Below are 144179 nucleotides of genomic sequence, written 5' to 3' on the forward strand. Positions count from 1 at the left end.
TTGTTTTTCTTTTACACCTTTCCCATTATGCTGGTAGTTGCTCTAAATTGTTCTGCAGACACAACTGACTTGGAACAACCAGCATCGTTTGCTAAACTCAATGTGGATTTAGTTTTTTGAAGGACTTCTAACAATAACTTTTAGTGTTTCAACAGACAGTTCACTTGTTGAGGAAATGGTTCCTGCTAATCAGATAAGTGCTCTCTTTTAACTGAAGACTCATTTGCACAATTAGAGTAGTGCACATATTGATTTTAGAAATGCAAATTAAAGAGTGATTCTGTGCTTTGTTCATTTAGTTAATCAAAATAAGGAAGATTAATTTCAATAATGTAATTTATTTAACTATTTCAGGTATACTTCCCAAATCCAGGCTTTTTTCAAGGAATTTAGATTTATTTCACATTTGTGTTTGTCCTTTTTGCTTTGAAGAGAAACATTTGACAGAAATTCACTTAAGAACAGTGATCATATTTTTTTTTTTTTTAGAAAACTGGCCTAGTAGTCAGGCTAGAATGAAACTCTCTAACAATGAGACAACTTAACTTGTTAATGTTTGTTGTTGCTTTCTGGCCCATTGTGCTTAAATAGTTTGCTTGCTTTTGTATTCAGTCATATTGTCTGTGACATCATTTTGTTTTCAAATTTTGCTGTACAATCAACCAAAATTACTTAATACGCTGTTTTTATAACAACATAACAACATGTCATGGTCAGTTGTTTTTATAATTATTTTGGGTTTTAGTCAATAATATCTAGTTTGGTTTGTTTATTTATATCTTACGGTTGTCACGTATTTTAAAATATATTTGTCTTTATGTGATCCTTTTATGTTTTTTGTTTTTCTTCTAGATGTCGTCTGGGTTCAAGCCCAGTCACTTAAATTAGTAAAGTTTCCATGAACACAAGTGAACCCAAACAGATAACAGAATCAAAAAGGTAATTATACTAAAAGTAAAAGTCATTACTCATAGTGTGATATGTATTGATTGATTGCTTTATTCAACAGACTCGTGCCATATCCACAAAGACATGATACACAGCAACACATACAACATAAAAAAACTAAAATCTTATAAAAGACTTGCATACCAATGCATGTTTTCATTTGTTCTAATTTTGATGATTATGGTTTACATGTAGGAAAAACCCAACATAAGATCACTATGGTAAATGAGACCATGAAAAGGTTTCATGATCTTAAAAATGTCATATCTTATGGCATTTTTACAGTCTGCACCATTATAGGGAAGACTGCTGACTTGACAGCTGACTAGTAGCCACTCACATCCACTGCAAAAGTAAGTAACATAAGATAATTGCTAAAGAAGCTGTTTTTTGTTACAGAGTGCTGTATCCAAGCACATCGAAAGTTGAGTGGAAGGAAAAGGTGCACATGGGAAGCAATGTTAAGTACTTCCTGATTTTTTTTTATTTAACCTTTATTCAATGAGGGGAGTTATTAAAAACAATTTATTATTTACAATAACGATCTGGTTTCCCGCTGCTGACATTGTTAATGTAAATGCTGATTTCCAGCAGAAGTTGGCACCTGCCTCCACTGCCAAAAGCGTAAATTCTGGTTTAATACCCAGGATACCACTGTGCTTGACTGGTAAACGAAACTGCCTGACCTAAATCTCATTGACAATCCATGGGTGGTTGTCGAAAAGAAGGTGAGACAGGAAACAATTGATAGGAGCTGAAGGCAGATGAAACACTGCCTTCAGCAGATGACTCCACAAGTTGCATTGATACATATAAAAAGGTGCACCGATCACTTTACAGATTATAAATGGCTCATATCTTTGTAATAAAAACTCGTTTCTAACATGTACTATTATTATTTTTTATATCATATTCCTCTTTTAATACTAAAGTTTTTATTTGCTACAGCAACAGTCATAAAAATTTTCAGAAATAAACGCTAAAATCTTTTTATGCAATGAATCTATACGAGACTAAGCTTTTAAACACATGTCTAAGTATTTAGGCCTTTCTCTAATATTCTGAGTGAGATGCATATAGCCTACATACTTCATACCTGAAACCACTGAGGTACAGGACCAGTATGTTCGTTTAGTAGTGTCAATAAACACTGTAGGGAGACCATTTGTAAGCTAAAGTAACGACAGCCCATCTGTAGCTGCGATAAACCACACATTCCCATACAGTACATGCTTTTAACAAAATGTGTTAAAGTCTAAAGAACGTCTTAAATCGAGCGCCTTCAACGGAAAAGGCAATGAGAAGAAGAACAGTCTACGCATGTGATGCGACTGAGGCCTGACGGACTGTCGCTGTCTGTTATGGCTCCTCCTGCTCCAGAGAAACGGGGCCAGACGTAACACCAGTGCGGGCGAACGGGGAGCAGCACAGCGATACGGTCCTCTCGAGCCGCGGTGAAAGATGGCAGCTCGTCAAATGCTTAACAAAAAGAAATAGACGGCGTGTTCGGCGTCGCCTCTTCTGCCGTGAAAGCTTCGACATTTTCTCAAGATTACCAACACCCCAAATGAACTCCGTCAGAGCAAGTAACGTTAGCAGAAGACCTAGGCGAGTATCAAGGCCGCGCCCGGTGCAGCCGGATAGGAACCACCAGGAAAGAGGTAATATTCCTTCAACTAGCGTTAGCTTTGCTGGGAGGCTAAGCAGCTGCTTAGTTGACTATATCAGGACAATACGTAGCAGTTTCGTGTATTTTGTTTTAGCTAAAATGTTGAACATAAAGAAAAGACGGGTTAGTAAGTGTGAGCCCAACACGGCGTTCTCAGTCGGTGAACTCTAGTCAGGAAACGCCGAGGCTTGTGTGTTTGTAGCTGGCATTTAGGCCGCGCTTTGTTTTGCTTGATTTTATGTCCTGAGTCGACTCGTCTTTTGCTTGTCTCACGCAATACCGCTGCTGTTTTAAGTGTTTTTGTGCGACAGAATTACTAATGTTTCACAAATGAATAACATAATGTAGATACTGTAGTAAAATGACGGATGACAAGCGCCTGGAAGAGCGCATTAAAGGGTTTTGCTAGTTTCAGTAGCATGCTAATTAAAGGTAGCCCGTACTAGTTAGTTATTATTGGAGTATTTAGGCAGCTATATACGTACCTTTGCTTTCATACCCTTAAGCCGTCATTTCCCCTTAAAAAGCCCCAGTCTTTATAACCTCTGCGATGTTAAAATGTCAGTCGCGCTGCCCGTCATTATGACTAACTTTTTCTCTTGAAATAACCCATTAGGTTTTAGCATTTTAGGTGACATTAAACAGTGAACCATTAGTGGTCTCAAGTTGAAGCATTTTATTGTGCTTGCAGTGTCTTAATGTCAAATTACCAATCGTAGGGACAATGTACTGGTAATAATAATGGTCTGAATGTAGTTTGACGTTATTTGCAGCTAGGGGATGGTGAAATATTTGATCTCTAAATATTAACTGAATGACAGCCAGCAGGAGATGTGCACTTGTAAATGTTGTTCAAAGAAACTAGAACAGGAGTGGGCCATTTTAAATTTTTGTACAGTAGGCTTCAATAACCTAGAGTAGAAAAAAACCAAAACATGTACTGTAGTACATCTACTTACATTTATTTAAGACAGAAAAACAATAATTATTCCTACTGCTGCAAAAATAATGCAGCAAATTGATCATCACAGTGGCAATGTTGTCATGCTAAGTTCTGTAGGGGATTTCAATTAAACATTCTTATTATATATATTTTACTTACTTTGTATAATAGTTTAACAGGACTATTTACAAACTGATTAATTGGTCAATCTTACCTTACCATACCATGTTTATTTAAATAAGTAAAATACAGAAACTTTGCATGGCATCAATAAAATGAATTTAAACCATAGGAATGTTATTATGTAGTATTTCAGCAGCAGCTTAATTCTTTTCTAAAAAAATAATAATAATATGGCAAATACATTTAGGTTTTAAATATTTGATACCAACAAAAAAATGTTACTTTACATTTACTGGAAACTGGGAATGATTTCATACCAGAGTTAACAGCGTTTCAGTTAAGATACTCAGAGAAGTCTGGATTCCAATATGGAAACACCTAAGTAGCCATGTTTGTTTTACTACTTACAATTGTTTTAAGCTATACTTTCCACATCCAAACACCACTGTCAATTTCTTTAGTTCAGAGTTGCAGGCGCTACATGTAACATTGATTTCAGATTCACTCTTGCAAGTGTGTACTGTAAAATTAATATATTTCTCCCCCAATTTACCATTGTTGATGCAATGCTCGGTCATACTGGATCTTGAAGTCGGCGTCTGAACAATTCTGACTTTCCTAGTTGAAAGTCCGACTTCCAGTTGATTTTTCCGACTCTGAAATGGGAATTTTTTCGGAACACAATACTTTTTCTAGGTGTCATCATTACAGCTAAATTATCACCTAAATTAGAAAATGAACGATGTTTACAGTACTATTGTGCAATAAAACTTTGATCAAGAAACAAAAAATAACAATAAAAATAACAGTAATAATTATAAAGATGGGCTTAAAGATTTAATGAAAAAGATGATTTAAGTTGCTTATTGGCCAGTGCTGAAGGGCACCGTTAACTAAGCATTTCTACAAGACAGAGAATAGATTGTAGTAGTGTAAAATTAATTTGTATTATTTTATGCTTATATTGTAACATTTGCATTCTTAAACTTTACTACAAATGGGTTTGTACATTAATACATATTTTACATTATTCTTACTTGTAATACATACTGTATTTGTGATTAGTTAATGGAAATTTTGAAAAAATGAAACTCATTAGTTGCTTAAATTACTGTTCTTTGAGGTATAAACATAGAAAGTGGAGTAATTTGCAATGGCATTGTGGTACCTATAGAAATCACTCATTACAATAGTATTGTTATAGTAGTAATAATGTGATATTTCTTTTGTCCATGTCATCTAGCTCTAGTTCACACAGCTGCATCGTAACACTTTTTAGGGCATATTTGGTGTTTTTCTATTGTTTATGTAATAATCGATTAGACTCTTATCTACTTGATAAGAGTCTAATCGATTATTTATCATAGCCTTTGATATTAGCTGTTATCTGATGTGTAATAGAATAGGTAGAATAAATGGTGGAACCTCTTGATGTGGATTTATTTAATGAATAGTGAATAAAAAAATCAGATTTTTCAGTATTCGTATCTTTCACTAGAAGTGTTCATCAACTTAGTTTATGATAAAAGCTGTGACATGTTTGGGTGTTTTGTTGTTGTTGACTAAATCCCCTCTTAATTTAATTTATATTGTATTTATTCTTTACAGAGTAGATCCTAAAAAGGACAATTTACCTTTCTTGATTTTGATCTCGGCTCCTCATGAATACTGTTTGGTGCTCACTAGTGTATTTCTTATGTCTTTTAAATTTATTTCTGAAAGCTTATATTGTAATTTGAACAGTTAATTTAGCTGATGAGTTATTGTATTAATCCTGTTCAACCAGGTATTTTAATATTTCAGCGTTTGTGAGCCTCAAAACAAAATATACCAATTAGGAAACATTTTATTTAATGGTACATAAGGAACTTTTTCTTTCTCAGGACCATAAAATTTACATGAGCAAAAGTTTTTGACCATTATGTCCTTGATAAATGCATTTTTTTGTTGTTGTTTGGGTTGATTTAATCACTATCTTTTTCTCCTCATCTATTAACTGTAGATGAGGACATTCCTGCAGAAATGGTTGCAGAAGAATCCGGTCCAGGAGCTCAAAATAGTCCCTACCAGCTTAGAAGAAAGTCTCTACCCAAGAGAACGGTGTGTCCCACAAAGACAAACATGGAGGTATGGCCTTTCTAAAACAGCAAGTGGAAACGATTGATGGAAGAAAAAAGTTTTTAAAGATAATTCTATAAGTAATAATGAGAGATTTCCTTTGGCCTGCAGGGTGCCTCCACTTCAACAACAGAAAACTTTGGACACCGACCTAAGCGTCCCAGAGTTTCAGGAAAGTGTCCAGATTTACCAGGTACTTACACACATCGTTTTATCTTGTTTCTTCTTTAGAGCACACTCGTCATTATGTTTTACATATGTTGGGAGTGAAAATGTTGGGTGAACAATTAGTCAAAGTAAACTGATGCAAAAATTTCATGGCAGCTGTTCATAAAGAGGTTTATATTTACTGCAGTACTTGTTTGTAGTTGTGACTTTTTGTTATGCTTGCCTATTTTTCTGAGCTCCAGGTTTTTTCGCTCCTTCATCAATTTGCACCTCTATTTTTCCCCCTTCCCACTTCTGATTTGTACTTGAAAACAAACAGTTTTGTTCCTGTGTAGTTAAATTATTGTGCATCAGTTTACTTTTCAACATGGTTAATAATTCTGATTAAATAATTGGGATAAATAGTCTCTAGAAATGCAGAAAAATCATTTATAATTTAATTCAATTGTAAATGAATTAAATTATAATTCATTATAACTCTATTATTTAGAGTCTTTGTTTTGCAACCTATTTATCCTGATTATTTCTTGGACCAGTATTTTTTACCTATTTGAGTTGGATGGTTCTTCATAAATATGACAGATTTTAACACCCTGTCAAATCAGAATTACTCTTAAATGTGATTTAAGCAAGCATAAATTCATATTTTGAATTAATTAAGCTCTATTCATCAGTGCAGTTCTGTATTTTAATAGACATCAATTTGGGTAGATCTTTTTGGATTAAACATGTAGTACTGCTTTAAACTTGTATATGAGGAACTTATAAATTCTGGTGTTTGTGACATTTGGGCCTTTGTCATTCTCTGCTGCTCCAAACAAAGGACTTGAAATGGATGTTTGCCTGTGACACAGTCTTGCTGTACTGAAGCCAACTGTCAGCTTAGATCATGTTATGAACAAGGTTGGCCAAAGTGGCCCATTTTAAAATAAGAAGCAATTAAACTATTTACAAAATATTGTATTATTTTTTTTCATTTATTGCTTCATTTTGACTTGGTGCCACAAATTCACTCAAAGATTTTTTTCTTCTTCCATTCTAGTTCTGTTTAAGTCCTGAGTAACTGTTTTGTTTACTCCTGTGATCTTGGTATAAATATGCCAGGTCTGTTCCCACAAGCATACGATGGTCTAACGCCGTGGTCGCTGTCTTCCCAGCTGCTCCAGCAGAACAGTATTTGCAGGAGAAGCTTCCAGATGAGGTGGTGCTGAAGATCTTCTCGTACCTGTTGGAGCAGGACTTGTGCCGTGCAGCTTGTGTGTGCAAGCGCTTTAGTGAGCTGGCCAACGACCCCATCCTCTGGTGAGGCTTGTTGTCCAATTAATGTGACTTGTATGTTGGTATTTAACCCACCATATTCTAAGATTGTAAAGCAGCTTTCTACACCCTGAGGATTGTCAACATTGCCAGGTTGTGGATCTGTTGCAGGGATGCACAACTTGACATCGCATTGTTGTTGAATATTGTGTTTTACTTGGTTAAAATTAAGTTTGAGAGGTCACTATATATTTTTAAGTAACTTTAATTTTCATTTATCCAGCTTTATTTCAAATTTCCCGTTGTTTTCTGGGATTCTACTAAATGCCACAATGATCACTATTATTAAACATTTATTTAAGATGAAAAGGAGAAACGTACAGGTATTTAATATGTTTGTGGCCTATATGAGAATATTATTTACTATTGATGTGTTTTAACATTTCAGGAAGCGATTGTACATGGAGGTTTTCGAATACACTCGACCTATGATGCACCCGGAGGCAGGAAAGTTTTACCAGATAAATCCAGAAGAGTATGAACAGCCAAACCCGTGGAAGGAGAGTTTTCAGCAGCTGGTGAGGAAATCTCATTTATAAAATAGCTTTCCTCCTCCTTGTGGTGTCTAGCAAAAGTTAGCATTCAGCCATCATTTTAGAGTTTTAAACCAAACTAAAAGAAGATGCATTTAACTAAATGTCTTCTGCTTTCACTTTGTCAAAATTTTTATTATGAGAACAGCATATTTTTATGGGTTAAAAAAAACTATATTATTAAAATAACTCCATAACGATAGTGCAGTTTGTAAAAAATAGTTTGTAGTGCAGTTTGTCTTCTCAGAAGACAAACTGCACTACAGTTTGTCCATACAGCTTGTCTTCTGAGTTTGTCTTCTCAGAAGACAAACTGCACTACAAACTATTTTTTTGTAGAACTTTGAAAAAGAATAAAATTAGATTTTTATTCTTTAGATGAATAGAAGAGAAAAAAAATCTGTTTTCTTTTTTTTCCACAGTTATCTAGAAATAGAAAATAATTAATTTTTTTCTTTCTGGATTTTAAAATGTTTCATACTTTTAGTTTGCATTTTTAAATTTGAAAATCTTGGACTATTATTTGTCCAGTATAAATTATTTTCTCTCTCTCTGTGTTGTTTTCCTTTCTTAGTATAAAGGCGCCCACGTTAAGCCAGGCTTTGCAGAACACTTCTACAGTAATCCTGCCAGATACAAAGGAAGAGATAACATGTTTGTAAGTAAAACAACTTTTTTAACCCTGATGTTTTTTAATCTATAATTTTTACGTGCAGTACTCACTTATTTATTTTTTTCAGTATTATGACACCATAGAAGACGCTCTGGGAGGCGGTCAGGAGCCTCACTTCGACGGCTTGATATTTGTCCACTCTGGTATTTACACGGATGAGTGGATCTATATTGAATCGCCGATCACAATGATTGGAGCTGGTATGTGTCTTAAATCTATTTCAAAAGTACATTTGAACTAATCTTGTCTTGTTATTAAACTGTTAAAATGTTTTTGCAGCTCCTGGAAAGGTTGCAGAGAAAGTCATCATAGAGAACACCAGAGACTCCACTTTTGTTTTCATGGAGGGCTCAGAGGATGCTTATGTTGGATTTATAACTATCAGGGTAAAAAGACTTGTGGTTTATAATTGTAGTATGTAGCACGTTTAGTGCAATTTCTTCTCATTTCCATGGTGCATGTTTATCGTTAGTTATTTTGCAATTGTTGTCTGCTCTGCAGTTCAACCCTGACGATAAATCCGCCCAGCACCACAATGCGCACCATTGCTTGGAGATTACAGTGAACTGCAGCCCCATCATCGACCACTGCATCATCCGTAGCACATGCACAGGTAACACTCTGTCCTCTAATACAAAACTTGGAAAGATTTGCCTGTTTGATATTAAAATTCAAGAAATTTCAAATTGAAAAATCACAGTTTGTATGTTATTGCTATATTGGTTTGAAGTGTTGTATTACATTGTGTTGTCTTATCTTTATGTACTTTCACTCTGAATTGCCTTTGGCTGAAAGGTGCTGTATATAATAAATCTGCCTTACATTATCTTATTACTCTTGTGCATTTCTCAGAATCTGCATCTATCGTTTTTCAGATCTGCAGTTTTCTTACTTTGTATATTTGACCTTGCTGTTTGGTCTTTCTATGTCTTTGTGCTATAATTTGCTCTTTGCTTTGCCACTGACACTCTATACCTCCCCACTGAGTGATAAATGCAAAATGATTATATTTTATTGTTTTCTCTCCTAAAAAAAAAAATCTGTAAATGACTGGAGATGCTGGACTTATTGGCACTTTGTTTTTCTTTTTAAACTTTTTTTGGGTTATGCATGTTGACATAAGGTTTTTCTGTTTTAGTTGGGTCCGCCGTGTGTGTCAGTGGTCAGGGGGCTTGTCCCACAATAAAGCACTGCAACATCAGTGACTGTGAAAATGTTGGCCTTTACATCACTGATCATGCACAGGTAGTGTACACTTTTCACTTGTATAATGTTAGCATTTGATCATCTGGATTTGTGTGGCAGTAATTTCATCTTCATTCTACTAAAGGAGTAGAATCTCAGATACTGTTAGGTACTGAGAGATCCACCAGTCAGGCTATTCTTGGCTGATAGAGATTTCAGATTTTCTTTGAGGAATGACATGATAACTTTTTCTCACTTGGGATGATATAGTGCTTTTATTTGTCATTTGAAAGACATAAATTGGTGGGAATTTTTACCTTTGGTGCATTTAATAAATAGAAAAATGGCAGGATATTCTGCGATGATCACTGGTCTTAGAAAAATTGTCCGATCACATAAAAGTCCCAACAAACGAATCTTTCTGTTGAGAAAATAGCTTCTGGTATACAGGCTACATTATTAGCGCAACATTTTTTTTTTAATTTTAAGTGCGAATATTTACTAATGTGTATTCATGTTGTTGTTTAGGGCATTTACGAGGACAATGAGATTTCAAACAACGCTCTGGCGGGGATTTGGGTGAAGAACCATGGCAACCCAATCATCAGAAGGAATCACATCCATCATGGCAGAGACGTCGGCGTCTTCACGTTTGATCACGGCATGGTAAGATATAAAAGCTTCTCACAGTCAGCTGCTGGGTTTCCTTCCTAAATATTTGGTTTCAAACTCTTCAATTTGCTCCTCTTTGCAGTGTGACAAAACAGACCTGTGTAGTTGTTCACAGACATGTTCCATACAGCTTGCCTCTTTGCGAACTAACTCAGTATTACTCCGTGTTTTTGTAGGGTTACTTTGAGAGCTGCAACATCCATAGGAACCGGATTGCTGGCTTCGAAGTGAAGGCGTACGCCAACCCCACAGTGGTTCGTTGTGAAATCCACCACGGTCAGACTGGTGGCATCTATGTGCATGAAAAGGGCCGCGGACAGTTCATCGAAAACAAGATCTATGCAAATAACTTTGCAGGCGTGTGGATAACCTCAAACAGCGACCCCACTATAAGGTCAGTGTGGCCAGACTGACAGCTGGGGTTTTCCTTTAAAATGCTACATGCTCAGATATGTTGTGTTGTCCAAACACAGGGGTAACGCCATCTTTAATGGCAACCAAGGTGGCGTTTACATTTTTGGTGATGGCCGAGGCCTCATTGAAGGCAACGACATCTATGGCAACGCCCTGGCAGGAATCCAGATCAGGACGAACAGCTGTCCTATTGTGCGACATAACAAGATCCATGATGGTCAACATGGTGGCATATATGTGGTAAATTCAGCTGTTAAAACAAACCTTTTGGTTAATTTTCTTCCATTTTTAGTTTGTACCTTCAGTAGATTTTCTACTCTGACTTGGAAACGTAATAGTGTTTGTTTTTCTTTCTTTGTGTGTGTGTAGCATGAAAAAGGACAGGGAGTCATAGAGGAGAACGAGGTGTACAGTAACACTCTGGCGGGAGTGTGGGTGACGACAGGCAGTATGCCAGTACTGAGGAGGAACAGGATACACAGCGGGAAGCAGGTAAGATGACGGCTGGTTATATGAAACAGTTATGTGCAAGTAAAAAGTAAAAAATATTTTAGTGTTTCTTACTGGAGGTTCTTAAACAGACTTTCATTTAATAAAACCTCATTTTAGACCCTAGAAAGTCTTAAATGGCCAGGTATTTATGCTAGGCTTGAAATTATTTTAGATTGGTTTTTCATTGGCTCTGTTTATTGTTTTTACTTTCAATCTATTTATTTTTAATTTCTTTATTGTTTTGTGCTGTTGGTGAATATTCATCTTCACTTAGCTCCTTTGTCATGGAAAATTATTATATTTATCAAGATTCAGCTTTAAAACAAGGGTTTGAAGGAGAACCTGTCAATAAACCAAGAGTGAAACGCAAGAAATGTGTGAAGCATTAAAAAAAATACATCATTTTGTCCCATTTGGTATTTTTTGTGCCATTTACTTTCATTCTACATCCATTTTGTTGAGTACATCATCACTCCAGATCATCTATTTATTTTTTTTATTCCCCTTGAAAAATGTTACGTATTGTGGTGATATTTGTTTTTATACATATTTATAAATTTGTATTGGTACGGATATACATTACACAAAATTGAATTAAACAAAAATTCCAAACAAAATAAAAATATTCATACATACTCCATTTTGTATTTACAAGGAGGATAAAAGCTAATTTTGTTTGGCTTAATCACAAAACCATTTGAGTGGTTAAAAAGATGTAAATATTATGTATAGTGAGGAATAAGCTTCATTCATCAAAACAAACATATAGTGATGACAGTATTCCCATCACAATCTTGAAAATAATCAGTTAAGACAAATTGTCTATTAATAATCTGACAGTCTTGTAAACTCCAGCACATTGTGTCTGTACATGTTCTTTACAAGAACAATTTATTTACAACCTTAGCTAAAAACAATAAAATAAGCAGAATTAATATAGCTGCCAATTTATAACACTCACTCTTAAATAATGAAAGAGGGGGAAGAAAAACTTTGAATCTCTAAAACTGATCTTTACAGGGTTTCTTAGGAAATGTATGAATGAAACCCCATTTCATTATACAATCACTTGTTTACGTTGTTTTGTAATTTTTTTTGATCATGGTAACCATGCCATTAATTCTTGACCAGAGTAACAGCCTTTAAAGCTCTTCAGTTTTGTGTATTTTACCAAGAAGAAGAAAATTAAATCCCAGTATGTGTTATTGAAACAGGTTGGGGTTTACTTCTACGACAATGGCCATGGTGTGCTGGAGGACAATGACATCTACAATCACATGTACTCTGGGGTTCAAATAAGGTTTGTTGGGGAAAAAAAGTCAATAGTCTTGAACATTTTTAATCCCAAGTCTTGATTTATATATGCCGAAATAAACAGTCTGCTTTAATTTACTCACCCAGACCTTTCATCCTTTTTCTTTTCAACAGGACTGGCAGCAATCCCAAAATCAGACGGAACAAGATCTGGGGGGGCCAAAATGGAGGCATTTTGGTTTACAACTCAGGTGGGAAGTACAGAGAGATTTTTTTAATTTTTTTTGCCAATATAGTGCTTTGCTATTGCCATTTGTCATTTTGTTTACTCAATTTCTCCTGGCTTTTCAGGCTTGGGATTCATTGAGGACAATGAGATCTTTGACAATGCAATGGCGGGAGTGTGGATCAAAACAGACAGCAACCCCACGCTGCGGAGGAATAAGATCCATGACGGGAGAGACGGAGGGATCTGTATATTCAACGGAGGACGAGGTAGTTTATCAATTTGTTATCTAAAAGTCACAGATTGATACTGTTTAGGATTTTTCCTGCATTACTACTGCAGTAAATCTAAAAGTCAGTCTTCTTTTGTGAAGGTTTGCTAGAAGAGAATGACATCTTCAGAAATGCCCAAGCAGGTGTTCTCATTAGCACCAACAGTCACCCCACACTGAGGAAAAACAGGATATTTGACGGCTTCGCTGCAGGTGGGTAACACACACACAGCTGTTTTTAATAAACTTTGAATGCTGTTTGTTTTTATTTTGTTAAATAGAGTTATTTTAAATCTGTTTTGTTCCTAAATTGAAGGTATTGAGATAACCAACCACGCTACAGCGACCTTAGAAGGCAATCAGATCTTCAACAATCGTTTTGGGGGCTTGTTCCTGGCATCTGGTGTCAATGTTACAATGAAAGGTACTTGCATGCTCAAATAATTTATAGTAACCAGTTGTTAATAATATATTAATATCTACATTTCTCCTATGTCTACTTCAGATAATAAAATACAGAACAATCAAGATGCCATTGAAAAGGCTGTGAGCAGAGGTCAGTGCCTGTACAAGATTTCAAGTTACACCAGCTACCCAATGCACGATTTTTACAGGTAACAAGCTCAATCATGGAGACAGTAATGATCTCTCATGGTTTTTGTTGGTTTTTCTTTTATTAATGATTCATTTTTGGTTTACACAGGTGTCACACCTGCAACACAACAGACCGCAACGCCATTTGTGTGAACTGTATTAAGAAGTGTCACCAAGGACACGACGTGGAGTTCATCAGACATGATAGGTCAGTATATATATTCATATTCAGTTAATTCAATTAAGCTTTGCAAATGTAAATTTTTTTCCAATACATAAATGTCAAATACCCACATTATTGTGTACAAGTGTTTGGATTACTAACTTTTTTCATTTGTAATGTAGAAACAAAATAAAAAGAAAACGTGACAAAGGAATCAAGTGGATGCCATTAACTACTTCAATTCTCTTCATAAAACATATAAATTCATGAATTTTATAAAATTTCAACCCACTTGATGCTAATTTCGTACAATAAACATTTTAACAAAAAAACAAACAACTCCCTTCATAATTGACTTTCTATCAGGAAAAATGGCATTTCCCAGTTCAATTTTTAGGAAATAGGAAACTGTTTCCTACTATAAATTGTTTCCTATTTATAATAGATAGTCTTTTATAGTAGGAAACTATACATACTAAACTTTTACAGGTTTTTTTTTTTAGTCAACAGTGTTTGTTGCTTTGCATGTATTTTACTAGATGCGTCTCAAAATTAAAATTTTGAGACGTTTCTCATCCGTTATCAGAACCTGATGCGGCTCCACTCGCTCCCCCAGAAGACTCACAACGAACACACTTACTGCTTTTGACTTTTAATGTTCAGCACTTACCGAAGTCTTATTTGGGTATTTTTTGACTTGAAAAATGCTAAATAAATTAAGTCCATTTATCATTTATGTAGTTTAAAAAGCGTATGAAAGACAAAGCAAAAAGAATCATGAAAATTTAAACTCACCTCAAACTGCCTTTGCAAATGTTATTCCACTTGCATCGATGAAAATGGCAAAAATCTGTTTTACAATTAAATGCAACATTAATTGTATGTCTTTCCTGTCTACGAGGCCTAATCTGTTTTTGCGTTATAATTCAACCCATTTAATTCTTCTTTTGCTTCTTCATGCAGATTTTTCTGCGACTGCGGCGCGGGGACGCTGTCGAATCCATGCACGTTAGCTGGGGAGCCGACTCATGACACAGACACGTTGTACGACTCGGCTCCTCCTATAGAGTCCAACACGCTGCAGCACAACTGAGCTCCAGATCTGAGGACCCTTTGTGCCTCGGCTCGATTGAACACACAGACACTTTTAGTTGTGCAGCAGAAGGGAAGCCCGAACTAAGTAACAGATTCACTTTGACAGAGCAAATACAGCTTACAAAAAAAACACTTGGGACATGAAAATGCTTAAAGATGTTCAGAGAAAAAAAAAAAGAAGTCTTGATGGATGCCTTGCTTTTTGTTAAAAAAAAAAAAAAAAAAGACACCAGTGGATCAGAGGAGAGCAGCTGACTCAGGGTTTGTGGGTTGAACTGGTGAGACGGACAAAAGCCACCTTCGCTCATCTTCCTTAAAAAAGCGCAAGAACAAGATACTTCGGTGATGTACAGATCCAGAGAGTTCTCGTCAGAGGAAAAGGTCCCACTTCCGATGCTTCCACCACTTTGGGCGACCGATGTTCTTGTTTGTAACGTACGGGGTAAAAAAAAAAAAAAAAAGAACTAAACAAAAAAACCCTGCAGCACTTCAGCTTTTTTTTTCCTTTAAGACAACTGATGAGATTTGATTTTATGCTTTTGTGTAGTTTTGTATTTTCATGCAAAAATCTTACTGTACTTGAATGTCTTTATTTTATTAAATGTTTTTTTTTGGTTATTCCCCAGAATTGCTGTAATTATATTCATGTCGCAGTATCTAACTTCTTTCTGTGAAAGAGACCAGAGAAAAGAGGAAAACACTAAACATTTTCTCCAGCAATGTTGACTTAGGTTTTTTTTTTTTGTGCAACACAGAAAATCTGATGCTGAAATGTGCTTTGACAAGACCGCTAGAACCTGCTTTAAGTATTCTATGCATATCGTTTTATTTTCCATGTTGGTTTGCTAAACATGCATTTTTAGAAGCATGAAACTTAATCCAAAGCAACCTTTCTTTACAACCAAGTAAAAGTGAAACAATTACTGATGTGAGAGTATAATTACACATCTGATGGGAAATGATCCAAGTCCTGTTTGTTTACATCTCATCCTGTTTTAAAGTGTTGTTTCATTGTCTTTAATATCAGATGCTTGACTGTTTTCACATTCACAAAATTAAAAGCAAAATGTCTTGTAAAAGCATAATTCTTAGGATTTTTCTGTTTCCAATGTTGCTGGAGAATCGAACAGCTTTTGCTCTACAGAAGCTGAGACAAGTACCTATTTACAGCGCTTTATGGTTTCATCGCCTCCCCCCCTCCTTCCATCCATGTGTACTGGTGATTGTGGATTTCTCATACAGACTGAAAATGTATGCATGTATCATAACATCTAGACTTAATATATTGTGAAGTATTCAATAACCGTTATGTAGGCGCTAGTGTGAATTAAAAGGGTTTAATTTCCTAGATGAAACATTGTCATTTTTTTAAAATAAACTTTATTAGATCATTGCAGTAGTGTTTTTTCCCCCCTGAAAAGAACAAAAATAGAAACGTGAGGGTTTGTGGGTAAACTACAGGGTGTTAAGCAGTTGAACGAGTGAAGTGAAGCGTGCGTTGTCTGGAGCAGCATCTTCAGCGAACTGGCAGAGTTTCCTGCAGGGAAAATGGAGGGAAACTGTCAACGGAGCTGCAGCATTAAACTCGCAGCACGTTTCAAAAGGAAGCACACCTGAATAGTCTGAGGCTGATGGTGCTTCTCTCAAACTCTCTGGCCTTCCTGTGTCCAGACTGGATGACCTCCTCTGGCAGGTTGGCGAGCCGCGCCGCGTTGAAGCCGTAGCTCTTCGGACAAGCGCCGGTGATGAACTTGTAGAGGAACGTGATGGTTTCCTGACTGGGATCCTCACATTCGTTCTCCACCATGCACGCCTACAGGGGACAAAACACAAGTTGAAGTGGAAAAGTGAAGGCAACGGCTGATTTGTTGGAAAGAAGCACAAACTTTCTTCTGCAACGTCTAACGTTGGTTCAGGAAGCTGTTTGAGGCCGGATCGGAGGATGCAGCTGTTCTGTAATCTAGACGAAGCCACCAACTGTTAAAATTCTCCCCAACTGTGATCCCTTGGTTATTGCTTCACTCTTTATGTTGAAGTTTTAAAGCCCATTTTAATGACTTGGAAAGAAACAGATTGGGACATTTGGGATTCAAAAGAATGAGACTCAACATATTTTCATTTTTGAAAGACCAAACTATTAGTTTAAACTCACATTTACACTTTCAATTACAAGATACGTCATCAATTTCAAGTTCTTTACTTTTGTCTGAGTAAATATAGCGTTTTAAGTTGTGATGTGAGGGCAAAAGTGATTTCTACAAAAGCATTCCACTGCCAGAGCATGGAAATAAATTCAGGAGCAGTATTTCAAAAGATGCAAAACTCATTAAAATTAGATGAATTTTATATTTCATTACAAGAAAGCTTCTTGTAAACGATCCGACTTTATTACGACTTCTTAAAAAGGCAAAAAGGGCTCGTTTCGACTCCTCACCTATAGATTCTAGATGAAATCTAAACATCTCTAGAGAAAGAGAATCATCACAGTGTGTTGTGGGCGGAGTCAAATAAAAACGTGTGACACGTCGTGGGAGGAGTCAAATGACAAGCACCTGCAAATGAATGCGGCTGAATATTTGTATCTGAGAGGTGTTGTGGGTGCTCATGGCTTTGAAAGTCAAATTCATGACTGAAAACAGTCAATTATGAATTAAATATACATTAATGATAAAACATTAAAGTATATGTTGAAAATATTTCTCCATAATAGAAAACATTTAGGACTTTTTTTTATATTAGAATAAAGGAATGACAGATTTGTGCTCCTCTTACCATGTGGCCCAGTCGCACAGTGGCGTTGTTAGCATAGTCCTCCACTAGGGAGTGGTAATGCGTGGAGAACAGAGTGCGACAGCAGATCTTATCAGCAAGCTCCTTCACAACAGCGCTGGCGATGGCTGTGCCGTCATATGTAGCCGTGCCCCTTCCTACAACACGCCACAGCCCCATGAGTCACCATGACAACGCGATAACAGGCAAGAAGCGCGAATCAAAGTCTCACCGAGTTCATCAAGGAGCACCAGAGAATGCCTGGTGGCGTGGTGCAGGATGCTGGCCGTCTCACTGAGCTCCACGTAGAAGGTGCTCTCACCTGCAGAAGGACAGAAAAACTGCTTAGACCGGAGGAAGCAACTCAGGTCGTCATGGATACGGGTACACAGCAGGTCTTGATGCTCAATTACAATTTTTTTTTACTGAAATCTGATTTTTTTTTAATGTGGTTGTGATGCCACTAAGCCTGTTGCAGTAAGCAATAACTCAACTGATCGCCTCGTGAATTAAAATGAGATTCATGTTTTCCCTTTACATTATTGCTTGTTTTTCTCATTTTTCTCTACCAAAAACTGGATGACAAAGACTTCAGTTTTTTAGTCTCAACTAGACATTTTCTGAAGGACAATTTTGTTTACAGACTTCAGTATCTATTTTATTTGTTGTTTCAGTTGTTTTGTTTGTTCTGGATATTTAGTGTCATTCAGTTTCAGTGTTACGCGTTTGTTAGAAATTAGTTTATTGTTCTTCAAGAGGGTGAACTTGCATTATCCTGCATTAACCTGTTTTAGAGATTAAAGGTGTGTGTGGCCTTACCAGCCATAATTCGATCTGATGCTCCCAGCCGAGTGAAGACCCGATCGACTGGAGTGAAGCAAAGGCTCTCAGCTGGAACGTAGCATCCGAGCTGGGCTAGGATAATCACAAGTCCACACTAGAAAAACAACATTTATTAAAACACACTGGCAGAGAACACAAAAATTTTTTTAATTTAATGAAAAAACAAGCCCACCTGTCTCATTAGGGTAGATTTCCCCCCCATGTTTGGACCCGTTACAAGGACACATGAGGCGCGACCTTCCACCTCATCACCTTCACTGTTCCCAGGGCAACCGATAAAGATGTCATTAGGAATGAAGTCATCCCCAAAAAACGTTTTAGTCACACACGGGTGACGGGATCCGGTGAGGTTAATGAACGGCGTGCCACGGTCATTGTCCTCTGGTAGAACCACCTGGGGTCTGGCCATCGGCCCGTCGCCACCCAGACTGTAGCGGGACAAAGCCAGCAGAACATCTGGGGAGTAAAAAACGCACAAAATGAAACTCGGGAGAAACTGAGGGATGAACGAACAGAAAGTGATAGATGGGAAAGCCAATGAGCAGATGAATATATGGACAGATGATAGATCCTCTACCTCAAGGTGAACAGCCGGAAAGACAGGTGGACAGAGAGACAGGTCTCTCCATCGGTAGTTTGATGTAGAACATGTTTATCCAGCTTATGGATAAACATGTTCATGTGACGTCAGCGGTTCTTACCCAGCACGGCCATGCATTCCACAGCCGTCCTCCAGTCTCTGTAGTTCTTGTCAAAGTTGTAGAAGAGCCTCCTCATGCAGTCCTTCAGCGCTGCGTCTCTCTTCTCTTCGAATCCCTGCAGCTCTGAGAAGAGCCGCTCGCTCTCCTTCGTCACGTAGCGCTTATAGCCTTTCTTGGTGGATTTCACTTCATACTCCTCGGGGATGTTCCTCTCCGAAACACTGTCGGGAACTTCCATCTGAAAGCGGTTCCGCCCGGTTCCCCAGTACGCCATGTTCTTACAGCCGAGCCTCTTCTTCTGCCGCTCCAGATAGTCCTGCAGGTCCCGTTCGCAGGTTTTGATTTCTGCGAGAGCCTGGTCGAACTCCGGATCGAAGCCAGTCTTAGGGGTTATGACTCCAGTGGTGCGGGCTTTCTGGTGGTCGAAAGCTGTTTCCCAGCGCTTCAGCTCTGCCGACAGATCTGGGAAGAGGCCGTCCTCTTCTGTCTTCAGGCTGACAATCTGACGAAGCAGCGTGGAGCGAATGTCGCCTGAAGTTGGAGTGAAAGCAGAAATGATCTCTTGCATGGTTTTGAAGCCTTCTAGCGCTGATAGGAAATCAGCAATCTTGCGCTTGCTATAGGTGACTTCCTCATAGAGCACCGCTCTAGAGTCCGGGTGGTCCTGGCCCTTCAGAGGGGTGCCAATGCTGTGGATTTTACTCAAAAGCCGCTCCAGATCTGGAAGCTTCTTCAGCAGCTCTGAGACGTCGGCGGCCTGAGCCTGCGCTGCAATCAGGTCGTCCATGGCGTCCAGCCTGTCCCTGATGGAGGCGGGGTTACACAACGGAGCGCAGAGCCACTGCTTCAGCAACCTCTTACCAAACGGAGTAGAGCAGGAGTCTAAACGCTCCAACAGCGTCCCTTCAGTTCCCCCTGAACCGTTCTGGAAGATCTCCAGGTTCGCCAGCGTCACACCGTCCAGGACCATCCGCTGACGGGTCTGGGAGAAAAAACTGGCGGGTCCAGCAGCTTTCTCTAACTCCACATCAACAGGGACATACTCTTCAAAGTTGGCCATGGAGAGCAGCTCTTTGTCGACCAGACATTTCTTCAGGTAAAAGATGCAGCCGCCTAAAGCCGACAGCGCCAACTCGTAGCCTTCCTTAGGGGACAGACACAAGGAGTCGCTCTCCAAGGTCATCCTCCGCAGGAACGCAGGGAGGAATCCGTCTCCAGCCGCCTCCTCAAAGTAATTCTCCTCTGAGAGGGTTTTCAGCGTCTTCTGAGCATCCCAAAACTGTGTCCCTGCGTTCAGCCCTTCCTGCAGCGCGGAGGACAGAGACGCCTTCAAGATTTTGCGGGTCTCGGCAGACGGGTTACTCTTTTCGAAGAGGACCTCAGCAGGTGGGAAGTGTGCAATTAAGGTGCGTAGCCGTGAGCAGTGGCGATCATCTGAGAACTGACCGATGTGGAAATATCCCACTGATGTGTCTGCGAAGCAAACGCCATAGGTGCGATGGCGTCCAGAGCTCTCATCTTCAGCCTTTTCCTTTAAGCTCAGGAGGAACTTGCTCTGGCTCTCTGAAGGAGCACCGTCCAACACACTGTAGGTTTGGGTACCGCGGGTGATAATCCGGCAGACTTCCCTTCGGACGACGCGGTCGAACTTCGTGGGCTTGGCCATGGTCTTGCAGCGCGCTTCCATCATTTCTGGGGTCTCTGTTTGCTCCACGCGGGCCACCTTGTAGCCCTTCTGCACCAACACGTCTGAGAAACGTGCAAAGCCGATTTCTGGGAAGCCGGAGTGCGCCCAAGTGCCTTTCATGAATGTCAGGCCGAGCTCGTTGACACCAATCACGGCGTCCATGTGATACAGCTCGTAAAACTTTCCCACCTTGTAGAAAATCACCGTGTCAAACATCCCAGACTTCAGCTGCCACCAGCGGCGCATCCCAGGAGTGTTTCTGTTCAGGAAGTCTTCGGGGACGTACAGGGTGGTCGGGTCGTAGTCGTCCTCACTCTGACGGCGTCTCTTCCCGTCCTTCCTCCGACCGTCCTGCAGCCATTCCAGCTTCTCATGATCCCAGGTTGTCGCTCCTCCGGCGGGACCAGATCCGTTTGCTTGGCTCTCGAAGCTGTCTGGGGCGGAGAAGGCAGACAAGCGGGTTTTGGCGTCAGCTGTGATCGTCTTTGGAGCTCGTTTAGGTCCAGCTGAGGGCGTAGCCGGCGTATTTGCTTTCTTACTAACGGATTTGTCTGCGGGACGTTTGCGCTTCACAGGTTTGATTGGGCTGTCTGCTTCCGACTCTTGGCTGCTCTCCTTCTCCTCCTCTTCACTGCTCATGGTCGCCTCTTCCTCCTCTTCCTCGCTGGTGGATGCAGCTTGCTCTGGTTTGAACTCCTCGTCTGATCCGTCGCTGTCTGAGGCCACGATGATGCGGCGGCGCTTGGGTTTGCCTCCTTGCTCTGCGGAGGAACGCGAAGAACGTCGACTGACTTTGGGCAACTTCACTTCTTTGCTTTTCTTTTCGTCCATGTCACTGACCTCTTCATCACTCACTGCTGACTTGTCAAGCTAAGAAAAACAAACAAGTAAATTTTAAATGATGATTGAATTAAAATTTTAATTGAGTTAAATGCAAGGTCAGTAATTCATTAATCTCATTCTAACAGGCTTTTTATATTCACCTCCATTTCTTCTTCTTCTTCATCCTCCTCTTCCTCATCAGATGGATCCCTGCACACCGGCATTTTTAAGCGTTTTTCAGGACTATCAAAATAGGATTTATCGGCGAGCTCCATCGCATGGCGGATCACAGGTTTGCTGCTGAAGAACACACCCCCCGGTTTAACGTCACTGCTGTCAGACCCTAAAGAGACATAATCTAGATTAGATTACTCACAAAAGGACACAACACAAACTGAAACATCTGAATAATTAATACGGTTTTAATTATGACTAGTACAAACAGCTCACCTTGGTACTCTCTAATGTATTTGGTGCTGACCCATCCTCTAGTTGGAGGTTCATCAAAGAAATGGACATGTATGCGCTGATCCCGACCTTTGCCCCTCATTTGCTGGCCTGTCAGAGGTTGAGGTACCACCATGCATGGCCACCAGGGGTGTCCTTCCAGTTTGGCCCACACTAGGGCTCCAGCACCAAATGAGCATTTGGAACTGCCAAAGAGGAGAAGAAGTCACTAATCAAATTGTGTAATATGAGAGAAACCATAATCTTGTCGTATTAATTTTTGGGTTTTTTTCAGGTTGGAAGGATTATGAAGCAACAATTTCAATATGTTTTGAAAACAAAAATTGCTGCAGAAGTTTGACTAATTATGCTACATTTCCTCAAAGCCACATGAAGCCAAAATTAGACGGAAAAGTAAACAGGTTGCAGAGAAACTACAATCTTTTTGTAGTCGTGGAAAACCTTTCCGGCATGGTTCTGGCTGGATATTTGACCACTTTTCTCATCATTAATCCAAAATGCCTGCTGATCACCACCAGCATGGCAGGTATTTTAAATAAATTCGGGTTTCTAATGAGATGGTGGGTCAAATATCCAGACACAATTATGCCATATGTTTAGTGACGAATATAAAACGAATGGGCTATGCTTGATTTCAAAATCGAATTAAATTAAACATAGTTCCCTAGGGGGGAATAAAACTGTCAGAAAATTTATCATTAAATGACTAAAATTAATATGACAATTATGCCAGTGGCAGAGGATGTAATCTTATAGCCAGGATGGCACATTTAAGTCATTTTTGAGCTAAAGGCTAACAATTAATGACCTAAAGTATTGAATATTTTATACTTTGATAAACCCAGAGCCCTGTTTTATTTGCTTGGAGATAAATTGTTAAATAGAAAAGCACACTCTCAAAAACAATAAGCTGCTACTACAAAACTGTCAGCTTTATAGCTTCAGCTACTTTAAACATCTATTCAAGAATAGTCTAGGATAGGTTGTTGTTGATCACTTATGTGTTTTTATTCTGCTTTTTGACCAGAAAACACTTTAGGACAGTGTAGTAAACTAGAACACATGCCATCACACCTGCAAATCATCATAATGCCTTCAGTTTTGATTAGAGATGGAGATGATTCACGTTTGAGGTTTACAATAGCTTGGTTTGCAACCACAACCTGCATCTATTTTTAAAATACGACAGAAATAACATTTAACTGTGACACATTTGAGAACTGCAAAATTAATTTTTGCTACGTTTTTAAACACAAAGCTTGCTAACCATGCTGTCAAAGAAATAAAACGCTAACAGTGACGCCAGGAATTACACGGTTCCAAACACTGACCTGTTTTCAGTCGTCGCGGCCTTGTCTCCGAACAGTTTCTGGAATCCTCCGCTTGCAGTCTTGCTCTGTTTAACTTTCGTGTTCTTACTCGGCTGCTGCTGCTGCTGCTGGTTGCTTTGCGTCTGTCTGGCTTCCTCCTTGGGAGACGAGTTGGACCTTTCCACGGAGCTCGGCAGGTCCGCCTCGGCCGGGGAGGAACTCTGCTTCGGTTTGGAAACCGGCGGCGGAGACTTGGTGAAAAAGTTGAACAGAGAGCTTTGCTTCGCCATGTGCTCTCGAGTAAATTCAGCTTTCGCTGCCTCTTTTCAGATACAGTCCCGAAAGGTAGAGCCGCCCTGATCCTCCAGTTGCCACTATCACCACCTCCACCGCCTAGCATCCAGTAGCCACTATGCTCGCTACTCGCGGGAAACAAACGCACTCGACGTTGTGGGCGTGAACACAAGAAGTTTTGTCCAATGACAGGCGACGACACTTAACGTGGAAGAAACGAAATCAAAACACAGCTCCGCTTGTTGGTTCACGCTGTTGGCGCGAATACTTCACTATCCTCATAAACATACAAGCTACACCTCGTGGTTTATTGAGACTACCCGAAAGTTGTACTCAAGTAAAAGTATCACTACTTCAACACACTTTTACTCAAGGAAAAGTAAAAAGTATCCGCCCAAGAAATTACTCACGTTTCCTCAAGTACTGAGTAGTCTAAAGTCTCACTGAAACATACATAAATATACGTCTAAACATTTACACACTGTATAAGGTTTGCACAGAGTAAACACTTTGAGGATTTTGCCTTTTAAAAATATTAACCCCCTTTGAATCTTTTCAGGTTTTACCAAATTAATTTTTTATTTTTCACAAACCAGCATAAGGCAGAACATAACTGTGAAGTACATAGCAAAAAGTTGTTTATTTAAGTGTACCTCTACAGTAGTATAGGAAGAATTAGGCAGTGTAAGCTAATTTTATACATATAAGTATAATTGGCTCATTCTGAAAAGCAAAAAGAGAAGTCTAAGATTAGTATATACTAAGATTTAAACTTATACTGTAACACTAAAGCTTATGCTTGAACTTTTTACTATTTTTTATCACAAAGTAGCTACTGATACCTAGAATAAATTGATCTAAGTACATAATAAAGTGATGTCATTGACTCATGCTTACATTTAATGTGGCAAAATAAGTTTTTCACATCATGCAGTTTCTTTCAGGCATTACCCCTGTTATAAACTTCCAAGTGGGGGAAAAAAATATTGGTTTTATAATTTTTGCAAATCGAAATCTGGAATCCATCATTTTCAAGTGTTGCCTCAGATTCTGAGTTGGCTACTGTTATGGGCTTTGATTAGGCCCCTATGACATATGACAAAAAGTCCACCCCAATTTCAAGTGTTGTGTAGCCTCTTATGTTCCATCAGGCTAAGACACTTTAGCTGGAACAGGAACAGCTCTCTCTCTTTGATCATTCAGACTCAGTGTAGAAAATGAAGGGATTGCTATCAATTTAATTTAGACCAAAAATTGAATTTTATTAAAATTAATATCAGTTTTACCTGTTTATCTTGTAAAAAACCCTGAGTTGGGATTTGTCGTGAAATGCTGCTAATTAAATACATTTTTATATTGCACATTTTTCTTAGCTTTCAAGACTTTGGTCTAGAAAAAATATATATTTTTGTGATGGAGTAGTTATTATCTGACGAGGTGGTAGATGGCAGATTTTTCTCTACAAAGTATCACAGAAAGAGCTGATGAGTATAAAAATGATGTGAATTATATGGGACTCTCCATCATCAAATGTGTACAACTGAGTGAAGCTGTAAGTGCATCCCACTCTTAACCCATCAGCCCGCCTCTGCTGCAGCACCGCTGCAGCAAAGCTGAGAAAGAGATGAGAGGAAGCTATCAGCGAAGAAAATTAATGACCTCTGTGTCAGCTCATATTAGCGTAGATCAAAGCTTTTCCTGCAGTAGTCATTTATCACCAACAGAGTGCAGCAGAATGACAGAAACCTCACCAGAAAACCAATAGGCTACACACTATGCAAAAAAATAGTTAATAACAGGATTATTACAAGAGCTGTTGAAATCTAACTTACAGCTATACATATTGCACTATTTGAAGTCAGGATTTAAAGAAATGTCAGTAAAAATCTTTATCTGAAAGTCATGTGTTTGCACAACATAACTGCTGGACAAAATACTGAAATACTCCACTGCAGAGAATGCAAAACCCAATAATGATCATAAAATAAAGACGGCCTTACATATTCCAAACAAGCAAACATCCTCCCACGTATGACTTTTTTGGCGTATGGTGTGTGGGTGATAGAAAAGCATCTAATTAAGATGGAAACTCACAGAGCAGTTATGTCTCAGTTCAGTGAGACTAAAGACCACCACTGTACAAGAAGCAAACAATAACTAAACAGTAAAATCAGAATCTGTAAGGAAGATATCAGACTGATGCAGGTCATGTGTCTCAATGTTCATCAGGCAACTCATACAGAACCTCAATAGTCAGTGTCTTTTAGCTCAATGAGAGCAGCTAATTATGTTTCAATTATACAAAATTGAAGAGGATTCTCAAAAATAAGGACAAAGAAAGAGATAATTGCTCACCTTGTTCCTTTTTTCTCAGGTATAGCTTTCAGCTGCCCGGAAAGCAGCAGCTTTAGAGCAACGAATTATCAGTGAAAATATCTTTTGTAGCCAACAAAGGGCATTTTTTTAAACAGACTCTATGACATTGTAAGAAAATAGCATTTTTGTCTCCTTATTTTAACATTGACCTGAACTAGCAGAAAATGCCACGTATAGCAGAAAACAAACTCTGCAAAGCACTGAAACACAGTGAGATGACAGAAGCTCATTTCAGAGCAATCCTGAAAGAAAATCTGTTAGAGATTACAAAAGACTTGAAGCTGGGAAGGAGGTTAACCTGTCCAAACGTTCAAGCCTAAATCCAATTGAATATTGAGGTTGAGAAGAAAAGTGGGCGAAAACGTATTGACTAAATGTCTCTATGTGGTATAAATATACTCTAAAAGACAGCCAAATGGATCGAATATATCCGAAAATGTGACAACTGCTGTCACATTTTCTCAGAATTTTTGTTTCTTAATATTTTTGAAAACTGCATCTCATTTCAATTCCATCTCACAATTATGGACTACTTACAGTCATATTCAGTAAATTAGATTATACATTCAGATGAGGCTCATTATCTAAATGAAATATCTACTGATATCTATTATCTACTGAAATATCCCAAGATATTACTAAAAATGTTAATAAAGGCAACCTGTAGTCAATTAAAACATACACTATAAAAAAAAGAATCTCCAATTTACAGTAAAATACTGGCAGAAGAATTTTACCATATAAATACAGTATGTTACCATAAATTAGAGACTTTTTTTTTTACAGTATAGCCACATGATCTCTCTATATTTTTGCATAACTTCCAGCCTGGTTGCCTAGTGCATCTTCACATCAACCCATTTATACATTTTTTTTTTTTTTGCAGAGCCAGATCACTTAAAGCTCTGACACCACAGAGTGGAATTATGTGAGTTTCCTTTCAATGTTAAACTTTATTTCATGTCTCTTCACATCTCCTTCCCTTTCAGTGATGATACACTGAGAGCAGCAAACAACAGACTCATAAACTATTCATATTCCATACACACTGGAGGGCAAGCAATGATGGTCGCTTCCCTGTCTGGGCCGAGTTGAGTGTTTTATGAAATAAAATGGGTAAGTAGGGTAAAACGCAGCATTAGATGACCCTATAAAATGTTACCACTTCGTCTGCCCTCTGTGATGTGGCCATCACACGGTCTTAAAACTGCTCCAGGAGTAATTGTTTTAAACGCAGCCCTCCCATCTGCTTAAATTATGCAACAGGCTGCAAAGCCGAACATTTTTCCTTCTCACTTTATTCTGAAATGTCAGATTAAAAGTAGTGTTCTCGGAAGAGAGTAAATAGAAAGTTTCAAAGTGATCAATGGTAACAGGCAAAGCATTTCTCCACATACTGAATTTAATCTGGACCTGGCAGCACAAGCCAGTGTCAGAAAGAATGACTTTTCATCGTTTCCAATCTTGGCTAAGAAGACATGCAAGTCCAGTGCTGCGTTGGCTGCAGATCCTACTTCTGTTTGCTGAAACAAACATATAGAAAAGTCATAATGTCAAGGCAGCTTTTAATGCGATTCTCAAAATAAGATGGTTAAATGTCAGGAAAAGCTGCACTTTGCAAAGTTTTGCTGTCCTCTGCTGCTTGGTGACTCTAAATTAGGAAAATTGCTTCAATAAAGTGCCTTTCATCATTTTTAATAAGGCTAATTAGTAGTTTGAAGTAATGCAGCGCCACACACTTAAGAATAAACAAAGAGACACTACACACAGTGCCTTGCAAATGTATTCATATATAGAGTTTTAAAAAACATTGTTCAGTAATTAAATTAAGTATTATAATGGTTACAAACTTTCAAGGTGAACTATTAAGGTTGAAATGTGTATTCAAAAATATATTTTACTACTATAACATATACATAAGTGCAATCAGTTTACTCTGTTCATAATGCTTTTTGGCTGAGGCATTGCATGTTTGGACAATTTTTCCCTCAGGTTTTAGATGCTGTGCAGCAGGAAGGATTTTTGCTCTTTCTTCCTTACTTCCAGACTGTTGATATGATGTGTAACCATGGCAACAAAGTATTGCTTTTGAAACAAAATACTTGATCTATGACCTCAATTCCCAGAGGAGGTGAACAATAGGCTTCAAAGATGCAGAGAAAACGAGGAAGTTCAAACCATCTCAGAATGGTCAAGCTACATATCCCCAACGCCAACATCTCTCTGCCTGGCTTTTTTTTTTTTTTTTTTACCCCTCCAGGGGGTCTTTTTGTGGGCTCTAGTGTCCCTTATATGATAATGGGCTGACAGGAAACGGGGAAGGAGAGGGGGGAAGACATGCGGCAAATGTCGTCGGGTCCGGGAGTCGAACCCGCGACGGCCGCGTCGAGGACTGAAGGCCTCCAAATGTGGGTCGCGCTAACCGTTACACCACCACGGCACGCCCTCTGCCTGGCTTTTTAACCAGGCAGAGATTCAAGGAGGAGCAGCAAAAGCAAAGGAGGTGGATTAGCCTTGCTTGGCAATGACTGATGTTTTCATCCAGGACATGTTACTGTTGAGTAACGTCTCTGCTGTCCGGATATTGAGCTGTTATATACGGTATATATATATATATATATATATATATATATATGTATATATATATATATATATATATATAAATAAAGATATATATATATATATATATATATATATATGTATATATATATTATTTCAAAACAGCCTCATGGGTATTTTATTTCAATCTGAAAATCATGTCCTCTGCATCTATCTTGGGAGTAGAGAAAAATGGCTATTCTGTTTCCATCGGTCTTGTTTTAAACCCCATTTTGCTTCGATGGGTCGCACCGCCACTGCTTGACCTGTCAAAGTATTTTTATTTATTGATTAATTTATCTACCTTTGTTGCTATGCCTTGCATGCTCTCTTGTTGCTCCATACCAGTACTGATAGAGACCGAGGGGTTCCTAAAGGATAATGAGGAACACACAACGGACTCATGAGGAGAGTAATTTGTGAAGCACTGCTGAGGCTGTAGAGAGAGAAAGAGAGAAAAACATGAAATAAAACTCAACCCTGTCCTTCCTTCCTCTTATCTTTCCCCCCTTTGTCTGCAGCTTTATAGGGTAGAGCAAATAAAGCCAAGTTCTCTCTCTGTTGTGGCTCTTACGTTGCACTAACATAAGACAGACTTTATAATTACAGGGTTTCATTATTTCTTAGTGCTAGCACCTACAGACTAATTAGACCCCCTAATATAAATGTAGTCTTCCTCATCGCTCTACATTTCCTCCGCCTGCTATTGAACTCAAATGCGTACGTTTCATTCACATATTAATTCTGCTGCCTCAGGCGGAGGTGAAATGAAGGCAGTCACAGATAGCTGAGTGATAGTGCAGTCAGCAGGTTTAACAGTGTATATATGTATTTTTTCTGCTCACACTGAGAAATGAGGCAAAATGAGGAAGAGGAGTTTGAGGAAGATCTTTTGTATGCAGTTTTTTCCTCCCCTCACAATCAAAAGTTGAAATTCTCTACATATTCAGAGTTGTTTAGTCTGTATTTTAGACATTTTCTAAAAATATGCAAACCAAGACCATCAGCCACCCAGGAGAGAAAAAATCTTGTATTATCACAGTTTTTCATCATCTGTAGGATTTATGCTCCATTTGAGACACACCGAGTTGTGAACGCTGCACACTGATTTGCAATTCAAAAGCTTTTTAACCACCTTCATATTTAGAATAGTTTTTTGTACAGCTCGGGCCTAAATAACGAGAACTTGTTTTTGCCCTACAAGTGAGTGAAAACCAAAGCGCTTGCTTTATTTTTAGAAGGCAGTGCATTCACTGTCTCAGTCTAAAGCACCATTATTATGCTGTGAGCAATGTAATTATGCTGAATTTGATGCCGTTTCACATCAATCTTTATTCATTTATCCTTACTAATTGAAAAGATTTTTTTTCAGTTTAATTGAATAAAAGTCATACTAACTTCTCTGGGTTTCTTAAAAACAGCCCCTTCTCTATAATTATGAAGGAACATATCAGTGTTTATACAACTACATGTCTTCATTTTAAGAGGGTTTTTGCATGTTTTTGATTACGAGTACTCTGTACACTGGTGTGAACAACAACAAAAAACCCCCAAAAACAAACAGGTAAAGGATGCAGCCAACCAAAAAGAGGCTCTCTGAGCCTGGAACAATAAGTTCTTCATAATTTAAGTGAAAAATATAAACCCATTGTAGACATAAAACACAAACATCTGAAAAGAATACAGATCAATCAACATTTGGCATTTTAAAGCACATTTTTCTGACTCCAGAAAGGCTTTTTCAGTTTCACCCTTCAAACTAGATATGCACTTCCTTGTGTGATGATAAGATATCTATAACAGCTCTGTCTTGAAGACTGTCACTGTCTAAAGCTGTAAGTAGAAAAAAGACTGTTGTATTGACAAGAAAAATGAGAAATGTCATAACAAAACTGAAGTTATTATCTTTGGACCTAAAGAGGAAGTATCTAGAGTCAACGGAGAGCTTCAGTTGTTACAACTAGAAACCAGCGATCAGGCCCGAAACCTGAGAGTAGTGATGGACTCTGACCTGAACCTTCAGAGTCACATAAAGACAGTCACAAAGTCGACCTTCTATCACCTGAAGAACATCTCCAAGATTAGAGGACTAATGTCTCTGCAAGATCTAGAGAAACTCATCCATGCGTTTATCTTCAGTCGAATTGATTACTGCAACAGGTTTTTTACAGGTCTGCATAAAAAATCAATCTGACAACTGCAGCTGATCCAAACGCTGCTGCTGGTGTTCTGACTAAAAACAGGAAGATAGAGCACATCACACCAGTTCTACAGTCCCTACACTGGCTCTCTGGATCTCAAAGAAAAGACTTTAAGTTGCTAGTTTAGAAATTATGAACAGGTTAGCACCACAATACATTAGATCAGATCTTCTGTTTGGTTGTGGTTCTGCATCCCCAAAACCAGAACCAAACAAGGAGAAGCAGCATTCAGTTTCTATCCACCACAAATTTGGAACAAACTTCCAGAAAACTGCAAAACTGCTGAACCACTGAGTGCCTTTAAATCTCGACTAAAAACATAATCGATTAAGAATTTAACGATGACACTTGACCTAATGCTATTGTTGACTGTGTGTTCTATGACTTCGTATTTTTGTGTTTTTATGATGTAAAACACTTTGTTGCTGAAATGTGCTGTACAAATAAAATTTGATTGATTGAAATATGTCAAATAGATGTGAAATATAATCTAAAGCATTGCTAGAAATGTTTTAAGCCACAACTCTTAAAACATTCTATATTTTTTTAACTGACATAGTCATTCACACAAAATAACAGATATAAAAACAGACAATCGGCATTATTATTCTCCTCTGAATGAACTCACATGATTAATGAGAACAAAAACACTTGAATCAGCAAATTTTAATCATAAATACTTCTGCTGGAATTCAACCAATGTTGAAAATTGTAATACTGTACTATGTTAAATCAAGGTTTTATTAGCTAACATTTAATACACTCGAAGAAATAGTGCATATTAATTTTTCTTTGTTAAGCATATACTGTAGTTTCGAGTTATGTTGAGCTTGAGTTTTGTTGTTCTTCTGACTTTTGCGATAAAAATTCTTTAAAGTACCGTCCCCAACACCTGCAGGACCGAGTCACTGAGGTGTTGAAAGCTAAAAGCTTTTCTCCTCACCTTTGACTTGATTAGCCTTTTATCCGCTGTGAACTTCCACAATTTAGCCACGCAGACAGCCAATATTTCCTGTATTGCTAAACGCCGCTCTCTGCTAATCAAAGATCATATCAAAGTGCATTAGCTGAAGTGGTGAGTCGGCTTTATCTGTTAACCCCTCCCTCCCTCTGCCTCCTCTCCAGTGGTAATTGAAGGAGAAGATGTAAAAAGGGTAATTGCCTCATCGCTCAGACTGATCCGCTTCTCTGTATGCAAATGGATCATTTCAACAACGGCTTAATAATTTTCACGCACTACCTTATATTTCAGCTTCGCTCCGGCATCTGGGTCTGTTCAGATGCCATAAGAGCTCAGCTTCATATTTGATATACTTTTCTGAATAGTTTGATGACATAAAAAGTGTGGATAAGGCAAGCTTTTCTCAGCTGAAAGGGATTCTTGACGTTCTGAAATATTGTACTTCTGCAGGTTGAGGCATCAATATGACATGTGAAGACCTGAGTTACAGTCTGCAACTTGACTAAACAAAATACTGTAAATTTTTTATTGAAAAACTACTAACTTTCATTTTTTACTGATCATTTCAAAATAGCAGCTAAAAATGGGAAACTCGTCTTTAATAGCCGTTTGAAACTCAGATCAGCTCCACTTGTTTTTACTGAATTTCAGTTGTTTGGAGTCTCATTTTTATGTGTGCTCAGTAGATGACAAATCTGGGCAGCAGGCAGGCCAGTTCAGCACCCAGAATATTTCACAGCAGATCCATGTTGTTGTGTCGCATGGAGAGTGAGATAACAGCTGTTTGGAAGAGTTTCCTGAGCTTATGCATTGATTTCAACTTCATGTTTATGTCACGTTTTAATGCAGCGCTGAAAATCACATGTACTGAGCATCAATTTGGAGCTCTGGCATTCTGTGCTACTAACATCAGATAATTTCAACCTTTCAGTCACTTTATTTACTGTTCTGCTTTTTTGGAAATTACAGTTTGTACTTTATGTTTTGCTGCATTTTCCAAAAAAAAAAAAACCCAAAAAAAACATTTTTCAACACTGACTGAACAAGACTGATATGTTTTAACAGATAATTTTCAGCTTTGGATTTAAACACGCCCACTGGAGCAGAGATAGGTTACATAATTCAGATAATAAACTTTGAATTAACTCAATATGGAGTCCACTCTCCCACACGTGTCTTAATGTGGCGTAATGTGGCGTAGTGAAATATGGTGGAGCTTTTTTTCCAGCAGCGTTAGGAGATCTTTCGGTGAAATAAAGTTGTGTAGTATCACACACAGAGGGCCAATGGGTATTCATCGTGCACTCTTCCATGATTTTGTGCTGTAGAAAATGCACATGAATAGTCATGAATAGTCCATGACTATTCATCTGAAAACACGTTCTATTTGTGTTGCAAAACCCATCTGGAGCAATTAAACTGTAAAACAACAAACAACTCTGTTTGGAGGCGTGATTTGGGACAACGTTTTCATATAATTAGCACTCAAGATTCTTTGGTAAAAATCACCAGGAATGCAACGTCAACCTGGCAACATTACCCCATGCGACTTTGCTAAAACATCTCAGAATCTCTCAAACTGCGAGGTGAACCTTCGTTCACAGTTTTTCCTTTGGTTTTAGTTCTGAACTCTAACTAGGCCGTTTAATAACTTTCTTCCTTATGAAGTCGTTCTGTATTTAACTTGAATGTTTGTGATCCTGAAAAATGAAATCCTTCCTCATCTTTAGCTATTTTTAATTCAAATTTTAAACTGTTTGTAATTTCATACACAAAACTCCAGCTCCATTAAAATAAAAACAACCCCATAGCATGATACTGCCACCGCTTTGGGTATTGTGTTCTTTTGATGAACAGTTTCTGCGTTGTCTTTTGGCCAAATATACAGAACAAGCCTCTGAATTGTGGCCCAAAAGTGTTAGCTTGGTTTTATCAGACAACAACACATTCTCCCACAAGGATTTAGGAGATTTTCGCCATGCCAAGATCTTTTGGCTGGAAGAAATCAATTCTGTTTTGCAACCTTCCACAGTGCAGGCATATACAGAAAGCAGGAGATTGTTTGAGTTTTGTCACATGTAAAACACAACCAGTGGCTGCCAGAAATTCGCGTTCAGTGTTAGTGTTACCCTCAGCAGCCTTTTTGACCAGTTTGTGTTTCATATTTTCATTATTTTTGGAGAAAATTCCTCTTTTTGTAAAGTTCCTTTTGTCCCATATCTTCATTTGATTCATTTTTATTAACTTCTCTTGATTTATTTATATATAATAGAGCAAAAACATCAAATTAAGAATAACAAAACGCATCTGACATGACAGCAGATAGCAATAAACAAAAATCCTTCAGGGACAGCAGAACTTTATTTAGAAAACCAGGTTCGCTATACCTAATATCAGATGTGAACTCAGGAAAACTACACGATAAAACTGAATCAAAAGTTTCTTCAATAAAGTATTGATCCAAGGGTTTGCACACCAGATTGTTACTCCTTTTTTAATTCAGAATGAAATATATGCGGTTGAATTATGCGTCACACAGACATAAAAGTAATTTTAAAACTGGGTAGTTATTAAAAGATTAAATGATATTCTTAGAGCGGTTGTATGACTAAAATCTCTTATATCAAAGTCATCCTCTCTGAACCAAGTAGATGTTTTACAAGTGTGCTTCTCTTTGATTATTTAGTGATTAAAGGCTCTTCTGAACCTGATGTCAAATTCATTTACCATCTGCTGCTGTTTGGATTTCTAAGGATGGATTGGACATTCAACTTTAAATGGACAAAGTCTTAAAAACACTTGTCTATAAAAAGCTTCTCAGTCAAATCCCTCATGAAAAAGTTAAATGAAGACAAATAGCATTCAGAGTGAAGGAAAGGGGGTATTGTATCAGGAGCTACTACAAAGCGATGCTATCTGACTGCAGCTACAACAGAGAATTTCACATTTAACAGGATACTCAAAGAAAAAAAACAAAACGACATGAGCAGTCCCTGATAAACAGCAGGGATTCAGTGCCGCAGTGTAAGAAGTGAGGCACATGTCAGTGACACCAGCTGAAACCCAGAGGAAACACTTCAGCCTGCTGCTGGAGATTTCACTGCAGCCCTGTCTCCCTGTGGAATAATCTCTCTGTTCACTTGGAGAAACTGGGAGTGTGGCAAAGCGGTTTGTTTGCACGCCTAAACAGTCATAAAACTGAGAAAAAAACCCCAACAGAAAGGGTTTATCTTTAATGGTTTTCTGAATAACAGCATAACTTCAGGTGCTGGTGTAAAAAAATGGACTTCTTTGGAGAAATAGATGTTCTTCCCACTATTTTGCACAACTTTGGAAACGTGCCAGTATTCCGGTAAAACAAAGACCCTGCTGATCATTTGTTAAGCATAAGGAGCTGGAAACGCTGCAGTCCTTTTAGGTGGGTGTTCGCTGCTTCAGCAACAACACTGGAATGTTTTCTGTCCATCCTCACAGGAGGAGCAAGCCTTTGAGACAGAAAATTGCTGCTGAGTCCAGGCTTTGTGGCACATTTCCTCTGCACAGGCTCCTCTTAAGGCCTTTGCGCAGCGAAATAATGTATGCTGCTTTTTTTTCCTTTTTTTTTGGCATAATTTGCTGGGATCAGGCTCATCTCAATAATGAATGCAATTACAGGTTCCCTTTTATGCCTAACATTCTGATCGGCACATTACTGCAAAAGCCAAGCTGTTTCATGGTCCTGCATGTGCTCTGCTTGCAACAGGGTCCAAGGAAATTAATTCAGCAGAATCACATACTGAGAAGCACTGACAACTTACTGTTAAATCAGATCGATGAATACAATTGAATGATGAGCGTTGAGTAGGAAAAAAAAAAAGTCCCTCTTCAATGTATTTGCTCAGAAATGTTGTGAAGTTTTTAGGAAATATTTGCTTCAACATCAGAATCAGAATAGTTTCGTGTGTGGACAAACGAGGAATTTGATTTTGGTTCTCAAAAGCTCAAAGTGAACAACCAAAAAATAGAAATACAAAACGTTTGAGAAAATAAAGTAAGAATAAAGGACCAATGTGTATATGGATTTGCTGCCATTTTTTTTTAGAAGGAAATTAAAATGAAGGTTTAATATAAGAATACAAATATGCTTATTTTGTTTAAGAGAAGAGAAGCTGATGATTGAAGAGCTAAGGTGTTCATTGTGTTCATCAGAGCGACAGCATGTGGAAGAAATTGCTCTGTAGCACCAACCTGAAGGTAAGAGTTTAAACAGTTTGTGTCCAGAATGTGTGGAGTCTGCAGAGATTTTAGGTTCCCTAAATACATTACAGATCTGCTGTTGTAATATCAAAATTCAGGTTCTGGGAGTGCAGAAGCAGCATTCAGCTTCTGTGCACCAAAAATCTGGAACAAACTTCCAGAAAACTGCAAAACTGCTGAAACACTGAGTTCCTTTAAATCTAGGTTAAATCTAGATACAGGACTTATGCAGTACTCTGCATCTATCACCAAAAATCACAATATTATACTTAGTTTTTAGCTTGAAGGTGACAGAAATCTTTTAAGGAGTATAAATAATTTTGCATTGGGAAATTGGCTTTGGAAATTCACACCAACAAGCTGCAGAGCTAATAACTCCATAACTGTTATTTATTGCTGATTTTAAAATTAAAATTTAAAAAATGTTTTTGATATATTCTGTTTTTACTCTGTTTTGTTCTAGTTTCTTCATAGAACAAAGATACGAATTTTACCAGCTGTAGTGTTTCAGATTCATTTTAAGGATATTTAGATTTTATTTACATGGTTAAGATAATGTTCTTGTTACAAAGTTATCAAACTAAATTTTTCGCTCTTTTGAGATGATAAAGCAAGACTATAATTGTGACAAGCTTCTGCTGCAAACAGTGTATAATTTTAATTTAACATTTTTTTTCTAGGGGATAATTTAAAACAAGGACTGTAAATTAAAGAAAAAAAAACAGTTTCTGTCTCAGGGGAATGTAGATAAAATCCCTCACATAAGCTCATTATTTAGCATGGTTTAGCTTTGTTTAATCCACACAAAATCCCAAGAATCCAAACGAGATCTGCAGCTTTTTGAAGCTTATGAGCAGACTTATTCTTGGCAGTAATTTCCTGGAATTGGTGCTGCCGTCTGAGAAAACTCCAGAAACATCATTAGGGAATCGTAATGCAATAATCATGTAACATCAGAGTTATTATAACAAAGATTTTTCAGAAAACTCTATAAATGGCTGAAAAATCTTCCCCTTTAGGCTGTCTTGAATCCTTCTACTGGCTAATTTTCTCTCATAAATCTTTTAAAACAAGCCATTAGCACAAAATAAGAATGAATAAAACAAGGAAAAGTCAGTATCATTATCATTTAATGTAACTCCTTTCTCATCTCATATAGGTTTCATTTTCCGTTACATAAATATAAAAGTACAATCATTTGTATAAATGTGCAACTTGCAAACTGAATTAATTTGCATACATTAACTGGATGTTACAGCATGAAGCAAGCAACATGAGACACACTGAGGTATGAAATGGTGCTGAGGTGAGTACAGTCACAGGTTAAAGTAAGATGGCAGAGTTTCTAAATCAAGAGTGTGGCTCCAAATCATCTACCTTTGTGGGAAAAAGAAGAAGGAAAAAGTCACAAATGTCCTTTAAATTTGGAAAATTAAAGTTTAAAGTTTTGAGCAGCCATGTTCAGTGGAGAATAAATCTAACAGATATGACTTTCAACCAACTTAATGTCATGAGCACTAAGAAGCTAGCACGCTCTTTCTTCGCTGAAATCCAAGAGAGCAAATTGTTATGCATCACACTGTGATTATGGAGGGAAATGCTAAATAAAAGATAATTCTGCCACCACTCTGTCAACCGCTCTGTCAACAAATTACATACTAACAGCATCTCCAGCCTTTTTTTCCATGTCAAGCTAATTGTTTTATTATCGTACTTGCCACGGAAGCATGACATTTTAATGAAGAGCCGCTGCCTACGGAGCCGTGTGAATACAGCGCAATATGTGTTTACAGGAAATAAACAGTGTCAGTGATCATTTCCAACAGTACAAGCCTGAATTAACACTGAAAACTTTGCTTCAACTCATGCAGCACTGCCACCAGGGCATGTTTTGTTGTGCGGCAAGTTGCGGCTCCCACTTTTGAATTTTGCATCGTCTCGCTTTAATTATAGGGTTTATTGAGAACCTGAATAAATTAATTAAAATGCAAACACATTGATATCCAAATTCAGAAGCGTTCCTGTTGCAGCCAAACACAAATGACTCTTAAAGACCAACCGTTTTCTCTCACAGAAGATACAGTGAACAGCAGGGCCATTAGAACCATTGTAATCAATGGAAATCAATTTTGCAAACTGCAAAAGGATTGTGAGGTACGACTTGCACAAGCTCTGCTTGTCATAAAAAAGAAAAGTGTTTGTTATATGCAATGACTTCTGTAAGGCAATTGATTTAAAGCCACACATGCATATAAGGTGACCAAATGTTACTCTTGATATGACTACAGCATCAGCCAGAAGTCTATATACACTCACCATAGACCTGAATGACATTTTAATTTCAAGCCTCTGTTGATTGATTTGAACAGTTCTTTTTTTTTTAGGTGGAATTGCTACACAAAAGAATAATCAAAATTTAAATTATTCTGTATGGCTTTTCTTTTTTAAAGCCATACAGGATTTGAATTTTAAATACAGCCTAAAAATATATACACACACCCCATTATCCTTGGATAAATGAACCTTATTAATGTTTAGATGAATCACAAAAGCTATCCAGGTAGATAAATGATTTATGGTCATCTGAAACAAAGTTTGGGCTGTTTGACCACAGTGGCAAGAAGAAAGCTTGGAGTGCGAAAGCTGAGGTTTTCAAACTTGAGAACATATGCAAGGTTGTGGCTGCATCATCCTGAGTGTCTGTTTTAGTGTTTCAGTGCTGCTAGATCACCTCCAAATTAATCAATAACAACTTAAAGGTGAGCAATTATGCTCCCTGGAACAGGTTAGAACAGGTCTGTGGGCAACACGGAACATGTTCATTATATTTTCTTGCACAAAATCTTTCTGAGATAATAAGATCTCTCTGCTGACCAAATGTCCTGGAGCTTTTGGGGTTGCTAGGCAACGGACTGGGCTTCACTGGGGTTGCTAGGTAATGCCAGTGATTTGTAACGTTACATTCCATAGGTTTTTGGCTACATTCACACTGTAGCCTGAAGTGACCCTATTCCAATTTTTTATCAAATCAGATTTTTATTTTTTATTTTTTTTTTGCTGTGGTCGTTCACACTTCCAAATATATGTGACCTATATGTGTTCTAAAGTGTGAACTGCAGACAAGTTGAAAGTGTCCCGCATTGCGCAGTAGAGGGCGCAGTAACTTCACACGTAATCAGTGTTTGTGGAAGTAAACATGGAGGTGGAGGACAGCTTACGATTTTGAAGTGGTTGGCCAACTGGAGGCAGCACTTTAACAACTTTATCCTGATTATGGACCTCCATGGTTGTTGTTTTTCTTCTCGCTTGCGAGTATCAGTATGACGTTTGTCAAGTTTCAATGAGGTTCAGGTTGGATGAATGCGAACTGGACTTTAGATCACATTTGAATCAGATACGTATCGGATATCCAAATGGCCTGGGTCGCATTCAGGAAAAAAAATCTGACCCTTGTTGTTCAGACTGTCATGAAAAGATCAGATACAGGTCGCATTACGACAAAAAAATTGGAATTGGGTCATGTCAGGCTGCAGTCTGAACACAGTCTTTGAAATGTCTTATTTTCTAGATCCCAAAATACATCAATTTATTGCCCAAAACTGACTGTGTGGGATTTTTAAGCTCTTATGTTGTTGTTTTTTTGAAGCAGTAGAAAATTGCTTTTTTGTGGAAAATATATGTACATTTTGCACAATACGTCCCTTTAAATCCTCAAGCTGCTTTTGGAAAGGATGTAGCATGCTAACATTTAAGTTTCTGGAACCGGCCCAACTTCAAACAAATTAAAAATCTTCAGGGTTTTGCTTAAAAGTCAAATTTATGTCATGAAGGTAACCATTTTAAATGAGTGCTACCACTTTTGAGAAGAAAAATGGTCAAATATTTAGCCAAAATTACACCAGGACCTGGTTGATGATTGCAAAAACATTTTTGATTAGTGGGGTTAATGTGTATATATTCAAGCATCTATTAAAATTCTTTTTACTGTGTGTATTACAGAAAATCCACAATAAGTTCAAAGTAAATTTCCTGCTTTTAAAAATCATCTAAGGTGCATTTTTGTGTTTTTTGTTGACAATAAAAATCATTAAACCGCTGTAGTCATATCATGATGAGTCTATACAAATATCTGAGTGCCACTGCTTGTATCTTTAAAAGCTTGACGTGTTTCAGTTTCAGGAAAAATACAGATTAAAACATGATCATATTTATTTAAACAGCATCTTCAGTAGAGCAGTGGCCTATATTCAAGAAATAATTCAAAGTAGTATCTTTTTCAGTCATGTGTAGTATGATCTGAGGGCACAAAATGCTAAAGAATGTCATCCTTTTAGAGAGTAAGGTTATGGATACACAGCAGCTGATTATATAGATGTACTGTTGAAGAAAGTAATGAAACCTCTGCCACTTTAACCTTAGTTCTTAGAGGAAAGGTGAAGATTTATATATAACATTATTTATTTTGTATTGATTGTTTTAAAGAGGTGTCAGCAATTCAACTCCTTCTAACCCTTGGAGACAAATTACACCAGGGAAAGTATCACTAGATTCAATGTGTAATTTGGTACAGAATACAGAATTCATATGACTGCTAAAACATTTTAGGGGTGTGTAAGTTCATTGCTGTAGTGCTGCTGTAAGCTTTAACACATCTCCACCTCAACATTAGTCTGTTTTTTGGGGAAATATAAAATATAAACTTGTTCCAATGAAAAACAGTAACAAACGTAACAAATTCTGTAAATTTTGAAATGTTTTGCTTTCATTCTTTTCTCGTATTCGTGCTTTTGCAGGATGGACAAATTCTGGTTCTTTTATTCCATTTTTCTGCTTAGTGACTGTATGACAGACAAGTTGAAGCAGAGACTTTGTTCCATATGTAGATATTTGAGCTATATGTAGAAAAATAGATTTGAAACAGTACTCTGTTTTATATACAGCTATGGCTTTACCATAATGGCATGCAGAAAAAAAAACAACAAAGCCAGGCCTGAAAATTTAACTACCTGAGTCATTTTCTCTATTCCTCTTGGTTGAGACTATAGGGAGCAAAGGAAATTATTCCGATCTATGCACTAAAACTCAGAGCTGCGAATTCAGTCCACACCCTATTGTGAACGGTCTTTAAAAGACATTCCAGTTCTTTACATATATACATTTATGACATGCCTGTTATTCACAGTGTAAGAGCAGGAGCAGCAGATCTGCAAAGAAAAGAAAGCAGGAAGGGGTTTGCTTCAGTGCATGCAAAGTCAAAGGAGAGATGATGGAGAAACACAGGAAAGAAAAAACCCCCGCAAAGTTCATTGAAGGACGTTAGATGTTGAAGATAGATGGCGGCAGTGGGTGAACCCGTGGCCGTAAATTTGCATTGAGCACGAATCTGGATCTGGAAGGGGTCGATTAATGCCGCCGCAACTTTCTGCTGCCTTCTCCCCCCCCTGTTACCCACATCACTGTCACCAACACAGTTCAGCTATAAATGTGTCCTCCTCTGTTGAGTCGATGTTTCCGAACATCAAACATCGCATGGCTTCATATCTCTAACACATAAATATCTCATAGAAACAAGAATTTCAAAGCCAGACTGTATAGAGGACTCAATGTTATCCAACAGCACCTTCACAATAAGGTGATTTTTTTTTCCTGAAGCAAATGAAATTAGTTTTCATGAGCAGTAAGAATAAAGCTTCAGATTTAAATTATGGCAAACAAAGGTTTGTCCGTAGAATAAAGAACGCAGGTATTCATAAAACATCTGGCTCCTGGTAGTGGGCATGCATCGATCCTGCTTTGGGGACTTTGCTGCAGGTAACCTTTTCTTAGAGAGATGCTGAGTCCCCAAGCTAAACATCATCAAAAATCTGTAGGTGTCCCTCTAAAGAGAAGTGAACATAAAACATCAAGAATGAGAATCTATCTTTAATATGTCTTGCAAAGCTGTAATATTTACGAGAGTGTGGCTGGACTGTAAAAGTTGCAACAACACCACTCAGTCTGCTGGATCTACTGGAAGATTTGAAGTTGAATGCAAATTTTTGTCATGTGTGAATACTTCTTTGAGAAGGTTTTCTTCCTTCAGCCTCTGTGTTGGCCATCGGTTCTTATTTAAATCACAAAACAGAAAGACTCTGCTGCCTGGAGATGCTCCGCTGTCTCTCTTTTATCTGCTCCAGGTTCACTGGTTTTGAATACTTTGTGATTTTTCAACCAGCTGAGTCTTTTCTAAAAGTACTTAAGATTTCCTCAGTTTTTTATGTGACTTTTATATTAGCTGACAACCTCTGAAGTGATCCTTCACCTCAAATAAATTAAGGTAGGTATTTTTCTAATTTGTACAATGTCTTGCAAAAATATTCACATCCCTTAAAACTGTTTTCAAATTAAAAGCACAAAGGTTATTGATCTTTGTGCAGATTTTAGACTTAGCACCAACACAAAGCAGTGCATTAGTGAAAGTGTAGGAAAATTACATTGTTCTATATTTCTTCTGACTCATGAAGAATACTGGGCTTTGACTAGGTCACTGTAAGACATGCATATGATTTGATCTAAGCAATCTTATTGTATGTTTAAATTTGTCCTGCTGCAAAGTGAAGCTGTCTCGCTTGTTTTGCTGCCTTTCACAAGTTTACTTCCAGGTTTGCCCTGGTTTTATCTCCATCTTGCCTGTACCTGCTTAAGGAAAAAATCTTCACAGCATGATACTGCCACCACCATGTATCACCATGAGATACCATATTTACGAGGATAAGTCTCACATTTAAGCACATTTTGCTTAAAGGCCAAAAAGCTAAATCTTGGTCTCATCTCACCGCAGCACTGTCTTCGAATGCCACAACATCCCTGCTGCAATAAACCAGAATAAAATGAATGATTAGTGACTCTAATCATTCACTAGAATGATTAGAGTCATTAGAGTTTAGAGTTTAGTTTTTGCTAAACTTTCTGACATACCAAGGATATATTTTAGCCTTTTGATTCAGGTGTTTTGGAGCAGGAATGTATTCAAAAGTTGCAGAGCAGTGGCTCTTGAGAAGTGGAGTTGCAGAGGTTTGTTTTAGATGTTTGGTGTCTTACTTTTGGCAAACTGCAAACAGGATTTATTTCAGATTTTCTTCCAGAAAGTTTTCTCTTGCTATTCAAACAAAAAGACTAGATTTCTAAAGGGCACAGCTGATAGTTGTCTTGTGAACAGATTCTCCTCAAGAGTTACCACGGATGTCTTGGCCGCTTTTCCAATTAATGCTCTCCTCGATTAATATTAATTCCAACTTTCAGATGATGGATTAGAATAGAGCTTCCTATGATTTATAATCTATCAGTGCTTTAAACTTCTTCATAACTTTATTCCTGACCTGGTAGAATAAAGGGAACTGAACAGTTTTCATTTGAAAAAATTTCCTTGCACTTTGCAGGTATGCACTGCTGTGGTCAGTCACATAAAATTCCTACAAAATACATTGAAGTTTGTGGTTGTACTATAATAAACTTTTAGTGCGGTAAGAGTACATTTGCAAGGCACTGAATCTGACAATTTTTGAAATCAGAAACAAATTTATGACCAAGCTTTTGCACTTGAATGTATCTCCTCAGCATCTTCAACTTATGCTCGGTATGTTTTCTCATTTATTTTGTTTTGCAAATACTTTTAAGATATTGCCATCAATAACTACTTAAACACTAAAACTCTTTATTATCCTCACTGTTAAGACTAACACATATGGCAGAGAGCAAGAAAGATTTGGATGGTGCCTTCTTTTACCCGACAAGTCGATGTCTGTGGCCACTCAAACATGTGCCTATAGCTGATAAGAAAGCCAGTCCCTCTCTAACATGAAATAGATTTTCATTCTTCAACTTTTGCCTTTCTTCCATCTGAGGAGAGAGGAAATGACCCTTTGTATCCTGTTGGTGTAGCAATAGAAAGGCATCCTATGCTACAACCCTGTTTTAATCAGCTACATCACGGCCATGCGGTGAAAGTCCACTTTTCACTGTTGGCCCCCGGAAAAGAAATCAATCATCACCAAAAGGATGTGGTAGGAGAGAAAAATATGGAAGGTTGAGAAATGGTGCAAAAATGCATGAGAAGTGTAATGCATAGATCAGTATGTGCTATATCATTCAGTGGTTATACTTGTTTTCGTCAGCATCCAATATGTACATTCAAATGACCTGGCAACACCCCAAGACAGTAAAAACTGTGCAGTTTGCTTCACTTGGCTTCTGTTCAGCTCAATGATTCAGCCATAAAACATCTGATGAGCTGACTGACTGCACCAAAGGATTCCAGCCAAGCTCTTTAGTGACTTGTTTTATTTCAGGGCTTTAGGTCTAGAATATGGTCACCATGCTTTAAGATCAGCTCTGTGATTCTCTCTTCATGCCGCCATCCTCACCGCAGGTTTGTAATCCCAGTGAGGAGTAAAAACGATATATCTCATGCATAACAAGTTATCCTTTCATTAGCATGTCAAACTTCTGTAGTGAGGCTTGAGAGGAGCGTGAATGATTTGTTTTCAGCCTCTCTATGCGTTCTACCTGGAGTTACTCGTCTCTGCCAGTCTGTTGTTCATGATGCCGAGCGCCCCGACTCCCCCAGAGAAACCATTATGGCGGGAGCTGCCGCAGACCGTTCTGGGGTATCCATTGGCAGACTCAGACAGCTGCTTCTGCATGATCGCCAGAGACACCTTGTTTGATGCTGCCAGGTCCTTCATGGAGATCATTTCCCCTGATAGTCTCCGTCCCTCAGTGTCACTATCGCAAGGCCCGTCTGATTCTGGCTGATGGTTGAAGCGACCCTTGCGACCCCTGGAGCCCGGGCGGATGGCATTTCGCCTCCCTAGGAAGGCGTTGGCCTTATTGCAACGTTGACAAAACAAACAGCTCATTTTCTCCAGCATCCAGTTGAGCACCTGCTTAATGACGATGGAAATGACGTTGAAGAGTGAGTAGATGCAGCAGACACCCATTAACATGAAGAAGAAGTTAGCCACCCTGTAGAGGCTTTGGTATTCGTAAGCGGCGCTCTGGCTGCTGACAAAGTCTCCGAAGCCAATGGTGCTGAAGGTGACGAAGCAGAAGTAGAGTGAGTCTAAGTAGGCCCAGCCCTCCACTGGGCTGTACATGGCCGACGCACAGCAGGAAATGGTAATGGCCGACAGTCCCAGAATCAGCATCACGTGATAGACGGAGGGCTTCCATCCCGGGAGAGAGTAGGCTGAGAAGTCATGTCGGATCCCCGGCGGAAGGAGACCGCTGTTCCTGATTCTCCTCTCCCTCACGGCCTTCATCACTACAGCCAGCAGAGTGATGATGCGCTCCAAGAAAAGGTTAAAGAAGAGGATAGTGGCAGCACAGCCCAGAAGTCCATAAAAAATTAGGAACACTTTCCCTGCAATTGTCACAGGCGTCGTCATCCCAAACCCTGCAGAGACATAAAGATATCACATAGTAGGTTTAAAAGCTGAGACAGAACACTTCTTTTGTTTAGGTTTGGGAACAGTTGAAATCAAAAAGGGTGTCCAGATATAAGCAAAAGGATTGTGTTGAGAATGCTGCGTTTCAATGTAGAAAAAATCTATTTAAACCTTGAATTTGATATTTACCTAACTATTGCAATGTTATTTGCAATAGATTAGACAAGAAGAAATAAAACCATAAAAAACCACAAGTTCCTGTTTTGACACTGACCTTAGTTTGGAAATACAAATTAAAATTTATACAACTTTTTGAGATACACATCAGTTTCAGACATATTCTTTTTGAGACATTGATTTGTTGGAAACAACAACTAAATTCCTATGCATTTAGTCTGACTTGTTGTCAGAGTTGAACAACCAATCTGCTGCCCACTGGCGAATGATCAGACACCTGATCGTCTCAAAGTTTGGCTGAAGGAATTAATTCAATTAGTTTGTGTTTCATTTCAGCACTTAAATGGTTAAGATAGCTTGAAAAACTCAAAATGTTTGAATGTCACCTGCATAAAGGTGATATAAGGGAACTTACTAATAATCTGTCCAAGGTGATGGGAAAAAAATAAGGGCACCAAAAGGGAACTTTGGGAAATCCCGCATATGATGGAGTCCAAACAGGAATTTCAGTGTCTTTTCAAAGAAAACTGATGATTTTCCTGAATAATTCCCATTATCTTTGTTGTGCAATATACTGAATGCACAGAGCTGAGCTGAGAATTTAATTTGTGAATATGTTTTATCTCCGCAGCACTATTATTTCACTTCTCAGTGTCTTCTGAGCAGCTGTCTCAGTTTAACTGTAGTGTTAAAGCTTCTTTCAGATCTCTTTGGCTTTACTGTGTGGCCAGGAACGATTACTCTGTAATGTTTAATGTCATGCTAATGAAAATCGGGGATGGAGAAGGTCAAATACCATATATTCTCTCAGCCATTTAACTGCCACAATTATAAAATAAATCACTGTATATATTTCCTTGACTGAAACAAATCAACTGAGCTTACTTCAATTGAATATATTAAACATTAACAAAATAGGAACGGCTATTTAAAAAAAAGAATAATGGTGCAGAAATAATAAATCTTTCAAGATCCAAAACCCACCTTGGATCCGTCTGTGGGAGTCACAGTTTCATAGCATGGAGTATATTAGTAATAAATTACATTAATGCACAGCCCCTTCCACACATATTGGCTCTCCTGGTAAAAATGTGTAAAAAGCCTTTAAATGAATCAATTTCTTTCTGCAGTAGGATAACTTTACACTGAAAATGTTTGAAAAAGTCAAATCCTTATTTTAAGTACATTAATTTAGAAAAAATTAGAAAAATTATCATTCTGAGAATAATGGTTTATAAAAAAACATATATGTGGTGCCACATTGATTAATAGCCATATTTTTAACACTTTGTACATCCGCAGTACCAAAAGAACAGGACCTTCTCCTGTAACATTTTGTCAGTGTGGTGTCTACAGACATATCCTTTTCATTCACTGGTCCCACTTCCACTTCTTCTCACTTCTTCTCAGACGCAAGGTAAAGATTTGTATTTTTTCTCATGACTACCAATATCAGAGTACTTGGGCGAGTAATGATTTTATGCAGTTGGACACACATCTGCATTATTTGAACAGGTTCTCTCGTCTTTCCCATTTTGCACAATGATTAGAAGCAAAAGGTCCAGAAGTCATGGGTTGTTAATTAAAAGCTCAAACACACTGTGATCAACTTTAAAATTAAGGAATAATTATAAACATTCCTTAATTTAAATGTATGTTACAGGAGTCACTTAGTTGTTTTTTTTACAATGTGTAATCATGCTGCTGCAATAAAATATTAATAATATTAATTAATTGTATTTATTATTTGAATTTAATTTATTTCAGCATTTTTTAAAGCATCTTTATCTGGAGTGCCAACAAGCATAGAAGGTGATATCACTTTCAAGTCATTCATTAGGGTCCACATGCTATATTTAAGCTTTATCTCCTTATTTTCTATTTTATGTTTATGATTGACAGTCAAAGCACATACAGTATCTCCCTTTAACTATTAAAATGACCTGATTTGTGGTTTCTGTTCCAGGCTCAATGTCAGGACACTTTATGTACAAACACACAGATATGCAGGGATTTATACTACGTTATGTCACATATCAACAAAGTAACAGATGTTATTTTTGTCAACAAATAAAATCGTGCTCAAATATCAGCAAGTTCACTTTCGGGGCAAGGTTAATAGATTTTCCCATCAACCGTTTCAGTCTCCTCAGAGCATTAGGCCAGATCGTTTTCCTCCTTTTTTCCTCCAACCATCCTTGTCAGGTAATAAATGGCATCAATAGCATGACAATACTTCTTTTATGATGGCCAAAATGGCTTTTTTGACCTTATCTCTGGCCGTGAAAACCACTCTGAAGCGTGTCTTTTGTTGACATGCCAGCTCATTTAGATCAATTTTGATTGATACAGATTGTTTTATAGACAAGAAGGAACACGGCTCGCTCACGTGTACAAAAACCAAACAAAAACGACTTTTGTACGTTACAGATACTGAAATGCCTGCTTTTATGACAGTGACAAAGTTCACCAGCAGACATCGAGGAAACTCCAGGGTGCAGAAGGGCGAAGGGTTCTGATCACCCAAATTGAGCCCTTCAGTGAAATCCTACTTCAGTGTTTTCTAGTTAATTAATTAGCAACCCAAGACTCTTTAACCTGCCTGAATCAGTGGGAAACAGATTACCTCTTCTGAGAGCTTGCAGAGACAGCCTTCCGCACCGTCTCTCATTACCAAGTAAATTACCTAAGAGAGGAAAAGGCACCAGGCATTGATTCGGTGTAGCATTTCAGAGCCATTACTCCAGACCACTGTGTCAAGACACATTAGGGGATAACATCCAATAATAGAAAGCAAAGCCCCAACTAAGCAAACACAAGCTTATTTGTTTACAAAGACATCTTTATTTGGACAATAAAGCTCTTAAATAAAGGCTACAACTGAAGCCAGCAGGAGGAAAATGGAGGTGCTGATCTCAGGGAAAGAGTTGAGATGAGTTATTTCATCCAGTGGAACTTGATAAGGCAGAAAATTATATGTGTGCTAATCCGATTCAGTCGGAGCCCTTGGAGAATATTTATTCATTAACATTAAATAAAGTATTCTCAACTCAACATGGAAAATGATGCTATGCCTCAGTGGCTGCACACATAATTACACACCAGAGCTTCAAGAAGGAGGAGAGTTATTTAGACGGTGTCTTTTATAACCATTAATTATGATTTGACAGTTTTTAGCAAAGGTCTGTGCTAAAGGTTTCTGCGATCTGAGGAGGGAGAATTTGAAGGAGTGAGATTAATAGATGATGGAAGAACACAATTTGATTTTATGTGTCTTTAAACGACAGACACATTTCATCAACAAACAAACACCACTGCTTTTTTTGCAGGTCAATTAAAAATCTCCTTGTAGATCAATAGGTCTAGTCAAAACAACATCTTATTCCTGCAGGTGGACATTCAAATATATGAGGCACAGGAATAAAATCAGTGAACCTTAGCTATTCATAATCAATCTTAAGGATAAAATGTTTTTTCATATTCAGTAAGTATTACTAATGCAACAATTTATATTAAAAAAAATACAACCAAAGTGGAGATTTCAGAAAAGTCTGTATTAGTGTTTATGTATGTGCATGTGGGAAAACAGAGATTTAGAGTCTGGGACAAAAAAGTATAGTATATATACAGTATATATAAGTTTATCAGACTGATTGATTTATGAACAATAAAATATTTTAAGGTAGCTTAACATCACTACAACAATGGAGCTGTGTCCTTTTAATGTCAACAACATACAATAAACCTCCAAGGCCTAATCCGTTCAATAGTTTCTGCAGAGCCTAAACATTAAAAATCTTTGACAGCCTTACATTTTTCACAAATCCCTTTGAATTGAAAAGACATTAATTCAAAGCCTCGGGTTATCATAACGGGTCGATACTGGACTGTAGTGGATCAAGCATTTAGGATGGATTTAACTGCCAGTAATCAAGTGTAAATCACCTGCGATCTACAGTTATCACATAACAATCTAAAATAAACAGCTCTCACTTCAGTGGCAAATTTAAATGGTACATTATGTTTCATATTAAAGCAGAGGACATGAACAGCTCAGTGAAAGTAGAAAGGGTGGTGCTAATAGTGATATTAAACGCTCTGCATTTTATTTGATGCACACTGTCGACCACTCAACTCTAAATAGCAATCAATTAGCAAATTTCATACATATGAGCCACTGTGAGAGGAGGAGTGCTGCTCGAACTCTGCAGCATGCGAGGGTTTTTATTGGAGTTTTGGTCAGAGGTTTGCATACAGTCGAGCAGTTTTAGTCTAACCAGAGCTCCCTTTTTGTTAGTATTTTTACTGAAAAATCTGTATTTTACACAAGAACATGAGCAGCCATTCCAACGTATTACATCCAAATACAAGCCGCTCTAAAGCAGTAAGTCAGAATCCCAGAAATGTTGCTGCTGTAGATCTTATATTGATATTAATATTTGATATTACCATTTGCAAGGCACGCTCAACAAATGTTTTAGTACTTACAAATTTTATGGGTTACAAATGCACTTTTAAAAAAAAAAAAAAAGATTAGACTTCCAATGGTAAATGTGCTATAATATGGTAAAAAAAAGACTCTTTACCATATTATAGCTTTACCAAAAAAAATGTGGCTTATTGAAGTTAATTTATGATTAAACTACGGGGAAAAAAACGTAATAAAGTATGGTCCTTGTTGGTTTGTAATAATCATTTGTAATCCCTTTTGAAGGGCTGCATATATTCGCATAAGATCACGCAAACATGAGCTGACATTTACAGAAGATAGATTTGTTTTTTGCCAAAGCAGAACTTGATATGGAGGAAAGATTTTACTCAATATCTGGGTAACTTTTAAAACTCTCAGCACTGTTTGACAGCCAGACGTAAATGAAGGCAGGTTATAACCAGACTCCTGGTGTGTCTCACAACTCACAGAAAGATCATCCTGGAGCTCATGTTTTGTTGGATAGACGCCCGGTTGGCACCTTTTACAAATTAATGCTTCCTCAAAGAGGCATATTGATTCACTTTACTAGAATGCTATCCTCCCAAGGTTCTTGCTATAAATCTTTCCATCTAATGTTAGAGCAGCTTGCCTGTAGCAGAAAGGAGTTCAGTCAAAAAAAATAAAGAAAGGAGCTGAAAGGTCAGTTGGGAAAATTAGGATAAAAAAATTAAAGGGGAAACTTTGAGGTATAAGACTCTTCCATCCAGATTTAAAAGAAACATTTTTTTATCAGTTATCATAAAATAACCCTTTTCTAGTTATTAAGAAATACATTATCAAAAAGCAAATGTCTTCTTTGCTTTGGACAACAAAAACTCAAATATCCTCAACTGATTGTTTACATCCCTGCTGGCTTTTGTGCAGTAATTGCACTTTTATTCATTTTTCTGCTGTTATTGCACATTTGTTTTTCTGTACTGTGATATACTTGATTGTAAATAAAGTATTAATCTTCAACACACATACATATTACAAAAAACACAAAATCTTACCAAGTATTTTGTCTACTCTGTGCAAATAAAACTTAAAAGTAACTTTTCAGTAAGATGTAGAAACTTGCTTTTTCAATAATTCTTCAATATTGTTCAACATTGATCAAAATAATTAGTTCCACTGGCTGATTTTTATCACTTATAACAAGACACGTTTCCCATGTTATAAGTGGAAAAAGTGGAACTAGTACTTTTTGTCAATAGACAAGAATTATTGATGTAAAACAAGCTACTATATTTTGCTAAAAAGTTACTTGAAAATTAGTTTTTGTCTTTTTTCCCCACACAAAATAAGATATTTGCAACATAATAGACAAAAAATGTGTAAGATTTTTTGCAGTGTATTTAGTTGTACGTCATTTGAATTGTAATTTCTATTTCTGACAACTGTACGATGATTTTTATGCTGTCTTGCGCAGTATTATTATTAATAATATTGTTATTAATATGCTACATGTCTTCATGCTGCTGATACACCTGAATTTCCCCACTGGGCGACAATAAAGGCTGTTTCTATCCTTGTTTCTGAGCTTTCAAAAACAAGCTCCCAATAAAACCAATTCTGTGCTATCATTCTGAAGAGCCTCAGATTGGCCTGAAACAAGCAGCAGAGACCGCCACGCCTGCCCGCCCCTCTGATGACAAGCAGGAACTGATTAGTCACGAGCGTGGCGCGGCAGGGGTCCGCAGAGAGGACAGAGGGCCGAGGAAGCAGCATCACGGCCAGACCTGCGACACCATCACCGCACCATCTGCTGAGGAGCTGCCAAGTTTACTGACTGCAACAGAAATACACACAGGATGCTGCCAGGTTTACAAATAGCGCATCAAAAAATAGGTCAGTCTGGTTGGAGACCGTATCATATCAGTGCATCTGTGAACTGATGGTTAAGTTAAATACTGTAGTATAACGTGTCTAAAAGCCAGCACAGTCAGTGATGTCTCTGCGGGACCCTGCAGCAAATCAGTGAGAATTTATCATCCTGCGCGCGCACACATAACAGACGTTAATGGCATTTATTATGCTTGTCAACGCAATTATAATGAGCATGCAGCGATAAGAAATATTGGACCAGCAGGATTATAAAGAAACGTGTGGGAACATTCATTAAAACAAGTCGATACAGATATAAATTACGCATGTAGCGCTTTGTGTAGGTTTAGATCCTGAAAAGACCAATCAGATCAAAACCTGAAATTCATTGTTTTTTGCTATTTTATAACTACTGAATCCACTTTTTCTTAAAGTATATTTCAGTGGTTAAAGAAATACAAAAAGAAAGCCTGGAGGACTGATGACTCTGCCGTTGTCCATATTGATTTTTGTTTCTGAGGAAAACAAATAATTAAAAAAATCTGCTTTGTTTTTAGATCCAGACCAACATTTATTCCTCGGCATTTTTTTGTGTATTTTTCATCTTTTTGGTAGGAAATAAGGCAGAAAACAATATGTGAAAAAGTATTCAGAGTGATGTATGATTTCTTGTTTCTTTACAAACAAAAATAAAAAACATGCGTTGTGCATTAGTTTTTACCCCACTCTGATAACCCAAAAATAAATTTGCTGCAACTAGAAAACCCACACATGAACACACAGAACCTGCATGAAGAAAACCCCCCAAAAACCCAGAACCTTCTTTCTGCAAGACAACAGTGCGACCGTGCATCCTGCTGACTATCCTGGATTCTTGAGCTTAGCTTGTATATACTTGCAGCTCTAGTTGCAATGAAGTTGAACGCATATGAGCATTCCAGTTTAAAGATGTCTATTCAGAAGAAATTTTGAAGGCAATGTATCCTTTTCCTTCCACTTCACAGTTATGTACTACTTAGAGTCATGAAGGTTCATCAAATAGAACCTCAATGAAATAAAAACATGGTTTTACTGTAGCAAAATGAAAAAAATCTTCTAGCATTATAAAGACTATTTTAAGGCACAGTGACTACAAGTTGAAGCAATGATTGTGTCTCTTTATTTCACTGTCATCCAGATTTACACCTTCTCTCTCACAAATATAAACCGTCTGCTTTTCTGCTGAGTATTAAACTTGTCTTGCTCAATCCCCTGTCTGCATTTGAATTAACGTTTAGCTATGCAAAGCTATGTAATTTTATTCCCAACCCAGCTTTTAAACCACTCTCATATGTGCAAGATAAGTGTCCAAATTAAGCTAATGCATTTTACAGATGTGATTTTGCAGTACAAACACACTTTTCATATTTTTCTCAGATTTTTGCCAATTACATAAAAACATTCAAAGCATTTGCCAAAAGGGAAATGAGTGCTTGAGGTTAAGCAACCATGTGAAAAGCGAAAGCACAAAGCCATGAAATTCTGGGCTGTGCAAAAACTTGATCCCCATCAGGGGCTGCAGTGTTACTGACAGCTGCAATAATGATCTTGGATCAAACATAGAGAAAACACAGAAAGCTGTCATAGAGAAATGATAAAGGTACGCTCTGTTGCTCGTGATTAGATTGAGTACCGACTTCTCCAGAAACTAAACGTGCCCATTTATGTGGCAGCCTGAAGGTAGCAGAATATTTTGTAGATGCTGCCACGAAAACCAAATATATTCAGCTACACATCATCCTGTATGTTTTATTTTATTTTTTTCCCCAGAAAGAATGTGAAAAATTATCTAATCTAAACAGATTATATGATCTGAGCAAGTGTGGATTATGTATCTGAGGATGGATGATACAGTGCTGGCTCTTTCTTTTGTAACTTAATCACACTGATGAACCATCCTGCAAATTCAAGGACAAACTCAGACTTGGAGTGTGCCTTTTTAACTTTCACCAGATTTAATCTGTTATCAGGTTGGCTTGGTTGAAGCTCATGAAAACTGATGCGACTCAAGGAGTTTTAAAAGTCCTTTAAACTAATTTGCATATACTGTAGCTACATCTCTTTGGGCTGTCAGCATTGATTGTTTTCCCCCAAACATATCCAAGCTGTCATACAAGCAGGAAAGATAATTGCTAAAGTGACTTATGATTCATTGAACAAGTTAGGATAGGTCTATGGGCTATACAAAACATGTTCATTATATTTTTTGCCCAAAATGTTTTAGGGGAATCTTGTCATTTTAAATACAAATAAGCTGCTGCTGTCCATGCCCCTAACTCAAAGTTTACACTGACACCTGAAAAGAGCTGCAAACAGATGGACAGTTATACAGCTGTGCATCTTTGAAAAGCAGAAGTGGAGCCTCCTGTACAACCAACAAGAATGCAGCAAGTGGTTTCTGGTTGGTATGTCAAACAAAACACTTGTCTTTACCAGCAGCCATTATACAGAGCATACAAAGGTAAAACCAGTTGATCGAATGTACTGGAACTCAGCCTTGGGTTGCTAGGTTACGAGGCTAGGCTTGACGAGGGTTGCTGGGTAACAGCTCAGTGCCTGTTGAAAGTGATTTAACATTCGGCAGATTGTTTCCAGACACCAAAACACATTAATTTATTGCTAAAAAGATAGCTGGGTGTTTTTTAAGCATTTGGACTGTTTTTAGAAGCAGTTGATATTCAAATGAAAGTACAAAATTGGGAATTTTGCATAAGAAGTCTTCTTTAATGCTAATAACGTAGATAAATCTTATTGCCAGCTGCTAGAAAGTTACACTAGAACTTTCACAATCTGCCTCATCGTTGCAAAGAGGACTTTAGGTGTAATACTAAACAGTTTGGGGAGAAAGAAGCATACAGAAACTGCTGTGTCCTCTAAAATGAAATTGGTCTCGCTTGAAGAGCTGGGTCTGTAGATACTGAACGTAGGCGAACGCGTCTTAGCAAGTCAAGGCAGATTTATGACCTGCTGCAAAGGAGTGCAGAAATGTGCACAGTGTCCTGTACAGGAGCATGATGGGGATTTATTGAAGATTCTCCAACACTTTCTCCCTCACACACACACACACGCACGCCCGCCCGCACACACACGCACGCACACATAAATGGAGAGTTGAACTTACAGATCACTTCTGGAAACACTCAGAAAAGAGAAAACATTGTGACAGTGGAGAGAGAGTCACTTTCTACGACTGTGAACTTTATTTCCACAATGCTAATTTTAATTGTCTCAATTAAAATAACCAGCCGCTGGTACTGCTGCATAAGACCCCCATCATTCCTACCTCTCTTTTTTGTCTTTCAGAAAAATATACACAAAACAAATACGGGGGGGGGGAAGTTATTAGCAACAACATAAAATTTCCAGCTAAATATTCTGTAAAACAAAACCAAAGGTGTTTGAAAAGGGAGCAGGAAGAAGCAATGGCTTATCCAGTCTGTAAATCTTCATGCAAGTTCTTAATCAAACTAGTGATCCAATATACATGCATATGTAAATGTATGCACAAATACATCACTTCACAAACCTACATAATCCATTAATGTATCAGAAGATACAAATTTAATTTGGTCAATACACATAAATTAGAATCAACTGAACATTTTATCTCATCTCACTTTATTTATGTTTCTCAAGAATGTGTCATAATCTGTTAAACTTTGAGTTTGTGTCCGCATCGACCAGAAATGAACTTAAACTACTGACTTCCTGGAATAGAAAGAAATAGTAAATACATATTTTGTAAAACTGTGGCTCAGCTCTGTGGACTTTGGTCAAGACTGATAGCAACAGGAGAGTCTAGAGTTTTGTTATTGGAGCTCCACTGGGTGCTTTCATTTAAAACTGCTACAGGATGGAGCACCAGACAGGATTAGCTGAGATATTCTGTAACCCCTTCTCTTTCTCAGCCCCAGCATCACCTTCCTCACTTCCAGCTCCAGAGCCTCAGCCTCGCACTCCGAAGTATTCTTTTTAATTGAGCTTTTCATTTCACTGCTTAGCCACCGTTTCTCTTGATAAACATTGCTTCCTGTTTTAATTTGCTTGCTCTCTGTTTCAGTGTCACTCTAGGTTTCTGTTTGTGTTTGAAACCATCAGCAGATGTTTTTTGAGGGATTTTAGTTTTTTATTTCGAAGCTCCGCCTTTTATTTGTCCCTGACTGCAGTGTAATTATCTCTGTGCAGGTTTATTAGAACTATTTGAGTCATGCAGCTTGCTTCTGTGCTGCAACTGGGGACATTAATCAAACTTCACTACAAAACAAATCTATTTTTAAAATCACTCCAAAGGTTTCTAAATCTCAAATTTTCCAAGAATTTAAAGGAAATATATCAGTCACAATTATACAGATAATGACGCTAGTTTTATTATGACTGATGCTCTGTGTTGGAGTCATTTAATTTCTGTTCATTTAACAAATAAAGCACAACACAGCCTGGGATACTGGTAATTTTATTCTGGGTTTAGTTGTAAACAATGAATCTAACACTGCAAAATTCAAAACAAAACTGTATTTGTGTTGCTTTGGTGGGCAACGGGTAATAAGTTGAAGTTGAACTCCCACATAAAATTTTGCTGTGGGTCCCATATGATCCAGCTCTGGCAAAAAGTTGAGAAAGACACAAAAATTTATTTTTTAGAGCTTTATAGATAATCTTGAAGTGAGCAACGTCAACAAATCTTGAAATTTGTTCTGCTTTAACATAAATGCAAACTGGAAGATCATCGTTATTTGGAGGCGTTTGTACAGATCATTACCAGATGTGTCGCCCAATTATTACCGTACTCTATTTGCCCACTTAGGGTCTGTAATTACTAATATCACCAGTTTGAATTTTTCTGGAAGTTATTGGCACAAATTTATTCAGTCTTTGTGAGAAAAGAGCAAATCAATGCTAACGTTTGAAATGCAGTGATTTACATTAGACATGCAGAATATTAGAGGTAACACATTAGAGTTATATTCCCAAACACAGCTGACCTTAGACACAACACATTTGGTTGTCTAATTTCTGAGACAGTAACAATGATTTTTCAGTTAACTTTAACCTTCCTTTGCATCCTATAATGGTTTTTTCTGGGGTTGACACTTAAGTAGCACAAATCTGTTGTTTACATTATGTGTCACACTTGCTGTAATTGTAGTTACCAAGTTAAAATGTTGCTCAACGTTAAACCTAATGGTGTTAAAGAGGTAAAATTACCTAAACAACCATAACTTAGTTATTTTTCCATTAAGCTTTAACTTGTGGCCAGTAAAAGTAATTATGTGTGAACTCAGCCTACCTCTGGTTTCATTTCATCATAGAAAATGCTGAGTAGAGCAGCTTTAAGATAGATATAATATGTATTGTACAGAAAATTAGACTCATCTTTACAGAACGTCTATGCTGCTTATCTGGTGTTCAGCTCGACGTAAGCACCAGTGAGGCAATTTTTATGCTGAGCATCTGGACTGTGCACTTTCTAAAAGGACCTGTGGTGCCTTTCATGTGACTGAAGGCCCTCTGTTTTCCATTTTTAACAGTGACATTTCCTCTGAGCTTGTGATTTCACCCAGCAGTCCGAAGAGATCTAAAGAGGAGGAGGGGGGGACAGACGGCAGCCGAAACTGGGAAGAAAAACAGTCTTATTGACCGACTCACATCAGTCCTTTGAGGTGATTCTCATTCTGTGCGGCATAGCCAGGCAGATTCACAACATGTGGCTTTCAAGTAGTTAAAAGGACAAATAAAATCAAGTTTTCATGTGGTAATTACAAGCAGACTAGAGATAGCTGCTAGAGAGGAGTCAGCAGAGTCTGGCAGCAACGTGAGAGACGGACCACAAACACGATGAATTCGCTTTCACAGATTGCAAACAGGTCCCACCCACCTCCTGGTAGCGCATGTACCAACAGTAACAACAACACAGATGGTTTTTTTCTCAGCAAGGCCGCACACATCAATTAATCTAAATAAGAGAACACCACCTCGCTGTGAAAACACAGCGCACCGTCAAAAGTTAGCCGTCTATTACGTGGTTTCTCTCACAGCTTAAATGCCAGATGCACGCTCCACCAGGCTGAGGCGATACCGTCTCGCAACCTCAGTGCCACGTGGATTTACAAAGCACAGGACAGTACAGGGGAGGCCTTTAATGTGCTATTCTCCTCTAGATACACAGGGTCCGGTCAGGCATGTAATAGTCTCACCGACCTCACCAGGGAGGGTCAATAAAGTTCAGCTGCAAAATCAGCGTTTTTTGAAAGTGACTCAAAAAAAAAAATCAGAGAGAAATATTGACTATGGAGAAATGAGAATAAACATTTAATGACTTTATGAAACACACAGCAGTCATAAAAGACTGCTGATTTACTTTCAAGCTAGTTATTAGTTTATTTTTACTTTTGTCTATGCTGCAAAAACACTAAATCTTACCAAGTATTTTTGGTCTAGTTTCTAGTGCAAATATCTTAGTACATTTGGAATAGGACAAAAGTAACTTACAAGTAAGTTTTCAGCAAAATATAGGAGCTTGCTTTAAGAACATGTTTCTAAAATAAATTTAGAAACTACTAGTTCCACTGGCAGATTACTTCACTTATACCAAGACATTTTTCCCAAGTTATAAGTGAAATAATCTGGCAGCGCAACTAGTTGTTTTTATAAATATTAAGGAATTATTGACTTAAAACAAGCTCCTATAACTTGCTGAAACTGACTTATAAGTTGATTTTATCTGAAGATATTTGCTCTAGAAACCGGACAAAAAATACTCTGTAATACTTTGTGTCTTTGTAGTGCATAAACATTGTTAGCTAAGACCTGCTTCTTATTATAAAGAAATAAGGGAAGTTTAATAAACTGACAATATATGTATTTTTTGTAATTTCTGAAAGATGTTGTAGTGGTAAAAGCTTCATTTAAATTGCCAAGCAGCAATCTCCTCATGCACCTTCTCAACATTAATTGCCTATTATTGTAAGCCTGGCATTAAGTCAAATTGTGAACTGACATTTATAATCACAAAACTATGAGAATATGGAAGGACAGAATTCTGATTTATTTTTTTGGCATTATTTCTCGTCATAAAGCCATTAGGAATCCTTGTAGAGGCTTTATCGCTGCACTGCAGACTATACTTCAGTAAGAAAAGAGCTCCCTCAGACAAAGACAAAGTTTAGACACAATGACTCTCACTTTGTTCATATTAAACCTCTCCTCCAAAAAATAAGTAGATATTTAGATTCCTTTAAAAACTGCTGCTTCAGAAGAAATATTCGGATGAATGAATGCGTTTTTTTTTTTTAACACATTGGCCTGCAGTTACTCTACAAAACACCCATTATGAATGCCATTAATTATTTTCATCATCTAAGCTTATCGGGTTAACTTCCAGGTCATGTTGTTCACTAACTTTGTTCAAATTATTGTTGTTGATAACTGGTGAATTTTCTGGAGAACTTTGTTTTTTTCTCCTGCTGTTTTCAGGTTATGCCTTAATTTTACTTTATGTTTTTTCTACCTTTGTCTTTTTCAAAAAGTATTCCTGGTCCACTAATGCTGTTGTTACACCGTGTCTCCTTCCTGTCCTGGTCTCTCATGCTGAGTCTGTCTCAGCTGGAGGTTTCTTCCTGTTACAGGGAAATGGTTGCTTGCCACTGTCGCCACATGCTTGCTCGGGACAAAGATTAGCAGAAAAATCAATGACTAGATGCAATCAGTTGGGCTTTTTACAAGTTGTCATTAAATGATCTGATATATAAACGATATATATTTTGGATTGAAGTGCTATTCAATGTACATCTGATTTCATTAGGTTGTTTTGTTTTCTTTGTTTTTACATGATGATGTCATTCAGTATAAAGTAATCAGTTGGAAAGGCAACAAGCATCTTTATTATAATATATAAAATATGTAAAGTGAAATAAAATGTGGAGAAATATGTGTTTTTGTTCCATTCACACATTTTATCCTGTTTCCACCCCAGCCAGTGGAAAAGCTGCAGAAACTCAATGTCTGCAGTGTTACCTAATCTCTCTTTGATGCTAGAAAGTTAATGTGACTCTCCCTTGTGACGCTGTGTGGAATAAAATCCAATGTTTGTAATTTGTTACTAGATTCCCAAATTTAGAAAGGAAGGGAACAGTGCTTGTGAAAGCATACATGTGCTGTAATTCCTGTCAACAAATGAGCAATTTTGCATTTTGCATGCACTCTAGTCTATGATTTCCTCATCTGCAGAGATCTTAAATAAAACAATAAGGCAGCTAATTTGGGATTAGGTTATGAGCAATCAGCTTGTGACTGAAAGTATCTTGTCTATGTCCGGCTTTTCTAAAGATCAATTTTAATATCGCAGGGTAAAGGAGGTGGTGCATGTAATTAGTACAAGGAGTCTGTCTGTGACTCTTCATGTGCCTGATGTTCTGTGGAAATGAGTGTGTGGCTCCAACAGGACGTTATAAACCCCACAAAATAAAATAATCTGTTTGCGTGCAGAGACATTTTGATGCTGTCCATGGTGCTGCAAAAGAAGAAGTTTGTTTAAGCTACGTAGTATTTGTGCAATATAAATTTTGTACCTCCAGTAAAACTATAAAACTACAGAATGTGCTTATGTTGTTACTGTAAAATATTTACAGTAACAACATCAACAGTTGTCTTATTAGTTATTTCTCCTCCTCTTGTCACTCCCATGTTATTATTTGTCATTCTGAAAGGTTTCGACTGCACTGAGACTAAACCAGACCTCATTTAAAGCAAAACAAATCAGAATGTGGGTCTGTTTGGTGGCGTTAAACTATCTTATTTGCCTTGTCTCCCATTGTGGGTGGCTACAGCTATTGTGGAGCAGGATGCTGCAGTAGCTGCCAGGGGGCAAGTACAAGCAGGACACAATTTATCCCAAGGAATAAACATCCCAAAACACAAAACTGTACAATAGCCTCCCGCTCTAACTGGGCATATCCACTTTCTCTCAAAACATTGAAACCTATTGCTCAATTTTTTAGCAACTGTTCTTCTCTGAAATATCTGTGCAGTGACTAATAATAAGATACATAAACCCCAAAACTTCTACAGAAAGTCGTCCTAATGTCCTAATTGGCAGTTGTCAGCTATCAGCCCTAACTGAGGGTTATAAATAGCAACCATATTGATGGAAACTGTGTTAGCAGAACAGGCTCTTGTGCCCTCCTTAATGAGAATAAAAACAGGAAGGCTAAGACTGGAAATGTAGGGCAATGCTACACTATTAAAAGTCAGAGGGTTAAAACTGTATGTAGTTTAGTGCAGCACTGAAGACTTTAAGTAGAGTATGTCCGCTTTGTTCAGTGTGCAAAAGGAAGAGTTTGTAGACTATGCAGCATATGCAGAAAGATTATAAAACAGAATATGTCACATACTTATGTAAAGAGTCCTTATCCTGACTGATTGCTCATGAGTTTATTTCCTTTATTGTATTCTTTAAAGTCTGCTACTGTGCTTTTCTGAAGAGCGCTCGTCTTTCTTTGCTTGTCTGCTGATTACAGGAATTAAGACAGCATGTGCTAAAAAGTCTGACCACCAGCTGAGCCTCATGATTTCATGCCAGAGACCAGATTTTGTGATGCTCTTAGTCATTTTCCACTCACTCCCTATCTGGTAATTTAGTTTTCTTTTTTGGTTTCTTTCTGCTCTTTTGCCAATTCTGCATCCTGATTATTTACTGGTTGCCAGAATTAATCAGATCAAGAAATTTGGGTTTCATAAATCAAGCTGCTAACACTAGAGCTCTTCATCAAGCCAGTTAAAGTCAGGTTCCTCCATCTAGCACAACACAAGCAGACTCTCATAGGAAACCTTTCAAACATCAGCAGTCAGAAATCAATTGGAAAAGTATAGATTAAACGTGAAACTTGGTTTCAGATTTGCGATATTAAAACAACCAGCCCTGACAGATTTTTATGTGCTACACCTACACAAGTAATACATGTGTAATAAGTAGAAAAGTTGGGTACAATGGTTAAAAAAAAAGAAAACTCTGTTTTATCTTTACCCACCAATTCAACACTTTGTAAAATCACTTTTTGTTGTAGTGATAAGTGCAAATATTAGGGGTTATAGCTATTACAGCTTTGCACAGATGGAAATCAAACATTTAACTTGTAAAGACACATTGCTGTCTTAAAAAGTTATAGTTGTGTCATTTGTTTTATCTTCTGATGAGAAATTCAACAACCCTCCATTAGATGTTGAAAGTTTGGTCAATTGTTTTAAATAAAAAATATTCTGCTTTAAACTGTTGTGATCCTTGACAATAATGATGCTCAATGTGCTCCAATATTTTCTTATAAACCTCTGAGGCATTTACAGAACAGCTCAGTTAATACTCAAATTAAACTGGAAGGTTTAATTTGCACTAATTAGTTGCATTGACATTTATTTAGGGATCTCAGGGTAAAAGGGGTTCAGTGCAAACAAATGGCATAGTATGTATTTTAAAACTATTTTTATATTTTCTTTTCCTTTCACTTTAAAATAATTAACAAGGTCATGTTGGTCTTTCCATTAAAGTTCAATTAAAATGCATTTAATAAACCGGAAGAGTTTTAACATTTTGTATCCAGCCACACATCTCCTCCAACACAGAGTCAGACCTGGTCTTCCTCATTACGAACCAGGGTAGAAATTTCCCTGCTGAAACCTTCATACCTTCTGGCCTTTGTTAACATGGAGCTCTTTTTTTTTCTGGACAACAGCTTCACCCGTTCCCCCCTAATTGTGGAAGCATCTGCTGCCTGACTGGCTCTCCCAGGGGACACGTCCCATCATTTGGACCTCAGCTAAATGAGAGATATAATGAAAGATGTGTCTGTAAAACGCTGACCCCACCGCTGACCTCATGCCCACAGCTCCACTGCCCAGTGGTTGAATGTACAACCTCTCCTGACGTGTGTACAAGGCAGTGTTTACAAGAGGAATAATTGGTTTCCCTTCATACCTGATGGGAACAGCTTTCCCCCTTCAGGGGAAATTAAAGCCCTGTGCTGCTGCTGATCGGTCAGCATCTGCTGATCAGAAACTTTTTGTTATTTGAGAAATCCTTAAACATTATAATGAAACTACACCTTATTGTTGCATTAATTCTGATTATGTCTGACCCTTCAAACCAATTTATTGTGATGTTTAATGCTGTGGACTCTATGAAGGTGCTAAACTCAAACAGCACCTCTGTGTTGAAAATAAACTTAATCCCTTCTTCTTTCTGAGAAAACGGTGAAATTAATAAGAGGCAGCAGATCAACTTTAACACAATAGAAATCTCTTTTATTCCAATAAAATGCACTGTCTGCAGACTCTCTGTCTGCATAAATGAAACATTATTCACTTCATTAAGCAGAAACCTTTAAGCAACTGGAGCAGCAGAGAAACTGGCCTTATTATTTAAAAACTTTGTGAGCTCTTAAACCATCTATGGTGCAAGACACTTTCAAACCACAACTAAAAAAAATTCAATAACAGGGTGAAATTACTGTGAAAAATTACCTGTTCATGTTTATATTTGACTTTTTTCATTCCAATACTAGTTAGCTACACATAGCATCATAACTAATCCACGAACTCAACAGGATGTTATATGTGGCAGGATATGAACTAGAGTTCCTGCAAACTGAGAATGTGATTTACTATTCTCACATGGGCAAGCTAACAGGAGGTGCTACTATCACGCATGCTGTCTTGTTTTCTACTTTTGCTGTTTTTTTTTGTTTTTTTTAGATTTGGGGGAAGTTGAGTCTCCCGCCAGCAGCAATTCCTCATCAGTTGCCATTGAAAACAGTATTGTGATACTGTTATATGTGATATTCTTGCTTTATGTCACCTGGCTTTAAGTTTTGGCTAACATGAATGCAAATCTTGCCCTGCATCTAAAAATTTCCCCATCCCATCTCACCTCCTTCCCAGATTGTTGTCTGGTTTTCAGTCTCATTGACTTCTGCCAAGTTCTGCATCATGCAAAGGTCATTTATTAGAATAAACTCTGCTGGAAGTCAGCCTCTTTTGTCTCCATGTAAACTCCTTCAGTAAGAAGTTAAACCCTGAGTTGGACTATTAGTGCATCGCTTCAGTGCAGCCTTTCGTCTATGATGCATTTTCTAGGTTTGCAGTATATTAGAATTTGAGTCTCTTAAAATCTCTTAAAAAGTTTTAGCGTTTATTCCAATATTTGCAGATGATTTTGATCATGGCATTCAAAAACATAATGTTTATTGCTTGTTTGCTGTTCTCAACACAATAGGTTATTGCGCTATGCTTTTAATTGAACTGCTTTACATGACAAAGCAGTTCAAAGTGCACATGCAAATTGTTGCTGAAATGTGCAACAAAAATAAACTTAGAACTTAGTCAGAGGTTGATACTTTTTTCTAACATCAAGGTCTGAAATCTTGATTAAATATACAGCTTAATGTAATTTTCAGACATGAAAAGAGACAACATGGTATCCAGATAAATCAAGGTGTACAAAGTTAATTATTAGTTATAGTTAATTATGAAAAAAGTAATCGCAAAGAGCTACTAATTACAGCAAAGCTTTTCTTCTGTAGAAAAAGATTCAATTCATGACTGCCTGAAAGGACAGCCTGGCTCATCATGGTAAATACTTGGAGAAATAAATAATGCTGAAGGAAAAATCAGGGGATCAGTGAAGTCATTAGGCACTGATGGTCCTTTGGGGAATGATTTGCCGAACCAACAGCCAGACGAATGTTGGAGTCTCCTGTAAACAGTATTTCTTGTTTGTCAGTAGAAAGGTTTCAGAGTCGGCCAGGCGCCCACACACGATAAATGAGTTGTGATTGGAAAATACACACCGTGGATGTTTTTCTTTTTGTCTGTCAAATGATCATTGCTTTGGAAAGAGGGAGCCTTCTGGGTCAATTGTTCAGCTCATTTTAGGCATGCATGTCATTTTAATTCTGGCTTGTAATACGAAGAATTTTAACTATCCAATTTTTTCCCCCACAAATTATTGTAGATTTTCTTCACACAGTCAACATGTTGCATACACCCCACTAAAATCTTGTTAAAAGGACTTCAGTTACACATTTTACACACATCAACAAGCTCTTGTCATAATTCTGGATAAGAATTTGTCCAATCGTCTTGGCAGAATGTGAATATTTAATATAAAATGATTATTTTCTGCATTTGGAACCACAAGTGGCTTTTTGGACCTTCCACAATGGCTGTAATAACTGGCTAAAAATGAATCAAATGTTGATATTTTAAATATACATTTAATAAAAAATTCCAGTTTTGCAGTTTTTCATGGAATAACTGTATTTTATTTTCACAACAGAATGACGCTAAAAGTATCAGAAATGTTTTTAAAACAAATTTTCTTCTAAATAGGTTGGAAACTATGCGATTTTCCCCCACAAATATGAACACATCATAGAAGAAAATATATTCGTTCTCCATATGGTTTTCTTTCATTTAAATGCAAATTAAAATAGTGGTTCTTTAAAAATGACGACAAATTTACGGTAGGAAATTGTAAGTTGTCCTTTTTCAAAACACAATGTTAATAAATAAATAAATAAATAAAACTGCATTGTGACTCTAGCGAAGTTTTATTTAATTTGAATGAGAACAGAAATGTCTCTTTGGATTGGAATGGTTGCAAACCACTGAATTTATCATGGGGATTTTAGGTTATGGTTTTCCTTAGTGTTTGCATTTTAATATTTCTCTTGTGGTTTATTTATGTTCTTATGGTCTTTCCATATTTAGTTCATTATTATAACTTCTAAGTTTTTGACATACATGTGCATCCCTTTAAGTTTAGTTTTTTTGTTTATTCTTCTGTTCTGTTTCTCGTGTATTTGTATCTATTTCTTTTAGATTATTTGTCAGGCTTTTTCCCTTTTGGTTCCAGATCTTTTCGTCTTGGTCCAGCTCCACTGTGCTAATTATTCCTTTGGTTTCCCTGCTTTCAATTTAACTCAGCTGCTCCTCATTGCATCTGATAAGTTCATCTGGTTGCTTAAAACCGTTCATTGCAGGTGACCAAACAAGTTTAATGAACTTCACCATTTCTGACATGCTACTAGGTTGTTGGTAGAAATAAAAAAGTATTTTTTTTGCTGAATCACATGAATCCAAATATTACTCTGGGTTTAAAAAGAACTTCACAAAATTAATCTGACATTCATGAGTGTATGTAAACTTCTGACCTACATGTTAGATGTTTGACAGTAAACGTCTCACACTCAACAAGTGTTTCCTCCTTTAAAGCCAAGAACATTTAACCAAAATGTCTAAAATATTTAGACATTTTAAAATATTTTGGGTTCATTTTATATGTTAAGACAACTAAAACATTTATTGTTTCATCAGGTATGGCAGAAGAATAGGAAAATGTATCGATTTTACCACTAACTGTGATTTTATGTCAAAATCTAATTACCTGTGTTGTCGGCTGAACTTAAGTCAGAGGTTTTACAACTTACTATTAAATCAGCAACTGGTGGGGACAATAAAAGGTGCCAACCTCATTCAACCTCATTAAAGAAGAATAACATCAGGGGATTTCCACCCAAGGACTGTACTGCTCTCTCAATGACCTGGCTACTTACTGACATCGCAAAAATAAGTGTGTTTCTATTCTCACATCCCTGTGTCTTTCCACATGCATGTAGTTTGGTGATTTCCACCTTAGATTAGAGATTGCTTGGTGACTTTGGCATGCCACCAAAAGAGTAAAACCTTTCTGAGATTTGCTTACATACAAGGGAAGTTGTAGTCATGCCATTTTATCTCGCAACAGCTACCAAGAAACCCTTTGCAGTTAGTGAACATGTTCTGTAATTATTGTTTTGCTTCTTTTTTTTCTATATATGTGGAAAGTAAAAATGTCGCTGTTTTTATTCTCCTTGGGAATGTTTCAGAGATTCTCTACTTTGTGCACATATTAGAACAACACTGCCTTAACCCCATAATCATATCAATTCTATTTATGACATTTTCATTTGCTTATCAGTCAAAAATGAACAACACTTATGAATGCTGATTAATCATTCTCTAAAATGTTCCTCATTTCATTACTTGATTCATTTCATTAAAGAAAATGTTGAACTAGTTGTCAGAATCTGTGAAGCATTTATTTATCATACATTCCTGAAAACATTTCCCAAATTGAACAGTTTCTCTCAGGTGAACCTCAACTGTCACTGATGATATTCTGCAGCCTTAATTCAAACTAAGTTTTACAGTTTGCACTAATTAATTTGAACACTAAATGCAAAATCAGTGCAAAATTTGTTAAAAAATTTGCAAATTTTAACAGAGATGTGAGAAATGCGCCAAAGTGACTGACAGCTGAATATAAATTAGTGATGGAGGAACAAAGTATGTGCTACTGTTCTGGGGTTAAGAGGGCATGGTGGCTTTCTACAGATTCTACAGATTTTTCAATTAACTACTTAAGCCTCTTTAATACAATAGTATATACACAATAAAAGATGAAAATCAACAAACAATTCACTTTCTTTTTTAAATTAAATAAAGATTTTATTGCCTAATCTGCAATAACAGCATTCCTACTGAACTGGGTGAAGTTAAAACTATGCAACCTGAGGAGTTCCTACAGTTTTGGCTTAATTTCTGCTCTTAATATGTTATTTCAGCATCTGGACTATTTTTTAAAGTCTGTATACTTTAGTTAACAATTCATCAATTACTAAATCAGTTGACGATTATTTCAATACTCAGTTCATCACGATTAATCCGATTAATCATTTTTGTCCTCAAAGGAACACAGCAGACAGGTCAAAGATAAAATTGTAGAGAAGTTTAAAGGAAGATTAGATTATTAAAAATATTCTATGTTTTAAACATTGCTCATTAGCTGCTCCACTAAGTATCTAAAAGGTTCCAAGGTAGAGACAGTCTATCCACCAAAACTAGGAGACAAGCATTAATCAGAGAAACAGCTGAGAGTGACCTTGCTGACTGGAGGTACAACTCAGGTACGAATCTGTCGACAAAATGAAGTTGTCCACACCTAGTGAAACAAAGGAGTGGATCTGCTTTTCTTCAGCAGGAACTGGGAAACTGGTCATGGTTTATAATAAATATGTGTCAATCCTTGAAGAAAACCTGCCAGGAACAACAAAGCTCTACTTGACTGAGGCAGAGGTTCATCTTTTAGCAGAACAGTATTAAATATACAGCCAGAGCCATGGAATCGGGCTTAAAAGCATATTAATGTCAAAATCCTGACCTGATTCTAACCGAGAATTTGTGGAAAGACTCTAAAATTGCTTTTCACAGAGTGAAGTGACATTGGTAAATGTTTCCGTTTCTATACACTTGCAGCTGTAATTCCAGTAAAAGGTGCTAAATATTAACTCAAGTTCCATTCATCTTCCTGTGGCGTAGCACAAAAATGGATTAAAGATCTGCTGTTGTTGTTGTGTCAGCCATCGACACCTCACAGGTTCTGGTCTGCTCTTCATCTGCAGAACCAGAACCAAACATGGAGAAGCAGCATTCAGCTTCTATGCTCCTCAAATCTGGAATGAACTTTAAGATGTTTTCCAGAAGGAAAACAGCTGAAACTCTGAGTTCCTCTAAATCAAGACTTAAAATCCAGCTATTAAGAGTTGCATTTGTTTAGTAGCAAGTGCACTTTGAACTGTCTGGTTGCTGAAATGTGCAATAAAAATAAACTTTACTTGACCAGGAACTCTTGTTTTCCTGTCCCTACTGAAGAAAAAATGTGTTTAGGATTATTAATTTCAGCAACGTCCACCAATCTGCGTTCACATCTGAAGGCAGCTGGTTGCACAAGATTTCATTTAGGGGTGTCCGGGTAAAAGAGGGCTGAACTAAAAGTTACTCTTCCTTTCATGTCACAGCTAGGAGCTTCGTTGTGTTGGTGAATCCCATGGGATGTTACTAAATACTTTAAAGGTTACATAACATAACAAATGTGAAAAAAGGAACTAAATACTTTCTGTAAGGACTGTGTTTGGGTGGAAAGTGGATGTCAGAGTCATCAGGCATGCAGAGCGTTACACCGTTGGCCCTCGGGTTGCCCTGGGAGGTACACTTGCTCTTTTCTGACCTATTGCATGAGTAAATGTTAAACGGGGGGAGGAGAGTAGAAGGGGCTTCTCATTGACATTCCTGTTAGTTTGATGAGAAATGTGACAAAAAAAGAGGGGCTGCACCCATGGGTGCTGTCCTATAGCCAGCGATGAGCGAGCGAATCCAAATGGCAAACAAGTCAGATGTTGCCCCTATTTCCAAAAGTCCATCAGAGCCAAAAATTTAACACACGACCAAAATAAAAGCTAACTCAAAAAACGGAAGAGTTTAATCTGGTATTCTGCAAACGAGCCAGCGGAAAGAAAGTGATCCACAGGGAGACTGCTCCAGTCCCTCAGATATCCAGACTGAAAGTAATGATATGATTATTTAACCATTTAGAAAGACATGTGGCTCCAAAACCCATCTGGCCTGAAATTACTTAATTTCTACTGTCTTCTCAGTGTGAGGTGGTTCCTCATTTTCAGCTTTAGGACACCTTCTAACTTATGTTTTCAAGAAGAAACCACCACAGTGGATATAAACTGTTTAAACATCCCTGTTAAAATTACAGGAGATCAAGATAATTGTTCAGAACTTTCTCCACCATTGACCTGTGCAGCTCAGATCTTAAATCTGTTAGGAGGAAATACAAAATAAAAAATGAAAGTAAGCAGAGTGCTGCATCATTACAAAGATAACATATATATGCTTTTTTTAATGTTTTTATACGTAGCCTATTTTGTTTTTAAAAAGTTATCTTGATTGATGCTTAGTTGCTAATATTATATTGAACTGACTTTTGCAATAAGAGGTAGACTATATAGGATTTCTTTCCTCCAGCTACTCCTTTTCATTCAAAACTTTTGTTTAAATCACCATGTGACACATTCATTTTAAACTTCAAGTGTATTAAATAAATAATAGTAAACAACAAAATAAAATTGGCCTGAACATGTACTTTGTGTTGGCTCCATCAGTTCACTACGTGCCAGTCTATCTGGCCAGTCTTGATCTGATAATATTTGTCCTCTGCTCTTTACAAGAAACTTTCAACTCTTTCTGATAATAACGTTTTCTGTTCACAACTTTTTTCAAATCATTTTGTAGTTTAAATCTCACTCTGGTCTGCCGTCTCTTTCTCCTCTTAAGTCTCCTTCAGATGATGTAATTCAAGGTTTGCGTCACTGCCATGCAGAAATCTAAAGTTCATCCTCATCCTTAGCTTTCTAGAAAAGTTTGAAGGTTTTGGGTCAACTTTGACTGGTATTTGGAACATGGCTAAGGTCCCAATGCATGATGCTGCCACCACCATGCTTCACTGTGTTTCACTTCTGGGCACAAGGAGTTTCACTTCTGATCTTAACATCATTTTTAGGCTTATTGTGAAGCTTTAAATGGCTTTTTGCTCATTTACACCAAACTTGGGTGTCATTTCAGAGAAAAGGTTCATATATTGCCACGTTTGTACCCCATATAGTCACATTTTAAACACCATCAGTATTTGCTGGAAATTCCTGCAGACACTTAAATGTAGCTGCATGCCTCTTAGCTAGCCACTTTCTGTCACTGGTTTTTGGGGAACATTCAGTACCCAGAAATGTTAAGTTCAAATATTTTCTTTCTCTGCTTCATGGATGTCTTTATTGTTTTCTGTGGTGTTTTGCTAAGAACATCTCCTTCTAGCACAGCTGAACTTTATTTGGGGTTAATCAGGAGGACTTTAATAGGAGTTGAGTCTTATTCTAGATGAATTTTTTGTAAAACAAGGAGTCTGAGATGATTCATAAAAGCTATCGGTCACATTAAAGATTGAAAAAGTTCGGAAACTGAATTACCTTTCTCTCGTGATTTATCTGCATCGTAAAACCTGGCATTTTATCAAGTGTGTGTTGACTTTTTTTTTTCTCTCCACTATGTGCCTGCAACAAAATGGATTCAAAGGTCAAGGCATTGAGTGAACGCTGCAAACATCACCCACCTATAGTCGACACCACAGTTCCAACAAAATAAAAAGCTCCAGTAAAATCCCATCTCGGTCTCAGAGCGTCAGCCCGGATCCCGGCGGCTATGGCGGCCTCGTACTCCCGCAGGAAAGAGTTGAGCTCCTGCAGGCTGATGTTGAAGGTCTCACTAAAGTTGAGGAGCGTCCCGTTCCAGCGGCCGTGAGCCCGCAGCTCCGAGGGCCTCTCTATGGCCGAGAAGACCGCAGCGCCGCACAGCAGGTACACCAGGATGAGCACGGCGAGCAGGATGAAGCGGCCGTTGTCCTCGTTCAGGTGCAGGGAGCGGCAGCCCTGCAGTCGCAGGCTGGGCATCATCCAAATTTCAGCACCACACGCGCGTCGGACAGCGACAAGCTCCACATCGAGTGCGGCGTTCACGGGTCGGCGGGCACGCTCTGGAAGTCACAGTCCTGCCCGTCCACTGCGCGCGGATGCAACATTTCCTCCACTTTACTTTGCGCACCACATTGTAGTTGTTTCAAAGAGTGATGATCTGCACTCCACATGCGGACGTAAGCGCGATGATCCACAAAGAGTTGAGAAGAAAAGCTCCAGGCGGGCGCAGAGTTTCATAATACACACATTCTCTTCCCACGGCTGTGTGGCAATGCAGTTGGTGGTAAGTGGACTGCAGACTGAATCCAACAAGGACCCGCGCGTCTATGTGCACCAACAGGCAGCAGTATCCTTCGAGTCCCCTGCACCAAACCCCCCCAGGTCTCCACAAAAGATTAAAAAAAAGGGAGGCGTAACTTACAGATTATCCCGCTGTCGATCTTGAATAAAGTCCTGTATCCTCAGGTTTGGTGTTCTGGGAAGAGCGGAGCTGCAGTCGTTGTGTGCATGTTGTAGTGGCACGCTGAGTCCCACCACAGCGCATATGGTGAGATCACTCTTCACTATAAAACTGATCTTGTGGAGTTGGCAGAAAAAAAAGAGAGGATTCCCGCGCTTCTCTAGTTGTCTTCAGTTGGCGCGGGGTGCATTTCCCCTCCCGGACAGACTTTGTTACCTCATGCCTCGATATGCTTTTATCAAACTCATGTTTGCATTGCGGGTACACATGCGGAAATTTGAGAAAAATATTTGAGGTAGCCAATAAAAGTCTTAACTCGGAGATAAAGACGCAGCGAAATTAAATATTCAACGGGAAGGAAGCATCTGTGCAGAAAATCTCTTAACACCAGCGACGTGAAACTGATTAATCATCAGGACAATCACATTAAAAATAAAACATCCTAAATAAGCTTGTTGTCTTAGTTTGCAAGAACTAACTTGCACAGAGCCTTGCAAAAGTATTCCACCTGAAAAGTGTGGTATGCATTTGTAGTCAATACTTAATAGAACCACTTTCCTCTGCTATCATAGGTGAAAGTCTTTTGGAGTTTAATCTAGAAACTGATATTTTTTCCCCATTCTTTCTGTCAAAAGTGTTTGAATCCAGTGAAATTGGATGTAGAGTCTGAACGTTCTCAATTAGATTCAAGTCTGGGCTTTGACTAGATCTAAACTTCTACCTCAGTCCTTAGAGTTGTTATATAACCTCCTTGCCTGCTCTATCAGTTCAAGTGCATGCCTTGGTTTGCAGATGTGCCACACCGTATTGCTTCATAACTTCAATCTGGTTTAAACTTCTTGACCTCCGACCTGTTTAGTGCTCCTTGGTTTTCATGATGCTCTCTAGCAAACCTCTGAGGTCTTTAGAGAGTAGCTGTATTTTTTATTGAGATTAAAACAGATACACTCTGTTAACTAATGAGGTGAAGCTTGATTATATTTACGGATAAGGCTAGAATACAAATATATGCAGCACATGTTATATTTTTTATTATTTTTCTAAAGGAAACAATGTGCTACATACCAGGTTTGTGGCTATAATGTGACAAAATATGAAAACAATTAAGAGGTGTGGTTTATTTTGAAAGGATCTATACATGTAGTAAATAAATATAGAATTTCTGTTCTCAAGATAAAAGTTGCTGCATTTTGTTTCTTTCCACTCTGGAAAAGGGTTAACAGCACAAATGTGATCCACATTACGTGTGTCTTCGAACATTGGACACAGTGACATTAAGAAATTGGTTAAGTACAGATGGGTATGATCTCACCCTGATGCTGTCATCATTCAATTAATTTAAGATGAGAAATTATGCACTAACTCTGTTCTTGAAGAAAGCAGCCTGGTGTGATGGGTGTTGTATGATGCACTTCTTTGTTTCCAACTGTGTCTGACTATAAAAGGAAAAAAAAGAAATCAAGACTTTTCTCCACACAACAGATTCCCACAAAATACTTTTTTTTTATTATAGTGGTGCGCTGATTATTTCTAAATAACACACTCCTTTCTTTCTATTTGCATTGTGGTGAATAATCAATTAAGAATCAATTACCTTCCAGATGCTTGAAAGGGGTAAAGAAAATGCAAAATGGAGTAGAAACTCTTTGAAATTGTCCACATTTTTCTGAATAAATTTTGAAAAATCAAGACCACATGAAAGAAAGGCTTTGAGCAGAAAATGCAGAATCAACAGGGCTGTGACAGGAGAGCTTTCCTTCTCTGGAGGGGAAGATGGCAGCAGGGTTGCACAGGGTGGCGTTATTGATTATGCTTTCTAATCTGGTTAATTGCCTTACAAATATAAAGGCTGACTGCAGAACCAGGGCACGCTCAGCACAATTATCTTAGTGACACAGCCTGTCCTTGTCAAGTTTGATCTTCACTTGAACATGCAGGAAACATTTAACAAAAGAAGATTTTAATAAGAAATTGAGTCTGTGGCCTTGAAAAATGACTTATGTATTTATTTTGATATCATAATCAATTATTTGGATCTCTATGTCATAGGCTTCATTTAAGGACAGTACATCAGGACTGGAGGTGAAAAAGCATGAGGAGGAGTGAAAAATATACATTTTGTTCTTTGTTTCCAGTTCCTTTTTTTCCCCTCTTCACTCATTTTTTTCAGGGTCATGGATGGCGAAAGGGTGGGGGGTAGGGGGTGATGAAGACTTTGCCAGCATGCACTGGCAGGAAGGTGGGAAAGTCATTAGGCTCTTAGAGTTGCTGTCCAGACGCTTATTCATACCTGCAGGCCATTTAGAGTCCCCAGTCCACCAGAGTGTGGGTGAGAACAAGCCTGTCTGACACAAAACAATCTGGGTTCTTTGTGTTTTCAGGGAAATAAACCACAGAGACACATTTACTTAATAACAATCTGTTCTTTTTAACTGACGCTACTTTTGAGCAAGCACACAAAGCAGCCAACACATGTTTCAGGTAATTATACTAGAACATTCGCTTCAAAATTCCCAGTGATTTAGTCTCTAAAGATGTAAAGAATAATTTATTTCATCTAAGAAACTCACTAGGTTTTCTGAATCACAGAATAACTCTACCCCCAACTTTTAAGTTTTCTGAACTTTTAAATGAGCTACAGGATCAGTCTCAGCCTCAAGCAGATTGGACCCTCATATTTAGTAAAACAAGATATTGTCATGGTGAAGAACACGTTAAGAAAACGCACCAAAAACAAAACCCTGAGTTTACACTGCTGACCTACACTGAGTGGTATCCATAGAGGTAATTCAAGTTAGTCAGAAATATACTTAAAAGAATGATAATTCCAGGATAAAATGTGATTATTATAAATTATTTATCATTTATTTATTTGCATTCAATTTTATTTAATTCCCAAAACAATCGAGCTTTTGTAAGTAAGTTATACCTTACTAACTGGGTGAATTGTAAGGTAAAATGTAATGTAAATTGGTGTGAGAAAAACCTCTTTTGAAAGGGCTGCATTTAAAAAGTATTTGAAATATATTTTTTATAGAATCAGTAATAGAATTGTTTAGAATGTGCAGATGTCGTCACTTTTCTGTGCAAAATTTAATAGAAAATACAGAAAAACCTGTTTGGATGAAACATGACCAAAGACCCATACTGAATGACAGTGATCCTCAGGCCTACAGGTGAAACTGCATTAAAAGCTGACACACTTCTTCAACAGAAAAAATATATTCCTCAGGCTCTGGAGTGCCACAAAAAAACAAAAAAAAAAACAAAAAAAAACCCCACAGACACTAAACACATCGTTGCTCAGAGAAAATGCAAAGAAAATGTGAATGATTACAAAAACTGCCTCAGTTTCTGAATGACATTTCTGTTGCAAACTGTAAAACTGAATCTGGTTCAAAAAATGCATTTATTTCAACACATTTTCTTGACATCCTTTGCATTTTTCTGTTAGTATTGTTATTAGTAAATGCATGAAAGAAACATTTAAAGTGCAAACATGCACATCATGAAGAGTTTAAATGAGTTTAAACTCTTCAAGAGTTTAAATGTATATGACAAATTTTTCCTCAAATGTGAATCAGTCATTTTACAGCAAGCAAACTGTCCTTTAACCTGGACTTATATTTTAATTCTTAAGCTATTTCAACAGAAATACTAAAATACTACAAATACATCATAAGAAATAAGGATTTTCACTGGTCAATTTCACAAATCTCAAAGTTTAATAATAATTAAAAAAAGATGCACAGGAGAAAAAAACCCTACTTTGTGTGTTTGTTTTACAACAAATTCTGGTTCGCAGCTTCAATAATTGTGAAAAGACAAAAGACCCAGTGTAGCGTTACTGGAATTACAAAGGACGGGTGAGGAAGAGGGAAAGGACACAATCCTTCAGAGTGCAGCAGTAAGAGCTCCTGCAGAGAATAAAGATGAGGAGGCGAGAGGACAAGCATCCATTAAATAATTGTGTGAAGTTAAACACGCAGGGACAAGTGAGGGATTTCCCTTCAGCATTCTGAGCAAAATTTACCCTCACTGATTGAGACCATACGGTGGAATCAATCATTTTGTCACAGCTGAAGGCATCCCAAACAATTTGTTTATCTTTTAACCTTTTGTGGACATCAGACACGTGGAGCAAACTCTCCACTGAAAGCAATGCATCAATTTTACACATGACATCCTTGTAATTTGACGTATCTGGGTGTTTGTTTTTCCTTTTGTTCTCATGTTTGTTACTTACTAAGGAGTATTCTGGGCTGACAAATTCTCGCTCTGTCTACATGCTTGTCCTACAGGTCATTTACCCTTTTGGTGATTTTTGCATGGATTTGCAACAAATGAAAAGTAACTCCCAACTCATCCCACAATGAATGGCTCACCAGCAAGAATCAAATTACTTTTCCACCTCGACAACAGCAGTTCCTCCAGGAAATCCTGAGGGGCAAATTATTTTGGAGGGGTTGATTTAATGCGTCTCATTCAGCTCACTTTCCTTTTATTTCGCTAAAGAAAAGTATCTTGTCGGCCACTCTCAGCGTCTCAGCAGTGGGTCGACGTGATTCCTGTTCAGCAACAGGTTATTTTCTAATCTTCACACTACCTGCTGTGCATTTTTGTCTCGGAAAGGGTAAATCTGTTTTGGCTGTGATATGAAGAAGAATTGTGTGTTTAAAAAGATGCAAAAACTGGTGTTTGCTATTGACGTGTTTGGAAACTATTGGAGACTAAGAATGGATCTTAACTTGAACATTTTAAAAAAGGTAAAGACACTTTAGCATTTTAATTATAATTGTGAGTTTTACAAAATCTGGCAGCCTCCCCACTACCCTGTAATGTTTAGCTCCTCTACCCTCTTCCAACTTTAATGCCCACTTTACTCTGATTTGTTTGTTTGTTGGTCACTAGCGGCAGACTGAAGCACAGCTGATCATTTTTATTACAATTGTGAATAGCTGCTAAAATGTTCTAATGAGAAACAAACTCCAGGCAGCTTGTTGTCTTTTGGAGAAGCAAACAGATCCCTTCATTTTCTTCATTTTGGACTGTGTCTCTCTGTAACATTTGTTTTTATCCTCAAGCATCTAAAGAGTTAAAAAAAAGAAGTCACAAAGTGCATATCTGTCTGTTTGCATGGCTTTATGCAACATGTTCATTAAGAGGACTCTCCAGAGCAGTCCAAGCTTTTCATACATCATCTAAAGCCAAGGCTTTGAAGAGGATCTTGTAGCATATTTCTCTTGATTAATCACTCTGGACAGTCGCCCGCTCCAAACCTGGAGGCGGGCCTCCTGAGTAGCAGCTCCAGGCTGTTGTGGTTCATGGGATTTCTCCTACTTTTCAAACCTGTTTACTTTCCCTGCAGTTCTCAAATCTGAAGGGCAGCCAGAGGCAAAAGGTTAAAAACAAACATTCACTTCTGTGAAATTTCTTCATGTTTGCTCACCCCTCTCTGGGCTGCACTTTACTTCTAATAAATGAGACCTGATTCTTGTCTCTTTATCAACAGTTCACATCCTTGGCTGCTGATCATGAAACTCTTTTATGCGGCGACTGCCCTTTTACTAAAAACATTCATTTTCTAATAAGAATCTACTGTATATTACTGATATATTTACAAATTACTTTTAGTTTGAGCTGCAGCTTGTTTTTTAGTGTCTGAGCCAAATGAAGTAGAATGTTTCACCACTACTGATTGGATATAAATATTTTAACTTCTCTACCCTTCTTCAGCTGTGTAGCAGTAGCTTGAAGGACAAATAGAAATGCTTTGATAATCTAAATCTTTAGCAGATTAACATGTCAGAGTCAAGTGAATAAAGAAACAAAATAACTTTTCTTTTGAAATTTGGGAGGGTGCAAGAAACTGAAAGAGGCAACCTACCTCCAAGACAATGACTCTAAATATACGGCCAAGCCAAAGTTCAGAAATAAATATAACAGTATATACAGCAAGAAAAAATAAAGTATGGTTAATCAGTATGGACAGTCTTAGTCAAATCTGATCTATTTTGCAAAGAAGAATGGAGAAAAATGTTGGTGTCTGGCTTTGTAAGGCGATGAAAGGATGTTCACACAAAGTATTTGGGGTTATTTATAGAAGTTGAAAGTATAAGAACAAAAATATTTCTCTTCACAGTCATGCAGTCGCCTGTGTTGAAAGAAAAATAATTAAAATAGATAGAAGTTTGAGGTTTAAATGTGACAAAATGTGAAAAAGGTTAAAGAAATCTTAGAAATCCTCTTTGAGAGATTCTTTGTTCCCTCAAAACATTTCTTTCACTTTCATTATTTTCATATTATATAGCTGACATGTTATAAGCTGAATTTTATTACAAACATCATGGCTCTAGGTAAAAACAAAATCTAAGACTGGTTACTTTTCAGCTTTTACAAGCTTTTTTTTTTCTTTTTTTTTACCCATAAACACCTCATATCTTCCAAACAACACAGCAGACTGATCTGCAGTAATTTAATCTTAGCATAATATAGATGCTTACTAATGATGCATAGTCAGAGTCTCTTAAAACCTGATGGCCTGAAACACTGAGGCCTAACAGGAGTGAAGGAAATCTGTCTCTGCCCACAGCTCATTTATCATGATCACGGTTGCCTATAGGTTTTCTCTCGCTCCATAAGGTCTCTGTGTTTCAACACTTTCCCAAACTTTCTTAATTGAGGTCTTGTGTGGCTGATCCCATTACTGCGCGTTACAGTACACACAAATAAAGTCGCACACTTGCATTTGTAAGCACACAAACACCATTTCCAAAAAGAAAGAAAACGATTTTTGATCCAATTGAACTTTCATTCCTTTGCTTGTTGTTGGAAAATAAAATAATTGCAAACTGAAATTTGCTAACTGAACAGAGACCAAGGGGAAAAAACTCAGTATATTAAAGCAGATTCAGTAAAGTGTGAAAGTTTCTCAGTCAGCAGACTGTGACATTCCAGCACAGTCTCACAATGTTGATATGAAAATGGTGACAAAACATTTTTCTTCATCTCCTAGGGCATAGTTTGATGCTGACATTTATTCTCTCACTATTATGTAATGATGAGGTAAATAATATATTACACAGAAAAAATAGGCTTTACACTGACGAGGAGAAATGTTTGGTCTGATTATAATTAAAATACTTTTTTTTGGATGTACATTTATGACTTATTCTGATGTTTTCACATTTGCATTAGGGCCTCTTTTGTGATTATTTTTGTATCTTGGTTGTTTTTTGGATTAATCTTATTTTTGTAATGTCTCCTCACTGTTCCTCTTGTAGCCTTTGATTTTCGATTTTCAAGGAAAACATTATATTTAAGATCACAATTATATATGAGACCAAAAGAAAATTAATATAGAAACATGGATAAACACATTATAATTCCTATTTAGTTTAACCTTTGGGAATGTTTTCAACTGCATTGAATTTTCTTTTTCCTTTGAAATGAAATAAATATAATAAAATCATGATAGTTGATGCACATAGCATCATTTTACAGCATAATCGATTGAGGTAACTATTTTAGGTAAATATGTTATACAAATGCTGTGTATATCAAAAATAACTTAGAAATAATCTAATTACAGATTAGATTTTGTAATTTGACGCCTTGAAATTGGGCCTCTTTCTTTTTAAGAGGCTCCACACTACCTTCAGCACATTATCATAACAACGTTTCTCCATTTTGTCATTTCCAGTCATTTTTAGGAGCGTTGGACTGAGAAGTAAATTACATATTAAGCTCAACAAACTCGTAGCTCCACCAGGGGTTTGCTAATTGCTGCTCCTGCTGCTGCTAGTCTTAAGGAGCTAACAGGGAACAGCGAGGGTGCTTTGTGAGGCAGAAACCCGACTGGAGACTGCAGCTTCAAGATTCATTAGGGAATAACATTATAGCATGATAACTAATGTTATCATGTTATAATATGATATAGCTTATATAAAGCTTATTTTTAAATAAGCTTTAAAAAGTTTGTTTTACAAAATACTCCCCCCTTAAAGTAGAAAAATACTTATTGAGCTCCATTCACTAGATGAATCTTCAATAAACATTTAAACCATATTTTCACATCTCAGGTTGGACTTTAACATGATGCAAACCGTGTTTGCTCCAAGGCAGATGTTTAAGATTTTTGTTCTGCTGACAAATACCGCATTTATTGGCCATAATGAGATTACAGTTTCTTTCTTCTTCTAATGGCTCGACTGTTTCAGTCCTGCCTCCATGAGCTCCAGCAGTGAGGAATCAGAGCGACCAGCAGGGCTGCTCTCATCCTCTGCCACAAAGCAGCATTTTACTACCACCAGCATGGTGATCAGAGCTCAGATCGACAGCTCTTCCTGCCTCATCACCAGACCAAACCTTTTCTCTTCCCTCGTGGACGCAGTGAGGAGGCTAGAGACATTTTCAATGACAGGAGTGATGACTAATCACATTATTAGCAACAGATGAGCTGCTATCTGTGGCAGCTGATGCCTTATTGTATAAAAAACATGAAAGTCGATCTAATTGGACACATATGCATATCAGTGCAGAAGCTAATTGGAACTTGCTTGATATAATTCATGAATAAATAAGATAAGTGACTAACTTTGGCTCAGTTATTATGCCTGTCTGGGATACGGGCACAGCAGCATCCTAATACATCTGCATAATAAAGCTGAAGAAGATCCCAGGCTGTTTTCTGGTTTCATAATGACAAGGTCGAACATGAGTCAATACATAATAGCTCAGTCAGGGAGAAAATCTCTACAATGTTTAAGATAAAAAGAACAATCTTACGAAAATTGCTCTTGTTTTTTAGCTTACATTTTATTAGCTTATTTAATTGAGTAAATTCTATTTTTTGCTTGTTTTGTGTGTTTGTGATCTTGTTTGTTTTATCAATTCAGTTTGCTCTTGTAAATGATATCTTGGATCTCAATGAGAGAACCAGTAAAAATAAGTAGAAATGGTTAAAACATTTGAATGTTCTAGTTTTCCCTCTAACCCAAGGTAAAGCAACGTTTGAGACTGCTTAGAGTCGCCTGTTGCCCTTAAAGTCCTGAGAGTAATTTAATTCATACAGGAAATCCATCAGTATTGTTTATGCTTAAAACATTTAAAGCCTGAAATTTATGTTATAAAAGTCACTATTTAAAGCTAAATCAACCTTTTTTTCTGCTTTACTTTGAGCTGAGAGAACAGTTTATGCACACCGCAACTGTTTGCAAATAGATCAGCAAGTTGTTGCTCATTTTCGGTGGCTGCAAGTGAATGCCACATTAAACTTGGAATCTCCCTACTGACTCGTGCATCCATATGGACACGACTGCAAAAGAAATTAGCAAGTCGGAGCAATAATTCCCTTATTATTCATTGTAATCTCTTTATAAAACACACAAGGACATCCCTGGATTATATGGCTTCTCTTTTAATAGCTTAACATTGCAGCTCAGTAAATGTATGTTTTACATTTTGTTGGCACAAAGGACAATAGGGTGAAACTGGTGAAATGATTTATACATTGCAAGGCTTCCTCACATTTGTGATTTGATTTATGAGCAGGTTGTGTAAAAAGCATCCATTTTACTGTGCCTGACAACCATGCACTGCTTTGTTGCTCATTACATTAACATATAATTTAGGATAAATCTTTTTCAAAGGTTACAAATGTTTTTGGTTTGTGAAAATGTGTTTGTAACCTGTAAATTTCATTTCTAAAACATTAACTAGGAATCAGACTTTGAAGTTAATCTCCATATTGACAGCTACAGATCATAACTACATTTAGTCTATCTAAAAAGCCAGACATGGAAACTAAACATTAAAAGCACCAAAAAGATAAAAATATAAAACTATCTTTGATGTAATCACTCTCAAAAGCCTCCTGGTGATTTAAAAACAGCTACTGAAATTCTGATGAAACTCTTTATTTATTAATTAATGCAGCTTATTTAAGTCATGAGTAATATGTAGTGATTACAGCTTTAAATGAGATTACAGACAGATTGTGCTGTGAAATATGACTGCTTGTGCTTTTATAACTTTTTTTTACCAAATAAATTTAAATAAACTCTAATGAAGTTTGAAAATAGACAAAGTTATAAAGGAAGTTGTTTAGATCTGAGATTTTATGTGCATTAGATGCTATGAGGTGCTAAAAAGCAAAAGCAAGATGAAGTGATAATGGATAAATAAAAATACTTGGAGCAGCATATACTCAAACCCTCAATGCTAAATATTATTAAGGTAGAAAACTGTCATTTAGTCACCCGTAAGGTTAAGGGAACAGAAAAATGAGAAAACTCAGCTGTGACTCAGTGTTTTAGATAAAAGCAGCTAACTTGGTCAGACCGGACGGGTCAGATAAGACACTCTGGGCGGCTTATCAGTTCTTACTCTCACACAGGTGTGAACACAGAGCGTATGGTTCCCTCGCTGCATATTGTTAGCAACATTAACATCAGTTAATGCAGTTTATTTAAGTCTGGATGATCATCATTAATAATGAAGAGGGGTATCTATTCGGGACATGGATCGGTTATGTCATATTATGGTTGCATGTATTGCATCTCTTATGTATCTATTTAAGACAAAATATTGTGTCTGCTTTGACTTGATTCTTCAGATAAATCATCTGAACAGGAATCAGCTGATTTTTATCTTCCATAATTAAACTAATGTGCAAAATTTACAAAGACTTAACACTTTATATTGCTTTATTTTTACAAACTGTCCTTTAAAATCTTTCAAAGTCATCTACTCACTCCCCATCCTCATGTGGCATCACTGGGGAATTTAAACAATTAGCTAACCTCATTCCCAGCACACCTCACAAAATTCAAACACATGGAGATTAAACTCTGTTCTTTTAAACGCCACATGTTCAAGTTTTATTTTTGTAAAATCTAATGTCGGTACCTCCAAGAAGCTAGATCAATTTTATTCTTCTTCACACTTCCCTTATGTAAAATTATGATGTATTGGTGTTGATGAAACAAAAGGAACTGACAAAAGAAACAACAACAATGTCTCTGTGGTGACTGAGCAGCTCTGTGTGAACCCAACGCTGCAATATTATGCCTGATAACTTTTGCTGCACTGCAAAAGACTGCAGTTTAACTCTTTACCGTCGCATTCTCTCAGCTTATATGCGTTATCACAAGAGACTCTGGCTTGTATGCAGCAATGCAAATTGCCGCCACAGACTTACACAGACGAGATCTGGGAGGCACTGGTGTGATCATTAAACTCTGTGCTCCACCATTTTGCTCAGATTTCATAAATGTGAGTCTAAGATTTAACTCTTACACAAAGTAATCTTGAAAGAAAACATCAGTGTGGAAAGATCTTGGCTAAAGGTAATTTGCCGCACAGTACAGACCAGGATTCATTAAAGTGACATTATGCCATATGATGTGCAGAATAGTTGCCAGTGCTGCCAAAATTGAGAAAAGCTATTATTAAACTCATAAATAGCTACAAGCTTAACACAGGCAGCCCACTTCTGCGGCAACCATTTTGGCGTTCTCTACAAGGTTTATCTTAGGTTAGAAATGATCTACCAACTTCCACGACAATAAATTAAACAACTATACATTTGTCATCAGGTTTTAGTTGTTAGGAAAGCAGTCTTGTTTTTGCTCTTTGTATGTTTTTCTCTTCTGTTCCTCGTCTGTCACCAGCTGATTCACACACACCTGTTCCTAATTAACAGGAAGTGCTGTTTTACAAACCGAGTAGATGGATTGGACATGACACCATGAGGCTGCTGCACAGTCCCAGGACCCTTGTTAGCATATAAAGAGAAACATCTGCATTTTCTTTACACTAGGAAAGGGCCTGCTGTTAAAATTGTACAATTTGTTTCACAGCTGTGACTCATCTGCTCAGTTTAATGGAGGAGTGCCATTAATTCCTGTCACCTCTGAGCTTTCTCCCCTTTCACTTGAGACTTATTTCAGGTAGGGGTTAAAATATTCCACTGAGAAATGGGACACTCCTGTGAAAAGCTGATAAGTTTTCACTAATTTGTTGTATGTGGACTCACAGTAAATGGTTCATAGCTCATGTGTGTTTTGTAAACAAGATTCAGTCCTGCAGTATAACTGTAATCTTGCCTGGAAGAACAAAATATTGGAGATAATATGTTGTCTTCTAGTTCTTCTGACAACTTACTTTAAAATGAGAAAAACATGTTTTTTTCGTTGTTTTGTTTGCTTAGGAGAATTTAAAATATTAAGAAAATTAAGCTTATAGTGATGATTGTAAAATATTTGGGATTCACACAACATGCAAATGTTAAAACTTCTTTTATGAATTGTGTAGCAAAACACAAAAGCCTGCAGTAATAGAAATTATTTACAGTAGATCAGTGACTTCACTGATACTTTAAATCAGAAATCTACGAGCCTCATACCTGTTGAAAAATCAGTCAGTATATATTCTTGGGATTAAGTAAATATGCCAGTTTTTAGATGGTTCAAAATTGTATTATTATTATTAATATTTTAGGCCACATAGCTTTAACTGACCTACTTGTGTAAAGAGAAAACTTACACATTCAGAGCATTCTGTAGCAGATTTTCCGAATCTCATTTTTTTGTCTGAAAAACCTTATGTGTATTACTTTTGTTTCTGAGTCCCTTCATTTTTCATAAATACAAAAACTTCTATTTAATGAAATGCAATAATTCTCTTCTTGTAATTATTTAATGGGTTTCTTTCTTTAAAACCCCAGAAATGGAAATGAAATTGTGATTTAATCATCCATCCATTCATTTTCTGTAGCTGCTTATTCCTGCAGAATTGCAGGGAGGCTGGTGTCTATCTCCAGCGGTCACAGACTGAGAGACCTTGGACAGATCGCAAAGCCATCACAGGTGATATAATCATATATATATATATATATATATATATATATATATTTTTTTTTTTTTTTTTTTCAGTATTTATAAACCTGAGCAAGCTCAGTTTTTTTCTTTTTTTTTGGAAAGGCTATGTGGGTTTGACAGTTCATAGAAAAAATGATTGGAAGTCTTTGGATTATAAAGTTGGCTGATTTAAACATAATTTCTTGCGTTGTTTTCAGTCGTATTTCTATTTATGCTGGCCTCCATTCAACTTCTTCACCTCTGCAGCTAGATCAGTCAGATGCTCTTGAAGACTATATGGTTGCTGCTTTCAGCTGGTTATCAAAATGCATGGCTCCCCTCTTCACTGTGCAGTTCTTCTCCATATGCCAATGGCAGACACATGGCCAGAAACTACATCTGAAATAGGCTCTCAAAGCTGGCACAGCCCTGTAGTGACAGGATGCAGAAGCACATAACAACCAGATGATTACACCATGGGAGATGGGAAAAGCTGAGCAGGATCTACCAGTCTACTAGCCTTTATCCTTAAATCCATCTGTTTTTTAAAGACTCGTTTCCATAACCTTAGTTCATGACTGGCAGCTTTTCACTTCAATACAAAATAAGGAAAAAGAAATGTGAGCGGTGGCGGGGAGAGAAAAAAAAATATTATCTGTGCCTAAGGAAAAGGACAGAGAAAGAGCTTCTAAAGCAAGCAACAACAGAGATGTTATACATAAATGTTTAATCAGTGTGGTTCCCTACAGAGATACAATTAGGCATGAAGCACTTTAATGAGACTATGCAGGGTTTTGGGTCCAGAAACAGGAAATGTAAGGTTGGGCTTCAGTTCTGGATTTTGGCCACACACCTATTGTGTCAGTAAAAGCCTTTATTCTGTTCAGATCCTGCTGTCTGTAGCCGCTACCACAGCATGTTTCAAATGAAATGCCTCTGGGAAAATACTTCTAACAATGGATAACAAATTAATTGTTTCATTGGCAATTTTGACTTTGACATGCTTCAGTTCTTGGCACCACTCAAAAAATACATCCTTGCTAAATGTTAAGTTAGTTTACAGCAAACTTATTTTCATATTTATGTTCTACTTTATCTTGATCTTTCACATGTAAAATCAATAAAATACATTGAAGTTTTTCACTGTATGTAGCCAAAACACAGAAAAAAATCATGTTCTGTGAGTTTTTGTTAATTACTAACAACAAATGACTTACTGCTCTGGCTGATTCAAAAAGAAGAGAAGTTGTAGCAAATTCTTAGTCAACTATACACCACTCAGAACACATTCAAAAAAATCTAACAGTTTCGCTGTTTGTTGTTCCAAAGAAATGCCAGAAGAACTTCAATAACCGATTCTTCTCCTTTGACTTCATATCCCTGAGCTGAATGCCAGAGTGTGAAGCATTAGCTGCTGCACAGTAAAGGGGAGTGGCATCAAGTTGCCGTTAACCACCCATAGTTTGCACTCACTGTACCAGCCGGCCGTCAGAGATCAACCCCGCTCTCCGATGGGTGGCTGCTGAGTCACCCCGCTGAGTGGAAAGCGTTAGATTCAAAACACTGAAATGTAAATCACATCGTCGTTTTCATTTTTAAAGGAATTGCAGCTTAAGATTGCAAGACCCATATTCCCTCCAAAGCTGGAAGACAAGTGTGACTCAGAGACTCAGATATCTCCACATGGCCAGATCCCAGAAGAGGAAAAATACCACCTATTTAAACCATGACTCATGCCTACAATGTGATCTTCTCCATCAACTTCTCTGTCTGTTGCTGTTTTCATTGCATTACCCGAGGACACTATGACTCAGGAGAGCAAGATGCATGCTCTATTTTTAGATGTGCATCAATATGAGATTAATATGACCCATCAGAGTGCTGGGACTTCAACACAGATCATATACATAACAAAAGCATTTTCATGTGTGTGCAATACACTGCAACAAAAAGAGCAGGTGAAGATGGATTATAATGTAAAGATGCTATTAATCATAAGTTTAGTGTAGTTATCACTTCATAAAATATCACTTATGTAGTTATTTTGGTCATTTAATTAATATTTATTCATTAAATGTTGCTTTTTTGCATTTGAAAGACCAAGCATTTTAAATAGTCTTTGTTTTTATCTCTTTTTCTTCTTAAAAATATAGCAATATGTTGGATTACTGATATTAAAGTATGAGTGTTTTAAATTTGCTTTCCATTGCACTAAATCTTCTTTGTGCTCAGCAAAAAATGTGAAAAAAGGAAGCATGGGAAGAGATACTTTGGTTCTTAAGACGCTATCATTTGGACCTCATTCAACAGCTTTGCAGTGGAAAAACTGGCACTGATGCCAATAATGAGGAAAAGAGGCATTAATTACCGCACAGTAAGCTGGAAAGGTTGCAACACTGAGTAACACTGTAGATTTTTTATGCAATATTAACTTTGAGTGATAAAAATAATTAAGGTTCTATCATAAATAAAACAAAGGCCACCATAAATTTAGATACTGTATGCAAGATAAAGGAAATTTTGTTAGATGTGCTTTCAGCTGGCCTGAAGGAAAATCTCAGCATGGTATGATTAAGCAGCGCCCTCTTCTGGACAAATGAGACTGCAGTATGAATCCACACTGCATCTTCTTTATTGTGCTTGTATAAACTTCTTACTTATTATGCCGATACTTCGTGTACAAAAATATAAAAATGGACAAACGCATAGCTTAGATGCTTACTTTTTTATATATAAATATATGAAAAAATAAGGTGATTCTCCATCCCGGTCTCGGGACTTTTGAGGTTTCTGATGGGTTTTCTTTCAAGACTGAACAGTATTCAGCTCCATCCAACTTCCTATAAACTCTGATCAGTGTCCCTGCCAAAGAAAAGTGTGACTATTGAATGTTCAGTGTTATGTGCTCTGTTGCTTTTTCTACCACACATAGCACAGACCAAATATTTACTTTTGTTGTAATCTGATCAGAGCGCCATCTTCCAACTTTTGCTGAGTCCCCCAATGACATTTGGCAAACTGCAAGCAACATTTTATATGGCTTTCTTACAGGAAGAATGTTTTTTTTCTTCCAGTAGTTTATTAAATATATGATTTTATTTCATAAATTATATATTTCTGGAGTGCATGACAAGCACATATTAATCAACCTCACCTCTGGATCACTATAGCTCATCCAGGCCTCTTGGTTTTTTCAAAAGTGTCATTAATTTTACTCTGAACTCATTTATAGATGCACATACTTGTTTTTATTTTTATTTTATCTTATATTTTATATTTTTTAGTTAGGCCATATTTAAATTGCTTATATAATTATTTAGGCATTTTTTTACGCTAATGCTTATTGTTTAATAATATCATTCTATTTTATCTTTGCAGTAGATTTATCCACAACGCTGACCTTTCATTGGTCTTTCTGATGCTGGAAATCCAAAGGGAATTGAAGGCGCACTGGCCCTTTAAATCTGGACATTCAGTTTTCCTCCACGTTGGCCGCACATGCGCAGAGATCTTTGTCACCTGCTGGAAAACACAAACGAACAGGGAAGTCAGACCCTCAGGACTGGATGTTAGGCTGAAAAAAAATAAAACCAAGCAGTTCACTGATAGATAGTTGACGTGTCCAGTTGCTCCCCGCGTGTCAAGATGTTTAAAAAACTTAAGCAGAAGATAAACGAGGAGCAGTCGCCGCAGAGGAATGCGCAGACACCACAGCAGCAGGCCCAGGTTAGTTGAGCTAACTTAGCTAATAACATCTGTTTATGTTACGGCAAGGATGTCAACTCAGAAGCTACATTCAGTGGTTTCTGATTTGAAGGATGTTCCAGTTAAAATAACGTAATACGCAGTCAACTTTACTAAACTTAAAATGTTAATGTTAGCACCCGGCTACGACATTCATTGAGATTAGCTGCGGAAGAGGTAGTTAAAACAAAACTTGAACTGGTCCTTCTTGTTGTCCCGGGTAGAGAAAAATCCTACAAGGAGTGAACCATGACTTGTTCCAGGAGAACGTACCAGCTTCAAGTTTCATAACACGTTGACAGGTTGGGTGTGACTTTGTTGTGGTGCTTGTTTTGGTCGCAGCCTGAAGTCCGCTCCTCGGTAATCCTGCTGCTGTCAGAGTATGTAGGTTGACACATTGTCCTGCGTACTGCGATATTTTATTTAAAGATCCATTTGCAGTGGTCTGAAAGTCAATTAATTTCACCGTGGTTTGCCTATTAATTCTATGCATGGATAAAAACACAAAATATTACTGTTTCAAAAAAGTCCCTTGTAGCTCTTAGAAGCTGCCAATTGTCCTGATTTTTTATTAGCTTTTTGTCATAAGTTTTCTGATGATTCACTATTTGAGCAGTCATGTTCAATAGGGAGTATCTTCAATGTGAAACACTTTCTTATTGCTAATCACCTTTTGTGCCTAAAATCTTTTGGGTGATATGGTCTTTCTAATCTGTCTTCATAAAAGATCTAATATCCAGAATTTAGTATTTTTGAAAAAAATGTATTTGCAAATTCCAAGAATGCATGATGCATCTGCATTATTTACACTGTTGACTGGTTTTGTCGGTCAAATATGAAAAGCCGATGTTTGTTGCGGTTTTTGGAAGGGGGTGGTTTGGAAGTGTAGTGATGCTGTGCAGGATTGTTGAGTGTTTAAATTCTATTGAAAGGGAAGAGAAGTATATAATACTGACACATATTGGTTATTGGCCATTATAGTAATATTATCGGTTATCAATATCCTTCCTAGCCAAAACCTATTTTGTTCAACTAAGGTGCCTTTTTAAGAGGAATAATATAATAACATTTTAATAAAACATTGAAATTATTCTTAACTTCCTATTATGAACAGTTATTGATTGTTTATGTTACTATTACCCCATAGCTAAGAGAAAATTAAGTGAGATTACATTTCAAATGTTTTTCACCACCTTATATTAGCCATTAGTCCAGCTAACATCACTACTTTGTGTATTGTGTAGAGAATATAGACCCCCAATTTGAAGATTTCTGAATGGATTCCAACATCTTTCATAACAAAAAATAAAAACTCAAAAACATAAAACGGAGCAGTTTTGTTACACTTCTTGTTTGTCTGAACCACAATGGTAAGCGACAGTGAAAGATAGGCTTCAGTAGGGCTGTAGCGATACAATACGATACACAATATTCTGCTCACAATGCAATATATATCACAACATTCAGCAAACGATACGATTCAATACAATTCAATACATTTGAAAGATTTTCTGAAAGATTTTAGAGGGACACCGTGATTTTGGTGACATTTTGTGACTGTTCCATAGACTTCGATTGAATTAATTGAACTGATGGTGTAATACTGGTGTAATAAATATTGTTTTGTTATGCATTTATTATACACTTGCTTTGTTTAAATGTTAATTGTGTGGCTTTGTGTATTTGGTTATGCAGAAAAGGAATCTTTTTTGTCTTATTCACTTATGTTGGATGATGTAATTTATTTATATCATTTCATTATTTAATTAATTGTAATGGTTGTTTCATTACATGTCATTTTTAATGTACATGTGCAACTGGATAAAAAATGTCATGTGTGATAGCTGTCATTTAATTCATGTGGATTTGACATAAAACTCAAAGTAGGATTTAATGTGCTGATACTTGTGGATGAAAAATCTGTACTTTCTGAGGAAAAAAATATTGATAAATATCAGAATTGATAAAATTACACAGCCCTAGGCCTCAGCCTTTCTTTCTCTACCTCACAGATTGACTGATTGTCTCACCATCTTGTAGACAATATGCTAGCTAAAAGTAAGTAACAACATCCATGGGGAGGCTGACGCTGATGCAGAGCTCTTTTTTTCTCTGATACATCTCAGGGTTTTAATGATAATCCAGGACCCCATAGCAAGTGGTAGACACTATTAAGTTACAAAGCAAAGACAGAAGCTGAAGCTCATTCTGGAATAACAACCACGCGTTATCACTTCATGATCCTTTAGTGTCCATCTGATCTGGAAAAAACGCTGATCCACGTTGAATATGATGCAGATAAATGAAGATTTGTGATTGCCTTTAATACAGGTGGGGCTCATTGGCATGCTCATGCATTCCCTGTTCTTGCATTTCCCATTTTGTATGACACATTACTGGATTACCTTGTTTTTTTTGTGGCTTATAAAGCTAAGATCTTTAAATAGATATTCGTGCAACCAATTTATTTTTCAGTGTTTTTTGCCACTTGTAACGCCCACTGCGTGTCTGTAAAACCAGAGTGTCTGGATTATAGGATTTGAAGGTGAACACAGTTGAGGTCGATGATGACTAAGAGTGCACTCAGTGCTCAGTAGCATATTGATAATATATCAAATCTCTGATTAATAACCTGTTTTTAAAATTAAAGATCCTAAAAACCAATCAATCTGTCCTAACAGATGGGCAGCGGAGAGCGGCGCAACAGCCAGATACCGCCTTTCCATGATGACGGCTCGCCGTCTCCCAGTGACAGACAGGTGAGTATAGAGCTGCTGTGTGACAGATGTATTTGTCTGCAATAAATGCACATCGTTTGTGCTTGAGTGGAAACATCCAGCTTGACCCAGCTTACACACTGATTTTCTTTCTAGTGTCCCTAAAAGTCTGTCATTGGTTTTGCTTGTTGCTACCCCAGTAATGCACTGAGCTCTGCCCATTACTTTGCCAAGAGAAGGTGAACAAAACAGCATATTATTATTATTATGAATAAATGTAGAACAACATAACCAACATACGGTTTCATTTAGGACAGCAGCCTGTATTTCACAGTGCTCATGAATAATGTACGTTCCTTGCTTTCAGGGTTTTTCTGTTCTGCTTGTTTTGCTCCAGCAGATATGGGCTAGTCTGTGCAAGTATTTTTAGATAAATCTGAAGCGCTTTGGGATGCAGAGGCATTCTGACCATGACTGCAAAATGATGCAGCATATGTTTTGTGTACCTCCTGATCAGATAAAATGTGAATGTTTACTGTCTAAAAATGCATCTTTGTTGCTTGTTCTTTAAAAAAAAAAAGATGTGACTTGGTCTAAGTAAATTATCTGCTTATTAATGACACACATACCACATGATTGGACAATAACAATGCCTTTTTGGTCAATATTCTGTGCATTAGTTTTCATAATTTCATAGAAAATACAGTATGGTTTTTGCATCGTAGTGTCAGCGTAGCACAGAAAGTTTCGGGAAACATCGCAACATCTTTTTTTCCATCTCACGTTTCTGTAACACTTTGACATCTTTGTCTCTTTTAGATTGTTTTATTTGGTTACTGGAAACAGATTTGTCCAATATTCATGAAATTTTACAGAGATGTCAAACTGTTGTTCATGACATTGATGTTAATTAAATCTTTCACTTTTCAGCGAATCAATTTTTTTTTTCCAGTTCATATTGTGTCTCTCCCTCTATCTCACTCTGCTTTCTCTCTTCCATCCATCCTTCCCTCTCTTGACCAGCTTACTTTGGACAGACCGGCTAAAATTCCCCCTCCCAATCCTCTCTCAGTGCTACTTCACTTTCATGGTGTTGTTTTTCTCATTACTCTCTGTGTTCCTCTCCTTTCCCCACCTTTCGTCCCGTTTCTGCACTGACGGGGTCAGATGCTGGCCGGGATGATAGCAGAGCCCGCTTTTCTCTCTGAGTATACTATCTTTGCTCTGGACCATTCAAACCGACCCAAAACGGCCCAGGTAGCCAGTGTGGTGAGTTTGTCCTCACTTCCTGCCTCCTTCTCCTCCTGCTCCTCCTTCTCCTCCTCGTCCTGTCCCGTTCCTTCCTCCCATCTTCTGCGCGTTTGGGGGACCGTTAGAGGACTGTGGCTCGAGTAGGGACAGCTTGTTCCCTGGTCCTGTTTGCTTTGGATTTAGCATTAAGAAGGCATCTCACACAATAACACGACCCTACATCTAATGGGAGATGTGGTTTATATTGTGGGTTAGATTCGTCTGTGCGTTGTGCCCTGTGTTTGTTCATTGCCCAACCTTTGAGTTATCTTAACCTGGTGAAACATGAAATACTTCCCCAGTGTCTTTTAGTAGGCTTAGTTGCTTGTCTTTTAGGCCTCTTAACATCCTGCTATTTTGATTTGTGGCCTTTGTCCCTTCTTTCTACAGGTCTGTTTATTTGGAGAATTGACATTTTCTGTATAGGTATGAATGTTAAATGGAGCAGAACTCTTCCAAATAAACAAACCCAGAGCGTTATATTTATCACTTTTATTTGGTGTTAACATTTTTGTTTTGTTCTTGTGTATGATTTTAGGAAGAATTTGAGCAATTTAATCATCAGAAAACTTTTACCAGAACTCATGAGGTTGAAAACTTGCTACTAAAATTGATGGGTGCCTTATTTGTAAGATGGCCCTCTTCTGTCTGAGTGACTCATAATATTTCAGTGTTTAATATTAGATGCTTAGTTGGTAGACAAACAGTCTCCGGGATGTGTAAATATGTATAAAGTACAAATAATGAGCCGACAGAAAGTTTAGTGTCAGCTGCTGATGAGGACTGCAGACTAATTAGAAGACATGTTTAAAAAAAGTAACTTTAAAGTGTGATTATTTAAGATAAATGCCTGTTTTAACTAATGACGCCTGCTGTAAATTACTCAGACATATGCTGAGTTTGAAAAATGACGTTTTGATTTTAAGAGATTTCTGTGCTGCAGCAAATGGAGGTTTTGACATTACGGACGCACCCGTATTTGTTTTTCTTTTTTTCTGGCCAGTTGGTTATTTTAAAATCTGGCTTTGATTTGGTAATTCTGACTTTCATCTGATTCTAATTTCTCTTTAATAATATATTTCACAGCAATCAAAGTAAAAATCTTTGCACTCTTCTTGCCCTAAACTGAGTTTAAATTTTCAGTGGTCTTCAGATATTTAGCTCTGCAAACTCTGGGATTTGAACTGTGTTGATAACAACATGACCTGTTGGAGTAAACAAAAAAATAATCTGATTTCAGACTTGATTGTTTTCGTGGTGCATTTCTACTTGATCTGGACAGTTCTTTAAGAGAATCAGATTACGGTAATTGCACTGAATAGAAATGCAGCAATCAGGCTTTTACTGAACAACACAAATTTGAACCCTCGCCTAAAAACTTTCTTTTAAGGGATTATTATATATAAAAAACATTTATATAATCATTAACAATTCAACCAAAGACTGTACATATGACGGGGATTTACTTTGCATTGTGTAGTTTGAAGCCTAGAGGTTTGATGCTCTGCAGTGACAGACATTACCTTCAGTTCATCTCATCGTTTCTGTCATATTACAACAACATTATGTTTTTACATAATGTTGATTTCTAAATCGCTTGCAGTTTACCATGAAATTATTTCACAAGATTTTGTTTTATATTGGGGTTTTCTATCTTTTTTTTAAGTTTTCTTTTACAAACCACACTTGTGGCTCAGAGGTTTAGCTTTACAACTACGTTAGATATAGCCACTCTATTAATAAGGATTTCAGCATTTTCCTACCTGATTTAATGATGTGGTGTTTTTTATTTTTGTTATTTTTGCTGAAGAAATGAGCTTAGTGAACTCTTTTTATGTATACACTACTTGTTGATGAGTCATTATCTAGATTTTAACATGAACAGAAATAGGGAGCAAAAGACTAAAGAGAGATAAATGAACATTACAAAACTATCTCCAAGTAAACATGAGTGAATTTATTTTTGTTCTTCTGTGATCTTGTTTGATGTAATATTAATACTTTTGTGTTTTAATTACTAATTTACAAGAGTTTTGTTGTCCTTGTTTTGCACCAAATGAGCTCTCATAAAGTTCAGACTTGGATTGTTTACATCTTTAACTCCCACAAAGTCTGATCTGCCAACTGGGACAGAAACCTTAAATAAAATGGATATATCTGGAGTCTTGTTACATTATGCCATATAAATTCAGTGAAACAGAAAAATATGTGTTTTCCTGTTTTTCTAAGACATTCCAGTCACAAATTACTGACCATCACACGAGAAAAAGACTAAAACTAAGTAGTAAGTAGAAATCAGGAACAAATGCATTTATTCGCTCTGTAACCCAGAAGTGAGGGTATTTTGGAGCTGGACAAGTGAGGAGAAGACTTGCTTTTCTCTGAAGCTGCTGATAACAAGTCGACCAAACCAACTAGGCTGCTAAATATTCACCTACTTCTGTTGTGCGATGTGCTCTTCTAATACAGCTTCTCACAGCTCTGCTAAGCATCTTTAATTCAAATACCGGCCCGACTACTTGACTTTAACTGTCTGTCTGTCCTGAGCTCTTGGCTGTTCTCTATAGTAACTTTATAACTGTTTTTTTAGTTTCTTGTACAGTAGAGATGCCTTCTTTTGTGTATTTAACCCCTCTGTTTTTCCAAATTGCATGAGGGTACCCATTGCCCCTGCAATGCTCCCAGCAATACTAATATTGCTCCCTTCAGAGTAATCAGGGAGAGCCCTGCTGGGTGTGGATGACTAATTGACCCAGGATCATCGCCATCACTTCTTCTTCTCTGACCGTGTCTTTATATCCTGCAGAATGCCTCCAGAGGAGCTGCAAGATCTCCCAGAGGCAGCATCAATGGAGATGGAAGTGCTTCTCCTCAGGTATGTTTATGCATCCACTAAGACAGGGGAGTCCAAAGTGTGGCCCCAGGGACATTTGTGGGCCTTGAAGTGGTTTTGTGCAGCCTTATTCAGGAATAATTTAAATTTGACCGGTGGTTGATGCAGATGCAAACTTTTTTTTAAATCAAGGTACATAACATAATTTTATTATGATGGAAAATGTAAATGTCTTTTTATAGCTAAGCTTTTATAATAAGTAAAACCGTGTCTATTCATGGATTTTTACTGGAAAGCCTACTGCTGTGGCTTTTATTTAATTAACCAAACTTGGCTAAATATAGCAAGTGTTTTGAAAGAAAGTGACCTAAATATTTTTCTTATAACAGAATAAATTTGTTTATTCAAGCCCAAACGAATTTAAAAACTAAATGAGCTTTGTTTAAATACAAAAAAAAAACAAAAACATGCAAAATCCTTTATAGGTTTTGCATGTTAACTACAACAGCAAAATCGGACTACTACTTGATTTTGTCTATTTGCTTTTGATTCATCTATTTTGGCCCATAGTATGGACATCCCTGCTCTAAGACTATCAGAATTTGAGGCACACTCCCTAATGTTTTCCCACCTACAGAAGGAGGAGTCACAGTCATTTGCACAGAAGCTACAGCTGAAAGTTCCCTCAATGGAGTCGCTGATTCGTGGCGGTGCCAGTCGGGCGGAAAATCTGTTCCGTTCCTCGTCTAAAGAAAACCTGGTTCGGAGCTCCTCCCGCGAATCGCTGACACCTTTAGGAGAAAATGAGCCGTCTGGGCCCCCCGCGTACGATCCGCCCTCGGACATTGAGAGTGAAGCTGAGGAGCCGCCAGGAAGCGCAGAGGCTCTTTCTAAAGAACAGCTGGTGCATCGATTGCTTCAGGTGGAGAGGAGTTTGGGAAAGTATAGAGGGAAATACTCAGAGGTGAGAGACGGGAACGACTCCTAGGAGATTAAAAATCCTACACTGGAAAAACACAAAATCTTACTAAGGATTTATTTACAGTTTCTTGTGCAAATATCTTAGTTTTGTCTTATTCCAAGTATACTAACACACAACTAACGTTTTAGCACGATATGGGTTTTTATTTTAAATCGTTTCTTAATTTTGATGAAAAAGTACCAAATATAAGTGAAAGAAATCTGCCAAAATGTCTTGCTCCACTGATTATTTCACTTAAAACTAGTATTTTTTTCATCAAAGTTAATAAATTATTGACTTAAAACAAGCTCCTCTATAGTGCTGAAAAGTTGGTTGTAATTTAGTTTTGTCTTATTCCAAATGTACTAAGATATTTCCACTAGAAACAAACCAAAAATACTTTGCAAGTTTTTGTGAGTAAGATCAGCAAACCTAACTTTTTATGCTAATTTCTTTGTCATGTAGCTTGTTACTGCGTATCGCACAGTGCAGCGAGAAAAAGAGAAAACACAGGTATTTCCAACTGAGACTATAATAAAGTCTAATTTATTGTTTAGAAACTAATCGGATGTTTTGTGTTTTTCTCAGGCCATCCTTAGTCAGAGTCAAGATAAATCTCTGCGCAGGATAGGAGAGCTTCGTGAGGTAACCTCTGTTATGAAGAATAGCTGATATCTGTTTGTTAGTTAAGAAGATTGTGTGTGAAATTTAAGTTTGTGGTTTATTTCTAGGAGCTCCAAATGGACCAGCAGGCCAAGAAACATCTGCAAGATGAGTTTGATGCTGCGCTGGAGGAGAAGGACCAGATGATCACTGTCCTTCAAACACAGGTCAGTAACCTGTGAAAAACATCCAGATTAGAATATATATTTCTTGTTGGGATAAAACTACAAAATGCCAAAAATATTGCAGATAGGTTTCTTTTCAAAACATTTATTCTTCTGAACAACAGTCTATATGGAAACAATCAATATGTTAAACTTTTTTCTGGATAAGTAAATGCCTAATTCACATAAAGTTTCTATGAGTAAGAGTGAAAATAAAATCTTTTAATATCCTGGGAGAATTTTGATGATGTTATTTTCCTTCCCTTTAAAAGGTTTCCTTGTTAAAAAAGCGAGTAAAGGGAGTTTCTGATGGCCCGCTGCCCTCTGAGGGTGAAGCCCTTCAGTCTGAAGCGTCTTCAGATTCTACTGCTGCCACTCAGAGTCCATCGAAAGAACAAGGACTGGAACCGGAGATACCTGAGGGTCCGTAGAGTCTTGATCAATTTCTGTAATCCCTTGCAGAAGTATTCATACCTTTTGAAAATATCACATCACAACTGCAAACTTTGTTGTTTCATTGAGATTTTATTTAACAAAGACAAAGCAGTACAAAATTAAAAAAGGAAGCAAACATACATGTCATTTTATTTCTAATCACCCCCCTTTAGTTTGATTCTCCTAAATTAAATCTATTGTGATCAGGTGCCTTTAGGAAACACCTAATTAGTAAATACTCCACTTGTCTGTCCTCCAATCTCAGTATTTTGTGAACGAACTTCATCATGTAGGCCAGGGGACACAGCAGACAGATGAGGGAGAAACTTGTGGGGAAGATTAGTTATATTTCAAAATAAAATTCCAACTTTTAAACGTTTTATTGAGGACAGTTTGATCCAAAGTGCACAGTGGGAAAAGCATGGCACAACTGTAAATCTACCTCATCCAGAAAAACTGAGAGGCATTTACTTATTTTATTGTACATTTATTGTAACTCTGGAGGAGATGCACACATCCACAGCTCATGTGGCGCCATCTGTTTATGTACGTTCATATACGGTACAACTCTAGCCATTTGATTGCAATAAAAAAGCCTCCAGAAGTAGCACATGGTGTCGGCACATCCTTAAGAAGTCTTAATAAACCTATTTGTATCTAAAATGAAGGCCTTAAAAGATCTTAAATTTATTTTTAAAAATGAGAATTGGCCTAAATACATTAATCACAGGGTCTTAAATTTTGTCAGGGCAGGACTATTTAATCTTGTATGTAGTTTTTTTTTTTTCTTTAAGCACCTTTCTGTCTAGCAAAAGTGGACATCTTCATTGTGGTCTGTGACAGTTGGTAGCTAACTGCTTGCTTTTTTTCTTTTTTTTTTTGTTGCATCTGTCATGGTTTAGTGCTCATATATCATGAGTTGGGTAGACAAAGTTAGTGCCATTGATTCACTTCTGTTGCTAGCACATATGAGCCAACAAGATCCCCCAGTGAGCCCCTATATTTATAGTTTTTTGAGTCTAAAATTTCATTCAAGATGGCATTAAAAAGTCTGACTTGTTGAATCCTACAGCAACAGAAGGGAGGCAGCAAACATCTAGAAGATCTGGTCAGATGAGATCTAAATATTTAGCCTAAACAGGAACACGCCATCCCCTCAGTGAAACATGGTGTTAGCAGGATCATGCTGTGGGTTTGCTTCTCTTTAGCAGGCATTGTGAAGCTTGTCAGATGAGAGACTTCCAGAGCAGTCTAGAGCTACAACACAATCATTTATTTGTTTTAAAAAACATCTACTTTATGATTGTAACATGACAAAATGTGACGTGGTTCTATGGGGATGAATGCTCATGCAGTGTCCTGCAGATTTATCTGTGTTTTTGACTGATGCGTTTGGTTTCTCTGGGCAGTAGAGGGCAACAATGATCCAACCAAACTCATGGAGGCTCTCCAGAAGAGGGTAAAGAGGCAAGAAAACCTGCTGCAGAAGTGCAAAGAAGTGATGCGCACACACAAGGAGCGGAGCGTGCAGCTGAGCAGCGAGAACGAAGCTCTGCAGGAGCAACTCCAGGAGAGACTTCAGGAGCTGGAGAAAATGAAGGTGCTCACACTGGATTTTAAAGCAGTCTGATGAGAGAGACTAAATCACATTGCAGTTAGTCAAACAGTTTTATAAAGTTATTATTATTATATACTGTACGGTTTAATACTTTAAATCTGAGCCCTGATATTTTAAAATGAGTTTTTGGAAGCAGCTCACATTGGATTTTTATGTCTCTATAAAATGCTGTTTGAATTTAAATGAGGATTTAGCTGCAAATGACCGAGCTATGTATGTGTGTGTGTGTTTGAGTAATGAACATCTGCCAGAGTCTTTTCGGTTCACTGATAATGTGATTCCATTATCTCAGTGACACAGCCGCGGTACTCGGTGTCCAAACATCCAAATTCCCTGGCCGGGCTCCATGGCGAGGGGTCGCGTCATGTCAGCTTGACACAACTGAACTATTGCTTTCATTAAACTCAAAAACATTTTGTTTCAGTGGCATGTTTGGCTTCTGTAGCTTGTCCATATCTGCTATGATGCTTTGCTGCATCCGTTTGAGGCTGATGAGCAAACCTTAGCGACAGACAGCTAGTCAGTGGTCGCATGTTGGTTGAATCTCATTTATTCCCCTTATTTTTCCTTTTTCCAGAAAAGCAAAGGTTAACAGGTGTGAAGTTCTCTAATGCAGCAGAAAAACAGGTCATAAAACAGAACATCTTTTTCAGATGAAAACAGTTTTAGACATCTTTTTCTCAGACATTTAATTTAAAATGAATGCCTTTTCCAGCTTCAGTCAGTCCAGCTACCTCTGCAACAGCCACTGGTAAATCTGTGGTGATTGCTACATGTGGATACTGGGCTGTAATTTGGGGTTATTTATTGGGTTTGCTGGGTTTGTTAGCTGGTTTGTGGGCGAGCCAACATGGGAGGTGAAGAAAACGTCTTATTTTTGACATTTTCTGACCAAAACCTGTACAGGAAATGTCAGAATATCAAATTTACTATAAATAGACAGTAATGTCATTCCAGTTATGCATGTGCAATGTATTTATCTGGAAATCTGTCGAATGGTTTGTGTTCTCAGGATCTGCACACGACAGAAAAGACGAAGTTGATCACTCAACTGCGGGATGCCAAGAATCTCATTGAGCAACTGGAGCAGGACAAGGTGGGTTAGGAGCTTTTATAGCATCTGTCACGTCTTGATTAAAGGGTCTGCGGGTTGTGTTTCTCTGCCCTTGACTAAAGAGGCAGGACACTGTAAAGCACCACGTTGTTTCTTTTAATCTTTGACCCTAGATCCGCGGGGTGAAGAGCCACTTAGGAGTTCACTGTGATGGATGAAAGTCAAACGCTATTAACAGCTTACAATATGTGTAAAATGGAGACACGCTCGATGCATTACAGGTTTCGCATGGGTGCTTGAAACCTTTGAAAATGCTTGAATTTCAATTGAGTGCTTTCAAGATTTGGAAAATGATTGAATTCTGTATGTGGTTATGGTTATTAAAAGTGCTTTATATTCAAACTGCACAAGTGCAATTGAACGTTTGATTAAAATCCTAAATTTGGAAAGCAGATATTTAAAATGAATAAAAAAGACATTTACACAATTTTCTCACCGTCTCAAGTTAAATCAGTCCAAACTTCTCTTGTTTTAAGACAGATTTACAAAAATTATTTATATTTGGTAAATCCCAGACATGTTACAAAAATTTTTTAGAGACTTTCTATAACTTTCTTTGACCAGTGAGGTTTATAGGTTGTGTGTAAGAAACATTTCAAATGTTAAATTTTGTTATATTTTACTTTACTTTGTCCGTTTTGTAGAACACAGATACTGTCACAAGACATTATTAAAGACATTATTAAAATACATTTATTAGCAAATATATGATGAACATCCTGTGTTCAGGTTTTTCCTGAATGCTGATTTTTAAGATCAATCGGCTAATTCTGATTTTCACCAATGCAGATTCTTAATTTGTTTATTTTCTTCTTTCTTTTTTGAGTTGTAAGACATTTTTGCAACACAGACCCATTCAATAAACTTGAATATTATTGGAAAGCCTATTTAGTTCATCACATGATATAGGTTAGCTTCACACAGATGGATGTTTGAAAGTCTTTATTTCTGTTAATTATGATGATTTTATGCTTACAGTTAATGAAAACATGACATTTAACATTAGTGTTTTATGTCAGACAAATAAAAAAAATAAATACATATATGTAACCTTAGTAAAAAAAAAAGTGAATTTAAAAGCTGATTAAGAGTTTTCAATGTTCAAAAGATCTGACAAACTAGCCTCATCGGATATTCCAATTTATTGAATGTGACTGTATTTGGTCTACCAGTCAAGGCAAATTTGGCCAATTTAATAACGGTGGTGCATCTTTACATATTTTTAATTAGTTTTGCATTTTTCTCAGGGAATGGTCATCGCTGAAACCAAGCGGCAGATGCATGAGACTCTTGAAATGAAAGAAGAGGAAGTTGCACAGTTGCGCTCCAGACTCCAGCAGGCTGTCGCCCAGAAGGAAGAATTACAAGAGCAGAAAGAAAAGGCTGAGAAATCAGGTTAGTTCAAATCAAGTTTGAAATCCTGCCACAGAAAAAAAAATCCCATTTCACCTTCAGTAAAGGGTAACAGAGCTGCTTTGTTCCTGTCTTGCAGCGTTTGAAGAGCTTGAACGCGCTCTGGGTGTGGCGCAGAGGGCAGAGGAGGCCAGAAAACAGCTGCAGGTCCAGCTGGAGGAGCGAGTAGCAGAAGTGGAGAGAGCGAGCGAGGAGGAGAGGAAGAGTCTTCAGCAGGATCTCAGCAGAGTGAAACAGGAAGTTGTCACCATCATGAAGGTCAGAAAGGGACTCATTGATTTTATGTTCATCCAAAGGAAGTCGTTATAGCACTAATGTTACAACTTTTGCTCTCATCAATTGTCAATATTTAAACTATTCCAATATTTTTGTGAAATATTTTGCCGAATAAATGTTTGTTTTTGTTACTGTTGGTTTCAGAAATCGTCAGAAGAAACTGTGGCTAATTTGGAAAAAGCCCACAGTGAAGCTTTAGCTGCTAAAGAAGAAGAACTTAAGGAAAGAATCAGCAAAGCAGTGGTTGGTGCCACCCGTTTCATTCATTCTTGAAGAATTTTGTCATAAATGGTCCAAATACAGATCGGATTTTTTAAATTCTTCTATCTTCCAGGAGCAATGCAAAGGTGAGTTTCAGCAGTCGGCAAAGGAACGAGAGCAGCAGGCGTCTCTGGCTCTGGAGGACGCAGAGTTACAGAAGACGGCTATAAGGACAGAAGCTGACAATAAAGTGAAAGAAATGCAGCTAGAGCTGGAGGCTGCAAGAACAGTGAGTTATGGTTTTCATCTCTTTTCAAGCAATTAACTTGATTTTACCTGGTAAATATAAGACACTAAATTTTATTTGCCAAAATCAAGTAAAACATAGAGATAAAAGTAAAATCTTAGATTTTAAAAATATGATTTATTTGACTCAAGGTTAAATGTACCAAAAGTAATTTATATTTTCTTTATTCTATCTATCAGACAAGATATTTTTAGATATCTCATAAAATAACCAATAATTAAATTGATCCTGTTAGTCTTGACTTCTGTAATTTTGTTAGACTTTAACATTCACATTTCTACTTCATTTCTAGTTCATTTTTCCTCCATTTTGTTTTTCAATATTTATAATGGCTTTAAATGTTTAAAAAAATACCACGTTGATAAAATAAAAATAATAGAAAAAGCTAATTTATTACTAGCATAATAAATTAATGCTAGTAATATATAATCTTTGTTTTGTGTTTTTTGTCACACTTTAGTTTGATTTGAATGTTCAACTTAAAACAAATTAACATTTTAACTGCTAAATTCCAAAAATGTATATGAAATCGAAAGAAATTTTAAATGTAAAAAATAAATACGAAATGTATAGGATAAATTTCTTCCCATTTTATTCTATTCTCACATTTTACTATTTGATCTAAAATTTTAGACTTACTTAAAACTGTTTTCTTTCCATTTTTATTTTCTTTCATTTTATTTTTCAACTTGAAATATAATGGCTTAAAAGATTTGATTACATTTAAACTTTATTGTCAGACATTACTAATACAGTTAATACAGTTAAATGGATTAAAAACAATGCAAATAATATAAACCATAACAAACTAATATGTAAAATATGAAACCACAACATCAATAAATACATTACTTAAAAAATCTGTCCTTAGAAATGACAAAAGACATATACTAAATGAAAAGAGTGCATAGAAATTAAATAGAATGAAATATATCTACTTAAAATGCTCAGACTCTGTTACATTTGTCACTTTTCATGTGATTTCAGAGGATTTTGGAGATGGAGAGCTCCGTGAACAAGACCACACAAGATGAATCCAGTTTATCTCAAGATCTTTCCAGTCAGCTGCAGGAGCTGAAGAATAACCACAAAGAGCAAATCGCTGTACTAGAAGCAAAACACCAAGAGGAGATGGAAAAGGACAAGGAGGCTTTGATCCATCAACATGATGCTGCTTTAGAGGAAGTCAAGGAGAAACACAGAGTGGAAATGGAGACTCTGCTGAAAGAAAAAGAGCTGCAGTTCCAGAGTCACATTGAAGACATGAACCAGAAAACATTGGAGAAACTGGATGGGAAGCAGGCAGAGCTGGAGGCGCTTTCTGCTGAACTTTCAGAGGTTTTAAGCAGCAGGCAGATTCTGGAGGAGAAACTGGCAGCAGCTGAGGACACTGCGAAGGTAGCTCAACAAGAATGTGAGCAAAAGCTGCAGGATCAGATATCAAAGCACAGAGTTGAGCTCGAAAATATCAAACTTGCGCATGAACAGTCTCTTGGAGGTGTAGAAAAAACGTTGAAGCAGGAGCTTAATGCACTAAAAATTGTTCTGAGGGAAAAGGAGAAAGAGGTTGAAGATGTTCTTTTGAAAGAGAAAACTGTACAGGAGAAAGCACATTCCACTGCACAAAACCTGGAAATTAAGATTAGAGAGGTTGAAGAGCTGCAGCAGAGTTTATTGCAAACTCAGCAAGAAATTATGAGCTTAAAGGAATCTAACACTCAGTTAAACACAACATCAGAGGATCTGGATCAGTGTAGGAAAAGTTTGACAGATCTGAACAATCAGCTGGTAGTAGCAAACAACCAATGTCAAGAAAAAGAGAAGATGCTCCAAGAAATGAGGATTCAGTTAGAAGAATCCAAGCAGGAGCTCTTAGAGAAGGAGAAGGCGCATGTAGCAGAACAGGATAAAAATCTAGAGGAGCAAAAGTGCCTTAAGAAACAGCTGGATGATGAAAAAGCAACTCATGAAATCAAACTAAAGAATACTATATCCGAGATGGAAGCAAAGGTGAAAAAACAGGAAACAAAGATGGATAAATTCAAGCAGAAGGCCAAAGAAATGCAGGAGAGCTTTAAGAAAAAGCTACAACAGAATGAAGAAAATATGAAAAAGGAACTAGCAAAAAAAGAGGTGGAGCTTCAGCAGAAAGAGCAGCAAGTCCAAGAGAAAATCGTAGAGATGGCTCAGAAGAGTTCGCAGGGCCTCAGCAGTGCTGTGTCAGAACTGCAGGAAAACCATAAGAAGGAGCTAGAGAAGCTGCTCACAACCCGAACGGAAGAGATGGAGGCGCTGGAGCGTCGCTGGCAGGAAAAACTGGCACAACAGGAGGAAGAACTGACAGAGAAACATTTAGCCATCCTCCAGGAGAAAGCTCAGGAATTGGAGGAAACGTCTCAGCAGCTCAGCAGAGGCCGGGACGAGAACCAGCAATCGTCTCAAGAATTAAAGGACCTAAAGGAGGAACTGGCAATCCGGGAAACCACTGTGCAGAAGCTGCAGGAAGAGCTGAACGAAACAGCTGTTAAACTCGAAGGTTTGTCTCAGGGAGAAACGTTGCTGAAGGAGCAAATGGAGTCGACTGAGAGGAACCTGAACCAGGCACTAAACGAGAGAAACGTCCTTCAAGACCAGCTAAAGACGGCAGAAGAAGAAAGTAGAGCGAGCATGAAGACTCTGTCGGAAAAGTTGGACGAAGCAGAGAAGCAGCTTGAAGCATTGGAGAGCTCCAGATTGACAGACACTAAAGATCTGGAGAGTAAAATTGAGCAAACGTCCACACAACTACAAGCCAAGGAAGCTGAATTCCAGCAGCAATTAGATATAATCCTTGACAAAATGGAGCGTTACTGTAAGGAGGTTCAGTCTAAAATGGAGTCTTCCTCTGATGAACTTCAACAACGTGTTGAATGTCGCGTGAAAGAGCTGAACGGTAGACTGCTGTGTAGTCAGGAGAACGTGGGGCGCTTACAGAGCATTTTCCACAACAAGTTGGGCAGAATTTGCACTTTAGAGGAGAATCTCCTCCAGCACACAGAGGAGAACAAGAATCTATGCATTTCGTTAGAACAGACGACTGCTCAGGTAGATATTCACATGGAGCATATCAAAGCCTTAACACAAGAGAGGGAGAACAGCTCTCTTTCAATCAGCGAACAGCTTCAGAAAATACAGGAGCTGAACGAAACCAACAGAATCATGTTGGAAAGTTTAAAAGCCAATGAGCTTCTTGTCGCTGACTTGAAAAATCAGCTTGTAAGTAGCATGGAAGACAAGGAGGAAGCCATAAATAAGCTGAAGCAGCAGCATGAAGAGGAGAGACGAGAGGGAATGGAGAGGTTAGAGCAGGAGAGGAAGCGGGCAGAGGCGAAGGTCAACCAGGACGATGACACGATTAAATCTCTGCAGATGAGGCTGGAAGAGCTGGAGAAAGAAATCTCAGAGAAGAACGAATCTCTGCAGAAGTTGGCAGCGAGCGTCGACAATCAGTCCATCAGCAAGTCCGAGATGGACCAGGTGCTGAGTGAAAAAGAGCAGAAAGTCAGCGACCTCGCCTCAGAGCTCAACGGCTGCATTGGCCGACTCTCGGAGCTGCAGGAGCGCTTTGAGGGGAAGACGAAAGAGTGCGAGCGTCTCGCCTCGGAGCTGAAACAGCAGCACATCAGCAGCGAGAACCAAAAGAAAGAGCTGGTGGAGCAGCTGCAGCAGATCCAGATGCAGCGCGATCAGAGCGTTAATATGGAACAAGATCTGGGAGAAAAGCTGAACTCCCTCCAGGAGGAGAACACGAAGTGTAAACTTGCGCTTGAAAGTCAAAGGGAGGAATTTGAAAGGATGAAAGACGAGATTAGCAAGAGCAAAGAGGAGAGTCTCAAAGCGACTGAAGAGAGGTTATCTGCAGAGAGCACTCGGAAGATATCAGAGCTGAAGAAGAAAGCTGAGCAGAAAATTAGTCAAATTAGAAAACAGCTGACGGCTCAGCTCGAGGAAAAAGAGGAGACGGTTAAATCTCTCCAGAGTAGCCTGGAGGAAAACAGGAGCAGCAAAACGTTGTGCAAAAAACAAATAGAGACATTAGAGGAGAAAACGAAATCACTCGAAGAAGCTCTTGTGAAACTTAAAGAAGAGCAGGAGAACAAGCTGGAGCAGATTGTGGCTAATGAGAGGCTAGAGAAAGAAAGATGTTTAGAAGAGCAGAGAGTCACATATGAAGACAAGCTGATGTCTCTCCAGAAGGAGGCGGCACAACAAGTGGAGCTCCGAGAAACTGAAACAACAATGCAAGAACTCCAGGCAAGGCTAAAGGAAGTAGAAGAGCAAAAGGAAAATCTCCTCTCAGAAATAAACCGTCTGAAAGCAGAAATCAGTGAAAAAGATGCCCAGCTCACTCAGAGACCAATGACTCCTCCGTACAAGGTCCAGCATTCGTCAGAACTGGAGATGAAGGTGGAGTGTAGCAGTGTGCAGCAAACCATGAGTGTGATGGAAAACGAGGTGGCAAATCACTCTCCTATGCAAGAAGCAGAGGACGTCGATGATGACTCTGTGCAAACTCTTAAAGACAAAGTGAGCCAGATGAAGAACGAGAAGGAGAAGATCCAGAAGGATTTTGCCAGGCTGCAGAAAGACATGAGGCAGCTGAGGAAGGAGCATGAACATGACCTGGAGTATGTGAAGAAAGAGCTGCTGGAGGAGAACGAGAAAAGGCTAAAGTAAGATTTTAATGCATCATTATAAACAATATGTTCAGGAATGGAGTATTTTATTATGTTAATCTGGATTAATTTTTATGTAGACTGGAGCTGGAAGATGTGGGAATGAAGCACAACTCTGCTATAAAGCAACTAATGAGGGAGTTCAACACACAAATGGCTCTGAAAGAGAAAGAGCTCAACTCCTCTGTGAAAGAGACAATAGGTGAGATAAATTAAATTACCTTTCCTGTTTACTAGCTCAAATGGCAAGTTTAAGATCAGATCTAAAGAAATATTTTTGAAATAGAAATCAAAAATACAATGTTCTGTTGTGCACAGGGAAAATGTTTTCACTTGCATTCCCTCGCAGTAAATTGGCAAATACACCCTGCTGTATTTTGTATCCAGTCACAGTGATGACAACTTTTAATTTAAAATTGCACATAAGTACGCCTTTAAGGATCCTCAGTGAAAACTTGTTTATATATTCTGAACTCTGGTGGAGAAAACATGTTTAAAATCGATCCCTTAATTCATGTTTGTTTTGTAAGGTGGAGATAGGACTCTGTATGAAACACTTTATTAACCAGTCATACTACAAACATGAAAAAAGCACTATCAGAACTGTCAGATGACTTTATTACACTGTTAAAGTAACTCAGAAATAGTCCAAATAGTTTTGATGTATTTGCTTTCTTTCCTTCTTATGGATAACTTATAAGGGATGGAAAGCCCATGTTTTGCTTTTTGCACACAAGTTTGTGGTGAATTTGTATCCTAAAGAGAACAATGTACAACTTCAAATATTAGATAAGATATTAACATACATGGGAAAAACTTTCAAAAACCTTATGTTGTAGCAGAAAGACTTTCAGTATTCAAGATGCCTCATGAACTGACTAGTACATTATTGGGAGAGAATGCAAAAGTGAATGTAAAAGAAAAGATTTCTCCCTGGTCTTCTAGAGGGGTTCATGCAGACTAAAGCTAAAGTTAAAAGGTAATTATCTCTGACTTCTTCTGCTGTTTTCTCAGCCAAGGCCCAGGCCGTTGAGGCTGAACTCATCAGCAGCCATCGAGATGAAGCCAGCCAGCTGAAGAAGCTCATTTCTCAGAAGGAAGACGATTTGCAACGAACTGTGCAGAAATATGAGCAGGTTATACAGGTGACTTGGATCCAAATGTCTGTGTTTCTTAAAGGCCACATCTTATTTATTTATTTGTTTATTTCATTCATTTATAGTTTGAAAATGAACATGCCACATGTTACCATAAACAAAAGTTCTTATATAGAATATTATATAGTTTACTAAAGAAGCAACTATTAGGTGGGCTGATGTAGTTGAGATGACACACAGGAAGTGCTTCATTTATTTATTTATTTATTTATTTATGTGATTGTTTTTAGAATCGCGAGGAGGAGATGGGAGACAGAGTGTGGCAGGTTCAGAAACAGCTGGAAGATCTCCAGTCACACTGCGAGAGCGCCTCAGAGGTAAAGCCCTGCCTCAAACAGCTGCGTCACAGTCTGCTGCTGCATTTGGGGCATTTTTAGTTTCACAGAAACGTTTGTAGCTGCAGCCAATATGGTGGATTATATATACACCTCTGGGGGTTCAGGCAGAGATAAAATTTCTATAGTAATGCTGTTCAAGTCATAAGTCACTTCTCTTGGCTGCCATAAACAGCAGAGGTCACATAAAGTTCTCGTATTCTCAGCTTTCTTTTGGGATAAGGCCGGAGTCTGAAATAAGCATTGGCAGTTCTGAGTGACGGACGAAGCACCCATCCAGGTTAACGTGCATTTCAGTCATCATCCCTGTTTTTGTCTGGGTTAATTCTTGATGTCAGGGACAACTGTGTTGGATAGTTTTCTTTGAGCAGCGTCTTGTGTCCGCTCTCCAAAGGGCGCCGGATGCTGCGAGACTGCATTCGAGTTACTCAGGAATGCTCTCCTCACGAAACGGAGCCTGGGAGGCAGCAGTCCCTGTTCTCAATTATCATCACAAGAGCTGCTTCTTTATACAGCTTTAAATTTATACTGCAGTGGTGCTCAGATACGCAAACTGGAAGGAGTCCAGTTATGGCTCCGCAGAGATGCCTCCAGGTGCTATTAGAGGGTTCTCTTCCTTTCACAAACGTCTGTAGAAAAATAAACACTAAGTGCTTTACTGCTCTGACTGCTGCATTTTTCCCAGATGAGGTAATAACTTTATAGGGGACTCTGTGGCATTATCTCCATGCAGACTTTGCTTTCTCATTTATTCATCTGTACCTCCAGACATCCATTATTCATCCATAATTTGTTTTCCAATTGACAAAGCATGGATGATTGGTGTGTATTAGTTATTTTTTCCACTCAACTATTCATCCATTTATCTTCCCACCAAACTATTTATTCATCTATATTTCTATCGTATATTCTATCTATATTCTTCCTTGACTTTATTGGATGCTTGCATCCTTCTTGCCCACATTAAAGAAAGTTAACCAAGTTCTGATGATCTATTTTGAATGCTCTTCTGAACCATAAAACCCACCTTGTTGGTTTTATTTTGGAATTGTGCTCAAAATTTTCTGATTTATCAGCGTTTATTGTGTGTCTAGTCCACATGTAGCTGGATATCTGGGAAAATTAATTAATTTTTATGTGTCTAATGTCACTAAAAATGATTTACAAACTCTCTGAGCAAAGTGAAGATATGAGGAAACTTTGTGTTTGCATGTCTACATGGAAAGTCAGAGTTCATTAGTCTGAGAAAAAATGCCCCATTATATCCACATACTTGCTTAGAAAATATTCCTAATTAACATCCTTTTTGTGTTTTTAATAACTTTATATTCAGTTATCCTTTTTAAAAGTAGTTCAACCTATCTTATCTGTCCACACAAATGAACATCCTGCTGCCATGTTTAATTCCTAACTACAGGAAGTTGTAGTTGTTTTGAAGCAATTTTATTGGCTGTCTGGTTTTACCTTTCTGCTATGCTGCCCCCTATGGGTTTGGCATGTTTAAAACAACAATCAGGTGCATATTTGTGAGGGTTCATGTGGACGAAAGATATTTGTTTTTATAAAGACCCGGCTACATGTGTACACAAAGGTTAAAAATGTGGAAAAACTCACCAAAATCTTTTTGTATTTATCTATACAGGCGACCCCTGAGGACCTGAAGGTACGTATGTTGCTTTAATAATTCAGATAAATCATTTAAAAGAAATATTATTATAATACAAAACTTAAGTGTCTTTTTTTTCCCTCACGTATTAGTCCGGACATTTATCTTCTGTCCCTTTGATTGCAGGCTCAGCTTGCTGAGAAGACGACTCTTCTGAGCGAGGCTCGGCTGAAGGAGCAGGAGTTTGTTGAGAGAGTAAGTGACAGAGCCTCTGTTTGATAACCAAAGAGCAGTGCGTGTTCCCAGAAACCTGCTGCCTCTGGCAGAAACAGTCACTGCTGCATCGATTCTAATTGCGCAACACATCTGTTTACATTTGGTTTGACCTTATAAACAATCAGAGCAACATCTCCCACAGGTTTCATTTTTCAGCAAACCACCTCTAAGGATGGCCATTAAATCCATGTATCCCATTTAACTGGAAAAGTGCAACAACTTCACCCACAGAGATCAGAAAGTAAAGCCTCCATGCTTGTGTCTTTTTGCTTGTTAGATTCACTCACTTGAAGACAAGATCAAATTTCTCCACCGCAGCCCTGTTGTAACTCATCTTGGTGGGACATACAAAGGTAATCTTTGCATTAACACTTTGTTCTGCTTCCACAAGTTTACATTCACTCAACTTTAGCATGAATGTCATGTTTATTTTGACTTCTAAGGATGCATTTAATCTTTCCCAGGGTAAATCAATGATGATGATGATGATCAGACACAACTTGAATGAATTTCAAGTAGCATGGATATGCTACTGAATTGAAGGCCACAGGTGTTTTCCTGTGAATCATATTGTTAAAACTTTAAAATGAACTTGAACAAAGTTTGTAGGTATCTACAAAATATTTTTAATAACATGTTAACAAGATAAGCAGAAACGGTAGAACAACAAAACTCATTTCTGTGCTTTTTCTGTGCTCCTAAATAAAGTGCAATACAATTATAGTTTGAGAGAAAATGTTTAAATTTTTTTAAGGTGGAATTGGGAAACTATAACACGAAAACAAACTTAAATTTCAAAAGAGAAGCTAAACTATCAATATACTATGCTATTAATCCAATACAACTACTGACTTGGATCAATTAGACAAAATGTAAGACGTGCGATTAACATATTTTAAGGCCTTACTTTTGAACGTGTAAATTTAAGACTTTTTAAGGATACACAGACACCCTGCCAAGGTTGCAGTAACTGTGCCACAAAACATGTCTCTTTGTGAGATATCTTATGGTTGACGGTAACACAGTTGTAAATGAGGTTTAATTGCAAATGAGGTTTCAATCCAGATCAGAATTACAGCCGAGAAGTCCATATAAGCCGAGGGACCGCAGTGTTCTTATCATAAACCCAATCGTATTTGCAGACATTGAGTGAGATCTTCTGGTGCAATAAAGAAAATCTGCTGTACGGGATTTTAGGGGTGGTGAAGAAGCCACCTTTTTACCGTAATGGGTTTTGCAGATTTCTCAACTTTACTGCTATTCACTGACTACTTAAATCCTCCCTTCTTGGAAAACAAGTTATATCTAACATACTTTAGTTTATGTTTGGCAGAATTACATCTCTGAAGCTTGCTTTTATTCTGCTAGATCACCGTTTAGCTTGTTTAAAGCACCTAAAGTTGTGGTTTTAGGTTGATGATGTGAAGGCTGTTGAAAGCTGGTTTCAAGTAGATGTGATTGGCCGGGTAGTCGCCTCACTGAGGGCAGGAAAAAGGTCAAGAGGACAAAGGCTACAGGATTTATTGGTGACCCTTTAATCCATGTCAGAGATCAAAGAGATGTTTGGATGCCTCCTTCTCATTGACTCTTCTTTTAGAAAAGCAGGGACATTTATTAAACTCTGAATGATAATTACACTTAAGCAGAAAGCACGTGGGTTATTCTCATCCAACCTTTGGTGAGAAAAGCTTCAACCTAAGTGCTACCAGCTCCTTCCAGACCATAAATGTAGCTGTTCCCATACTGTTTGTAGCTTTGGGGAGAGAATTAAAACAATGACTGCTCTCATCATGTAGTTTTAAAGTTCTCACGCTGAGACTCAATTATTTCCTGTTCTGGAGCTAAAGTTGAACCGGTACCTGCCCATGCTCTGGTTCTGTCTGCAGGTATCGTTGCAAAAATAAATACACAAATGACCACCACTTTAAAAATAGAAACTGTACAGCAATGCTCTATTATTTTGCTGTCGTTTTTTTTTTTTTTTTTTTATCTATATGGTGCAATAACTTAATGGAAAGCTAATAGAAAATGTGTTTAATTTATAAAGCTTACAGTTAGAACTTCAGTGGTGTTTACAAAAAAAGGAAATATTTTTTTTCTTGCTACAGATCCTGGGATAAATACGTCAGATTCTCTGTCGGAGTCTACAGAGATGGAGTACCTGAGGAAGGTGCTGTTTGAATACATGATGGGACGGGAAACAAAAGTAAGCTTTTCTTTATTTCATGAGTCATTTTACTCCCACAGATAATATAAAAAAGAGTTGAACACCCAGACTAAAATCACACAGATGGAAAGAGATATGATCATATTAAAGTCATTGCAGTGAATCAAGAAGTGATTCAGTGCTGCAGCTGTTGTGACTGGTTGTTAAGATCCAGCTGATTGAATTGATGTATGGTTCAACAAATTAAAATGTATGCACAAAATTAAAACAAATTGCAAAACAGCTTAAAAGCAGAAACACTGGTTGATAGAATCACAATGCATGTTTGATATTTGCCTTTCTGTTTTGCCATATCCACCAGCTTTAATGCATTTTAAGGGATTTTATGTGAAGTTGAATGAAAATTATGTGATTTTCAACTTTTTTTACTAAACATTTTAAGTGTGTTGTGCACTCTTCAGTTCTTATAAAAGATTGTCATTTCATTCATGTCTGCGTGTATTTAGCGGTGCATCTTTGCACGTCTTGAGTCTGACATTTCTACTCATTCTACTTTGAAAACCGGCTTAAGCCCAGTCGGAAGGAGATGTAACAATTCTAGGTGTACGTTTAGGGTCACTGTCATGCTAAAAGACAAAACTCTTCCCCCAGGTCCAAGTCTTTTTCCTTTCAGCAGATTTGCTTCCCAGAATGCTCCTTTGTAAAACTCCATCCATCTTCTCACCTTTCAGTGACAAGAGAGTCACCACAACATGATCACTGTTCGTTTTCCATCTTACAGCATTCTGCATCTCCTTCTGAAGCAAATTAGTTCCACTGGATTTCACTTAGGGGTACCAGAGTAAAGGGGATAAATATATGCACTCTACATTTTTCAGAAAATGTATTTGTAAAACATGGGGTATGAATACTTTTTTCAGAACTTTGCATCAGTGAACATGCTTGCAAATGAAATCGGTAACAAACGTCACAAGTGACCCACATTAAGATTGTATTTAACCTTCTGTGTCAGATTCTGAATAATAATCATCGGTTTCTTGTTTTGTTTTTTTATTTTCTGGTGGACTGTTTTTAACACTTCCAAGGATTTGATTTAAATTGCAAAACTTAGTTGGTTTTAGGAAATAAACTAATAAACAGAAGCAATATTGCAGAGGGATATTACTGAGTCACTGCTCTCTAAGGCCGTTAACAACACGTCACACAAACTTAATTAACAGTGATCTCTTTAACCATCAGCTCTGTTGACGGGGTCCTTAACTCAGCAGGATTTTCTCTGCTTCTCAACAAACACATTTTATAGGAACATTTCAGACCTCCCTGTGTGGAGGATGTCCTGCAGGCAGCCTGCAAGCACATGCATCCTGCATGACGCAGATTTGCCATTTAAAGCCATGCTGGCCTTGTTTAGAGCTGGTGGAGCGGTTGGGTTCAGGCACCGCTGTTTCTGATTATCGCCTGCGTTTATAGGGAAACGCACGCTCTGTGGCAGATGGACCTGAAGTTGATTATAGAGATTTTCATTCTTCTTCCTTTGCCTTACTGGGATTTAATTGTTTCAGAGGAACTATAATAGGGTTTTGTGATGTGTCAAAGGTAGCAGTGACTACATTGTGGTGTTTTTTGTGGGATAAAGATCTTTGTTGCTCTTTTCGTCTGCAGACGATGGCCAAAGTGATTACCTCCATGCTCAAGTTTCCTCCAGACCAAGCGCAAAAAGTTTTGGATAAAGAAGACTCCAAACCAATTGTAAGTATCCCATCAGTATAACTTGATTCTGTAGCTCTAATCTGGATTTTAATTGATAATTAATTTCATATTTGCTCCTCCACAGCCGTGGCTACGATGAGATTCTGTTTGATTTGGGAACTTCATTATGAACATCTGCTGCTGAAGGGGAAGACTGCCATGGATTATTTGAAGTCCTTCCCAATGTATCATGTCTTTTTATGTGTGTGTGTGTGTGTGTGTGTGTGTAAGGTTGCGTGTTTGTGAGCACACTGTAGGACTTCAGTGTGTGTGACAAGGCGTGTATGGGTGTGTGTGTGTGTGAAAATCTATAAAGTTATGAGGGAATAGAAACACAAATCTTCCATAATCCACTTCTACTTCAAGACTAAGTTAAAATTATGTTTTAAATAATGTTTTTGGGTTATTTTAGGATATGTTTATATAAAGAAAGGCTTGTGCAATAAATAATATCAAACACTCATGCTGACAGTTACTTGATTTATATGTTCTTGTGTAGTTCCTTCGTCTGATTGGCTTCCTCTGTAAAGCTGTAAACGACCCTTTAACTGTGCACTTGTACCACAAGAAGACACTGGCCTTTGGACCCGGTTTGTTCAATGCAGCATTTTTTACGCTTTATATTTTGACACTGACTGAGACACTTCAAAACTACACAAAATGTAAATTGTAAAGGAATAAAAGACTAACATAGAGCCATGACTTTGCTTTACATTTTCAGGCTAACAGATTAAATCTTATCTACAAATCAGATTTTGTCCCTTTTTTCATGTTTTCTAATATACAGTGGTAGAAATTGCTAATATTAGTGTCTGTTTATATATTTTTAAAGCATTCGGACAAAGTAGTATTTAAAAGAAAAAGACGGCTGGAACATGGAGATTACAAGAAGTCTGGGTTCATTCATTTTCCCCCTCTTCAGCTAAATTCTTGAAAGGTTTGGACATGAATTCACACCAAGATGAAGTCACTATTGAACGTAATTCCCGTTATATATTTGAGGTTCAGTAAGTCAGCAGGTGCAGCTTTTTGCTGACATTAGAGAAGCAGGGAGTTTCTTCGACCAGATGTTTTTCCAAGAACTTGTCAAAACTAACAGAAGCAGAAGCTGAAAATATTCTACAGTATAAAATGGGTTTTGACAGAATTACAGTTTACTTAATTTCTGAATGTTTTTACCAGCTAGAGGCTCATGGTTCTTTCAAAATATTATGTCTGAACTTTAACTAGACCATTCTAACATACATTTGATCTGAAACATTTTATAATACCTTTGAGTTTTATGGTTTTGCCAAAAGGTGAGCATTGAAACTCCAGAACAACTTTTTCCTTGTGTCCCTGCTCTGTTTGTTGTCTTCCATGATGCTGTTTGTTCACTAACGTTCTGTAATAAAGATTTGAGGCAGTCACTGAACATCTGGATTTATACTCGGATTAAAGTACACTCCTTATAGATGTCATCTTAAGTGATTGGATTTATTTAAGGGTATTGGAGTGAATATGGCTGTAAAAGGGGACTACACATAAAATGCTTTGCAGATCTTCATAAATATATATATATATATATATATATATATATATATATATGTGTGTGTGTGTGTGTGTGTGTGTGTGTGTATAATTTTCACAATAATCTGTTACTTTGTGTTGGTCCATCACATTAAATGAATGAAAAATACTTTAAAGTTTGTGGCTGTAGTGTGACAATCTTTAAAAAATGTGTAGAGGATTTCATAGACTCAAGCATAAAGAACAGTAGAAACTGAAAGTTCTTCATATTTACACAAGACATTTTCATAATATGCCTGCTAAAAATTAAATGCACTTGATTTTATCAGATAAGCTCTTGAACAAACGTCACTGGGTGCAAAGTGAAGAATGTTTATTGTGTTTTTCGGCCTATAGGGGGCGGCAGATAGCGCTCATATTTCTCTTTTGTTGAGCTTGAACCCCAATAAAGCTCATGGGTGTAATGTGACGCTCTGCGCCTCAAAACCATTCACTTCTTTTTATGACTCCGTCCACAATAAAAAAAAAGAAACCCACACATTTCCGGTCGAAACCTTCATAATAAAGCACCACATTCATATTAGCAGTTGGGCAATCAGTTCAGAAACACTGACTCTTTTATTTTGAGAAATAAGAAACGCCTCTTTATTTCCAGGCTACCTCCTACGGACCTGACTGCTGGCTGCATTTATCAGATCGACAGTGAGCCTGCGAGCAACAACTTCCCCAGATTGACACAGAATGGAGAGAAGCTGACGCACGTTATTTACCGGACCGTTAACTTCCCTCCTCTGGCCTTTGCTTGTGCCACCGCAGAATAAATGAGGCGCTAAACGAAGCAAGACCATCTTAAAGTTAATTTGCAACACTTGGAACCAGTGGAGAGCTAAGGATTTATTCCTACTTTGTGCAATTTCGTAGTTTTTGGACACTTTTACTGCGTTATTACGCACGACGCGCAAAGGGATGGCTCCTCCGCTAAAACACAGAACGGGCGTGCAGCAAAGTTTTTATATCTTTCTCTCTATTTCGCTGGCTTGTTCTTACAATATTGACTTAGAACATCCTTTGGTGTTTCAAGGACCAAGTTCTAGTTTTTTTGGCTACTCTGTGTTGGAGCATTTTCATGACAACACACGCTGGTGAGTCCCAGAGTTCCTGGAAAAAATAATTTGTTATATCTTAATTATGCATTGGTTTCTTTTTAATATCAAGACATGTCTTTAAAACCTTATAAATGTAAACATAAAAGACAGTTTGATGTACTTTATAATTTGAAAAGGTGTTCCGTTTCTTTCATCAGTTTTGGGGATGAACTGAGTTTGTTTCGCGATGCTCTCCCCTTTCTTTATGTGCGCAGGCTAATAGTGGGAGCACCGAAGGCAAACTCTACCTACAGCAGCTCGGTGCGCTCTCCCGGAGCTGTGTTTAAGTGTCGGGTTCACAGTAACCCCGAACGGCGCTGCACAGAGATGGACCTGGGAAGAGGTCAGTCACCGCAACGCAACCACTGCTGCGTTTTAGCGCAACCTCTCACATTCTCACTGCCGTGTCTCTGCAGCGCATGATCCTAAATGTAATTCAAGTAAAAACTCCATCTGGTGCTATACAGTCCACATGTTTCTCTCTCTTCTTTATTCTTTGCATGTACTCCCCTCTCAAGCATCTGCTTTGTTTTATCAGAATAATGCCGCCTTATATTCTGCTCTTAACAACCTTCAAGTTTTGTTTTTTTAACTCTCAAAACAAAGGAGTCATGTGTGCAGAAGTTCATAAATATTTTGATTAATATGATTTATGTTCCTACTAATATTTTTCAAGCACATGAGCCAAGAAAGTTGCGATTTAGCATTCCCTTGTCCTTATAAAGCCCCCATCATGCTCTGTTCTTCTGGTCAAGGCGCAGAGGGTGCACGCATGGCTTTAATATTTACTCTGCTCTCTGCCAATGTGTAACTAAAACAAAATACAGCAGACAAGCAAAAACAGTCCCAGGGAAACACTTAGTAATATGTCATAACTCTGACCTTCGTGGAAATAACTCAGAAATGACTTAACTGCTATTCTCATTGTTTCTGAAACATTTACTCAACAATGGCAGTAAAATATTACCTCAAGAATAAAAAAAAGGCATGCATACTGTGTTGCAAATGGGCATTCTCGTTTGTTGTGTTTATTTAAAATACAAATGTTTGTAATTTAAATGATAGATCAGATTGCTCCAATATTAGTTAATGGTTTATAGAACCACTTTTCACTGTAATTACAGTTGCTGGTCTTTTGAGGTTTTAACCAGCTTTGCATTTCCAAACCTTGCTGTAATTACTTGATATTCATTTTGGATTTAGGTCTTGACTTAGACCGTGCTAACACTTGTATATGATTTGTTCTAAATCAGTTCTCGGTAACTGTGGGTTGTTTTCCTGCTGTTAGCCCGCCAACCCGATCTAAAGTTTTCAGTAGCCTCTAACAATTTCTCTTCTACTATTTTTATGTATTTAGTGCCTAAAGGTGCATGATGTAGAGATGGTAATGTCCAGATTTAGTTTTACACCACATAGTTCTTGCTACATGTAGGCCAAAAAAGTTAAACTTTGGTTTCTAAACAAAAATAAAGAAAATCAAACGAAGAAAAAGAAAGTAGTAAGATAACAAATGAATACATTCTGGTGCATTTCAGTCTGTTTGATGGACTCTGATGTTCCTCTTTCAGAAGGAAGTAGTGAGAACGGATGAAGCCCAAGATGAGAGTGATTCCTCAGAATACATATTTCCTTCCTTTGTGGTTTGTCAGTGCAGATCTCTTTGCTGGAGAGTCATAGTGTGTCATTTATCTCTCCTCCTCACCACCCACTGCAGTTCAACTAGAGAACCACTCTGTGCAGCAGCAGGTCAAAAAGTTCCTGCTTACAGATACAGATGGCGAGCAGGGGGCGGGGGGTAAGATTACTTTAACTTCCTGAGGAAGAAAGGAAGAAGTCTGCTGGTCTTTCCTCTCCAAGTGAAACATGTTTGTTCTCTGTCAGATCAGCTCGAGATGAAAGACCATTTATCATTTCCTTGCTTTTGGAGATATTTCATTTCTGATTACACAATCAATGACACAGTTTTCTTAAGTACTGAACCTCTTCCATGTTGTCCATTACCAGACCGACTATGGTGCGATACTTTTTAGTCATGTTACATGGTGGGTCGGTCATGAACACATCCTTGAGGTCCGCTTCTGTTCGAAACAAGGACGAAGAGAACGATCAAGCTCCATCTCATTCTGTGGTCTCCAACTCTTCAAGAGCTACAGCAATGAAAGTTTCAGACACTTCCCTGCTTCATCACAGTTTAATCAGATGATTGAATCACCTCTTTAGCATGACGGCAAGTTTATTTGTCACACTGTTTGTTTGATTCAGGTGTGTTGAAACAGCGATTTGACTAAAAGCTGCAGGACTAGCTCTGGACGACTGGAGTCGGAGAGTTGGAGAGCAATCTGTGCTCGAGAACAGATTAATGCTCCATTTTAGTGAAAGTCTGTTGGGAATAATTGATTTGAAGGTAGAGCTAAAATCAGCAATACAGATTCTAATAAAGCTTTTTCTCTGCTACACATTAATTTGTCTGTGGCTATAATACAGGAATTTATTTTCACAGAAAATGAAATTGAAGCACGTGTTTCCATGCCTTTGGTTCTAATATGCATTTCAACATTCTGCATATTGTAACACTTCTAATTCTAAAGTATTTCTGAAGTACGTTTTCAGTTTCAGTGTCTCATCATCACAAAACCTCAGGACTGACTCAGCCGTGATCTGGGAATCACGTCTGTTCTGATTATCTTCTGAATGCAGTTCTTCATGAGTTTGTTGCCATTCTCATGCTTTAAAATGAATGACTTATCTGGTGGGAATTGCATAATGGATAAAAATCTAAACATGTGATCCTCCCACAGCACTTTCACCAGACTCAACAATATTTTAATTATGGGAATAGTTATTACTTTCAATGCTAAAACAAATCCTGAATACATAGGTTTTTCAAGTCTTAGGAGTAAAATGCATGTTATTCATGGTTTTGCTTTGCAAATGTGTTTATATTTCTTCAACTTTTTTCACGCTCTGTCACTTTGCAACAGATTTCAGTATATAAAATTTGATAGATCATTTTAATAAGTCATGTTGAGGCAATTCTTTGCAGCTGCAGCTTTATGAGGGGTGAGTTTCTATCAGCTTTTCATATATTGGAATATTTCATCCATCTTTCCCGCACATCTGACCAGCTTTCCTCTCAATCCTGAAGAAAAGCATCCCCACAGAGTGATGCTGCTACAGCTTTAGGCATCACTCAGAGCTCTGTTCCTGTTTGTGTATTAATGTTCTCTAAAACCTCTGACACCTTCACAGAACAGCTGGTTTTATACTGATATTATCTTACACACAGATGGTTGCACTGGGCTTATTTAGTGGAACAAGATATCTTAAGGTGATTATTTGTAAAAACAATTTTGTAAGCTTCCTTCCACTTCAGTATTGTGAGTATTATATTGCTGGTTTGTCACATAAGTCACCAAATAAAAGAATAATGTTTGTGTTTGTAATGTGACGAATCACAGAAAAGCTGTTCATATTTTTTCTAAGGCACTGTATTCAGAGTGATGTTGATCAGAAAGCCAAGTATTGCTGTGTTACAGTGAATTTGACATCGTTGTTTATGGATTTGGTTGAAAGATTCAAAGAAACATCTGTGCAGAGTAGCATTAATTCAGTGTTTTATGATTGTCTCAAACTGTGAGTTGTGTAAAATCACTTCCACAATCAGAGTCGGTTTCTGCCTCCGTCCTGATGACTCAACATCTGAAAACTGCTCTCTTTGTCTTTCAGGAAACAAGCCCAGAGAGTCGTGCGGGAAGACATGCCAAGGAGACAGGGATGACGAGTGGATGGGGGTCAGCCTGGCCCGCCAGGACCGAGCCAGCGGCAAAATACTGGTGGGCCGAAGTTTCTTCTTCTGCAGCTTATTTAATAGGAACCATGTCTACTCGTAAAGCACAGACCAGATTATGCCCACATCATTGTTACAAATGTTTTACCCCGAACCACACTGTTAAACCACAGCTGGCCCCAGCATTACTCCCTCGCTTTGGGTAAAAACGCCTCTCTTTCCATCCTCTCAAGCTCCGCCTGGCACAGATAATAAGGGTGAAGGATTTAATACAAGTTTTTTCTGTGCTTCCTTGTGTCGGGGAATGTGGAATGATGCCTGGAAATGGCTTTTACGTAATTTTGCAAAACTTTCAGCTTTATTTGGAATCGGTTGTTACTGGCTTGGATGAGGTCAGAGTGGCGTAGATCCTGGACGTGCTCGTTTGCACACAGATCTATGGCGGCTGCCAGAGTTTGTTTAGGCCTCAGCCCCCACAGCGGAGGTCCCATGCAAGGGGTAGCCTTTCATTAAATATTAACCCATGTCTCCTGCTAAGGGCAGTCAGTAGAAACGGGGGTTTGTTACCAATGTGGAAGCATTCCTGACAGGTGAATACTTTGGAAAAACTTGTTGCCGGCTGATTTGAACGGAAGTCAAAAACAAATCCTGTCAGAGACGGAGCTCAGTTTGCTTTTGATCTCTAAAGCCTCCATTGTTTGGTCCATTTTACAGAGGAATGCTCTGGCTTCAAACCTTTGCTTCGCCAGCCTGTCAGTCAAAAACTCGACAGGTCTTGGACGTGGGACTCGAGTTGTGTAACTGAAAAATCCCTTTTAGGCACACTCTCTCGCAGTTCTGACAGCATTGCGATGAAACAGAGGAGGCAGCTCTGTAAAAGCCACGTGTTGCCGTGCCTCTCCAAAAGCACGGACGCTTTCTCTTTTTTCTTTTTATCTCACCGGAGCAGACTCAGCAGAGAAAAAAAACGGCTGCTTGGCAGATGTGTACAGCGGTGATTTCATCCGGGCGAGCTTTCAGTGAAAGCTTTGTTTGGAACTTTTTAAAACACATCGCAGCCCTCATATTATTTGTCCAAAAAGTGAGCTGAGTTATCTCTGCTTTTACTAAAAAAATAGGACAGAAATGCTACATTTTCCCACCGGTGGAGGCGTAACTTTAAAAGTTTAAAGCATGTTTCTCAACATTGCATCTTGTTTCCAGAGAGTCATCTGATGCTGTGTTTATGTCTGCAGGCTGCAGAGCTCTGGTGTTGCAGTCTGAATGACTGTGTGTGTGTTTCTGTGGGGAAGCAAGGGAGGGATGTTGGTTTCTCTTTATTGGGAGGGGGGAATTAAACGTACTTTGTCTGCACAGAGGTTTCCAGGACTGTCCCCAGGAGCCCACCATCGATCCCCAGGGGAACTAAATTATTACCACATTTGCGCATGCATGCAGCCAATTTTCAAAATCCAGACACGATTATCCAGTTTGGTTATGGATCTGTGGAATGTCTCATTGTGGAAAAAGAACAACAAAATGTTACTGAGTATTGCTCAATGTCACCCAACAAAACAAGCTCCCTATTTGGAGGTCGTTCTCTTGTCTTTTTGATCTGGTCCTTGTTCCTGCCTGTTTGACCTCATGGTTTCTCCGGTTTGCTGTTTTGCAATAAAAGCACAAATGTTGATGAGAAAATACATCTTGGCAAACTCAGATCTCGGTCTGCAGCAGAGATATTCACACCACAGACCATGGCTGTTACAGCATGGTCGGGGGCTTATGGACGGCCTTTAATTTCCCCTCCCTCTCATTGACGATCATCGGACGGCCGCAGGGACGTGTTGACTCCAGCTCAGCGAGGAGGAAGCTGCTGAGGCGATTAGCGTGGTGAAAGGAGGCCTGAAGTGCTCATGTTGTTGCTGAATGAGGTTATCTCTGTTTCCTCCCCCAGGCTTGTGCTCACCGCTGGAAAAACGTCTACTACGACTCAGAGCACATCCTTCCACATGGGTATTGCTCCATCATCCCCCCGACGCTGCAGGGAAGAACAATGCCGCTCATCCCTTGTTATGAAGGTACACAAAGCAGAGCTTCACAATATTTACAAATGAAAATGGATGAAGATAAAATCTGAAAAGTGTGGTGTGCGTCAGCACCACTATGTTTGGTAATAGGGTCAAATAAATTATCACAGAGCATCTGCAGATTAAATTGGATTACTTCTATAGTAGGCCTAAAAAGTGTCCAACCTGACTAATTAGGTTTAAAGTAAACCCGACATATTATTTTAAGTAAGATTTTTTTCTACTTTTGTTATTAGAGCACTGTTTCAATGAGTATTTTTTAGCTTTTGTTTAACATCTTCTAGCTTTTTCCTGTTGCTTGTTGTGACTGCAGAATGAGTCAAGTCCAAATAATCTGGGATGTGTGATTGAGAGGATTATATCTCTGTACTTGTTACATTCTGATGAACTTCTGCATCCTATTTACTTTCTCTATTATCGTAGCAAGTTAAACTGTCTACTAATCTATTTACACTACAATAAGTAGATCAACACAACTTTATTTTGTGCGTTCGCCTTTGGCTTTCTCTGTACTGCATGTATTTCAGGTTTATTAAGCGTGCCTCAGAAGCCTGAACTCGACCTAACCATCAAGTAAATACTTCTGACCCGACCTGAAATTCAGTCAGGATCAGACTCAGATCATAAATATAAACTTTATTCTGGTTGCTATTAAGGAGTATCAGACAAAAACAGGTTGCATAAATACGTCACGTCACACTTTTTAGATTTTATTTGTGCGAAAAATCAGAAAACTGTATATTTTTCTCATTATGCTCTACTTTGTGTTGGTTTTTCATGTTAAAACTCAAAAAATACATCACAGTTTGTGGTTTTATTGTGACAAAATGGAGTATGAATGTTTTTACAAGACACTGAAAGCTTGGACTGTCTAATAGAGATGTGTCAAGCTCATTTTCATTTCAGGCCAAAATCAAGATGAGCTAAAAAGTCCTGATATAAATAATAAATAAAACTGAAGCTCTTTTAACATTGTTACAATTTGGCACTATGCAAATAACACATTTGATTTGAGTCATAAAAATGTATTTAAGCATGCAACCGTTATCTTGATGGTTTTATTTATGTGGCCTTCTAGTTTCCAAATGGCCACATAAATGACTAAGGCGGACCAGATGTGGCCCGCGGGCCTGGAGTTTGACATGTGTGGTCGGAAAAGTTTCTCTTTAAAAACAGAAACAAATTGCCTGGATAATTAAAAATGCTAAGTCTGATTGTGCATGGCTGCCGCCCACGTATTTCTGAGATGTCTGGATCTCACTAACTTTTCTTGGGATACCTCAGGTCCCGCCTCGGCTCACTGTTATTCATCACGGTGCGTTATCTCAACTGCCAGCCTCATCACCGGGGAGGCTGATCTCTCCCTCCGGCCTGTAATTGGTGTTCTGGCTGGAGCAGCTGGTGGGGAGCGAGCATCAATCTGTCTCCCTGCAGTCCAAAAAGACTTTTACTCTCTGAAACGCTTCTCGGCAAAGGTGCAACACAAGCAAGGATTTCGGCCTGGTTTCCCAGAAACTCTGTGAATTTGAAAAAGAATTTGATTATAATAAATCAAATCTATTTTCTCCCTGATTGTTCTTTTTTTGTACATGTGGTAAAAAAAAAAGAATGTCCCCCATAGAATAACTCGAATTAAGTTGTGCCAAAATGTTGCTTGTATAATTTCGTAGGTGATGTATTGAGATATATATCAAATTACGCTTCGCACCATAATTGTGCTCTCAGGTCAGAATTATACTTCCTTTCCTTCTTCTCACTGCCAGCAGTTTGACACACAAAGCATGCAACTGTATTTACAGCGCATTTTCCTTAAATCCAAGCTCAATATTTATGTAACCTAAGAGCAAAGCCCCCCTTCTCCCTTCCCAAGTAAGAGGTCGTTTTGTTAAAATTGAAGCTGCAGCCTTTCCTTCAGTCTGATCTGTGCCGCTGGATTCCTCTTGGATTGGACTTTGACTAGCTCCATATGGAATGCAGGAGAAAAACAGCAGTAAGCGCTGGCTCGAGCAAACAGCAAAATAATTTGTGGTTTGTTTTTTCTTGCAGACTATAAGCAGAAGTATGGGGAAGAGCACGGCTCGTGCCAAGCTGGGATAGCAGGAGTTTTCACAGAGGTCAGTAGCAGTTCTTCTTAATCCTCATATTTGATCCCTTGTTTCTGCTCGTGTAATAGAAAGATGTCATTGCCTTACTGCCTCTGAAACGTCATCAGTCAGCTGTCTCTTTGATAAATCAAAAGTTTAAGATGGACTTTCCGGATAGAAACAGAACATCAAAGTGTCGGATTGTCATATTAAATGTGACCTTCATCTTAAATCACATTAACTACTAAGAATTAGTTCAAATGAACCAAAAGTCAAGCTTTTCTTCAGACTGTGGTTTTATTTGTAAATGTATACATCTAGTCTCAACAGTTTAATATTCCAATTAGTTAATGTTTTCTAAGGAGTCAGATCCACACATGAGTGTAAGTATACCTCCTAATCGAAAAACTAAAACCTCAGTTATTTCACAATACGACGTGATAAGTGATGTTTGGTGACTATAGAGATAATTTATCATCACACGCTCATTCTCAGTAAAGTATAACTTGTCAGATTTATGCTTTATAGTCGGTCTTTTCCCTTAAAAATGAGCAAGACTACTTCTGCAGGTCCAGTTTTATAGCTATCATTTTGATTTTCAGCATCAGGTTTTTTTGCTTCACTCAAAGTGAAGTCTGAGTCAAACAAAATATCCTCTACCGGTCGAGAGCAACAACAGCAGCATTAAATACCGTCTTCTTCTTCATCATCACCATCTTTTTACACACAAAAATGATAGAAATTCATCTGTCTTACATTTGGCATGTCCAGCTCATTTAGTCTGGATTTGGTTTTGGTCTCAATGTGCACACCTGGTTTTGACAAGGTGTCATTTTAAGTTACCAGTTAAAGACAATGTGTTAGATTTACAGTTTTGACATGAAGGTTCATTGCAGGTTAACTGGCAACTAAAACAGGGCCTCAAAGACCACCAGAAAAAAAAACAGAAACAAAAAAACACAAGCAGAGCAGTGAAAAAGACAACAGCTGATCTGATTAGCAAAATAAAAGTCCAGACTGATGTCAGATCCACCTTTTGCTTCAATACCACAATGTGTAGATGTTTATACAAATAAAACAAAAATGCTTAACAAGATCTAACTGGTGTTGCTTTAAACAATAAAGCAACTATTTTTCCTAATGTTGCTGAAATTGCATGTTAATTATAAAAGTTAGAAAAGCAGTACCAATAAGCATTACTATTATTTTTGATTTTGGTTCGGTTAAAGTCAAAAGATACAATAAACTGCAAAATTTAGCAATTATTTTCAAGTGCTTATTGCCCATAATGTTAGACCTTGTTGACATTCTCCAAATTTAAACTGGTTTGTTAGTCAGGCTACCTGCTCTGATCGTTCAGTCTGCAGTTCGTAACCACCTATACTTCACCGATCCTTTTGTTTCCACATGAATTAAAATAGTAACATAAAGCTCAATTTGTATTTCTTTTAAGCTTGAAAAAAATGCAGTGACAATTTTAAGCTGCACAGCAACATGTGCAGTTCAATGATACTGTCCAGAGCCAGAGAAAAGGCAGATACTTTTCCAACTTGATTGGAAAAGTCCAGTAGTGAGTCATTTCTCTAATGTCTCACTAAAACTACTTTAGATTCCAGGAAAAGTAGGACAGAAAATGTTCGTGGTTTCGAAGCCGTAACTTTTTAAAACCTTGTTATACTTTATTACTCTGAACCATTCCATACATAATTCACAAAATAAACTCTGTTTTGTAATTAAATACTCTTCCTAGCCCTCAGAAATGTAACATAGGATTGGTATTTGGACAGCTGATCTCGATCTCTTTTAGTATTTTTAATTTTTAATTTATGCACCAGATTTCCCCTCGTGATCGTCCTTACTGTGCATTTTTTCTTCTCAAAGGAGTCTTTTCATAGCAAAGACTTCAAGGCATCTTTATGCTTCCTGTGCTCTTTGTTGACTTTGACTCTGGTATTCCAAGGATAGTTTAGCAGAGACGTCCTCCATGGTGAACTGAACGGGATCTTTTTTCACATTTGTTTAAGAAGTCAAATGATGTGGAAATACGAATTCTCCAGTTGGATTTGCACGAGTGTTTATATCAAAGCCACAGACGCTAAGCTGATTAACTGCTGATAAGTGTTAGCTTATGTTTCCACGTGCAGCGACGGTAGGAAAGGCTGTGACTGGTGTGCTTCCACGAGATAAATGGTTAAAAAAGCAGGACCATCCTCCTAAGCTTACATGACATCATCCCTGGATGCAGAAAAGCCTTTTGTATACATCTGGTGTCAAAAACATCTTTTCTGTTTGGTCAGTGAAATACAACAGTAAACAGAGAAATTAAGTTTTGAAAAGTTTTTAGAAAATACATTTACTGACAAAATTAGGTTTGCAGTTTGTATATGCAACAAGTTTAAACTTGTTTGTTTTTCGTACAATCACATTAAAATACTTTCCTGATGTTAGCATGTGTGCCATGTGCTGTAAACTATTTTCTATCTCTCAGGTTACCTTGACATTCAGTTTAGACCCACAGTAATGTGCTGTGGACTTTAAGTAACCTGGATGTCTCCACTAAGCAGAAATGACTTAGTGGGAGGTTTTAGAAGACAAGCAAAACATTTCATAATAAGAAACTTTATTTTTTTTTACATTGTATCTTGATATTTCAAATGAATAATTAGAAAATTGGCATGGAAATCAGATGAGAAAAAGATTTCCATGCACGCTGATGTTTAATTCTATTTAATAATGATAAAATACTGAGAAATACAAGTAACCTAGGACTTTTTTTTTTTTTACATTTTATTTAAAATGTAAAGTAATCAAAGTACTACAGTTAGCTGAAGGATTAATAGAGAAATGAAAAATGTTAAGACTGCATGTGGAATGGGAGAAAAATTTAAAAAATAGATATAGGAGCAAAGATGAGTAAAAAGTTTGTACTGGTTTAAGCAAGTTTAAAGTAGTATTATGTGCTAAACGTTTGTGCTAAAAATAAGAATCTTAAATTTGTTGTGGGGGATATTCTAAATTGCCTCTTGTGAAAGATGTACACAGACCCAGGCAAGAGACGTGGAAAAACAAAGATGGAAACTCGAGACATTTTCAGGCCACCTTTTTTTTCCATGGTTGGAGACTGTCAGAGAGGATCTGGTAAACCATTTGAACACCCCCCCTACCTTTGAAAGAATGTGAAGAATTGAAAGAAAAGGCATCCAACTGTTCGGGTTTTATCCTTGTCTGAACTTTTGCTCCATGTGCCTGGTGGTGCCCAGATGTTTGACGCCACAGCACAGGGACGGCATACTGCTGAGTAAGGTCCTGACTGTGTTGTTTAGTTTGTTTGTTCAAAGGAAGCGTTCACGGCGATAAATCCACATTCCCCGGTGTAGCTGACAGGTCTAATAACCAAGGGATGCAGCATCTTTCCTGGAGTGTTTTTAATCAGAGGGAGAGTCTCAACTGATGCCCAGCTCATTTAGCAAGTTTCTCGTACTCCTTAATTCCATCAATTAACGGCTTCTCTTGGCACACGACGTGTTTATAAGCAGATAGCACAAACCAGTCTGTGGTCACTGGTTAACCAGACATCCACCCGGCAGTGCTTTTCCTTTCCTTTCTCTGTCTTTATAGAAGGTTTCCGCAGTTACATGTATTTGCTGTTTGATGCTCAGGAGCTGGTGGTGATGGGGGCGCCGGGGTCATACTACTGGACCGGGACGGTTAAGGTGTACAACATGACTTCTGACACCTTCTACAGCCCGAACAAAGACAGCATTGACTTACACAGATACAGCTACCTTGGTGAGAGCCACTAGTGCAAAAGATTTAATGGCATTTTTAGCTTCCAGTAATGCATTTTAATTGTTTTTTTTTTTTTAGGTGTAATGACTACTCAGCAAACTACTTCACTAACAGATGAATAATGTTTAAAAGTTAGAATTTGGTGCATAGATTGGAGTTTATAGTGTTTTGTTTTTGCTTATTCACATAGAATGAAAATGATAAAAAAAATGCTCAGATATATCTAGACCTCAATAATACTTGGATAATTGTCCCTGAGCAAGGTTTATTAAAGCCACACACTTTTCTACGTGGTTCTGGTTTTATTTTAGCCAGACTTTTGCCCACTCTCCTGTCAGATGAGCTCATTTAAATGTATTTGTTTCCTGACTCTGGACCTTGTCTGTACGCACAATCCATATATTTTCAATAGAAGCTTAATGTTTGTCTGTTTTCCAATCTCTAAAACCAGTTTTCATGTGTGTTTGGGATTACACAAAACTGAGTCTACATGTTATCGTGTCTTAGCTCTTTGTCTCTTCTGACAATTTAACTTTCCTCCAGAAGGCATTTGGGTTTTTCTTGTGTATTCCAGCATCTCGTAGCTTATGGTATTAACCCTTGGTGGTTCTTGGGTTGTTCTTGAAGATCCTAACCAATAACTTCCATCTAACAAATGGTTAAAAGCTGGTCATGATTGGGTGTTCCAGTTGGACTTTAATCCCAAACACACATCAAAACTAGTTTAGAAATTAAAAACAGGGTTATTTTCAATGTATTTTTATAATGTTGAAGGCCTAAAAGTCGAGTCTGTGTGAGGTGCTGTTCCAAATTTAATAGGAAAAGTGGTCAAATGTTCCTCCAGAAAAATTGTAGAGCCTTGTGGATGGCTTCTTAAAGTGTGTGGTTTCACTGTGAGTTGCTCGTGTTTAGCATGAACTCCTCACAGCTACAATACAATGATTAATTCATTGTCTGTGTCTCCAGGCTATGCTGTGACTGCTGGGCACTTCTCCTCTCCTAATGCGATAGACGTAGCTGCCGGGGCACCACAGCACAACGGCGTTGGAAAGGTATGGACTTTACCACCTTTGTACTCTAGTCTCATTTTGCTGCTTAGCTAATTTTGTTTCACTCCTGGACAGGTTTACATTTTCAAACTTGAAGCTGGGTCCTTGGTGAAGAGTTTTCAAGCCTCGGGAAAAATGGTATGTACCTAGATCTGTTTTACAGATTTCAGAACATCTTTTTGTAGTCATTGTGCATATTTTTTCAGTTGTACACTTGTTGTGTTACTCTGTTTTCTCACAGCAGAAACAATGTAAACACATTTGTTTATCTGCCTTAGGATCTTGTAACTGGCTCTTCAGATACAATGCAGACCCACTACTATAATTGCTTTGTTGTTAGAGCCACATTGTTTATGTCTGTGTTAGTGTTTAGGCAGAAACACGTTGGCCACAAGCCAAAACTTGGGAAGTTATTATACAGAGTTACAGCAAAATCATGATCCCCGTAAAATAATTTGTTTTCAGATGATTGGTGTGTGAGTTATAGAGATATAAAAGCAAAAGTTATAGAGAGTATGATGTGTTTCATTTATATGCACTGAGGAACTGCCTGTGATCTGACCCATTGCTCTGTGGCTCAACTTGGTTCCAGATGGGCTCTTACTTTGGCTCCTCATTGTGTGCAGTTGATCTGAACCAGGACGGCCTGTCGGACCTGCTGGTGGGGGCACCCATGCACAGCCAGCTCCGGGACGAGGGCCAGGTGTCTGTGTACCTCAGCAGGGGCAATGTGAGTGGGACATGGCTCAGCAGAAATGAACACAATACCATCACTAGCAAGCTGATCTCACTGGAACATGTCTCGTTTTTGCCTTTAATCCAAATGTTTGGATTTGTTTTTGTTCTTGCAGTGGGGTAGTTTAATTTTATTATGGGGTTTGGATCAAAGTGTGATCTACTTTGGTTGCTACATCTTTCAGGGGGTGATGGAGGAGAATACAGTTTTGACTGGCGACAGTGCTTTCAATGCACACTTCGGAGAGGCCATTGCAGCAATTGGGGACATTGATGACGATGGTTATCAAGGTTTGTCCAAAGGGTTCATTAATCCTCCATTCCATCCAGCTAAATCCAACACTATGGGGAGGGAACTTGTTCTTTCAGTCACTACTCAGAGCTTATGACCACAGATAAAGGTAGGAACATAAATCATCCTGTAAATCGAGAGCTTCACCTTTCAACCAAGAGAAAACACTGTGCTCTTTTCTGGCTCTAGACCATGGTATTGGTTTTGGAGGTTCTGACTTTCATCCCAGCAGCTTCATACTCAGGTACATAATGCTGGAGATCAGGGCCTGACCCGATCCTGAGGCCACCAAAATGGATCCCCTCAACACCTAGAAATTCTGTCTGTAAAGGTTATGAATAGAATTGGTGACAACCTTGATAGAGTCCAACTCTCACCGGAAATAAGCCAGACTTACTGAAATGTAGACCAAACTTTGGTACCGGTCGTGTATTTGGATGAAATAAACACAAAAATATGATCTACTTTGTCTTGTAGAAGTACTTGTACTTCTTTGAGAACTTCTACTGAACTCTTTCACATTTTGTCATGTGGCAACCTCAAGCTTGATTATATTTTATTGGTATTTTATTATTTACACTTAGCACCACTACAGGTTTTTTTTATCGGCTTGTTCATATCATGCTCATTTTATAACTTTGAACTGTTGCTGTAATCAGTTATTTTAATGGTGGACTCTTAAAGGTGACCTATTATGATTCATTGAACAAGTTAGGATATGTTCATAAAGTTTTTTGCTCAAAATCATTCTTAGGTAATTAGATTATCTGCTCAGTTTTACTTATTTTCCTTTCACAATGAGCTGTTTTAGGGCCTCTTGTCACTTTAAATCCAAATAAGTTTCTGCTGGCCAACAACCTTCAACTCAACATTTACACTAGTACATAAAAATAGCAGCAAACGGTTGCCCAGCTATACAATGGTACACCTTTGAAAAGCAGAAGTGGAGCCTGCTGCACAACCAATAAGAATACAGCAAGTGGTTTTAAAATTGTAAGTCAACAAAACGCTTGTCTTTTCCAGCAGCTACTGTCAGTGCCAATGATTTCTTTTTTTTGTAAAGCGCTTTGAGACATTTGCAGTGATTTGGTGCTGTATAAACAAACTAAATTGAATTGAATTGTACAAACCAGCTGACCAAACTTGCTGGAGCATTTGGACAATTGGGACGTTTTTGAAATGTCTCTTTTTTTCTGACACCAAAAAACATTAACTCATTGATAAACTCATTAGGATGATTTGAAGCAATTGAGACCCAAATGAGAGCGAGCACAAAAACATGAAATGTGTGAATTTTGCATGATATGTTCCCTTTCATCTATTTTCCAACAATAATGAGGAAATGTAATTCTTTAGGTATGGAAAGCTGGTATAGATAGACCCAAAAAGTCTTGTAGCTGTCATTGCAGTAATGGATGGTACTAAAACAAGTGTAATTTTCCTTCCACTCCACAATTATTGAGTCGTTTTTGTTGGTCTACTACACAAAATCTCAATAAAACAGATGGTGTTTCTCCTTTGACAAAAGTGACAACAGTTCAAGTGGTGGGAATGCTTTTGTGAGACTGAACAATGTCTAATCTTCAGATCATCTTAAGTTGCTTATAAAAGCCAAACACAATTGCAACCCCTTGAATTCAACACAGAGTGACGTTACTCCGTAGTCAAGTTCATTATCACAGCATTGTTGGTTGACATGTTAAGTAGGTGCAGTAAAACCAGTCATTTTCAGATATTTTGTCTAAATTACCCCGAATGTTTTCAGTGCGCTGACTTTCCTCACCCTTCTGTTCACTCATCCATGCAGACGCAAAACCATTTCTCCGCTAACACTTAGCCACATACCGTTGCGCTGTTTGTTTTCTTGGCACTTGCTCGGTTTGGCTACAAAAGAACCCTGCTTGGCATCCATCGCTCGCTCACGGCTGGAAGCTTCTGCCTGGTTTCATCTCTGTGGGAGATATGCCTCAAGGCTTGCAGCCTGGCACCAGAGGGTGTGTTTGTGCACAGCGAAAGATGGCAGCTGTGAATTATAACTCATTCTGTAGCTCATCACTCTCACATTGTGGGAAAGAGCCAGATGTGCTTGTTGACTGACAGATAATTATTTACAACTTAACTGCTGCCATTTAATTTTAAAGAGCTACCGTAAAACCATTGCCAACAGGGTTTAATTTCGTCTCCATACACTAAATTAGCTTTTGCGTAATGTCTCTTCTTCCATTTCTGCCTGGTACGCAGCACCAATTTGTATGGAAGTGTTTTGGTTTATAAGAGGAACTCGAAATATGGACTTTCTGCTAAAATAAGCTGATGAGAGCATTTCAGTAAATTTGCCAGAACTTAATAGCCTTGTTTCCACATTCTCAGGGGTCGCACAAGTTTTATAGTCCCTAAGAGTGCTTAATTGTCTATTACGAGTTTGACTTTTTTTAGAGCTTGTTTCCCATGCACATGCCAGCTAAACGTAAACGGGGGGTTAATGAAATATTTTTACATTCACAAACACATGCACTGTTTCACCAAGCCCCAATTAAAAAGGTCAACTTTTAACATAACTTTCTCCCTATTTGTCTCCTCAGATGTTGCCATAGGAGCACCTAAAGAGGACGACTATGGTGGAGCGGTGTATATCTACCACGGAGACGCCACAGGAATCACCAGAAAATACTCAATGGTAAATAGATTTGATTCTCCCATGACGTAATGTTATCATCTAATCAGGTTTTTCTTGTTTCTACATTTCTGTGTTTTTATGGCTTTAGTCATGCACACTTTGAACTATTCTGATTAGGACCATATGGCTGCCTTTGATTGCTTGTTAATAGCTGAGTGATGAATGGTGACTTTGCAGGTGGTAGTTTAGCCTCAGGATTACATGTTAGACCCACACAGCTCCTGAAAAATGAGGAGAACTCATTCATTTTGACCACATTTGGGAGGCTAAATGCATTTTTAAACCAAGAGTTTTGTCTTTTTGTCCCCTCTGTACACCACTGCGTCCCCCTGTAGGCAATGGTGTATTTTTTGTGCTTTCAAGTCATAAGGTGTACTCCTTTTTACCATTTCAGGGTCTTTGTTTCAAAAGAACCCCATCCCTAAAAATGCTTCTTGACGTACCTCCTCTGCCTCTTTTAATTACAAGAAAAATCTGGGTTATTAAAACTTTTCACCAAACCACTTACACATCTTTTCCACCAACGCAATTTGATTATTTAAAATTGTGCAGTGCTTCTCAAAACTATCAAGATTATTCCCATATAAACACAAACTTTAATGTTTTTTTTTATTTAATAGACTAAAACAAAATAATGGATATTTTTTAAATTGCAGGAAAATAAAAAGCTGAACAGTTGCATGCATTTGTTTGTTATGTATACCCCCAGGTTAAATTTATTCATCCAACTTCAGTTTCAGTAAATTGACTACCTTGTTTTTATTTTGATGTCAGCATAAATTAATTCTCTAAAGATTTCAAATGTTTATTAGAGAACATTAAAACAGCCAACATAATTCTCAAGGAGCTGCAGAGCTCTAGGGTAACTATTAGTTGATCCCTTCACAAATTAGGTTTTTATGTAAAAGTGGCAAATGAAAGCTATGATGCTATCCATTTCCTGTTTTTTCCAAGCCACGTAGATCACATAGCAAACATGTGAAAGAAGTTCCATTGGTCAGATGAGACCAAAATTGACCTTTGCATGTTTCTCTGAGCACACCAATGAAGAAGAAAACCTGCTAGAGGCTTTACACTGGAGTGGATTTTCATCTTCCAGTTGGACAAAGAGCCTAAACATATAACCAAAGTTTCAAAAGAATGGTTTATGCCGATGTTTCTCAACTCTAGTCCCCAAGGCGCACTGCTCTGCATGATTTAGATGCTTCCCTACTTCAACACACCCAATTCAGATGACCACAGTTCAGAAGAAAACATCAATTGAGATCAGGTGTACTGAAGCAATGAAACACCTAAAACACAGTGTGTAGTTGGGAAACAATGATTTTTAGATTAAAGCATATTCACGTGTTATGAAGACCTAGTCAAAGTCCAGACTTATAAATTACTTAATTGAGCTTCGTCCATTGCTTGAGCTATTTTGCAAAGAGGAATAAACAAAAAGTACAGTCTAGAAGTGGAAAGAGAATTGCACCAGGTTCTACAAAGTGTAGACACAAGTGGACTAAATCCAAATACACACCAAATTTCACCATTGTTTGGAAAAATCATGTGTATTGGTCATAAAATCCCAATAAAACACATGGACTTTTCTTCTGTGTATGAATACTCTTGACTCTGTTGCAATCTTTTTCTTGAACATTAATGTGTTAGCTTCCACTTCTGAAAACATATGAAGCACAGTCTCTTTAAGTATGTTGGTTCATATGTTGTTATTTAAAAGCTGCCATCATTTGTTTCAGAAACTATCTGGGCGCAGCGTCAGCCCCGGGCTGCAGATGTTCGGCCAGTCCATCTCCGGTAAAGTGGACATGGACGGGAATGGATATGCAGGTACAGCTTCCCCATCCACAGATGCAAAAACAAAAACGAAACGGATCAATTTCTTGTTTTTCTGTTTAACATTTGTAGTTTCTTGGAATCAACAATAGCATATTTCCGCCCCGTGACTGACAGAAGCATGTTGTTTACTGCATTCCATTGCTGATAGACTGAGCCTGCATGACGTTGGAAGGCCTCGGTTTGTGCATTGTTTTAGAATTTGCAGGTGTAAACACTGCTGATGTTGCATTAGCGTCATGTCTTCTTAATGGTTTTTCAAAATCTATCATGTCTTTGCTGCAGATGTCACCATTGGAGCTTTTATGGCAGACAGTGTGGTTCTTCTGAGGTGAGTTCTCTACCTATGAAAGCCTAAATAGTGATTCTTTCTCTTCCTCACAGTGGTTTAAATGAACGGTTTCTCCCACACGGTGTTTCTGTCTGGGTTTGTGTGGTCGCAGGTCGCGGCCTGTCATTACAGTGGATGTCTCCATCTTCCTGCCCGTCTCCATCAACATCTCTGTGCCACAGTGCCACGAAGGTCACCAGAACCTGAACTGCTTCAACATCACTGTCTGCATGCACTTCAGGGGGAGAGAGGTGCCTGGAGAAATAGGTGAATAATTTTGACGAGAGGGAAAGATGGAAAAAGTTTTAAAATGAGTAAAGAATGAGCTGATTATGGTACAAGAGGTTAAAGAAAGCCGTCCGTCCGTCCATCAACATTTATCTCTTTAAATCTGGTGTAGGCCTATTTAAGTTTTATAAAAAAATATTTTTGTACATATTTGTTAAATCTGTCTCTATATTGTGACAGTACGGCATGAAACACATAATCTATGAATAAACGAGTACTTCTGATTTCTCCCAGTGCTACCTAGAAACAACCAATCAGAGCCAGGGGCCAGGGTTAGTCAATTACCCTCCATGTGGCGCTCCTCATCCTCTTCCTGGTCCCCCTTGCTCTGTGCTACACTGTAGCTTGCGTAGATTGTCATAAATTCTCAGACTAGTTAGCACAGCCACTGATGACAGCGGATAAACTGTTTTCCTGTAACAGTAAATTGTTTCTCCGCCATTAGCACATTTTCGGAGCGAGTTGATTGAAAACCATAAGATGTTCGTCCTGGCTCTGATCAGTTGTTTTTGATCGGGAACGGTGCATTTCTTCAGACAGCAATAGGGAGAAGGTGGAGGAGACTGATTTTTTGACAGTTATATTTAAGACTTATTCATCTGGCTTAATTACAATAATTATTGTTAGCACTTCAAATGCTTTGAAAAGTCATTATTAAATATGAAATTCAATGTTCTATGACAAACATAAAGTATGTTTGTCAGCTTTATGTTTAAAAAGTATGTAAATGGAACCATATGTTATATTTGGTTACATTTACGTAACCAAATGTAACATCGTAATGAAATCTGTCTTGTTAGGTGCAGCAGAAAGGGAAATTTGCCTTGAAAATCACTTCCTTGAAGACTAAGTTACTTGCCTATGGCGGACTTTGAGTTTGCCCAGTGTTTGTACCGATCAACCTTTTGCTTACGTGTTCTTGGGTGTGCCTGCTGACAGCTGAGATGCAGTCCTGTTCCAGTGTTTGGGTGTGGTCACTCACAGCCTCCCCCAAGGGGAGCAGCAGCCCTTTGGTTGCATAATGACACTGTCCTGGCTGGACAGGAGAAAGAAAGCCTCTCTGTTTACCCATCTGGCCGTCACCATGGAAAGTGAAGCACTGTGTGCTCGGTGACTCCCAGAGTGAAACCTTCCTGCACCGCCTCTGGAATGAGCTCATGGCATTCGCTCTGTTGGATAACGGAAACAGAAAGCTTAGTTTGGTCCGAATTGGGTGTGTTTACTACCCCTCCCACTGTTTTACCAGTATGACACCCCATGGGAAAATTACTGCAGAATGAGGCTTATTCATTCAGAGAAACTGTTTCTAAAAGGTCAAAGGTTGATATATGGTTTTCCCAGAAACATTAGCAAAGTTTTACATCATCCTCATGGCTTCAATCCTTCAAATAGATCTCATGTTGCTCCTCCTGTATCCAAGGGATGGAAACAGTGGCCTGCAAAAGTATTTAAAAAAATAGCTCAAAATTGTAAAGCTGAAGGGAAATACCCCCTAGATAAAATCTAGGGTGATGTTATTTGAAAAGTATGAGTATATTTAAAGAACAATAGTCAACAAACAATGTCATGAAGACCAAGGGACACAGCAGGCAGGTCAGGGCTAAAGTTTTTGAGAAGTTTAAAGCATTGCATTAAATATTCCACCTCAAAAAAAATGGAAAGAGCATAGCACAACAACAACCCCTGTACGCCCCCCACCAAAAAAAAAAATCACCTTCAATCTAAGCTGACAGCCTGAGCAAGGAAGCATGGTTACTTTGGAGAAGTTGCACTAAAAAAGTTTAGGCTGGAAAAAATAGGAAAAGTACTGGCCTTGCACCTGCCAAATATTGCTTTGATGGAATAGTCTCAGAAAGGAAAGAATTGTTAAAAGAAAGCTACAAAATGTCCTGTTTGCAGTTTGTAAGGGACACAGAAAACATGAGGAAAACCACAAAAATACAAAATCTTGCCAAGTATTTTTGGTTTAGTTTCTGGTGGAAATATCTGTACACTTAAAATAGGACAAAACTAAATTACAAGTACATCTTCAGCAAAATACAGGAGGTTGTTTTAAGTAAATAATGCTTCAATATTGATTTAAAAAGTATTAGTTTCACTGACAGATTATTTCACTAAAGGGAAAAATTTCTTGTTATACATGAAATAGTCTGTCAGTGTCTGTGTTATACACTTTTTTATAAATCAATATTAATTAATTATTTACTTCAAACAAGCTGAAAAGTTATTTTTGCCTTATTTCAACTGTACTAAGATATTTGAACTAAGTTGAGTTTTGTGTTTTTGCAGTGAATGTCATGATGAAACTAAAATCAAACTTTTTGGCCCATATGGAAAACCTTGCATATTGGAGAAAACGTACTCTGTACGTCACCCTGAACACACCATCCCTGCTGTGAAACATGGTTGTGGCAGCATCATCATGTGGGTTGTAGCTTATATTTGTAATGTAACAATAATTACAATAAGAGGATATAAATACTTTCAATTTCACTGTAAGAACATTTCAGTTCTGCTCCAGCAGCTGGAGAATCTCTGTTCTGAACTATTTCTAATAAAAACTGCAACTTGGCTATAATTCATATCTTTATCTGCCATGTTAATTAAAGAACTATGATAAACTGCTTTAAACAAACTGAAATATTGCTCCTATTTTCATTTTGCGAGCAGCAGTCATCCTCTTACATTAAAGCTCTACATGATGATTTGACCAAAAATATTTCCGTCTTCCCCTATGACTCATTTTCTTTAATTTGCTTCCAATAAGCAATAATTTACTTTTTCCCATGTTCTGCTGGCAACGAGCAGAAAACCAAACCATGCATATTTAAAGTGTTTCTCAGGACTGTCTGTACTCAACTTGCAATTTTTTTAAGCTAATGTTATGTGTGACTGTGCTTCTGCCATTTCTCAGAGTTGTTGTACAACCTGACTGCTGATGTGGATAAGCGACAGAAAAGCCAGCCTTCCAGGATTTATTTCACTCAAACTGGATCTCAGGTCAGCCAAATGAACCAGCAGCTGAACCTGGAAATCAACAGAGAGAAGTGCCAGCGCTACACCGCCTACGTTAAGGTACGCTCAGGTTGTGTTTAACCTTTACTCAGCTGATGTCTCACTTGCTTCTACTTTACCCTGACAGCTCCACTGGAATTGAATTGGAATATGAGAGCGTTTATTTAATTAACAGGTTTTTTGGGATGGAGTTTTTAGAGCTGTTGTTTTATATCCAGATGTTTTTTGTGAGTGAAATAGGGGAAAACACATGCATAAAGTGGGAGTAACAGCATTACTCATGGTGTTTGGAGAATTTACTGCTGCATATAAGCAGTCATGTGCTGAGAAGCTATTTGTGTCGCCCTGCTGGGTTGGGTTAAAGGTAGCAGTCAGGAGCTTGATGATCCCTGAAACTATACAGCTCAAGTGTGTGCCTGGAGAAACAGGAAACAGACTCTCCTTTGTCGTTGCATAGTCATGCTATTGTGTTTTTCTATGACTTAGTCTTGTGGCTACAGGGAGAGTCCGCATCCTAAGGGCATCATCCATGTATCAGCTCCTCCGGTACGAGGCCTGTAAATTTCACCGCCATTTCTAATGGGGGTCTTCAGGCTCGTTCACTGTGGGAGGCAGAGCCCCCAGCTGAGCGGGGCTGTCATTATTGCTCTCTCATCTCATTCTTCAAGCGTTCCGGCTACTTAAACCAGCTCCAGCAAAAGCTGTTTATCATGTGAGGTCATTCGTGGTTTGTGTCCAAACTGAGATGGTGCTGAACTTTAAAATCTGACATTTCACATTGAAATATATATTTTTTCCACCTCTAAAACTATTCATTTATTTAAAAATTTTAGTTGTTTATTTGTTTGTTTGTTTTTGTATTTGTTCACACCACAAATGTAGAAGTGTATTTTATTGAAACTTTTAGAATCCAGTGCAACAAACTACTTTTAGAGACTAGAGGGCTTTCTGCATGGAGTTTGAATGTTCTTCCACTGTCTATGTTGGTTCTCTTTGAGTACTTCCACCAGTCTAGAAACAATAATGTTAAGTTAAAATGTTTGGCTAAGCATGCCCTGAGGTGGATGAGTGTGTGTGTCCATGATTGTCTTGTTCCATTTGAGTTTTTGTGTTCTGATGGACTAGCAAAAGATAGTTATTCAAATTGTTGACTCTAGAGTGATTAATGGATGCCAATTTTCAATATTAACTTTTTATTTTCCTGCCACTTCTCTGTTGGTTAAACATGTAAACCGACATAGTTGGTTTATCATGTAATATCTCAATAAAATAGATTGTAGTTTTTTATTGTATTGCCAGAAAATGTAGAAAAATGTGCACAGGTGTGAACACTTTTGTGAGCCACAGCAAACTTAGTTTTAACATTATATATACAACTGTAAGTGGTATATTTCTCCACAAAGTAAGTCACTCATTTCAACACTTGAACCGAATATCTTCAGGTTTGTGGGTGGCCAAGCAAAGTATGGCTGAGTAATCGCTTGAAGCTGCCACATATCTGTGGCATCTCTCTCACTGTGTGAGATAAACACACTTCTGCTTTAAAGAGCAGCCCTTCAGGGCGCATATTACTCTTGGGATGAACTTCATTTTACTTTTCTTTTTGGTTAGTTTAGGCTCTAAAGTTGCCTGATGAAAATAGAGTCTGATGCTGGTAATGAAAAGCAGGGCTACTCATACCTTAAAAACAGCTTTAGCCCTTTCTAGAGGCACAGGTAGGCAGATTTTATTACACCTAAGAAGTGCAAAGCTACGTGTTTCCTCCTGTTTTTCAGTCTTCATGCTAAACTTCATCAGGCACCTGCCTCATATGGAGGCTGAGTGGTTTTGATTTTCTTGTGTACCTGGAGAAGAAAGCAGATAAGAGCATCCTCAGGAATGTTAAGCTATTTCTGTCACACTAAGTTGATATTTAGATTTGCAGATGATAAATCCTCTATAGTTGTGAAATCTGAAGTAGTTTTGACTTGCTTTGCTGATGTTTAAATGGAGCATAAATTCATGATACAGTTGTTTTATGCTAGATTGCCCACTGACTCCACCAAAGCTGCAGAACACAGACATAACAGACATAACAAAAATTGTGAAACCACAGAATTGTAGGTGTGGTACAAAGATTGCAACTTTAACCGACTATTTACAGAATACATGTGCACAAACAAGACCAAAAATTATGTCTCAGCATGATAATTTTCCTGACATGAATTTTTCTGTCTTTAAACTGTATGGGTTTAGTCCTAATCTTTAAATGAAAGCTAAAAATTCACCACAATCACAGATGATCCGGCGCCGCTCTGAAAGACGCTCCAGTATCATCTGCCTCCTCTTACTCCTGCCCACATGAGCCAGACCTGCCATTCCTCAGAAGAGTTATGCTAATGGAAACCAGCTGGTAGCCGGACTGCATCCTCCAGGATCGGGGCGGGGGGATCGCGCTCCCACCTCATCCTGTTCTCAAACAAAAACATACACGAAACTCGCTAGGCCGAGCCTGCCGTTCTCAGCAGGGTGCTTGGCTGCTGTTGTGTCAACTGTAACAGTATGCTGGCGCCGCCGATGGAAAACTCACGTCAGGGTTGATTGCTCGAGCGCTGATATGTGAGGAATGCTGCTGGGCCGACCGTCAGCTCCTCTGTCCATTCGGCCATCCATACCTTTATATTACCTGTGAACATTCACAGAAGCTACAGGATTTTTGAAGAAGAAAATATGAATGGATATTAATGAAGCAGAGTCTGAAACTGTGCTACATTTTTAAACAAAGTATAAACAACACCTTATTCTCTGGCCTATGATTACATATAGTAGCATATTTAGCTGCTTTGTCAGCAACATTGCAACCTTCTACAAAGATGTATCACTACTAAAAAAAGGTGCAAAGGTTAATTACGCTTCCCAGTAGGTGGCAAATATGGCCGCTCACACTGAGAGATCTGAAGATTTCTTCCTGTTAAAAGTTAGTTTTTCCTTTTCACTGTCGCCACATACTTGCAGAATAGGAAAGATTTCAGCAAAGATCAAGTGGATTTCCTTTAATCTAATTATTTTATCAATTAGCATTATAAGTTAAAGCTATCAGCACTGTCTGAACATTGAATAGTGTAAAATATGGTCCAGTTTATTTTCTATATATAGTTTAAATCTGTTTGTCTTGTGAATTGGTGATTAGTTGAGCTGAACTGAATGCATGAACTGAGCTGAACGAAGGCAGATGTAAAGCTCAGTAAAACACAACAGGCTAAAACTCACCAAGCCTCAACTCTAGAATAAAATCAGAAAAAACTGCTATAACAAACTGGAATATATGAACTACTAAGTAAAACTTTAAAGATGATCCAATAAAATTAAAAAAGTAATGTCTCATTTGAAATGTTTTAAAAATATTTATTTTATATATATTATAGGGGGTGACTTTAGGTGCTGTGTCAGTAATCCTTTTTCTTTACTTAAATAAAAAGTTGGTTTGTTCAAACTGAGATTAATTAACTTTTATTTAAAATTAATAATCTTTAAGGTACTTTTTATCAATAATTATAAAGTGTACATGGATGGTTTGAGTCACTCAAAATGGGTTTTCAGAATCTCACCTAATAATTGTTGAAAACATTTTGGGTTTTTTCAGGTCTTTGTCTTTAACCAGTCGATATTCAGACACAACCACCTCCACAAAGTATAGGTAGTTAGCAAACACTGTGTGCTGATGCTTGATAGGCTCACAGAGGTTAGTTTATCAGATTAAAGCAGCCTATCAGAGAGGTGTGCTGTAAAGGAACAGGATAAAAAACCTTTCTTTCAGTTGGGGAATGAAAATGACCGTACAAGATAAGAGTGAGTTTGTTTAGCCAATTATCAGACATAATTTCTCTAGAAAAGTCTCTAGCATAAAGTACTGGAAATATGTTTATCAGCCAGAACCCAAACTTCATGAGTCAAAGTTGTGTGCATTCAGTAGATACGCTCATTTTATCTGAAATGATGCAAAATCCCGGATCTGCCCACCAGTAAATCATCCTGAGAAGTCCAGGGCAGGACCAGACTTGCTCAGAGCACAGCTAATGCATTTAGCGTCCAACATTTTTCAGGAGTCATTCTTCCTAATACACCAGTCTTTCATGTTGATCACTTTAAATATGTTTTCTTTGGCAATGCTAACAGCATACTAACCCTCCAGATGGCCTTTGTTTGGTTATTTTTAGCGGAATAAACTACATGCAGACTTTCACTCAGACTGTAAAAAACAGTCAAGGACTATGAGACGTTCAGATAGCCAGAAGTGTTGTTCATGAGATGGAGAAAATAATCATTTAAAAGCCAATCCCAGGATTTAGGCAGGATTTTTGTTGTTTGAAGTGTGTTTAGTAATTTTGTATCGTAGGCTTGTTATAAGTTTCAGGTATTGTGTCTCGTTTTATTGAGGCAGACAAAGTCCATCATAGTAAAATAGTTGAATATTTGTTGCATGAACAGTATTAAAATGGAAACTGGAGCTGAAAAACTTAATAACATAACGCGTATTAGACATGCCTCTAATATTTTGCAGAGGAGAGAAGTTCCCAGAAATTGTTAATTAAGTTAAATATTTTATTTTCCCTTTGGAATTAATAAAGTATTTTTGAATTTAATGTAACTAAACACGAAGTAATTCAGTGCTGTAATTTTTATGACGTTATCTTTAGAGAAAGTTTGATCAACTCATCAGAATGTGTATTATTTCTTCAGTTGTTAGAATAGTTTGTGCAAAGCTATTTTACAAAATTTCAGGTCCATATTTTGAGCAGGCATTTGCGAGAGCTGTGTTACGCTTTCGAAAAGGTGAACTAACATTAGGTTCTAAAATATTTTTGTTATACAGAGCGGTGCTCATTTAATTTAGTGTGTTTTTGGCTGCAAAACAAACCCAAATCATCAGCTCTCCACCACAGTACTTCATTGTTGGAATAAGTTATCTCTACTTTTAAATTTCTTTATGTGGTGTTTGCAAACCTAAGCAGTATGTGGAAAGACTGAAACCACCCCATGATTCAGTAGCTTGTAGAGCCTTTTTAATTG

The 144179-nt window shown here is 37.8% G+C and overlaps 5 protein-coding genes across 7 annotated transcripts in view; 3 read left to right on the forward strand and 2 right to left on the reverse strand.

Annotated features, from left to right (window-relative positions):
- Nucleotides 1-2311: 2311 nt before the first annotated feature.
- fbxo11a (F-box protein 11a) lies at nucleotides 2312-15319 on the forward strand. Its single transcript, XM_028006566.1, has 22 exons — nucleotides 2312-2609; nucleotides 5686-5810; nucleotides 5913-5994; nucleotides 7127-7271; nucleotides 7675-7804; nucleotides 8394-8477; nucleotides 8560-8692; nucleotides 8772-8878; nucleotides 8994-9105; nucleotides 9631-9737; nucleotides 10206-10343; nucleotides 10526-10743; nucleotides 10823-11003; nucleotides 11133-11255; nucleotides 12470-12555; nucleotides 12684-12760; nucleotides 12861-13004; nucleotides 13109-13219; nucleotides 13323-13430; nucleotides 13512-13620; nucleotides 13710-13808; nucleotides 14727-15319. Exons 1-22 carry the CDS (start codon nucleotides 2516-2518, stop codon nucleotides 14854-14856), a joined length of 2643 nt encoding a protein of 880 aa, XP_027862367.1. The 5' UTR covers nucleotides 2312-2515; the 3' UTR covers nucleotides 14857-15319.
- A 143-nt stretch (nucleotides 15320-15462) lies between these two features.
- msh6 (mutS homolog 6 (E. coli)) lies at nucleotides 15463-23907 on the reverse strand. The gene is made up of 10 exons (XM_028006565.1): nucleotides 23480-23907; nucleotides 22131-22333; nucleotides 21842-22023; nucleotides 19172-21728; nucleotides 18643-18926; nucleotides 18447-18564; nucleotides 17860-17949; nucleotides 17631-17785; nucleotides 16472-16671; nucleotides 15463-16395 (listed from the first exon to the last, which is right to left on the reverse strand). Exons 1-10 carry the CDS (start codon nucleotides 23746-23748, stop codon nucleotides 16314-16316), a joined length of 4140 nt encoding a protein of 1379 aa, XP_027862366.1. The 5' UTR covers nucleotides 23749-23907; the 3' UTR covers nucleotides 15463-16313.
- A 13329-nt stretch (nucleotides 23908-37236) lies between these two features.
- On the reverse strand, nucleotides 37237-72091 carry kcnk12 (potassium channel, subfamily K, member 12). The gene is made up of 2 exons (XM_028005898.1): nucleotides 71103-72091; nucleotides 37237-45557 (listed from the first exon to the last, which is right to left on the reverse strand). Exons 1-2 carry the CDS (start codon nucleotides 71440-71442, stop codon nucleotides 44665-44667), a joined length of 1233 nt encoding a protein of 410 aa, XP_027861699.1. The 5' UTR covers nucleotides 71443-72091; the 3' UTR covers nucleotides 37237-44664.
- Nucleotides 72092-88282: 16191 nt separating this feature from the next.
- Nucleotides 88283-115933, forward strand: golga4 (golgin A4). Of its 3 annotated transcripts, none has more exons than XM_028006069.1 (25): nucleotides 88283-88509; nucleotides 91209-91286; nucleotides 92412-92513; nucleotides 95341-95409; nucleotides 96005-96331; nucleotides 96794-96841; nucleotides 96917-96973; nucleotides 97060-97158; nucleotides 97428-97578; nucleotides 99000-99190; nucleotides 100221-100304; nucleotides 101570-101717; nucleotides 101815-101993; nucleotides 102156-102254; nucleotides 102346-102501; nucleotides 103507-107231; nucleotides 107315-107436; nucleotides 108249-108379; nucleotides 108622-108708; nucleotides 110369-110389; nucleotides 110519-110587; nucleotides 110886-110961; nucleotides 112717-112814; nucleotides 114438-114524; nucleotides 114610-115933. In XM_028006069.1, the coding sequence occupies exons 1-25, from the start codon at nucleotides 88429-88431 to the stop codon at nucleotides 114622-114624; spliced, it is 6300 nt and encodes a 2099-aa protein (XP_027861870.1). In that variant the 5' UTR covers nucleotides 88283-88428; the 3' UTR covers nucleotides 114625-115933. The 3 variants fall into 3 exon arrangements, with proteins under 3 accessions (XP_027861870.1, XP_027861871.1, XP_027861873.1); XM_028006070.1 differs by having other exon boundaries at nucleotides 99003-99190; XM_028006072.1 differs by lacking the exon at nucleotides 92412-92513.
- A 779-nt stretch (nucleotides 115934-116712) lies between these two features.
- The window catches only part of itga9 (integrin, alpha 9), a 64944-nt gene continuing 37477 nt past the window's right edge, over nucleotides 116713-144179 (forward strand). Inside the window, exons 1-15 of the mRNA XM_028006080.1 lie at nucleotides 116713-117175; nucleotides 117394-117521; nucleotides 120905-121011; nucleotides 122899-123022; nucleotides 125078-125145; nucleotides 128775-128904; nucleotides 129871-129956; nucleotides 130029-130091; nucleotides 130546-130683; nucleotides 130874-130979; nucleotides 133563-133657; nucleotides 135400-135490; nucleotides 135782-135827; nucleotides 135940-136094; nucleotides 139030-139190. Coding sequence (XP_027861881.1) covers nucleotides 117000-117175; nucleotides 117394-117521; nucleotides 120905-121011; nucleotides 122899-123022; nucleotides 125078-125145; nucleotides 128775-128904; nucleotides 129871-129956; nucleotides 130029-130091; nucleotides 130546-130683; nucleotides 130874-130979; nucleotides 133563-133657; nucleotides 135400-135490; nucleotides 135782-135827; nucleotides 135940-136094; nucleotides 139030-139190 — 1674 coding nt within the window. The 5' untranslated portion in view covers nucleotides 116713-116999. The remainder of the gene's footprint in view (nucleotides 117176-117393; nucleotides 117522-120904; nucleotides 121012-122898; nucleotides 123023-125077; nucleotides 125146-128774; nucleotides 128905-129870; nucleotides 129957-130028; nucleotides 130092-130545; nucleotides 130684-130873; nucleotides 130980-133562; nucleotides 133658-135399; nucleotides 135491-135781; nucleotides 135828-135939; nucleotides 136095-139029; nucleotides 139191-144179) is intronic.

The sequence above is a fragment of the Xiphophorus couchianus genome, chromosome 22 (genome assembly GCF_001444195.1).
Source record: "Xiphophorus couchianus chromosome 22, X_couchianus-1.0, whole genome shotgun sequence".
Taxonomy (NCBI): domain Eukaryota; kingdom Metazoa; phylum Chordata; class Actinopteri; order Cyprinodontiformes; family Poeciliidae; genus Xiphophorus; species Xiphophorus couchianus.

What these genes read in the sequence shown, in the direction of transcription:
- kcnk12 (XM_028005898.1), bottom strand. Translation starts at nt 71,442, where the DNA reads ATGATGCCCAGCCTGCGACTGCAGGGCTGCCGCTCCCTGCACCTGAAC. An exon ending in AACTGTGGTGTCGACTATAG is followed by an intron (nt 45,558 to 71,102) that starts GTGGGTGATGTT and finishes ATGTCTCTGCAG; the next exon opens with GGTTTGGGATGACGACGCCT.
- fbxo11a (XM_028006566.1), top strand. Translation starts at nt 2,516, where the DNA reads ATGAACTCCGTCAGAGCAAGTAACGTTAGCAGAAGACCTAGGCGAGTA. An exon ending in AGGAGAGTTTTCAGCAGCTG is followed by an intron (nt 7,805 to 8,393) that starts GTGAGGAAATCT and finishes TTCCTTTCTTAG; the next exon opens with TATAAAGGCGCCCACGTTAA. An exon ending in TATATTCAACGGAGGACGAG is followed by an intron (nt 13,005 to 13,108) that starts GTAGTTTATCAA and finishes TCTTTTGTGAAG; the next exon opens with GTTTGCTAGAAGAGAATGAC.
- msh6 (XM_028006565.1), bottom strand. Translation starts at nt 23,748, where the DNA reads ATGGCGAAGCAAAGCTCTCTGTTCAACTTTTTCACCAAGTCTCCGCCG. An exon ending in ATACATTAGAGAGTACCAAG is followed by an intron (nt 22,024 to 22,130) that starts GTGAGCTGTTTG and finishes ATGTCTCTTTAG; the next exon opens with GGTCTGACAGCAGTGACGTT. An exon ending in AATCTACCCTAATGAGACAG is followed by an intron (nt 18,565 to 18,642) that starts GTGGGCTTGTTT and finishes TTGTTTTTCTAG; the next exon opens with TGTGGACTTGTGATTATCCT.
- golga4 (XM_028006069.1), top strand. Translation starts at nt 88,429, where the DNA reads ATGTTTAAAAAACTTAAGCAGAAGATAAACGAGGAGCAGTCGCCGCAG. An exon ending in CGGCCCAGGTAGCCAGTGTG is followed by an intron (nt 92,514 to 95,340) that starts GTGAGTTTGTCC and finishes TATATCCTGCAG; the next exon opens with AATGCCTCCAGAGGAGCTGC. An exon ending in ATGGAAGTGCTTCTCCTCAG is followed by an intron (nt 95,410 to 96,004) that starts GTATGTTTATGC and finishes TCCCACCTACAG; the next exon opens with AAGGAGGAGTCACAGTCATT.